The sequence below is a fragment of the Spea bombifrons genome, chromosome 1 (genome assembly GCF_027358695.1).
Source record: "Spea bombifrons isolate aSpeBom1 chromosome 1, aSpeBom1.2.pri, whole genome shotgun sequence".
NCBI classification, from domain to species: Eukaryota; Metazoa; Chordata; class Amphibia; order Anura; family Pelobatidae; genus Spea; species Spea bombifrons.
Genome location: NC_071087.1, coordinates 77264194 through 77401308, shown reverse-complemented (window position 1 = coordinate 77401308; position 137115 = coordinate 77264194). Strand labels below are relative to the sequence as shown.

Below are 137115 nucleotides of genomic sequence, written 5' to 3'. Positions count from 1 at the left end.
CTTCTATCAGTCATCAGTATGTACCCTCCTATTCACAGTCCCTCCCACTTTACCTCATCAATGAGCGACAAAAGGGTTTGTTATGGCGCCAAAACAGCTTGTATTTGCGGTGGCTACATGTGGTGACCAACGGAGGATTCATGATGAATTTTTGGCAATTTTGCAGTTGACTTTCATGAATTTTTTCAGGGGATCTCCCTTGTTTTTGGTGATTTGTACAAATGCACAAAACAAGCAATTTTTGTTAAAAATAAAGTCAGTATGAAAACAAATGCGGTCTAGAAGCTGACCAATCTGCAACTTTCTGTTTTTGTTTGACCGAACGCATCTCATGCTGCCTGTGTTCACATGCTATACTCACGTTCAGTCACGGGCAGCTCTGGCTCAAGTGGGGCAGAGGACATATGGAGGTATGTTTGAGTTTGAGAGGGGCACTGATTGATTCCTGGGGAGACTCCTTACCTGCCTGCCCAGTCGACTCTTATGTCTAACTCACCCTGTGCTCAGGGGGCACAGGGCGGAAACGGGAAAGCCCTAACCAGGTTACCATGAACTAGCCAGCCATGGGGGCTCTACATGCACGGAAACGCTCGATGCCCAGTGACAATTGGAACTGTGTCACTACAGTGGAACCAGTGTGCTCGTGGTGGGCAACACTAGGAGGTAGTTACAGAGAGGGAGCTCATTTGGGAACCCTGGCTTTATTACCAATATTTAGGACCAGGGTTTACCCAGCCACGGCTATGGAACTTTGGCCTGGCTACAGCTTGGACAATTCTCGGGGATGTTTCTGGCGCTGTCGCTCAGGGTCCTGATGTTGGATCAAGTTGCTTTTTGGAATATAACATCCTTGAACCCTGAGCGCTGCATTGGTTCCCCCAGGATTGACACCACTCCCTCACCTTTTTTGATAGGTAAAGAATGCATATTAAAGTACTTACAAAGAGTAAACGGATGACCTCCTCCATATCAAAGCTCATTTTTTGTGTGGCCTAACACTCATATGCATGTACTCAGCAAAAGTATGTCACCCATATATATCAAGGAAACTGGTATATGAAGGTATGTACCACCAACGGTACAGAATATTGTTCCCTTATTTTCATTGTGGATCGATCAATATCTCCCAACTGACCATGCTCTACGTCCAGTGGCTTGAAAGCTCGTAGGTAGGGCCCTAGCATGCATAAATATCCCTCTGCTCTGTTTAATATCTTTTTTAATAATCTGGCACATATTTCCATTTTTCTTACCTATGCAGAAAGGGTATACCTTACCGGGAAGTAGGTTGCCTATAATTACAACAAGCTGAGCTCCTGGGATTGCAATGATACTTACAATAGGAGATACCAGTCATGCTGATCCAGGATTGCAGTAAGATATCCAGAACTCCTCCCATCATCCTACGCCTTCATAAATCACCTGTCTCCTCCCTTTCTTTCTGTTAACATAAAGGAATCAGTCCATCTCCGGCACATCTTTCCTGCAGATTGTCACAGGTGAGTGCCACTTTTCAAAGTGTTGTGTATGCTACTCAAATCGAAAATGTTCAAGTAGTATGATAAGTTTTTACAATAAGCTTTCCACTGGCAGCAACTGTTAAGCCTCTTGCATTTGTGCCTTTAACACTTTCAGTGTTAGTGATTGAAGAAGAAAAAATAATATTGTTCAAAAATGGGTGATGAGTAGCTTGAAAAATAGTTTAATTACAGATCTCTCAATCTGTCTCCATCCTTCCTTAAACTGCCTTTTACCACCTCTGCTTCCAGTATACTGAATTTATTTCTAAAACTTTGACTTTGCATTGTTTCGTGTATTTCTTGCTGGCAGCCACAATTCTTTGCACGGCGAAACCATATGATGTCTAGTTCCACTGCGTCATCAAGCGCATCTAACTTGTGTTTAGTTGTACTAATGTAACCGTGGTAGCCAAAAATCTCTAACTCAAAGGTAAATATAATAAATTATAGTATTGTGGCCACCTGCATTTATTATCAAACTCAAAAAAAGTATAAATTGTCCAATCCAAAAAAAAGTTTCATGGGTATAGAATTGGGTTACATCACATATTTATTTGAGTTTGAAATTTAATAAAAATACTATTTATTTATGTTTAATTTTGTATAGGAGATTTTTGATTATCATGATACAATTCTTACAGTTAACTACTTCTAACCTAGAACACAAAAAACTACAAAGTTAATATTTTATGTTCACTGCAGGCTCCATGGACGATTACACAGTATATGTTCCGGAGAAACTGACCTTCTCATTATGGGATTATGGGGTCTTTGCTGCAATGCTTCTGGGATCCACAGGCATTGGACTGTTTTATGCACTTTGTCATGGGGGCCAGAGGACTTCAGAAGACTTTTTTACAGGGGGAAGGAATATGACTGCATTGCCCGTAGGGTTATCTCTGTCAGCCAGCTTCATGTCTGCGGTGCAAGTTCTAGGGGTCCCGGCTGAAGCTTATCGGTATGGTGCTAAGTTTCTGCAGATGTGCCTGGGTCAGACTCTAAACAGTCTACTCACTGCTTACTTCTTCTTGCCTGTGTTCTACAGACTGGGGATCACCAGTACCTATGAGGTAAGGGAGCTATAACCTACAATACTTGTTTATGCTATAGATTAAACCTTTTCAAGCATCCTTGATTCTTAAATTTACAGCCTTTTTCATTATTTCTGGATTCAGTGACACAGTATTTTGTTTCTACTCATAGTATTTGGAATTAAGGTTTTGCAGGAGTGTTCGACTCTGTGGCACCATACAGTTCCTGTTGGGCACTGTAAGTATTCCAGTCACAATGGAGGAAAAGTGTTGGCCAGACCGGAATTAAACGATGATCATTTCCATGCTTTGTCTCTACAGATGTTTTACACTGGGATTGTGATCTACGCACCAGCCTTAATACTTAATCAAGGTGATTATGTCTTCAACATCTAATCTTTGCATGATGCTTGGTACCTGGCCTTGAGTACCCTTTGTCACTTTAATCTTACAGTTACCGGATTGGATATTTGGTCATCGTTATTCTCTACTGGAGTAATCTGCACATTTTATACTACTGTGGTGAGTAACGAGTACCGTAATCTTAGTGCTCAATTTACACTGGTGCACTTTCCATAAAAAAATAGCCTCATCCTGGCATCACAAAGCTATAACACGAGTGACACTTGATTTAATTTAAGAATGTTAGCCTATTTTAACAAATACATATAGTTCAATAATATTAATACATATAAAGTTCACTGACTGTGATTTCTGAGTGTTGTTATTCCTAATGAATCTGCTTGGATTCTAGTACATGTGTTATTACCCATAAGCAATAGAGGGTCCAATGGAAAAGTTCCCAATGTACAGCGCTGCGGAATATGATGGTGTTATATAACACAATAAATAATAATAAAAGTACATACCATACATGTCAGAAAGGCTGCCAATGACTTTAATGTCCATATCCTTTCTAGGGTGGTATGAAGGCTGTGATTTGGACAGATGTTTTCCAGGTGCTGGTAATGCTCTCTGGATTCTTTGCTGTTGCTATCCGTGGTACCATGTTGGCTGGTGGAGTCTCTGAAGTTTTGGACATTGCAAGGAATTACTCTCGAATCAACTTTGGAGAGTATGCACTATAGATACTGTGCCCTCTGTCAAAGTTGTGATAAAAAGGATAAATAAAGATCTACAATGGGACAAAGTAAAATTAGAGAATATTTTTTCTGACAATATATGTCTAACTTACTATACAGTGAAACCAATTATATAAAATTATGCCACAGTACAAATGTACTTCACATTCACCAGAACCGAAACAGCCATACCTGCCAATGTAGATAAGTATAGTAATATGGCAAATAGGAGTCATCTGATCTACAAAAAAAGTCCTCCCATTTCACATATTTATGATTCCTGTAAGACGGATGACCAATCGAGAAAAGCCTGTCCATATTATCACTTCATTACATCCCTAACAGGGCTGGAATGTAGATTAAAATTAGGCCAGGCACTTTAAGATCAGTGGTGCCATAACAACATATGTGCTGTTACTGGCTGGATACACACGACTGCAGGCTGTGCTCATACACTCTTTTAGTGAGTGGCTGTGTGTATGCAGCTGGCAGGCACACACTAAAAGACAATAACTGCTGCGCAAGCATGGTATGTAGAAGGTGCCATGATGCACTGGCCCACAGGGCACTTGTCCATTTTGCCTAATGGCCATTACATTTGTAATCACTGAGAACGATGGATAATTATTTTTTTCTCCACAGCTTTGACCCTGACCCCCGTCGACGCTACACTTTTTGGACCTTTGTTTTTGGGAGCACGTTCCTCTGGCTATCTATGTATGGGGTTAACCAGGCCCAGGTTCAGCGCTACATAGCATGTAAATCAGAATGTCAGGCAAAGATGTGAGTGATTTTAATATCTTATCTTATGTAGCACTAAATGTCACTATGATATGGACCTGTTTCTGAAAGCTTCTGAAAGCTATCAACCTTGAATTTTAACACCGTTAGGTGAAAACTGACTGGATATACAGTGAGCTCTGTCTCAATCTTTCTCACAAATATTTGACAGAGAGATGACAAAGCAGAGTGAACATAACTATGACAGACTGTAAGGGTGGATTCACAAAACACTGAGAGCAATTGGTATTCATGAACTATGGAATATAAAGTGCCCACCAAACAAAACAAAAAAAAGTGCCAAGTTGGCCTATCCAGAGCTTTAAAGGCTTTAAGAGAGTCAGAAACACAGAGCACATGGCACACATATAAGCATTGAGGGAGACACATGCAATTAGACATACATATAGATATAGACACAGTTTCAGTGTGTTTTCAGGTACTTCACAGCTAGCATTCTGTCAGTGGAGGGCTGGCAAAGTGGCGTTGAACAATTTTCTGTCTATACATAGAGCTACCAGGGTGTCTAGGCTACCATTGAACTTAACATTTAAACAATAACTAGATTGTTTTTTTAAAAAAAAATAATATATATATATATATATATATATATTGTATTGCGCATGTGTCTATCAAATGTATGAGTCAATATTGTTTCAATATTTTATCATATATACCATCTTAAAACTGAAATTTTAATTGGACAAAAAGGAACCTAATAGCTATTTTTGTAATTGAGGAAGAAATTTAAAAAATAGGAATACAATTTTAGCTTACACCGTTAAGTTATTTCTAGTCCTGTATAACGCTATGATACACTATTATGAGCTACTAATGAAGATGGACACCAGGTAAGAAAAAAATAATGAATTTAGGTCCCAAAGAGCAAAGAAGTATGAAAGAGCTATATGATTAGTGCAATGTATAGGTTTTCACTTATCTACCAAAAGAATTATACAACTTTGTGGTAACAAATAATTTAGGGTGTTGTAGAGCAAAATAAGGAGACATTTGATAAAAGACAATAGTACAAATTTGGTTATAAACTTAGAAAAAAACACTAAGTTCTCTCTTTTCTTCAACCATGGTTTTGTGGAAAAGTTGGGAATCATTGCTCTGCAACTATTACAAGCTAATTTTTTTTACAAAGTTACCAAAGAGCCTGCCTCTCCCCGTTTCTTCTATTACTGTATTTCTATGGTCTTGGTTGATTTAAGTCTGAGTGTGTCTTTCCTTCCACAGTGCAATAATGGTGAATCAAGTGGCCCTCTACTTCATTGTGTCAAGTGCGGTCATCTGTGGCATTGTAATGTTTGTATATTACCTGAACTGTGACCCACTTCTGGCTGGATATGTTTCTGCACCTGACCAGGTATTGATTTAACTTGATGTTGATGTGAATTAATTTACTATCTGTCTACTACCAAAATGCATAATCATGTTTAATATGTTATATAATTATGACAATGTGCTGTCAAGCTAAATTAATATGTTAATTATGTGACTAATTGTATACTTGGACAAATTGATGATGCTGTTCGTAAACCTCATAATTTGTGGTATACCATTTTTAGAGACCGTGCACACAACCTCAATAATTAGTGACCTGGTTGCTATTTCCTTCCAAATAGAATAAACGGAAAATGGCACACTGGGAATGCCATGTTTAATTTAATGTTATATACATACTTGGCTTCCATCATAAGGGTACAGCCATTAGAGTTCTAAAGGGCCTGGCTGTCCTGGGGGTCCCGCTTGCAGAGACAAAGACTCCCTCCATTAAAAAAAAAAAAAAAAAAAAGAAGCTTTGGAGTCTTTAAATCTTGGTTTAAATAATCTTTCTATTATAAAAGGTTTTGTAGATATACAGCTGCAGACCACTTGCCAAGGATCCCTCTTCTTGGCTGGATAGTAGAACAGTAGTCACAGGGCGGTAGTGGTTGAGTTTCACACGGATAGTGGTTATTAAAAAGAAAGAAAAGCACAATGGTGTAGTATGTCTTATCAAGCAGATTGAAAAAAAAAGCCAAATTATGGTACTCACAATTTATGGGGGCTTAATAATCAATCTGCTTGATAAGACATACTATACCATTGTGCTTTTCTTTCTTTTTAATAACCACTATCCGTGTGAAGCGCAACCACTACCCCTCTGTGACCACTTATTAGAGGGAACTGGAGGAGGAGCCCTCATTAGGGTGAAGGAGGCTTTAGCCAATCAGGAAGTTCAGAAGCCTCTTCTGATTGGTCCCTCCACACAGAGCTCAGTGCAAACTGTAGCCAGCACCAGTACCATAAATTCCACTGATATGTGTGTGCATGTGACTGTGTTTGTCTGTTTGTGTGACTGTGTGTGTGAAATGTCGGACAGTAGAGGGGGCAATTGTCAAACTCCTCATGTCTGGTAATGAAGGGGGTAATTGTCTGAAACATCTCATGTCTGGTGAGGGGTTAATTGTCGAGACTGCTCATGTCTCGTAATGGATTGGGTTTATTAAGACTCCTCCTGTCTGGTAATGGAGGGGGTAAATTTTATGAGACTGCTCATGTCTGGTAATGGAGGTGGTTAATTGTCTGAGTAATGATCATACCTGTGACGCGGCCAGGACTGCTCACTGACGTCAGTGGGTAGTCTTGCGGACGCCAGTGGTCCTGCTGATGACGGGGGTGTTCCCACCATCACTGTATGTTCACTTCTGAGATTATGGTCATGTTTAATCCCTTACAGTACATGCCTTACATGGTGCTGGAGATTTTTGATCAGTATCCAGGAGTCCCAGGCCTCTTCCTTGCCTGTGCTTATAGTGGGACCCTTAGGTGAGATTTTGTGAATGAACATTTCAAAAGTACATTTAGCCATATTTCAACCTGCACCTTTTAACTATAATTTTCCAAACTTACACCTGCAGCACAGCATCTACAAGCATCAATGCAATGGCAGCTGTAACAGTTGAGGATCTCATAAAGCCAAGAATGCCACAAATGTCCATGAAGAAGCTGACTCTCATATCAAAGGGGCTTTGTGAGTTTCATTCACTTGACTGGAGGTGGATCATCTTTCTGTCGTAGAAGAAGCTTCTGCTCCAGAGTACAAGCCTATAGTCAAAGATATATTTTCCATATCTCTTATTTTCTTTCTTGTTATTGCTTTAAAACGTTGCCATGTTCTATTATATCAATTTAACGATGGCATAATACAAAAATTCTATTCAAAGTGAAGTAATCAGTGTAATGTATCTCTTGAGACACACACATGGAGAGCATGCTAGTGTGGGATATAATGGTATATACATGCAAACATTATGCCCTGGTTCACTCTGACTGAATGTGGTATGTTGACAAATTTGTGACACAAATCCACACTTTTCCCACATCATGTGACAGTGTGGTGACATCACATTCTGTCAAAATTACTAGGTATGATACTTATAATGTCCTCCTCAAACAAAATTATAACATAATAAACAAGTCTGAAAATCAGCAAAGTTGATAATTATATAGATTTGTATATAGATAAAAACAGAAAGTAAATAGAAAGGGCAAGTTTTCCCATGCTCCATGGTGGCAAAGGATGAGCTAATACAAGCAGTCTGTCCTAATACTTACTGATGACGTAGGAACTATAGGATATCCAGTTTGTACTTGTGGATGATATTAACAGATTAGGAGTGGCATTTCATTTTCTTTTGTGATATGATGGTTTACACACCCAGCCCTCTCTCTCCCTATTTCATACCCTTGTGACCTTTGGAATACACACAAAGTTCGGTGTATTCAAATGTCTACTAAAATAAGGTTTCATTAACATGTTTATAATCTCAAGGAAGTTTGTGTTCTTAAATGACTAATACATAGGTTAGTAAAACCCCTAAACACCTCTAAACAAGTCATGTCATCATTTTTTGACTATTGAAATGTAGGTGATTGTACTTGTATGAATGCGTGTACAACAAGGTCTACTTCAAACAGATTCCATTTGTTGATTGGACTAGCCAAATCCAACACAAATGCACTGACAAATTATATCTTTACTTTTTACTTTTATCTTTACTTTTTTACATTATATTCCTGTTAGCATAGGCATATTAGCATAGGCTTGGGTGACTATGAATGGGGCTTTTGAATTGAGTATGCCCACCAATCACCTGATGCCTGAGCGTTCCCAGGTATATTGGTAATATACCCAATTGCAGAGTGGAAAGCAGACACTTTACCATCCTAGCTGTTTTTATTGATTTATGACATGTACTAAACTGAAAATGCTACATAAGTATTTGACTGCATAACATTTCAACTATTTGTCAATATATTGAGGAAAATGATCCTTCCCTCTAAAAAGCAATCTAATATTTTCATATAATTACTGCTTTACAGTGAACGTGTTTTGTGCTTCTCTTACAGCTTTTTTTTATGGATGTTCCTGTATCACAGTGGCTGCACTATCATCACTCCTTGGAGGTGGGGTACTTCAGGTATAGAAGAGGTGAACCTTTGGGTTTAGTTATACTTTTGGCTACCCATTTGCAGACAACTTCTAATGGTCTGTCTCTTCTCTATTTCGCATAGGGTTCCTTCACAGTAATGGGAGTGATCAGTGGACCACTACTTGGAGCATTTATTCTGGGAATGTTTACCGTTTCCTGCAACACAATAGTATGCAATGTATTTCTTTATATGCATTACTAAAACGAAACTTGTGTGGGTGCATGTGCTGGTGCTCCTGACTTAATTTGCTTATTTACTGTATGAGTGATGGGAGAAAGCATCCATTAGGATAGTAAACAAGTATTGTTTCAGGCAAAATGAATGATGAAAGTGACAATGAAAATGATCCAGGGAAAAAAATTTATTTCTACACTTAACGTGACTCCACCCCATAGTGCAGTGCCAGCAATAAAGCTAGGCATGTTTTTTTTTCTCAACTGAAACAGTTACATTATTTTTCAGGAAAAAATGCATTGTGTATTGGCTTTTAAAGGTTCCAACAAGACACATTACTTTTTATTTATTGAGCACCAGCAGATTCTGCAGTGCAATTACAATTAGCATAAAAATAAAATTGACAATAACACATTATGACATACTGGTAGAGAAGGAGAAGAGGGACTTGCGCTAGCAATCTTAGGAATGAGACAGAAGGTAAGGGACTATTTTGGCTCATTTATTTTCGGACAACGAATTTCGTTTCTTGCTCTTTCGATTCAAATTAAACTCTGAGAATTTTTTCATTTGGATGCCCCAAAACAAGTTTCTCTCTGTACACCCAGATCTCTCGGTTCCACATGTCCTTATCCCCCTAGTCTACTCTGTACCCATTCCCCACAGCCTTCTCTGTTCTTTTTTGTCCTGTCTTGCCCTCTCCTCCAGCAGTGTGTGCCCCCCGCCCCCTGTACACCCACCTTCTCCAGCTGCTGTCTGGTCTCCTCTGATCTCTCTATGTAGCTGCAGAGAACTCACGGACATGAGGGAGGGTGTGTGAGTGCACCTGCAGAGAAGAAACTGACAGGAGGGAGAGTAAGAGAGGGGAGGGAGTATGCGTAGTGTACACAGTGCCTTCAATAGAAGCTGTCCTAAATTAAAATATAATCCTTGCATATATAAATACATATAAAATCTGTATTGTTCTTATCTGGTATCAAATTCTAAAAATAAACAAAAATTTAAAAAAATAAACAAAAAACAATAAATTAAGACTTCCAGGGATACTTTACCCCCTGCTAGGCACATGTCTTGGAAAACCAATTACCGTATTTGCTCGATTATAAGACGAGGTTTTTTTCAGAGCAAATGCTCTGAAAAATACCCCTCGTCTTATAATCGGGGTCGTCTTCTAATCAGACCTCAAATAGAGGTCTGATTAGGAGACTAAGATCCAGATCCCCCGCACCGCTGCAGGGGACCTGGATCCTCCTGTCGTCCCCCCCCACACACACACACACACTTACCGGTGCTTCCGGAGGTGAAGTTGGCAGCGGGGGTTTGTATGCGTCCGTCGCAAATACCTTCCCCGACTGTCAGAGATCAGAGTTCCCCGCACCGGTGCGGGGAACTCTGATCTCTGACAGCCGGGGAAGGTATTTGCGACGGACGCATACAAACCCCCGCTGCCAACTCCACCTCCTTCCGGCTGCCGCGGAATGAGACGTCAACCCGCTGCCCCGGCAATACAGCAGGAAATTGGAAGCACCGGTAAGTAAGTAAGTGTGTGTGTGTGTGTGTGTGTGTGTGTGATTTCTGGAATGCCTTACACCCCTATATGCCACTCTGGCACTTAGGGGGTTAAAAGGCATATTATGGGGCAGAGTGGCATATAGGGAGGTATAAGGCATTTCAGGAGGCAGAGTGGCGTTAAGGGGGCATTTAATAGTGCACTCTGCCTCCTGAAATGCCTTATACCTCCCTATATGCCACTCTGCCCCATAATATGCCTTTTAACCCCCTAAATGCCAGAGTGGCATATAGGGGTATAAGGCATTTCTGGAGGCAGAGTGGCACATAGGGGGTCAAAAGGCATACCATGGGGCACAGTGGCATATAGAGGGTTAAAAGGCATATCATGGGCCACAGTGCCATATTGGTGTGGCAAGCCTGGGGGCAGATGTGCGTAACTGGGGGACAGGTTGGAAAATACAAGAAATAAAAACAAAAAAAATATATTTTTCTCAATCATAGCTTTTATTAAAAAAAATAGTTTACATGAATTAACATTTACTGGTAAAACTTTTTTCCTTTAGGGTCGTCTTATATTCAGGCTTTTTCTTTTTTTCCTAAATTAATATTCAGATTTTGGGGGGTCGTCTTATAATCAGGGTCGTCTTATAATCGAGCAAATACGGTATATCCTGTTAAACTTTTAAATGTAACAGTAATGTAACAGTAATGCAAATTAATATCTAGCAATGTGCCAAAAAATTGAGAGGGAGAGTGAGTACTCTACTAAGAAGCAAGCAAACCTAATTTTTGGTGATTTGTAAGAATTCATGAGGTAGGCAGAATTCTTTAAAATTAAAGTTTCTATGAATCTGAATGCATAAGTCTAATCTCCATGAAGCATCAATTGAATCAATTTTAACTTTAGTAGCTATAATGCAGAATTTATCTGTGTTATTTTGTACCCTGCATTATGATTGTTTTCAGCTCTTCAGGCAAAGACAGATCGAGTTTTAAGGGGGCTCAGGCCACTGAGTTTAACTATTTGGGACTTTAAGACCAATATTGAGAACCTTTGCTAAATATATATTATGTGTAGATGAGGATGTTTGTTGTAGCTGCTTAAGGATCATGAATGCATATTCTATACACTTTTTTTTCTCTTTTTGAAGGGAGTCTTTTCAGGCCTTTTAGTTGGATTTGTGCTAAGTATGTGGGTAGCAGTAGGAGGTACCCTTTATCCACCCACCCAAACAATGATGGGAGTCTTGTCTACCTATGCAGAGCATTGCCCCTTATACAACTCCAGTGAAGGAATCATCTATGGCCCAGCTCAATTATTAAATATCTCTACATCATTAGACGGGTAAGGAAAGTAGAACTGTATATTATTTGAAAATTATATTTCTTAATCACTATACACCACCAGGTGTTAAAATGCAGGTAGCTCTCTGCTGCTTCTACCTCCAAATATATAGGTAGAAAGAAACTAAATGACGTTAATTAATAGCATTCCCTTATCATTATGTATGGATTTCTATACTGATGCTGTCATTTCCAACACAGTTCTTCCATCACCGAACAATTTTATTCACTGTCCTATCTGTATTATGGAGCTTTGGGTACAGTGAGTACAATCTTGATGGGATCTCTTATTAGCTACCTGACAGGTAACATTTTATGCACATTAAGCATTTATTCTGTTGCACAAGAGGTTGACGTAAAGTGATAATCCTGTTATCTCTCCATTTATTATATAGGACCCACCAAGAGAGAGGATATTGCCCTAGGTCTGCTGTGGTGGGACCTTACTAAGTTGTCCTGCTTTAAATCAGTAGAGGTGAAAAAAGAAACTGAGAAAACATGTGATGAGGTGAGGATATGCTCAGTCTAACATCAGCCCAAGAAGGATAAAAAAATAAAGGAACAAGGATTATGAGTGAAATCATCACAAAGATATCAAACATGAGTTCAGAATATGAACATATGGACAGCAGAGAAAAGCATGATGTTTTGTAGACACTAGAATTATAGGAAATCTGAAAAAAAATCTGCTAGTAGTGGGTTCCTCCTCTTATATGAAAATGTGCCCACAGCAATTATAGTACAGTGACAAGGCTGTCTGAGTCATGGGGGGATCCAAGTAGGGCAATTGGGCAATTGTCCCCTGAGAACCAGGACTGTCACAGAATAAAGATTTAAGTCCCTGCCTTCAGGTCCCTAATTTCCATGAAGGAGGCAGGATTCAACAAGGTCATGTAACATTTTGTGTAGTAGTTATTGTAGGGCGGCAGCTTGCACTATGTGAGAGACAGGGTAGTAGATACAGATAGAGTAGGTTGCATGAGGGTGTGTAGCATCTATGTATGGTAGCATGTGTGTCTTGGTATGTTAGTGTGTGTGTCTCAGTATGTTAGTGTGTGTGCGTCTAGGTATGTTTGTGAGTGGTATGTTGCTATTTGTTTGTGGCTGTTAGTGTGAGTGCCTGGGTATGTTGAGAAAAAAAAACAGTCACTGCCGGACATGAAACTATTAGGAACTGTAGTGTGAACATCAATGACAATGTGGTCTGTACAGTGACATAGTCATATCTGATATTTTTAGATCTCTTATCCAGTGAAGGAAGGCTCCAACCGCTGCTCTTTTTCACAACCTAACCACCTAACGCATTCTGACAAGAGAAGCTTCCTGCTGGCTCAGGAACACTCTAAAACCTCAGAAACGGACATTGAAGCAGAGAACACTCCAATTTCATTTGCAGCCATTAACAGTCTGGGAAGAGAGTCATGCATATAAGGCACTGACACAATAACTGAATCAAAAGGACAAAAGGCTGAATTTTGCTTAGTATAAACCAGTATGTAATGGTCCAAATGCACACAACATTCCATTTCTTAACAAGTCTATGGATTATTTAGTATTATTGTAGTATTTGTACAAAGAAACAGTACATGTAAACCAAAAGAGTATGCTGTGAATGCACAGTATAAAACATTTAAGGACAATATATTTTATTTCATTTTTTTCCTTTAACGGAAAGGACACGTGCAAGGCATATTGCAAGATAAGTGTCACCTAAGGTAGGCATAGAGCCACATTGAGAACAATATTATAAAAACAACTCTGTTGCACTGGGGACGTCTATTATGGTGGAAGGAAACACTTTTCTAATGGGGCTTTGAGATCGAGTAAAGGCCTGTATTAAAAAAAATAACAGTGAGACAGATAACCTTAAATAACTAAATGCATGGATCCAGAGAGAAAAAATGTTTGTTTCTTGAACATCAACCAAATGGCCTTCCTCGTGCCTGTTGATTAATCAGGGAGGACTTTGAATATTGTATTCATAACCAATATTAATACTTAAAGAACGTATTACCCAATCACTAAACGTCAATGGTCGTAATACTAGCAGAATATAATAAATAATAACATTTGCAGAAAGCAATGAAGAAGTTAACAATCACTATGCATAATGCAGACATAACAGTCAATTGTATTTTACACACCAGGTTATGTGAACACAAAGCATGCCAAAATGTAAAAGTGGGTCATACACATGCTTTATCATATAACAGATGTATGCTACATTTTTTTGTGTGTTTGTGAAGCATTTAAGTGATTAACTGTCGACATATCATACAACACCCATTGTTCATATAGCTAACACAGATAACCATAATTAGCTTTTGCACTACATAATTAAATCAAAAATGAATATTTAACAAATACAACAACTATGTAATTATTTTATGAGACCTATACAATAAAGAAAAATGAAGTTATGAAATTAATCACGCATAAAATAGAATCTATATATCAAAATAGAATTTATATATCAAAATAGTTTGGGGAGAGTGGAGAAGCCATTTATTTAGACATTAAACAATTGTTTAAGTATCTAGAAACAAAGAAATACGTACCTGGTGAGATGTTATAAGTCTTGAGAAGTATTTGTCAGTCCAAAGAATTCCTTGTGGTATGTGCATAAAAAAAATCTCCAACCTTTATTGAAGAAGATAAACAATTTCAAGATGAGTGAAACAAAATATTAAAGACACCGCAGCGCTGCAGGGGACCTGCATCCTCCTGTCTTATCCCCCCCCAAACTTACCGGTGCTTCTGAGTCCCTGGTGTGTAGCCGGGGCAGCGTGTAGACATCTACGTGATTCGCGTAGTCAACTTCCGCTGCAGCCGGAAGGAGGTGCGGTTATCAGCGGGGGTTGTTTGCGTCCATCGCGCAGACCTTCCCCAGCCTGACAGCCTTCTTGAAAACCTCGGGACAACATAAGAGCCGTATGTTGATCAGGGTACTTAATCAATACCATCTCTCTAACACTACTGGAGTCCCCCTTTGGCCCTAACTGATCCTTTTAGCCTTTATTTGTTGCTTAAAAGATTTTGAAAAGGGGGGGATAATTGCAATATGAGCACTTGTGTATGAAATGGCAGAGGGTACCCAAATGACATTGGCTTTCATTATATTTCCAGCAGTATCATTTTTGCATCCCAGCTGGTGTGCCTATGGAAAAGGACTGGTTTTGGCTCCTACCTGAACTTACCGTATTTGCTCGATTATAAGACGAATGCTCTGAAAAATACCCCTCGTCTTATAATCGAGGTCGTCTTCTAATCAGACCTCATTCTGCTGGGGCCGTGCTGCTTACCGGGCTTTGATCGCGAGCACCGTCTCTGCTATTAGAAGCGGAGAACAGGAAGCTAGCACAGTCCTCACATAACTCTACCTCCCCCCTCCTTCCTCTGGGGGCGGGGACAGAGAAGTTGCTCGCACAGCCGGGCCCCTGCAGAAGTCTGCGAGTGGGAGATCTGCAGTTCAGGTAAGGGAGTGGGTGGGTGGGGGGTTTGAGAGTGTGTGTGTATGTGTGATTAACGGAATGAATGAGTATTTAAATGTTTGTGAATGAGTGTGTGTGTGATAGCATGGATGTGTAAGGGGGTGGGGGTGGTAGCATAGCATAGGGAGGCTGTAATCACACTTCTATCATCTCGAGGTTCCAGCATGTACTGGCTGCCTTGGCTTGATAGGAGTGTGATTGCTGTTAGCAGTATATATATCTCTCCAGAAATGCATTTTAACCCCTTATATGCCACTCAGCCCCATGATATGCCTTTTAACCCCCTATATGCCACCTATAAGGCATATCATGAGGCAGAGGGGCATATAGGGGGTTAAAAGGCATATCATGGGGCACAGTGGCATATAGGAGGGTATAAGACATTTCTGGAGGCAGGGTGGCATATAGAGGGTTAAAAGGCACATCATGGGGCAGAGTGGCAAATAGGGGGGTATAAGGCATTTCTGGGGGCAGAGTGGCAAGCCTGGGGGCAGATGTGCATAACTGGGGGGGCAGGTTGGCAAATAAAAGGAAATAGAAAATATATTTTTCTCAATCATAGCTTTTATTAAATATGAAAATTAGTTTACATGAATTAATATTTACTAGTAAAACTTTTTTCCTATAGGGTAGTCTTATATTCAGGCTTTTTGTTTTTTTCCTAAATTAATATTTTGATTTTGGGGGGTCGTCTTATAATCATGGTCGTCTTATAATCGAGCAAATACGGTACATTAAGCACAATTTCTTTCTGATCTCATCTCACCCCCTGCTTGAGTGCTATACTCTGCCATGACTGACCACCATAAATCCTATATGCCCCTCAAATGCTACTCACATAGCAGAGTAACCCGGACAATGTTTAAGAGATGTTTGCCCTTTAACATTAAACAGCATGCAAATGCCTACAGCCAATTGGTAAATGTCCTAGGAACACAGGGGAACAGCTTAGCTTCCACCTTCTTTCCCTCACTCCTTAATTGATTTTTCTAATTTTTTACCCTAAATATATGGACCTGTACTGTCTTACCCATTTAAGGTTAAAAATGGCATCTGTGCAAAGACCGCATATCAATCTATAATAGAGAGGCAGTGATCACTGGCGCAGGAAATATAATATTTCTGCTTTAGTTACATTTAGGTGACAACTTAGAAACAGCTTACTCTACTAGGGAAACATATATGCTGTATGTATATTTTTTCAACACATGTTACCATTATTAAGGCCAAAACATGTATCATGTATTTATGGAAGTAAAAACACAAACTGTAATAAAAAAGCATAAAGGACACAATTCGTTAACCCATAGAGTGACAGTTACTTATATTGTGGACCTCCATGGCCAGCTATGTGTGTGTACGTAGCGGCACTTTCAGCCCTACCTAGTTCCGTAGCCTAGTGTTTTGACTGCTGGAAATGCTGCCATGCAGGAAGGAGGATGGGAATTCCAGAAAAGGGGTACAGCACGGCGGAAATCCTGAATGCAGGAGTGGAATCCACTGTGCCAAGATAGCTTTTTTTTAGCCACAGCAGATAATTTAACTATCACAGGAAGAGACCAACATTCAGGGCCGGACTGGCCCACCGGGATACCGGGAAATTTCCCGGTGGGCCAGTCGCTCTGTGGGCCGGTCACGGGAGACAAACCTTCAAAACAGCCGCTAAGCGGCTGCGAGCGGTATTGAAAGCGGCACCCAAGCCGTCGCCGCCTCCTCCCACCGCCTAATGAAGTTAAGGGGGCCGGTGCACACACACCGCGCCACCCGATGGCAGTGCCTCAGCACTTCGTCCCACGTCTTAAAAGGGGTGGGACGAAGAGCTGAGGCACGACCATTGGGCGGCGCAGTGCGTGAACACAGGACCCTTTAACTTCATGAATGTCGGCCTCCACCGCTGCCCTCACCAGACACCAGAAGCAAGTTGGGGAGGAGGTGTTATATTGGGCTTAAGGCTTTTCTGCCTCTAGAAATGCCTTTTAAGCCCCTATATGCCCCTCTGCCTCCAGAAATGCCTTTTAACCCCCTATATGCCACTCTGCCCCATGATATGCCTTTTAACCCCTACATGCCAAACTCTAAACCTTCATACCAATATTAGGTATGTAAATACCTAATATCGGCCGTTGCTGGTCTGCTTGGGTCCTGCTGGCAACTGGCAATAAACTGGCAATTAGCCGCAATCAATGAAAGTTGCTGAGGACATAATATTAAGGCTTTGATGTTAGGTGCAAGTTTTGAGAGGACAATACTATGTTCTTAAGGGGTTAATCACTCTGTGAGTACTTTAATATGCATTTGGATTCAGGGCTGGGCTCTGGCTGGGCCATTCCAAAATGTTCATCTTCTTCTGGTGAAGCCATGCTTTTGTGGATTTGGATGTGTGCTTTGGGTCATTGTCATGCTAAAAGGTAAAGTTCTTCTTCATCTTCCTAATTGACGCCTGAAGGTTTTGTGCCAAAATTGCATGGTATTTGGAACTGTTCATAATTCCCTCCACCCTAAGGCCCCAGTTCCAAATGAAGAAAAACAGCCCCAAAAGCATGATGCTGCCACCACCATGCTTCACTGTGGGTATGGTGTTCTTTGGGTGATGTGCAGTCATACCTTTTGGAATTATGGGCAAAAGTTCAACATTGGTTTCATCAGACCATAACACATTTTCCCACATGCTTTTGGGGGACTGAATGTTTGTTTTTGCAAACTTCAGCCGGGCTTGGATATTTTTCTTTGTAAGAAAAGGCTTCCCATATTGCCACCCTAACCCATTCATATGAAAAATACGGGAGATTGTTGTAGCACGCAGCCAGTACTTGCCTGCAGTTCCTTTAATGTTGCAGTAGGCCTCTTGTAAGCCTCCCTAACCAGTTTTCTTCCCGTCTTTTCATCAATTTTGGAGGGACGTCCAGTTCTTGGTAATGTCTCTGTTGTGCCATATTTTCTCCACTTGATGATGACTGTCTTTACTGTGCTCCATGATATATCTAATGCTTTGGAAATTCTTTTGTACCCTTCTCCTGACTCATATCTTTCAACAATGAGATCCCTCTGATGATTTGGAAGCTCTCTGTGGACCATGGCTTTTGCTCTGAGATGCAACTAAGCATACGTCAGAGAACAGCTGAACTTTATTTGTGATTAATAAGAGTCACTTTAAATGATGGCAGATGTGTAATGACTTCTATTTAGCATGAGCCGGTGGACGCCTGCACAATGTGCGCACACAACCTTTCTGCACACAACACTTCTGCCGGGGCTTCTATGACGGAGCGCCAGCGTGACATGACCTTCCGGTGCGCCACCAAAGCAGCTCTGGGTAGCTGCGGAGCTTGTCAGCGCACATCACACGGACGTTCACTAGCTGCCAGAGAGGAGGATCCAGGTCCCCTGCAGTGCTTCGATGTGCGCAGACAACCTCGACTGGTAGTAGGAACTTCCGCTGGGTGTTCTACGATGGAGCGCCAGGTAGCATCAGAGGCTATCTACACACATTGCGCAGACGTTCATCGGCTGCCTCCACTAGACACCAGGGAGTCTGGAGCACGGGGGACAAGTATGGAATGCATTGGCAAGTCTAGCGGGGGCAGAGTGGCAAATAGGGGGTAAAAGGCATGTAGAATTAGTGTGTGGAAAGTGTAAAAATACCAGTATTTGAAATACACTGGGGTGTCTAGTTTTGAAACATATGGTTTGATGGTGTATATTTAACTGACTGGCTTCAAAGATGTCCCTAATAGGACACGGGGCAGAATTTTCAATATCTCAAAATTCCACATTAAAAAATGAATTGCGCATGCCCCAAATGTGGCCTATTACCCCCCAAAACAACCTGACAAACCTAGTGAAACCATGGGTGGTATCACTGTACTTGCAAAAAAAACCCCAAAACAACATAAAAACATTGGGTATTTCTACTGGACACACAGTAGAATCTATTTAGCAGGTTCTTTTTTCATTGTCTTTTATAGATGAAAAAAAGATTTTTCAAGTATACGATACTTAAATAATGGTATCTATAGAAATCCCTTATTGTCCTCAAAAAAATATATAACTTTTGTGGGTACGGCAAATGAGAAAGAAGAAAATAGCATCTAAACACAAGCACAACAGACATGTTAAAACAGCCATTGTCAGGAAGGGGTTAAACAATCACATAAAAAAAACTGAAAAAACTGCTAAGGTCATTGATCCAAGAAAATCCCTGGTGCTTAATGGGGTCAATAAGAGTGCTTATAAAGCGCAATTATCTGCCTTTCGAGCTTTAACGTTAAAAAAGGGAATGAAATAAAAAGAAGCGTGTATAAGCAAGTCTCACTAAGAACTTCATAACCTCCCACACACAGACGAAACCGTCGTTGTAAGAGCGGTGCCCTCTTTCAGCACGCACTACTGCACACAAGTGACAGAACACAGACAGGAGGACCTTCTTGGACCTTACCACATCCCGTTCCTGTAGGCGTAATTTACGAAGTGAACGTCTGACGTCATCTATGAGCTCCTGGCATGCGTACGGGAGGCTGTGGTTGTTGCGCGCGCCTTATAGGAAACTGATGGTGAGTGATGATCTGGTAAATATAGTCTACCTTGTAGTAGGTCAGCCTTTCGGAAAGATTCCGTTTCATAATGCAGCACATATTGGATTTGGTAGGGAGAGGGTGGGTTTGCTAAGCTGTCGGTTCTCGAAGTAACAGGGAATGGGCAACTATTTTACTTTCATAAAACCAATATAAGCAGTCTGTGCTGTGTGCCTTAATGGTAGGTGTGTGTGAATATGACCTAGGGTAGGCAATGCAATTTTTTTTTCTCTACATTCACACACACAATTAGACTATTTTTAAGGGCTTACACTGTGGGTAAGTTATTGTAAGTAGGGGAATTAATAGGGGAATAGTGGTGAAAACCTAAGCGGTGATGAATATAGGTGCAACTGGGGAGTTAGCAAGCCTGTTTAGAGGGCTTGCCCATCGGGGGGGGGGCAAAGGGAGATGGGGGGTTCTGGCAGAATGATGTAATGTTTTAGGGGGCTTACATACCGTTACATCCCCTCTAAAAAAAAAAAAAATTCCGGCAATTCCTTTGTCTTATGCTTAAGTTTGCAGTTTGGGTTCCACATCCTTCGCATTTTGTAGTAATTTTTTAATGCCTCACAAATAGAATAGCATAAAAAGATATAGACTCTGTCACAGTGTGTGTGTGTGTTTGATCGTTTTTCAAATGACGCTATGAAAATATATATAATGTTAAAGAATGCCATCGTTCTTTGGGATCAGTACACTAAAGGGAGAGTTGACAGGAGAGATGTGGTTTGCCATTATTTTACTTCACTATGTATTATGAAGGTCCAACCCCAGCAAGCCTTTCTCTTCTCCTACAATGAATAGTGAAGTGAGAGAGTTGAGACAGCACTCCTGAAAACTCCCCTTTTCATGAATAAACGAAACAAATATCTCATTGTAATTTGTTACAAATACTTTACCTCATAAACCTAATCGTCCATTGGAGATAAGAAACATGAGAACGTCAGGTAAACCCAGCCCACAACCTACAAAACACACATTTGTCAGCATAAGCATGACAACATTAATGTGTCACATTATGTAACAAAAAAATGAAATGCGTACAGAAGCTTTTGTCAACTGTTTTGCCATTAACTATCATTAATAAAGATTTTTTTTTTCATTTTATTGTAGCTGAGGGATGCCCAAAAAGTTCCAGGGCGAGAACAGCAAGTCAGCCACAGCCCGTGCCCGTAAGGCCGAGGCAAAGGCTGTGGCGGATGCAAAACGCAAACAGGATCTGGAAGACGCATTCTGGAAAGAGGATGACAAACATGTTCTACGCAAGGAACAGAGGAAGGTACCAAAGGGATTAGAAAATGGCTTAGCCATAAAACTACATGTCTCGCAATGTTTAGCAACCCAAGATGTTAACTGAGCATCATGAGAGATGCATAGACCTACATTTGGCCTTGATATTTCGCAGTCATGCCCAATTGTATATTTTCCTAAGGGCTGCTTCCTAATATCAGACCTCAACACTGGATATGCATCAATTCCTGTGAGCACGCCCAGGTATTCGGAGCGCATTTACATGCTCCCAATACATACTGTTCAGATGCACCCACTTTGGCAATTGGAGCTTGGGGAACATACTTAATATGTTTAAATATGGAAGTATCTGCTGCCATGAATGCCCTGCATAGGACTTCATGTGGAACGCAACACGCTTTTATTGACTTTTATTGAGTTATCATGCCTATTCTCTACCTAGGCTCTAGGGGAAGAATGCTTTGCACCATCTGAGTGTGGAGCAGTGACCAATGACTCTGTGCCATTGTTTAATTCTTTATTTGCTAAAGGATTTATACGTTTGTTGCTCAGTTTGTTACCTAGCAAAAAGGTAAATTAAAGTGACTTAGCCCAGGGATGTTGCGAACAACAAAAAATATTGCCAGAAGCTTGTGTGTTTGTATAATGCTGAGCTGAAATAGGTATTGTCTGTAGAAGTAGCTGTACATTTTAGTGGCTAACATCTTTATAGTACAAAATGTAAAGTCGCATACGTACCTCAGAGATCTCACCTTTTTGATCATCAGATACCCAGAGCCTTAAAAGTATATGTGATTCTACCCATCCTTTTCCATAGTAAGGCTAACACAGGAAAACATATAAAACAAAAGCAAATCCAAGTTTTTTTATGTAGTTTTTGTAAACACCTTAAATTCAAAACTATAACTACATTTTCAATCGAGAATTCAATGTGGTACGGTTCCATTTACGTTTCTTTTTAGAAAAAGTTTGGCATTCACTGGTACTAGGAATGGTGTCTTCACATTTTAAATGTTTAGTTACAACTGATACGTTCAGCAATAAAAGTTGAACCGCACCTTAAAATGTTTCACACAGCCTTAGTTTTAAATGTTTATTGTAGTATTCTAAATGTCCACTAGAGGGGATAGATGTCTATCTTATGTGTCCCATTCTGAAGGAGCTCGCTTCAATCGGACATTACTGCCTTCCACTGGAGAAGTACTAGAATTAAATTGTAATATTAATATGTAAGTATATTAAAAAAGTACTGTGCAATAGTCTTAGACAGGAGTGAAGCTGGGAAGTAAGAATGCTTTCAAAAACAGGCATGTTAAAATGTTATCTTTAAGGCCTTTACTGGCTAGCCATGCAGTGGAGTACTTCGATGCATGCAATGGAGCATTGTCCTGCATAAAAATCATGCTCTTCTTGGCAGATGCAAACTTTTTCCTGTACCATTGCTAGAAGAAAGTGTCTTCTAAAAACGGGCAGTAGGTTTGGGAGTTGAGTTTGAGTCCATCTTCAACCCAAAAAGGTCCAACTAGCTTATCTTTGAAAATTCAAGCCCATACCAGTACCCTCCTACACATTGCTGCCATCTGAGTTGAAGTGGAGCTCTGTGCCCCTTACTGATCCAGCCACTGGCCCATTCATCTGGACCATCAAGAGTCACTCTCATCTCGGAAGTCCGTAAAACCTTTGAAAAGTCTTCAGATATTTCTTAGCCCCGTCTTGGCGTTTCAATTTATGTGTCTTGTTCACCGGTGGTCGGGTTTGAGCCTTCTGTACCGTGGCCATATCTCTGAGCACTGAACACCTTGTACTTTTGGGTAGGTTGCAGTTATGGAATATGACCGCTCTGGAGGATAACGGGTTGTTAGTGGATCCATGTTTGATTCTTCTCATGTTTGAAATCTCTGGCAGTTTGCGTCTTTTATTTTGAACACGTTTCTTGCAACCTTGTTGACTATTTGCAACAAAACGTTTGGTTCTGTGATCACTCCCCAATTTCTTAGCAATTTCAAGAGTGCTGCATCCCTCTCAAAGCCTTTTTTTTTTTTAATTTTTGACCTTTCAGAGGCTAAATCTCATTTACATCCTGGCACTCGTCGCTACAGGGAGCGATCAGACAGGGCCCCTGTGGAACTTTTCGGTGTTGGTGAATGCATCGATATTGAGGCATTACAGCAACACTGTTTGTGAGAAGAAATCGATTTGTGATTACTTCCTAAACCTTTTTAACCTCATGACGTGCCAGGCGCGTCAGTTGTCACCCATGAATTTCCGTCATGTGCAAAGGAAAAGCCCTGTTTGTTTAACCCAGCATCCAGCTATTTTGCATACCTCCAGTCAGTTCCAGAGCTGACTCAGCAAACACTAAAGGCAGAAGTCTGTTCAGGCACCTGTGCACAGGAAAGGCTGCCATTAAGTCCAAACAGCCAGTTGGTGGCAAGGATTGTAGGACCGCAGAGGAGGGAGGGCAGCTGCAGTTTCTAACTCTCATTGAAGTGTTATTTTTTAATTTGATTTATATTTTGTTGTACTGAAAATGCAGTTTAATGTATTCTCTTAATATGAATTCCTCTTCAGCAGCGGGGCTGTCTGGGAAATTTGACTGTCTAGTTAAAGGTTTAAACTTCTTGTTCACATGGATTCTTATGCAGTGCATCAGTTTGTTTCTGAAACCTCATTTTCAGAATGATCCGGTATGCACATTATTGTCTTCAGTAATGCAGGACTCAACAAATGTTGGTGCCAGCAACAAAATGCTTGAAGCTTTTTAGTGTGTTCAGCAGGTAAAACCATAGGTGCCAGGAAGCGATTTCTAGTCACCATGGCAACTTGGCCCCTTTAGATTGTTGAGCCTTGCTTTAACCACTATCTATTAACCACATATACCTGTTTTTTATTTTTACAACTTAGCCCCCCAGCTTCCGACATTGTATTGCTGGGGCCTAAGGTATGTTCAGAGTTAACTGATCATTATTCTTTCTATATTCCTAACACCTGACTCCAAATATTGTCTATGCAGTGGGATATTTGGAGTCCCTTCTAACTGGTAATGGACCGTGTTACTTGGCATTCAGTTTTAAAGAAACTGGGGCACATGCAGTTGCTCTAGGCCAAGTAAGGGTTTTTGTTTGTTTTTATTAGCTGCATCAAGCTCAAAATATAAGTAGCTCTTGATGGCTAATGCACTACTATGTGGGATTCAAAAACCCTACAGTCAAGTAATTCAAAACTATACTCCAATATCATCTTTCTTCTGGCAATAGCAATCTAAAAGTTTAATTTGCTGGGTCTTCCCTCCATCCTCTTCATTTTTTTTGTTTGTTTTTGTTTTCATGGCTTTTTAGGGTACTGCTAGTGCAGAATTAAGCTAGCAAACCCAGAGGCAGGAGAGAAAATGCTACAAATACAAAATTCTGGGAAAGTAATTGCATTTTAACCCCTGTGCGTAAAGAACTTTTAGTTGAGTACCGTATTTGCTCGAAAAAGCTGTCAGTGAGGAGAGTTCCCTGCACCGATGCGGGGAATTCTCTGTGACAGTCGTGGAAGGTCTGCGCGATGGACGCAGACAACCCCCGCTGCTAACCGCACCTCCTTCTGGCTGCAGCGGAAGTTGTCTACACGAATCGCGTAGACGTCTACACACTGCCCCGACTACGCACCAGGGACTCAGAAGCACCGGTAAGTTTTTTTGGGGGGGAGGGGGGTTAAATGGGGGGCATAAGGCATTTCTGGAGGCAGAGTGCTCTATGAAATGCCTTTTAACCCCCTTAATGCCACTCTGCCTCCAGAAATGTCTTTTAACCCTCTATACGCCACTCTGCCTTCTGAAATGCCTTATACCTCCCTATATGCCACTCTGCCCCATATATGCCTTTTAACCCCCTAAATGCCAGAGTGGCATATAGGGTTATAAGGCATTTCTGGAGGCAGAGTGGCACATAGTGGGTCAAAAGGCATATCACGGGGCACAGTGGCATTTAGGGGAGATAGGGCATTTCTGGGTGAGAGTGGCAAGCCTGGGGGCAGGTTGGAAAAAAAAGGAAATAAAAACAAAATATTTTTCTCAATCACAGCTTTTATTTAAAAAAAATAGTTTACATGAATTAACATTTACTGGTAAAACCTTTTTCCTATAGGGTCATCTTATATTCAGGCTTTTTCTTTTGTCTTAAATTAATATTAAGATTTTGGAGGGTCGTCTTATAATCAGGGTCGTCTTATAATCGAGCAAATACGGTACTTTAGTTTCAGAAGGGTTGTCTGTCGCTTGGTGACATTTTTGCACGTGCAAATCTCTTTATGGATTACGTGTATTCAGAGAGTTTGGGAGTTGCTAGTGATGTTTTTAGGAAATGCCAAATCACTGGCAGCCTTATTGACACACTAGGCATATTCATGGTCCACTGCATTGTCACAACATTCCAAATTCCTCTCCCTTTGAGACCTTTTCCTACCTTTCAGAGCTTGGGAGGTCTTCCAGACTTGTATCACAAAGTAAACGTGCAAATCTTCAGAAGTAACATTAGCAGTAGTGAGTTTCAGCCACCTGAAGTGAATCTCCTAAATCGTGCCTTTTACGCTGATGCACTTACATTATCCTTCCTCCAGTGCGGCTGACACATGATACGTGAAACTTGTATGTTCCGTGGGTCTCCTCTTTCTACTACTTCATTATACATAACAATTAACATGATGGCTTGCAGTTTGATTGTACAGACAGCTGCAGCAAGATAAACAAAATCAGTATTTCCACATGGATCAAGCATTTTTTGTTATGCAAAATGACTTCTTGTGGCCATCAGAAGTTGTTCTGTGAATCTCTTTCATAACATTGTGCAAAAGCATGTTTTTTTTGTTTTTTTTTTTTAGAATTGAGCGCCAGCTACAGAACCCAAATGTTGTTTCTGTCTTGTAACACTGACATGTAATAAGCTAAATTGCCCAGAAGGTTCTTTCTAACTGTTGACTCTGGCACCTACAGTGTTATGAATTCCATATCAGTAGATCTTTACTGTAAGTCTTGTACATACGTGTGTCGTTCTTTGTAATACGTGTGTGCATTGTGTGGTCTAGTAAATGAAAGGGCAATCTGCCTCTTTTGCTCTTCCCAGCCCTTAACATGGCTTACTAGATTACCTGTGTCAGAGCTCTCTTTCCTCTCAAAGATGAACTTTTTATTAAACACCCGATCAGAGAGCCATAGAACCTACATAAATAATGCACAGGGCACATTATTAAGTGTACATAGCAATTGGACACCAGGATACAGGCAGAAGCTGTATTACCTCAGTTTCACAAGAGAATAAAGTTTCCTAATTACAGTGCTGTGATTCTCTTTTTTGTAGAAGCAAAAGGACCTTATGACATGTTGGAAGATTATAGCATGGATTCCTAGCATCTCTCCTTGGTGGTTCTCATAGCCATCTTATTGCTAGTTGATATATAATGGTTGCCTAAAGGTTTCAAAAGTAGTCATAAACACGCTTTATCGAGCAACACTACTGTGTCTGTAACCAACGTCTATTTTCATAATTGATTAGTTAGCTGATTATTTTTTTCGATTAATGGTATAAAAAAAAGATTTGTTTAAAATAATTCAATGAACAGAGTGTTACAAACTACAGAATGAAAACATTAAACTTTACATTAACATTACACAGACCGAACGGTGGGTGGGAGGTTTTCATTTGCAGACCAGATGATTGGAGTGGGTTAATGATGGGATGAGAGAGAGACTGGGGACTGGATCAGACTCTAGGCTGGGAGGGACAGTAGGTTATACCGGAGGGTGGAAAGGGGTGAATGAGGGGAACGTTAACGATGGGAACTGGGGATCAGATCAGAACGAAGGGAGGGAGGGAGGGACAGGGAGTTTATTTTATTTGCAGAGCAGAGGGTGGGAGGGGGGTTAATGAAGGGACCAGGGTAGTTAATGATGAGATAAGAGAGAAAGACTGGGTCAGAACAAAGGGTGGGAGGGAGTTTATAATATTTGCCGACTGGAGGGTGTGAGGGGTTAATGAGGGGATGGGGGGAGTTAATGATGAAATAAGAGAGAGACTGGATGAAACCAAAGGGAGGGAGTTAATGCATACCTTACAGCAGTCTGGTGTGTCTTCTCCACTTAGCTCTGAACTAGCATCTGTCTAAAGTAAGTTAACGTTTAATTTTAAAACAATAATGCATGCTGTACCCAGACCAACTAATCAATAATGAAAATCATTGGCAACTATTTTCATTATCGATTATTATCAACTGATTTGATTCGTTTCAGCCCTAAACAGTAGTACTTTATAGTACAAAATGCCTGGGTTTGTTTTTATTAGAAACATCCTCACACAGTCAATAGTGACCATTGAGATTGCATGGTGGGAAAAGAAAATAGGGATTTAAGACCTTAAGATGTGTAGAAAGTCCTGTATGTTTTGAGCCGGCCAGGGCTCCAGACCTGCCAGTTTGTGTTCTGGTCAAACCTGGAAAGTTTTGGAAATTGTAAATGATTAAAGAGGTATTAACGTTTAATGGTGTTTTGTGATACTACATATAGTCATAAATCTTCAGCAGAATTAGTGGATTAGCACTTTTTATGCCTGTGCCTGGTTCAAGCTGACCGATTGTTATAAACTGCGTTACACTTTCTGCTTTGTAAGAAAAAAAAAATCTGATTAGTAGTTTAAACGCAGTATACATTTTAATGCATTAAAGCTTTAGCCCACATATGCTTTTTAAGAACCCATAGTAGAGCTGAAACAACGAATCGATAAAATCGATAATAATCGATAACGGAAATCGTTGTCGACGATTTCCGTTATCGATTAATCGAGTGATCGATTCGTCGTTGGAGCGCTCGGCTCCTTTAACCTACCTCCGCCAGCGTTCCCCGCTTCTGCTACACGCTCTGCAGTCTCCGCCTTCTTCAAGCTACGTGACCACGGATGTGACGCGCTTCAACTATCAAGATTTCAATAAAGTTTTCAATTTGAAGTTGGAAGAGGAACGAGTCCGTAGCGGAGGTAAGTATTCTTTATGTCTATTGTCTATGTGCGAGACTGGGTGCACGGCAGAGTGTGAGTGAGTGAGTGAGTGAGTGAGTGAGTGAGTGAGTGAGTCGGTGGGTGGGTGTTTCGGGTGAGTGAGTGAGGGAGTGGGTGGGTGTACACGGCAGAGTGTGAGTGGGGGTGCACGGCACGGTGGGGGGCAGGGGATGCAGGGCAGGGTGTGAGACTGGGTGCAGGGCAGGGTGTGAGACTGGGTGCAGGGCAGGGTGTGAGACTGGGTGCAGGGCAGGGTGGGAGACTGGGTGCAGGGCAGGGTGTGAGACTGGGTGCAGGGCAGGGTGGGAGACTGGGTGCAGAGCAGAGTGGGGGTGGGGATGCAGGGCAGGGTGTGAGACTGGGTGCAGGCAGAGTGGGGGTGGGGATGCAGGGCAGGGTGTGAGACTGGGTGCAGGGCAGAGTGGGGGTGGGGATGCAGGGCAGGGTGTGAGACTGGGTGCAGGGCAGAGTGGGGGTGGGGATGCAGGGCAGGGTGGGAGACTGGGTGCAGGGCAGGGTGGGAGACTGGGTGCAGGGCAGAGTGTGGGTGGGGATGCAGGGCAGGGTGGGAGACTGGGTGCAGGGCAGAGTGTGGGTGGGGATGCAGGGCAGGGTGGGAGACTGGGTGCAGGGCAGAGTGGGGGTGGGGATGCAGGGCAGGGTGGGAGACTGGGTGCAGGGCAGAGTGGGGGTGGGGGGGGCAAGGCAGAGTGGGGTGCAGGGCAGAGTGTGGGTGGGGGGCAGGGCAGAGTGTGGGGGGGGGCAAGGCAGGGTGGGAGACTGGGTGCAGGGCAGAGTGGGGGTGGAGGGCAGGTGGGGGGGCAGGGCAGAGTGGGAGACTGGGGGCAGGGCAGGGTGTAAGTGTGGGGCAGGGCAGAATGTGGGTGCGGGGCAGATATTGTTTTTTACTAGATCATAACGAAATAAGAATGTTAATGTAAATTTTAAGTTGTTTTTTAACATCCATTTCATTAAATTATTTTAAATAAACGAAAAATTTGCATATTGTTTTTTTATCCGATTAATCGATTAATCGAAAAAATAATCGGCCAACTAATCGATTATTAAAATAATCGTTAGTTGCAGCCCTAACCCATAGCATACACCTTTTGTGTCTTAATAACTGACTTCATTGTTTTAAGGGACACCCTGAGTCTAGTTCCATGTAAAATGCTATTGGAATCAAGTTTTAGTGTTTAGATAGCATGTAAATCCAATTGATATCCAGAATGTGTACTTAAGAATGCTTCCTGCTATCAGTTCAGGCAGCCAGAAGGAAGAGGACAATGAGGCCACAATCTTGTTTTCTACCTACAGCACTGATTTCCATGCAGCAAAAGTGTGTTGTATTAATTAATTCAACAATCATTATTATTATTTTTCTAGACTGTTTTAACCCATTACTGACAAAGCGTGTATATGTACGGGCTCAAAATGCATTGTTTTCAATGGGTTTAGGGACCGCCTATTGTCCTTAAGGAGTTAAAGTTTGGCGTGTTTGTGTTTATCAATAAACGTAACAGTTTTGTGGTCATCTGTAGTACTCCCTTTCACACTAGACTCACCACCAGCATCCAGAGTTTATCATTTCTGGTTTAGTGCCTGTCCTTTATCTAGGGTGAGATCTATGTCTCTCAGAACAGATTTGCCAGCACCTCATTTAGGAATTGTCTCTCTCCACACAGCTCATCCTTGATTGATATTGAATATTTTATTTGTTTAAACCTTTTAGGCCTTGAGTGTTGCAAATGTGAATGTTTTAAAAGGGCTAGTCATCAGTTTTTAACACAACTGAATTGTTTAATTAAAACTATAGCTTTTTTTTTTTTTTTTGCTCATAAGAATTGTTTTGGCGATACTTAATGTAAAGCTTAGAGATTCTTAACTCGGCGTGCCACAACAATCAATTTCCTTTCCCAAGGTTATATCCCTTTTTCTCACCCTAAATAACAATCAGCAATTTACTAATAACCCCTTCTGTCCCGGGGGTTTTTGGTACATCAAGTCCCGGAGCAATTTTGCCATTTTTGCGGTATGTCGGTTCAGCGATTATTCTCCATTCCTGCGAATAGTGTACCCGTGTAAACTATATATTGTTTTTTCAAGGAGAGATAGAGCTTTGTTTTGATACCATAGTTAGATGATTAGCTGAAAAATTAGGATGAGAAATTTAGTAAAAACTAGAGAAAAACACGTAATTTTTTTTTAGAGATTTTCCCTCTGAATCCTCACAAAATTAGGTAAAGTGATGGAAAATCCCCTCCAAGTTTATCCATACTTTCCCAGTATTTATAGGGAACATACTATGAGGTGTGCGTTATTCGTAGAATTTTTATGCTTATGGCTTAAGGGGTTTGGGGGTTTGTGAGCGGGGGCAGGAGTGTTATACTTTTTAGATGTTGTGTTAGGGCAATGGGATGTAAGGGTTTTTTTTTTTTTTTTATTAAAAATGGTAAGAGGTCCTCTTGAACATGTTGTTAATGCCAGTGATGTCAAAATGACACCACTTAGCTCACTTTATTGTTTTTATTGTATTATTTTAGTGATTTTTTTTTTTAATTACTAACATTTTTTTTCTTCATTTCATTTTTCAGCATGAGAGAAGAGTGAGAAACATGATTTCTCGCTCTCATCCCTGCAATCCCCCCACTGACTTGCATAGAGATCACAGTGTCTGCAGGGGATATCCTGCTCTACAATGACCTTCCGGGTGACGTGACCCGGAAGGGAATGCCCTATTTCAGAATGCCGGATTGTGCGATCGGCGTTTAAAAATGTAACAGTTTTCCGGCATTCGTGCCGGAAGCTGTTACATAGTATCGGGCAGCAGCGATGCTGGCTTCTACTGTAAGGGGGGAGTCAAGGTTCTCAAACGGAAAAGAAGGGCAGGACGTACCGGTACGTCCACAGGGGATTCTTGGGATGCATTTTTTGGACTTAACGGTACGTCCATAGGGGAATGAAAGGGGTTAACTAGAAGTTAAGTGCTTTAATGTTATACCTGTGAAAGATGTTTTTTTTCTGATGCTTGTATAATGCAGTACTGACAGGTACATAGTCCTATTTAGTGTACAGGTCTGTAAGACATAAGTCCTTAGATGACAGATCCATTTCTGACTTATATAAGTGTCAAAACGAAATGTTAATTGGTTATGCAGGTTGCAGTTATGTTTGCACCAAGGTTTTAATTATCATTCCTTTGTCTCACCACACCCACCTTCCTCTTCAACAGGAGGAGAAGGAGAAGCGTCGCTTGGAGCAACTGGAAAGAAAAAAGGAAGCCCAGCGCTTGCTAGAAGAAGAGGATGCCAAGGTCAAGGGAAAGCCACAAAAATCAGAACCTTCCAAAGTAACTCGAGCACAAATAGAAGAAACTTTACGCAAAGAAGGGGAGCATAAGAGTAAGTATAATACTTAGATTCTGGCTGGGAAGCAACACCAAGCCCAAATGGATCCAGACTAATAATCTATGTTTCTAGGCACTGTCGAAAACCCCAAAACTCACCTACAAATGCCTTTGGAAGAAAACCTGAACCGTCGTGTCCTAGAGGAAGGGGAAGTGGAGGCACGCACGGTAGAGGATGCCATTGCAGCACTAAGGTAAAAAACAAAAAAAATACATTCTTTAATGTATTTATTTTTTTAACGGTCTCACCCATGCCCCTGCAGTTAGCGTTAAAGGAGAAATAAACCTGCCAGAGGAAAGATTTAAGGTTTTCCATAGAAATTGCTAGTTGCCTGACTAGTACTGAAGGTCCTGAAGAACATATGTGTAATAGTGGAGTAAGTCTGGCATGCTGATCACACTTTAGCTTAAGGCAGACATGAGTGGTAACATTCCACCTTTGTTAAACACTAAAAATTATGTTGCTGAATAACAGAGATGTGTGCACACAGTCTTCTACTGCAATTTATCTGTGGTGGTTTTGTGAGCTGTGAAGGAATTCTGACTTAACTGTACTTTTACTGAAAGATCTAACAAAAAAAAATGTTGGATGTGACCCAATTTACAAGCAGCAATTCAGCTTTATAACTTCTAGGTAAAATCTGATAACTGTTTGTCTCCCCAAGCTATAGGTTTAAAAGTACTTCCAAACATAAGTTCAAAATTAACTAGTAAGTAGTAGTATCATAAGCCACATTATGAATTTCTTAGACCTTCTTGATTACTGAGCATATGTTACTATAATGTTTTAGAAAGAATGTTAAAGTGTCTAACCCACTTCTAGAAAATGGAGGGCTGACTATGTCCTATATCTAAAATATGATCCTTCGGGTTGCCAGCTTGCCAAATGTTTGGGTAGGTTAATATTGATTTCTACCTTGATTTGAGCTTGTACAAAGCAAACAACATTGAGCTACAAATTTACCATTCAAGTCGCTGCTTTTCAAGCAATGTGTGATTCAAGTTTACAATTCCTTAAACTAATTGTAAACATGTAAGTATCTGAGCATTAAATGGATTGGAGTGCACATGCAATATTTTAATATTGTATCATTAAAAAAAATAGAAAAAAAAAACAATGTATGTGATTTGATGTCTCACACAAGGTTGGCTACAAAATTTAAGATGACTGAATACTGTAGGGTAAGTTTGGAAGCTATTACATAGAAGCAGAGTTGGAGAATGGTAGAACTTCTGTACTCCCCAATTGGATTTTAATACATTTTGAAATATTTCCCTTTTAAAGCTATCAACCATACATTTTCCTAAAAGGGACACTCATTTGGTGCAAAAATTGATTTGTCCAGATGCATACTGCTTCTTGTTGTGCACAAGCGGGGAAAGTATTCCCATTGATTTCTCATACAGTGTCAGAACATGGAGGATGTATTGCACTGTAATTCTAGGGCTGCAGCTTTTCCTGAAGGCAAGTGATTTATTCTTTACTTAGTGGATGCATATTAAAGTAATGTAAAGGGAAAGTCCAGGCATCATATGCACGTTACTGCATATGATAGCTTTGTCGTGTTTCTATTCACAATGCATCGGTGGGGGGATTCTGCAGAATTTATGTGACTCTAAATTGCTACTTTCCAACAGTGTAAGTAAAGAGCTTGACAGACATCCAGAGCGCCGGATGAAAGCTGCTTTCGCTGCCTACGAGGAGATCAGTCTGCCACGGCTTAAGCAAGAGAACCCAAATATGCGTCTTTCCCAGCTTAAACAACTTCTTAAAAAGGAATGGATGAAGTCTCCAGAGAATCCGATGAATCAGCAACACAATGCCTACAATGCAGTCTAACAACCCACATATCTTCAATTCACTAAAATAGTCATTTTCCCGTGACTTTAAACAGGACAGAGGGGCTGGAAACACTCCTAGGAAAACTGTAATGTACTGGTGTTCATGAGTGGACACTTTTTTTTTTTTTTTTTTTTTTTTTTTTTTTTTTAGAAGAAGAAGAAAACAGTTGTCCCAATGTAGGATCTCATAATGCACCTTGGTTCAGGGTGCTTGAACTATTGTGTGCCATATAGTTGACTAAATAAAACAATGATGGTTTGGTAAATTACCATATGTTAATGCCTTTCACACCCTCTGATGTTAAAAGGTTTAAAGTGTTTGTCCTATTCACCCATGGTTAGATCGATATTATTTAAGAATATGCACCCAAGTTAAATAAATTTGAGTGTAAACAATTGTTTAATTGTGTTCTATACCTTGATTTGTTTCTACCTTGCCTCTAGCTATTTTGTTTGCTGTTTTCTCTGCAACTATATATGTGATTGAGCTATCCATAAGTGATGTTCTTGGTTAATGATGTCTGCTGAGCAAACTACGTCTGTAGGTTAGTGACCTTCAAACTAGACATAGATGCTGATCCAGCATTGTAATTCCATCAGTCAAAGGTCATATGGCTCTGTTGGAGTGAATTACATTACAAGGTATCAATATGTATTTCTTAACCCCTTAACGTCCATTGACGGGTCAGGCACGTAGGTGATGACCTATGACGTACCTGGCACGTCATTTCATTAAACAAGCTTAGAAAGTGATCTACGATCACTTTTTTCACTTAAACGGTGTTGCTGTAATGCCTCAATGTTGACGATCGGCGATCGACCGAACACTCACCCCAGGTCACAACCGCCACTGTGAGTGATTTTGCTACTCGCAAGATGGAAAAGTTTGCCAGAGGGTCTACAGACCCTTTAGAGAACTATGGCTCCACTTGCAGGTTGAATACAGGTACTGCATTCAACCAGGGCTCGACAAATCCCAGGCGCCATGGCGACTGATAATTTTGTCCTGACGCCTAGGTGTGAGCCAAACCTATAATCGGGTTTAGGATCCAGATCTTTGTCACTAAACATGGGACTATGGAAAGCTATTTAGTGACAAAGATGCCTATGGAAACTGGGGACAGAGTTAATTAATGGGATTAATTAATGGTAATTAAAAGTATGCACTGGTGCTTTTTAGTGTGGGCAAAGTGCTGGGGCAAAGTGTAAGTCCAGGGCAAAGTGCTGGGGCAAAGTGTAAGTCCAGGCTCCTAATTTTTTTTAGCTGGCTCCTAGATTTAAAAAAAATTGTCAAGCCCTGCATTCAACCATGCAAGCCAATGGAGCCCAGCTTTCTAATCACAAAAAAGTGTTAACCTTTAAAAATAATTATGCATCAGAGGAACCATCCAGTTCCAGCAAAATGTAAAAAAAAAGTTCAAAAAGAATAAAATAAAGTATATTATTATGAGCAAGTGCTAACATTAGTGCTGTATCGTCCCAATAATCTTGACATGGAAAGAGTTAAAGTAAAAGCATTTCAAATACTGAAGGGGTGTCTAATTAAAAAAAAAATGAATGGTAATTTGGAGTGGCCGGGCTCAAAGACTGACCAAAATGGGGGGGGGGCGCACCACCAGACAAACCCATGCATGGGTGGTATCGCTGTACTCGGGAGATGTTGCTGAACACATATTGGGGTCTTGTTTGAAAGTGGCGTATACCAGGAGCTGTAAATCCATACCTGAAGCGCAATTTTAGTGATAAAAAAAACACAAAATAAATTACTACCACAGTTTGACAAAGGCTAGTAGTAAAATTAGTTCATGGAAAGGGTTAAAATATCAGCATTTGAAATACCTTTAGGCCTCTAGTTCTCAAAAATATATGGTTTGATGGGGTAAATTACATTGGCCAGCTTCAAGGATACCTGAAATTGCACATGGGGCAGAATGACCAGCTTTGGGGAAAAAAAAAGGTTTTGAAATAGCAAAACACAACTTGGACTTATTGCCCGATAACTTGAAGAAAAAAGCAAAAAAAAAAAATTGGGTATTTCTAAACTCAGGACAAATAGTAGAATCTATTAAGCAGTTTTTTTTCATTAGCTTTTTTGGATGAGTAAAAGATTTTTCAAATAAAAGTTTTTGTTCAATTTTTCAATTTTTCATCATATTTTCTTTTTTTTTTTTTTTATAGAAAATTAGATATGATTAAACAAATGGTATCTGAAAAAGGCCCTTCTTGTCCTGAAAAAAACAATATATAACTTGTGTGGGTTCACTAAATGAGTGAGGAGAAAATTACATCTAAACACGAGCACCGCAAAAGTGTTCAAACAGCCTCAGTCCCAAAAAGGGTACAGAAAGTAAAAAACAGCCTGGTCCTTAAGGGGTTAAAAAAGCAACAACTTTACAACAGTAAAATTTATTAAGGCATTGCGGTTATGGCACATTTAGTGTTTTCACTTTTTATAACAAGGAGTGCGATATATGCAACATCTGCATCTAAGCAAAAAAAATAATCAAAAGGTTTGGATAAATATTTTAATGGGAAGAATCACATGAAGCATTATGGCATTTTTACACTTAATAATTATTGACTGTTCTTGTGTGATAGGGTTATTATGATGAAATGGCCATAGCAAAGCAATCGCTGAGTAAAACTAGGCCGATGTGTTTTTGTTTTAGGCCTTTAAGTTCAATAGTTTTTACAAATAGTTTTTACAAACGCTCATCCCAACCATTGCAAAAGATAGGGTTAGTAGACCTGTTTAAGAAATAATTTCACAGATTATGTAACAGCTGGGGGGGTACATGATAAACTTTGAGCAATCTTATGTCACTCCTACGTGGAGGAGTCAGAATAACATTATCCTGTAAAGAGTAAAAAAGAAAAGGATTTATGTAAATTACTACACAATCCCCTCTGCAGTCCTATTGTTACATCATTAATTGGTTGCTTAAAGGTGGGCCAGGCACCATGTGTGTTTGACTAAATACATCTCCTGTAATACTGCATCACCTGCACTCTGAGCAAGTTGAGCATCAAATTTCATTATTGGTAAGAAACTTGAACCCCTGTTGAATTTGTAAAATATATGTTATGAGATCCTCTGAGATATGTAGTGTCATTAGCAAAACCAATCTTTTTTTTAAACTCCTTTTACAGATTAACCTTTCAATTTTAGTCTAAATGTGCATTTTTATATATATATATATATATATATATATATATATATATACGCACATTTAGCAAAATATTTGTACGCCTTTCTGAGTACATGTATAATCTCTGCTTATTTGTCCATGTCTTTCTTGGTAGCAAGCTTGCACCCCTTCTCCTGTCCCAGGGGTATAGGGGGTTAATATTGTCATTTCCTACAAGGGAGGATTCATAAGAGGATTTTGGCAGCTCTTCTCATGGTAGCACATGGAAAAAGAGACTTTATTATGTAGTAAAGCTAAGTTATGGAAAAAGTAGGGGAAGTGATTGAGGATACATTCTTTTTTTCCTGTTGAAGAAGTAGGCACACTAACAAGGTCCATTGGACATGAAGGAAGAGAAGGAGACAAAAGTGGATTATCTACAGAAGCTTTATCGGGAGAGGTAAGACTTTTCCTGTTCATGATGCTTTGTCTGTTATAAACAATGGATGTTCTCTGAAAAGAAAGTAAATATATCCAAGAGAATGACTTTTCTGTTTCCCTTTATCAGTATGAACTGTACCTAATGTAAAGTTGGGTCCGGAAATATTTGGACACGGACACAATTTTTGTTATTTCAGCTGTTTACCAAAATAAGTTCAAGCTGCAATTAAATAATGAATATGAGCTTAAAGTACAGTCTCTCAGATTTAATTTGAGGGTATTCACATCTACTTTGAAGGAAGGGTTTAGGAATTACAGCTCTTTAATATGCAACCCACTCTTTTCAAGGAACCAAAAGTAATTGGGCAATTGACTCAAAAGCTGTTTCATGGACAGATGGGGGCTGTTCATTTTATTTCTTCATCAATTAAGCAGGTAAACAGTCTGGAGTTGATTCAAGGTATGGCATTCGCATTTAGAAGCTGTTACTGTGAACCCACAACATGCGGTCAAATTAGCTCTCAAGGCAAATTAAACCGGCCATCCTCAGGCTACAAAAAAGAAAAACTCCATCAGAGTGATAGCAGGAACGTTAGAAGTGGCCAAATCAACAGTTTGGTATACTCCAAGAAAAAAAGAACGCGCTGGTGAGCTCTGCAACACAAAAATGCCTGGACCTCTACGGAAGACAACAGTAGTGAATGATCGTAGGATCCTTTATATGGTAAAGGAAAACTCCTTCACAACATCCAGCCAAGTGAAGAACGCTCTCCCAAGAGTGAGGCATATCATTATCCAAGTCTGGCATAAAGAGAAGACTTCACGAGAGCAAAAAATCCCCAAAAGGCAAGATTAGATTTTTCCAAAAAACCTCTATAAAAGCCAGCCCAGTTATGGAGCAGTGTTCCTTGGAGAGATGAAACTAAAAAGGCATAGAGAACGCTAGGAATGGCTCATGATTTGAAGCATACCACGTCATCTGTAAAACACAGTGGAGAACGTGTGATTTCATGGGCATACATGGCTTCCGATGGCACTGGGTCACTAGTGTTTATTGATGATGTGACAGACGACATAAGCAGCCGTATGATTTCTGAAGTGTATAGGGATATATTGTCTGCTCAGATTCGCCTAGTTCAGTGAAGTTGTTTGGGTATCGCTACACTTTACAGGTTGACAATGACCCAAAACATACTGCGAAAGCAACTCAGGAGTGGAATATTCTGCAATGACCGAGTCATTTACCTGATCTCAACACGATCAAGCATTAATTTCACTTGCTGAAGAGAAAAGGCAGAAAGACCAACAAACAAACAACTGAAGACAGCTGCAGTAAAGGTCTGGTAAAGCATCACAATGGAAGAAATCCAGCGTATGTCCATGCATTTTAGACTTCAATCTGTCGTTTCCTGCAAAGGATTCGCGACAAAGTATTACAAATAAAAAAAATTTTTATGATTGTGTTGATTTCTCCAATTACGTATGAGCCCCTGAAATAAGGGGACTGTGTATTTGCAATCCCTAAATGTTTCATACAATATTTTAAACCCCTTAAATTAAAGCTGAAAGTCTGCACTTGAATTGCAGCCCAGTTGTTTTATTTCATATACATTGTGGTGATGTACAAAGCCAGAAATTATGAAAACTGTGTCGCTGTCCAAATATTTCTGGACCTAACTGTATATACCTTTATGGCTAAATCCAAAATAAAGACGGCAATTCCCATGGCGGATAGCTTGCATTTTTTTTGACTCGGTGCACTGGAGTGCATATTGTGTATCGAGGAGTGTGTTTGAGGCAGCTTTGGCAGTTTTTGGCTTCGTATTGCAGCGGCTTCAGTGGCCTGGTGGATTAATGGCTACAGAAGAGGTTTTGGGCATTAAGTCTGCTTCAAATTCTAAGATGCTGCCGAAGAGACCAATCAAATGAAAACCAGGGCCTTAGCCACTGTGGTGGTGGCATGCCAAGCACTGTAGCTGAAATCATGAGCAGACACCACTTATTAGAGTCACTGTTATTGGATCCTGGTTCTCAACAAGATATACCGTATTTGCTCGATTATAAGACGACCCCCCAAAATCTGAATATTAATGTAGGAAAAAAAAAAGAAAAAGCCTGAATATAAGACGACCATATAGGAAAAAAGTTTTACCAGTAAATGTAAACTATTTTTTTTAAATAAAGGCTATGATTGAGAATTTTTTTTGTTTTTATTTCCTTTTATTTTCCAACCTGCCCCCCCAGTTATGCACATCTGCCCCCAGGCTTGCCACTCTGCCCCAGAAATGCCTTATACCCCCTATATGCCACTGTGCCCCATGATATGCCCTTTAACCCTCTAAATACCACTGTGCCCCATGATATGCCTTTTAACCCTCTATATGCCACTGTGCCCCATGATATGCCTTTTGACCCCCTATGCCTCCAGAAATGCCTTATACCCCTATATGCCACTCTGGCATTTAGGGGGTTAAAAGGCATATTATGGGGCAGAGTGGCATATAGGGAGGCATTTCAGGAGGCAGAGTGGTGTATAGAGGGTTAAAAGGTATTTCTGGAGGCAGAGTGGCATTAAGGGGGTTAAAAGGAATTTCATAGAGCACTCTGCCTACAGAAATGCCTTATGCCCCCCATTTAACACTCCCCCTCCCCCCACTCACGGAGCTTCTGATTCCCCGGTGTGTACTAGTCAGGGCAGCAGGTAGATGTCTACGCGATTCGCGTAGGCAACTTCCGCTGCAGCTGGAAGGAGGTGGGGTTAGCAGCGGGGGTTGTCTGTGTCCATCGCGCAGACCTTCCCCGGCTGTCAGTGAGAATTCCCTGGACAGGAACTCTCCTCACTGACAGCCGGGGAAGATCTGCGCGATGGACGCAGACGAACCCCCGCTGCTAACCGCACGTCCTTCCGGCTGCAGCGGAAGTTGTCTACGCAAATCGCGTAGATGTCTACACGCTGCCCTGGCTACACACCGTCAGAAGCACCGATAAGTTTGGGGGGGCATAAGACAGGAGGATCCAGGTCCCCTGCAGCGCTGCAGGGTATCTGGATCTTAGTCTCATATTTGAGGTCTGATTATAGGACGTCCCTGATTATAAGACGAGGGGTCTTTTTCAGAGCATTTGCTCTGAAGAAAAAAAACCTTGTCTTATAATCGAGCAAATACAGTATATGGTGGGGGAATTATCCCACAATTCAGCAAATAACCTTGGGCAAGTATTGGCCACCCCCATGAAGCCCTCCATCCCCTTGGTCCAGGGACAATTGTTTATTTTTTTGTCCAGAAAAGACAAGAAAGCCACCAGAGTAACCCATTGATTTTGTGACAAACCATAATGTGAGATGCCATTAAGTAAAGGTGCAGGGTAGGTTCTTCTGGTAGGATTGCAGATGAGTCACCTCATACAGATGGACTTATTGCCAGGGACTTTGAACGGGAGCCCAGAAGCTTGCCTCCAGAACATTATCTGGTGTCCAGGGTGCCAAAATTATGTGCCAGGAGGTTGGCCCTGTTGTTGGAAAATCTTAAGTATTTTATGTTACCCCTGACTGGGGGCTTACATGTCCCTATTTCCATTTCAAGCCTTCCTTTTTGCCATGGCCATTTTGGTGATCACAACATTACTTAGGTTATGGCTACAGTATCCCTTAATGGATAGATGCTTCTTGTGCTGTTTCTGTTTGACGTCTAGTCACGCACAACTTTTATAACCATATATTTTATGTTTTGTCATGCATGTGCAGAAAGCTGTGCAATTGATTTCAGTGGGACCTCCTGGAACTCTAGCCTAAGCCCATGTTGGAACTCGCTGGCAGTGTGTATTGCATGTTGTTTGCACTGTCAAGCAGGAGATGTGTTTGACTGATTGCATCTCCTGTAAACAAAAGAGCTGGGTGGAAGGGAAAAATGGCAAAATGCATAGGAGTAGATTCTCATGAATCCCTCCATGCATTTGCCAGGGTAAACTGTCCCTTTAAAGTATCATGGACCAGAGCAGGAAACCTAATATAGCCGCTTCTACAATGGTAACAGATGCTGGGGGGTGGGTTATTATTTATTGTTTTATATAGCACCCTCAAATTCCGTAGCGCTGTACAATGGGTGGACAGGACGAAACAAGTAGTATGTAACATAAAGATTTGACTTACAGAGACAACAGGTTAGGAGGGCCCTGCTCAAATGAGTTTACAATCTAGAGGATTATTAAAGTGCTAGCATGGTGCCAGCTGACTTATTGTGAGATCAGCTTTTAGGCATGCCTAAGACAAGTGCCCTGTAAACAATTCTTACCCCCATAAAAAAAAATACAAATGCACATTTATTAAAATAAATTTATTTTTAAAGTTGGAAAAAGTGCACTGAGGAGCTTTTGTAGTCCTCAAAATTAGTTGTGCCAAAGGCCCAAATGTATGAATTTCCTATCTAGAATGTTAACATGATTACAGAATTTAACTACCTCCTATATTTTCATACCCTTCACTATATTGTGTATTGTGACCTTCATTGACTGTGTGTGTGTGTGCAAAAAAACCCACATTTTTTGGATACTACTTGGTTCGAATTTAATGGGGGGAAAGTTCTGCCCTTTTCTTGTGTGGTTTACCCTAAACTAAGCATCTGTGTCTAGCTTAACTTGTATGTATGTATGTATGAGTGCTGTAGAGCCCTGCTTTCTGATCAGCTACAGCATGGATAAAACTGAATAGAGGGACAAACAGAAAAGAAAAAGATAGGTGAATCACAATAAAAATAATCAAGTGTACTCCAGCAATGTTATAATGACATCATACGAGGTACTGTGTGGTCACAAGATAGATCCCATAATACTACTCCATGATGTGTGATCTAAATGCAAAAGGCCATGTAAGAGCAACATCTGTAGCTTGTCCAAAGAGGCCTGGCCCTAAGGTATATTGCAGTGTAATACTTTGTGTTTGACTGTAAGGCAGTAAGTTTGTTATGGTGGCATGAAGAAGGTAGGTGTGGGGGTGGGGGTCTGCTTGAATATGAAAATCTCTGGAGTTGAACTAGTAATTAACCTTTAAACTGCAGATAAATGTGGCACTTCAGTTTCCCAGCAGCTGCTATAGAGAATTAATTAGTTCACTGCATCACTTTAGCAAAGGGAGGCAAAGAACCGTGGAAGAGTAATAAAACCAGGGGATGCAAGAATGTAAGCGTAACATATATGTCATAATACTATGTGTGTATTGCACTGTGTGTATATGGCTTGTTGTATTATACAATGAAGAGATATTTTTTCATCATAAACGTCCAACCTCATCTACTGATATCAGAGCGAGTACAGATAAATCACAATTAAAAGTCTGTTCAAATCAGACATATTACACCTTTATAATCTCTTCATTGCATCTCTTCATTGCATCTCTTCATTGCATTCTCAATGTCTTTTAACCATCTGTGACTTTCCCTCCTTTTTTCACAGTTTGCATTACTTTGTCCCTTTCATTTGTTTTACCTTTTCCCAGATCACTTCATGCTTTGACACCCTTGAATGTGCTTCTCCTCATCTCCTGGGCTGTAAAGCATGTAGCCTCAAGCATACTCAGTGGGTATTGAAAGGGGTTAATCCTTTACAAAGCTTTATTGACAAAACATTTGACAGGCTTTGGCGTACATACTGGCAAAAGGGAAGATGGCTAGTTGTCATGGCAACCAGGGGGCCTGAGAGCAGCTTTTGATGCGCAAAGAAAAGGCTTGGAGAGAGGGGATTCCCTGAGTCTGCGGGGGGAGGGGGAGTGGTGGATGGGTATCCTTGTGGTATTAACCCTGCTGCAGTTGGCATAAGACTCTACTGCCCATGTTCTGTATGCTAATTCCTTTCTCCCACATACCCTAACCCCCTCATCTTAGGGGTATATTAATATCTTAACATCTTAATATAACTAGTATCTCAAAAAAGCGTTTTTATGTAATGTAATCTAATCCACTCCCTTTCTTACCATTTTTCTCCTCACCTTAGTCATTTGCCTTCATTTTTCCAATCATTCTCCTAACTGCGTCTTGGTTTCTCTGTGCTCTACTTGAATTCCTTCCTTGTTATATCATTGAACCCACCATCCCTCTTTTTTCCCTCTCCTTCCCTTATGCCTAGCTCTGCTCCCTGACTTTTTTGTCTTCTCTTCACCCCTTCCCTTTATTTTATTAGTCCCCTATAGATCTCATCCCTCCCTATATCCCATGCTTCATTTCACTCTCCCTTCCATTTCTAGGGTTTATTCTTCCTTCAGGCTGCCACACCATGTACTGCCACAACCTGCATTTGTTCCAGGAATGCACAATGTGAATAATCTCATGCTGCTCTCTGCAGCGTCTATTATATTACATTTAATGTTCTTGGCTTTCAGATCACATACAGAACTTCCTGAGGCAGCTACAAAATACTAGAGAAAACATTATAACACACATTCATGTCTATAGTGTCTGGATTTTGTACACTTGCTTGCATGTACATAGCATAAATGGCATGTAATTTTACAATCCAGAATGTATCTAAAGCTTACAAAATAAATGAAGGTCACAAAAGCCTGGCTGACATTGTGTGCTGTGTAAGCAATCACGTTAATGTTTTCCTCCTCAGATATGGAGTTGCGTGCATATGTTTAGTTTATAAATAAAGAAAATATGATTCCTGCCTTGGTGATACATTCTTCCTCTCTCATTGGCGTATTGCTACAGTTGCAGAGCCACTCACTCTTGAGTGCAACTTTGTTGGAGCGCCACTTGAATGCTTGGAACGCTCAGGGTTTGACACTGAGTCTCAGGGTATTTGACACAATCTTAGGGTCTCAGGGCGAAGGGGCAGATTCTCAGGGCTACACAGTCTGAAGCTGACGCCTTCCTATTTTACATTGCTGTCATCATATAATAAGATTCACAATTTTTCTACCCTTATGTTATATACACTGCTCAAAATAATAAAGGGAACACAAAGGGAACACAATGTAACTCGAAGTCAATCACACTTCTGTGAAATCACACTGTCCACTCAGGACGCAACACTGATGGACAATCAATTTCACGTGACAACAGGTGGAAATTATAGGCAATTAGCAAGACACCCCCAATAAAAGAAGTGGTTCTGCAGGTGGTGACCACAGACCACTTCTCAGTTCCTATGCTTCCTGGCTGATGTTTTGGTGACTTTTGAATGCTGGCGGTGCTTTCACTCTAGTGGTAGCATGAGACGGAGTCTACAACCCACACAAGTGGCCCAGGTAGTGCAGCTCATCCAGGATGGCACATCAATGCGAGCTGTGGCAAGAAGGTTTGCTGTGTCTGTCAGCGTAGTGTCCGGAGCATGGAGGTGTTACCAGGAGACAGGCCAGTATATCAGGAGACGTGGAGGAGGCCGTAGGAGGGCAACAACCCAGCAGCAGGACCGTTACCTCCGCCTTTGTGCAAGGAGGAGCAGGAGGAGCACTGCCAGAGCCCTGCAAAATGACCTCCAGCAGGCCACAAATGTGCATGTGTCCACTCAAACGGTCAGAAACAGACTCCATGAGGGTGGTATGAGGGCCCGACGTCCACAGGTGGGGGTTGTGCTTGCAGCCCAACACCGTACAGGACGTTTGGCATTTGCCAGAGAACACCAGGATTGGCATATACGCCACTGGCACCATGTGCTCTTCACAGATGAAAGCAGGTTCACACTGAGCACATGTGACAGATGTGACAGAGTCTGGAGACGCCGTGGAGAACGTTCTGCTGCCTGCAACATCCTCCAGCATGACCGGTTTGGCGGTGGGTCAGTACTGGTGTGGGGTGGCATTTCTTTGGGGGGCCGCACAGCCCTTCATGTGCTTGCCAGAGGTAGCCTGACTGCCATTAGGTACCGAGATGAGATCCTCAGACCCCTTGTGAGACCATATGCTGGTGCGGTTGGCCCTGGGTTCCTCCTAATGCAAGACAATTCTAGACCTCATGTGGCTGGAGTGTGTCAGCAGTTCCTGCATTGATGCTATGGATTGGCCCGCCCGTTCCCCAGACATGAATCCGATTGAGCACATCCGGGACATCATGTCTCGCTCCACCCACCAACGCCACGTTGCACCACAGACTGTCCAGGAGTTGGCGGATGCTTTAGTGCAGGTCTGGGAGGACATCCCTCAGGAGACCATCCGCAAGCTGATCAGGAGCATGCCCAAGCGTTGTAGGGAGGTCTTAGGGCCACGTGGAGGCCACACACACTACTGAGCCTCATTGTGACTTGTTTTAAGGACATTACATCAAAGTTGGATCAGCCTGTAGTGTGGTTTTCCATTTTGATTTTGAGTGTGACTCTATATCCAGACCTTCATGGGTTGATAAATTTGATTTCCATTGAGAATTTTTGTGTGATTTTGTTGTCAGCACATTCAACTATGTAAAGACGAAAGTATGTCATATGATTAGTTCATTCATTCAGATGTAGGATGTGTTCCCTTTATTATTTTGAGCAGTGTATTTGATATGCCTGCTTCAATGCAGATGACTGAATTGTATCTTTAAATATTGAGAAGTCAGGGTTTCCATGAGAAGTGGTATTAGAGCCATTAGGATAAAACATTTCGTGAGTGATTACATAAAATCTTCATGATGGCCTATTAACCATTGATGTGCCAAGCACGTCACGCAAAAACGATCGGTTAACAACCAATGACATGCCTGGCACTTCATGGCATTAAACAAGCTTAGAAAGTGATCTATGATCGCTTTCTTTGCTTAAACAATGTTGCTGTAATGCCTTGCTGTCAAGGCATTTAGCAACACCGAGATCGGAATCAGGGGCCATTATTGTTAGGGCTTCGAGGAAAGTGGACCTATATTTAAGGGACATCATTAAAACTTAAATAATACAAAAGGGGGATGGCTGGGTTTCGAAATTACAAAATCAATATAAACAGGGGTGTGTGAGGGTGGGGTTAATACACACGGCAGTGGGGGCATCACATTAACCACTATAAAAGGGGTGGGGGCATCAATACACAAGGGAGGAGGGTGGGCTGGGGTAACACATAAATCAATGCACATGGGTGTGGTGGCATAAATGCACAAAGGGGGGCAATACACAAGGTTGTGGGGCGGAACACATTAATCAATACTATGGCTAGCTGGGGCATTAATACACAAGGGGCAAAAATATAAAAGGGGTGGATTTGCTGGGACGTCCACTCCTGGCAACATTGGCAACTTGTTTGGAAATGGCCATATAACCTTTCCTAGATTGATGGGCAGCAACAATTGCTTCTCTAAGATCATTGCTGATGTCTTAACACCTTTGCATTATGTTAACACACACCTGAATACTCTGGGAAACTGCTAAAACTTTTTCTTTTAGGCTAGGTTTCCATTTGGTTTTTTTTTTGCTAAAAACTCCCATAAAAACGCCAATAGCGCCACCTGGCATTTTTTTAGTGGAAAAACGCAGCAGCCAGATGTTAGCTGTTCTTCAATAGGAAATCGCAAAATGCCATTTCCACTTGGCGTTTTTCTGTCTGGCGTTTTTTCAGTCCTCTTTGGCGTTTTTCTGCTTTTTTGGGCTCTGTGGCAGTTTTTCAAAATCGCAGCATGTTCACACTCTGGCGTTTTTTGCAAGGAAATCATGGCGTTTTTCTCCAATAGAAGTCTATGGGAGAGAAAAAACGCCATGAAAAAGCCATGTGGGTTTATTGTCTTGGCGTTTTTTATGGCGTTTTTTCCACAGTTACAATGCAGAGGATGGACCCAGTATCTGTGTGTCCTACGAGAAATAGGCTAAAAACAAACAGTTTCACACAAAACAAAGTCCTGGACTGGTTCATATTGAAGTTTACACCATTTGGAACAAACATGCCATTACAAACAAACATACCCGACGCATCAACTGGATCCTGCGTGCCAAAAGCAACAGCAAACAATTTGCACCATCATTTGGGGCCAATCTTCCCAGAGGAGCAGACATTCGAAATAAAGCATGCCTTACAAACCACAGAAAAGAGACAAAAGGGTCTACCAAGTAAATGACATCAGGAGAGGGCAGATACTTGCCATTTATCCTAATCCCTTTTAGCTGGGTGAAACTTCTAACTTGTAAAGGCTGGAAAAACTGCCTAAGGTCAAAAAAAGCAATTTCCACAGAAAGGCTAAAACGCCAGAAAAAACTGCAGAAAAAACGCCAAAACGCAGGTAAATGCAGTGGCAGTTTTCTTGGCAGTTTTCCTGGCGTTTTTCATCAAGAAAAAAACGCCGGACAAAAACCCAAGTGGAAACCTAGCCTTAGGCTAGGTTTCCACTTGGGTTTTTGTCCGGCGTTTTTTTCTTGATGAAAAACGCCAGGAAAACTGCCAAGAAAACTGCCACTGCATTTACCTGCGTTTTGGCGTTTTTTCTGCAGTTTTTTCTGGCGTTTTAGCCTTTCTGTGGAAATTGCTTTTTTTGACCTTAGGCAGTTTTTCCAACCTTTACAAGTTAGAAGTTTCACCCAGCTAAAAGGGATTAGGATAAATGGCAAGTATCTGCCCTCTCCTGATGTCATTTACTTGGTAGACCCTTTGTCTCTTTTCTGTGGTTTGTAAGGCATGCTTTATTTCGAATGTCTGCTCCTCTGGGAAGATTGGCCCCAAATGATGGTGCAAATTGTTTGCTGTTGCTTTTGGCACGCAGGATCCGGTCGCGTATGTTTGTTTGTAATGGCATGTTTGTTCCAAATGGTGTAAAATTCAATATGAACCAGTCCAGGACTTTGTTTTGTGTGAAACTGTTTGTTTTCAGCCTATTTCTCGTAGGACACACAGATACTGGGTCCATCCTCTGCATTGTAACTGTGGAAAAAACGCCATAAAAAACGCCAAGGCAATAAACCCACATGGCTTTTTCATGGCGTTTTTTCTCTCCCATAGACTTCTATTGGAGAAAAAAAGCCAAGATTTCTTGCAAAAAACGCCAGAGTGTCAACATGCTGCAGTTTTGAAAAACTGCCACAGAGCCCAAAAAAGCAGAAAAACGCCAAAGAGGACTGAAAAAACGCCAGACAGAAAAACGCCAAGTGGAAATGGCATTTTGCGATTTCCTATTGAATTACAGCTAACATCTGGCTGCATGCGTTTTTCACAAAAAAACGCCAGGTGGCGCTATTGGCGTTTTTATAGGCGTTTTTAGCTAAAAAAACCCAAGTGGAAACCTAGCCTTATAGAGGTAGTCACACTTCCTGATGATCAATTAATCAAGGACATTTTATTAGCAGCACCTGTCTGCTTCTAGCATCTTAATTCATATGGAAGCAGTACTTTTTTTTCTAGTACTAGTTTTTCATACATGGCTTCTCCATTTTAGCTTTAGCTTCATGAGGCTGTGTAATATGTCATGTGCTGTTCATCTGAGTTTTTATTTACCTATTTTCAGACCTGCTAAGGAACAGATAATTGTTCTTATCTCCTGATATGTAAAACCATAGAATTCAAACAGGGTGTCCTTTCTTTTTCACACAACTGCACATATAGATACAGTGATACAACAAAACCGTAGGACACAAACTGTTTCATTCAAGTGGTTCAAGGGTCTAAAGGGTGAAAGGAGGAAGAAGAGCTTACTTATTGAATTGGAATCATTTTGTATTAATAAATTATTTTAACTGACAGTATGTTAAAGTGGCAAAGATCCACGCAGTGGTCATCTTATTGATCAACCTTTAAGTGAAAAGAGGAAGCTCCAGGCAGAAACCTGTGGGGCGGTATGCGCAATGGTGCAGTACTGAAGGATAAACCCCATAGTTGCATGTGTCTGTGACAACATAGTCCATGTTATAAGTTCAATTGCCTGAATGGGGGATTGTTAAATGGCACAAAGGAACAATGTTTTCAAAAGTCTTACATGACTCTTCCCTTAAAATATCATAGACAGCTACATTTTTACTGTCAAATGTATAAAAAATTAAATTAGTAATTAGCCTGTCTCAAATTTGAAGAATACTGACAGCATCAATTATTAGTTTTATGTGTATTAGCTAATTCACCATGTCTATAAATACAGTATGAAGAAATGAGCTTCAATAGCATGGAATACATAGAATTGTAGCTGAGCACACAGGAACTGGAGAGCCACTGTTTGGGGAATTACTCTCTATGTGCCTGACAAGGGTAGCCTCGATGTGTGCGTGTATTTCTCCTCAGCCCCCCCCCCCCAAAATGACAACATGGTGCAAGATAATCATGTTGTTTATTAAAGCCAGCTATGGATACATTTTCACCGTGATGCAGTGCGGTTTCGCGTTCCGCACTGTAACACAAATGTCATAGTTAACTTAATTACCATATAAAAAATATAATGCTTTAAAACACATGCGAATACATATAACGTACCACCTGACCAACACGCGCAAACCTTGTAATAACTGTTAAATGTTATACTAAAAATCTAGAAACCGCTACTATAAGCCAACACCTTGAATTGTTCATAAACCAATCACTTATTTAACTGTTAACTTCCAAAATAACCTTAATAGAAGTGGTGTTTTTTTTAGATAAACAATTACAAAAGGAGAAACAAAAAGACAATGCAAACAGGTACATTAGCCTATAAAATGGTATATAAAGGTAATAAAATAAAATGATAAAAAGTATCCATTTATTCATATACACCAAAGAAAAAGATCAAAACCCCTTAAAGATCAAAGAAAACTATCCCATGACATTAACAATTTCACTAGTCAAAAGTTAGGTTTAATAACGCAGTTAGACCTTTTTTTTGATGCTCAAGTGCTCCATCTGCTACCTGGCTGAGGGTCAGGATATTATTCCATACTGGTGCTCTGCCTAAGTTGGACGCATGTGCCAGTTATGAGGGAGATCTCTAATCTTCCCAACTAGCCCATTAATAGCTACAGTGCAGCATGGAGATCATTTGCTGAATAGGGCAGTTAGCTATGCCAATTCAGAATTCAGAATAATATTGCACAAAGTAGGCAAGCTGTTCTCAGATGTCTAAAAACTATTCATTTCTGTTCACAGAGGAATTTGAGGTAAAAGAAAACCAGGATAATGTCATAGACTGTTGCTGCTACCATCTTAATTAACATGCAGACTGGTGTTCCCAACATGGATGCTGTTATCCATAATCATCTTCTTTATTAGAACTGGCTGATTTAAAATGTAACCATGCAAAATGTGCAATCCAATCAGATCAGCGTTAGAAAAGTTCATGATGTTGTCAACATAAATTCACTATTGCTAAAATGCAGCAGTAAGTCTATATAAGCAGAAGTGTCTATAAGACTATATTGTATGCCGCTACTAAAACCACCAGTCAGATGGAAATGCTGCATTGAAACATGGTATAGTTGAACTGTGTGGACCAAATCTTCAGCTTTATGTTGGATGGTGTGCTCAAGAGTGATTTATTGAAAACTATAGTATATATGGGAGGTTGGAATGACAGATCATTAGTTTTTTGACATATCATTCTTGATTTCTGTGATTTTTTTTATAACAACAGGCGGGAAGGTTTGAATAGATGCTTCAGAATGTAGACCCGAACCCCAAATCCAAGTTTAAAAGTGAAACAATAATCACCCTTGTGTAAATTACAGCATAAATAGATGTACTGTCGAAAAATATACTGTTGCTTTTGTTTTATGTCAATGTATCCGCAGAGTTCACATCTAATTTAGACACACAAACAACTTTCACACACAATATCTGTATTTATGAAATATTTTGTAATTAACCATAATCCAAATTCTGCGTGATTTGTTTTCAGGTTGCAAATCACTTAGCTATGTTATTTTTACTGTAAAATGTATGCATTACTTTGTATTAATAACCCCAGTGTTTAGAATCTAAACCAAATCCAGCCCAGGGTGGGTTGTACACCTAAAACACCTTGGTAATCTGTACTGGCAATAAGGCAAATGCCCTGTGGGCCACTTGTCCTTTACTGCAAAGGCCCCTTCTTATTTACATTTGCGTCGTATTTCAAATAGTCTGGAGAAATCTAGTGCTCTAATTGAGCTTATAGAATAGCATTTGAAGGGGAAGATGCCTGATATCTCATGAGAAGTGTCTACAGTCTGCCTCAACGATCAGTGCTTCCTACGTTTCCTACAGTGTTGGCCGGCTTTCATTACCCATCTGGCCCTTACATAACCCTTTCATTGCCTGAGGGTTAAACAACAGGGTTTGCTTTGTAAAGCACAGCAATAACCATCTGCCATCTAAGGGTTTTACAAACAATATTTTGGTACCTCAACCAATACTCAATACTCAACTAACAGAAAACACAAAGGATATGTTCCTTTACAACAAAATAGTCTAAATATTGAATTACTCAAAGATGGAGTTAAATTTTGGAAAGGAAGTCAAAACAAATCATAAAAAGCTGTTGCTAGTTAACTTGCGCCAATTCAAATTATGTTCTGGTAGTGCAAAACCCTTGCTATGTGTAGAGGTGGGAGGTTTTAAATAAAAAATCACTAGATTTAAAAAAGCACATCACTCAAACAGCTAAAACAAACGAAAGCAAGAATATGAAAATGAAATAATGGCACATAAAGGAAAATATAGTAAAGGAAAAAGAAAGGAATAGAAAAAGAAAATACAAGAGGGAAGAAAAGAAGAAAAACATTTAAGACATTACTTTACCTACACCTATAATGTCCGGAGTCCCAAAAAACATTATAGCATTTATAACAATAAGTCTCCCTGTCACTGAAAAATAACAGACAATATAATTATCATACAAGCACCGAGAAGACCACGTTCAATTAAGATATGTTATTAATTGATATAGAAATAAAAAAAGATATTGAAAAAATAACATCTGTGTCCACGGAAAACATATAAAACATGAGCATGCCGTCTCAGAGGCCAACACCTCGTCAGATAGTTTGAATCATCGTCACTGTGTCGTTGGCGAGTGTGACCAAAGAAAGAGTAAAAAAAAAAAGCCATTTCCATTTCCAAAATAACATGCCATTTCCTTTTTGTAAATTTTTAAAGGGACAATTGGGTGTCCCATACAACCCCATTAAGGTAGAAGGCATATTAAAGCATTTTGTAAGTACTTTAACATGCATTGTTTAACCTGTATGGGGGAAAATGTCAACAGGACCCTGCAATCATGTGGCAGGAAAGCACTTTCACTAAAATCAATGGGAGTACTTTCTGAATGTTTTGTACAGCACTACAGAATTTAATGGCGCTATATAAAATACCGTATTTTCTGGTGTATAAGACGACTGGGCATATAAGACGACCTCCAACTTTTCCAGTTAAAATATAGAGTTTGGGCTATACTCGCTGTATAAGACTACCCCTCTACCCAGTATACAACAACCAGCCAATCACGGCAAGTGATGTACCTTACCAGTGACTGGCTGGTTGTATACAAAGCCTGCTTGGATTGGGTGGGTCAGCTCTCCCTAACATATGCCTGTCCACACACACATGTATAGACATACACTGCCCTCACACACCCCTTCCTTTACACATATACACCTACACACCAGCTTACAAACACACATATACACATACACTGCCCTTACACACACCTGTCCATACACATACACTGCCCATACACAGACATATACATACATACACTGCCCTTACACACACACACACATATATATATGTATATCTACACATACTAACATACGCCTGTCCATACATACACATTTATACACTGCCCTCACCACACACCCCTGCCTTTACACACACACACACACACCATCTCACACCAACATATAGACACATACACTGCCCCTTTCTCCCCATCTCTTACCTTTCTCATCTTCTGTCTTCCATCCAGTTGTGGGAGCGTGAGGTCTGTCATTTCAGACCTCTGCTTTACTGCTCCCTCATCACTACGTGCTGGCAATTGATGCCGAACGCGCCGGGACATGACATCATACCCGCGCTCTGCATCAATAGCTCCCTAATGCTGGGCTAGTTAGAGGGAGGTTGAACAGGGCTAGTTGGGAAGATCACGATCTTGCAGCTACCTTGGCGCAGCCCTGAAGACCGGCCCAGGGGAGGAGGCTTCTCCGCATGCCCCTCCCCTAGAGATTCCGGTCTGGCTCGGTAAGTAAGTAAGTATACCCGGCGTATAAGACTACCCCCGACTTTTGATTAGATTTTCACGGGTTAAAAAGTCATCTTATACGCCGGAAAATACGGTACATAACAATAATAATAATACCTCCTGTGGCATTTGGTTTTGCAGCCGGTAGACTAACCAAGGATTGGATATTTTTAATGTTTGTATGATATGGAAATGGTAAAGGCCGTCCCAACAGAGACGCGTCTCTCGTGCGCCCTCTTGAGCCAGTCGGCTCCTTAAAGAGACAGTAGCGGGAATTCCCGATGTATGGAATTAGGCTCAATCATGACGTCAGGGGAGGTACCCCTCCCTCCTCCCTATAAATCTGTGTCTATTACTATTCACAGTGCTCAGATGTACTGTGCTTTCTGTGTATTTTGTCTCCTTGGATTTTGACCCTTAATTTGCCTAATCTTTTATGAATTTTCGCTACCTGAACCGACCTCTGCTAGTCTGACTTTGCGTACGCTTAATCCCTATCGGTACCTTGCTTCTGGCACTCCCACGTCTCCAGCCTTGCATTATGGGTTCCGTCTACTAAACCGTGACATAACGGGACATTTGTCAACCATGACTTCCTGTTTCAAAGGGGTATAAATATTAGGTAACACATTGGTCGCATAACTCCCTTAGCCATTAGGTAAGACTAAGGAATATAGCTGTGATGTGCAGCAAAAGGTTGTTGAGCTTCACAAACTGGGAAGTGGCTATAAGAAAATAACAAAAGCATTGAAAATGTCCATTTCCACCATTAGGGCAATGATTATGAAGTTCCAGTCAACTGGAAATGTTATGAATTACCCTAGAAGAGCATGTATGTCTATATTATCTCAACGCACTGTGAAGAGGATGGTTAGAGTGGCCAAAAAGCCTCCAACGATCACATCTGGAGAATTTCAAATGTTCGTTGCGTCTTTGGGGTCAGATCGTCTCCAAAACTATCTGATGTCGCCTCAAGTTGTTTGGATAAGTTTCAAGAAAAAAAAAACATTTACTCTCATCCATAAACAAACTTCAGTTCGCCAGACACCGATGGAACTTAAAATGTGATCAAGTTCTATGATCAGATGAAACCAGAGGTGGGTTTGGCATGCACACAGAGAGGTAGCCATATGGAAAAGTACCTAATGTCTACAGTTAAATATGATGGTGGCTCTTTAATGTTTTGGGGCTGTTTTTCTGCCAGAGGACCTGGACATTTTGTTAAAAGGCATGGCATCATGGACTCTTTTAAATATCAATAGATATTAAATTAATACCTGACTGCCTCTGCCAGCAGGTTAATGATACAAAAAATACATCAAAACCATGTGCCTACAAAGTAATGTCTAGTAATACAAAAAACATGGCAAGTCTACTTTAACTTAAAAGTTAACAACTTCTGAAATAGTATGTATTTTGCTTCATCCAACACAACACAGACGCTTTAGAAACACTGGAATGTTTTGATGACACTTGTTTTCTGACGAAATAGAAAAATAGAAGTCTGCCCAGGATGTTATATATCAGAAAAAATAAGAAACACCCCATTGATGGTCTTTGCGAAACAAAGAAAATGTTTTAAAAAATTAAATAAAGAGCATCATTTGTCTTTTCTGTATGATTCTCCCAATTCTTTTTCAATGAAACGCAACCTCATAGTAGTGAAAAACTGAAAAAAAATGTAATTCATCATAATTGAAAACTCATTTTTGCTGCAACCAACCTTGTATTGAATTCAACCATATAACGTACTTGCTTTTCTATTCCACGACAATGGCTTAATACACTCTTCCATTAAATACTCATTGTGAAGACCTAACTTGGCCATTCCTGGTGGAGAAGCTTGCTGATGCTGCACAGTTTTTCATATGATGACTTTGAAGGCTCACAGTTTCTCCCCAGTTTAACATTCCATTGAAGCTGCAACATCCTTAGGCCCCAGTGAATTTATCCTCTAAAAAGGGCTACATGTGCACCTTAGGTGAGTGATTATCCATCCTCTGTTACCATATCACATTCTTAATCATTGCCCATCTTTCATTGTGATTATCTCCAGCACACCAAAACCAATTTACAGTCACTGCTAGCTTTATTTTTCCCAGTATCTCATCTACCACTATAAAATTGTGTGTTTGTCAAAGTCACCCTGACCTGGGTGTAACCAGTGTATTCCTGCACGATCAAGCTTATTAGCAGCCAAGTCATCTTTCTCTGAGTCACCTATACATTCATTTTATATTTGGGTGTTGGCTTTCATATTGTGTGCTGCTTCTAGCATAAAAGTGGTTAATAAACCAAAAAAAATAGATCACAGTAAGATAACCGCTAAACTAGCAATTGTATCAAAGCTATTGGGGGTATTGGCAGAAAATGCAAATGAAGGGGTTAATTCCAATGGTTGTAATTATAAGACATTTTCTTATGTACACGTAGATGTATCTATTTTATACAGGAATTTTAACAAATTCACAGACACTGATAAACTTGTACACAGATTTAAACAAATTCTGAAATACGCACACACAGCATATACAAACACAGACATTTATAAATATATCTGCAAACACATGTTTATATATATATATATATATATATATATATATACACATTTTGCAGAGCATGCATTAACTATAATACACACCTCATCCATGCTTTCTAAGTAACCTATGCTCTCTTTTGATATTCATAGGCCCAAAATACACACACAGATTCCCCCTCCGTAGCCCCCCTTTCCTATCCTCCGGCTGGGTATTTCCTCACTGTCTCTCAGTATGATGCAGAGAAAATTTGTAGCTAAAAATAGCTTATTGTGATGTAGGTGATTGGGGGTTGGAGAGAGGTTGGGGAAATCGGACCTACTAGGAATCCCAGACAGAAAAATATCTCAGAAAAAAATGATGTGAGAGCTGTGATATCAAACAAACAGTAGTCTCTTCAGAAATCATAATGGAGGGGGCACAGGGACAAAAATAAGGGAGCGATAATAAAATTATATATATATATATATATATATATATATATATATATACACACATATACATACATATATAAACATACATACCTACAAACAACTATTTGCAAAACATGTATTAATTAACAACCTCTGTGAAGGTCTATCTTCCAACCAGGTCTATCTGCTTTAGACATCCCATTTTAACTATATAACATGTACATATGGACTTGCCCAGCACCCTGATTGCACCCTCGGGATTAGCCCCTGCACCCAGATTGCAGTCTCTGGCCTCCTCTCAGTCTGGCTCCCTTGAACAGTTTATTAATCCCTTACCCTTTATACCCAAAACAGTAATAGTCATGGGTGTACCTAGAGTATTTGGCACCCCCCTACACACACTAAAACATAATGTTGACAAGAATATTTATTTCATAAATGTGTAACAGTAAAAAAACTAGAAATGTGAAAAAATAAATTAAATAAGTTTAAATAAATAAAGTTTACTGAACACACATAAGATAACTCCCATCATTATATACTGAGGCAGACATTGATGGTGGTACAGCATAACTCCCATCACTATACACTGAGACAGACATTGAAGTGGTAGGCCTCTGCCCCTAAAACAGCCTGCCTGTGCCACCACTGCCTATTTTGCAGCCTGCCTGTGCCACCGCTGCCTCTTTAGCAGCCATCCTATGCCACCTTTGCTCCTGAAACAGTCTGCCTGTGCCACCTCTGCCACTGAAACAGCCTGCCTGTGCCAACTCTGCCTGGAAACAGCCTAAGTACAATAAGTGGATTCAACTACAGACCATTTGACCTGTTATAATGAGGCATTATACGTAAACCACATTTTAAACAATTGTGTAAACTGACCAACAAAAGGTAGGAAGAAATATAGAGAAGGGTAAATGAGACATATAATACGGCAACTGAGACAATGGTAACTGGCACAAGATATAAAGGAGTGGGAGATGTCACATGGAGTACTAATTCCAACATTAAGGTAAAACTACAGAAGTGCCACGTCTCCTATAGTTGAATCTCTACATTAGATGCACTCTTGTCCATGTAAAATTAACCCCAGTTGGGAATGTGCCTTACAACTATCATGAATTTCTAGTGATAAAGGGACAAACTTTAAATATCTTCAAGAGAATAAAATTGCAATTTCCCTCAAGTTATAAGGAGGTTTTATTATTTAAAAGATGTGTCCTTTCCTTGTTCTGTTACTTCCTTCTCTAGCCTCATTTACAGACCTGGCAGCTGCTCCTGCACCTTCTCCCCAGATGGAAGGTGAGGGATTGGTAAATTATTTAGGTGTCCCAGCAGATAGCATGTGGAGCTGATACACTGCACTCTGTCTGCACCCCCTCTCTTCTTACCTTCACATCTAATGTTACTCCAAAAGTTTGTGAAAGACGGTACTCTCCACCCACAGTTTGCAACCCATTCATAACAAGTATATATCAGACTGTCTATATCTGTCAATCCTTGTTGTGTTGTGGGGATGTTTGGTAAACCTATTTTTTAATAGCATGAGTATGGACATGGAGAAAGAGCCAAGTGACTTTTTTTAAACCTTGGGAAATCTGGACAAGGGGGAGGTTTTTTTTGACCATGTAGTGTGTGTTGCATAAGGCCTAAAAAAACAACATACATACAGTGCATTACAATGTTAATGTATTTAGGAAATATTAACTTAGATACAATGTTTCAATTTATATCCATTTGTTAAAAAGTTTGTCAAGGAGGTTTGGCTGCAGTCATAACTGAATTGTCCATTGCATTGAATGCCTGCATAGTAGTTTGCAGCATGTTCGTGTAGCCCTTTGAGCAGCACAAAAAGAAAATTTAAGGTATAAATACCGGTATATCGGATGACTGCATTAAATTACTGCATTAGTAAAAGCTGTAGTTTGTGCGTGCCTTACCCACCTATGGTATGTACTTGCTAATTGAAGATAAAAAAGAATAGATGAATTATCCACGCTGTAACATAAGCTACTTCATAGGGCCCCAAGTAGGAGGCCCTGCCAGGGGCCACAGCAAACATTACAGAGCCCACTGCAGCCCACATATTGTGAATGAAATGAAATAGTAGAAGCATGGGCTGCTAAAATCCAGTGTGAAGGAATGGTGGTTCATCTTTTCTGCCTGGTAGTTCCTGTTGTGAACAACATCACTTGGTTCTTTTGTTTATGAATTTCCTTAGTTCACTGCCACTACTAAATTATGAACAGGTAGTATACAAATTGGTTAACACACCCACTGGTACACCTAGCGCCAGACATAAGATTCCACACACTATATCGCAGATAAATCAGTCTGGAATGCTAGTAATAAAAACAATGGTGGGAGTTTCCCTATGGAACTAAATGCATTTGACGCATCATTCCTAGCACTGTTGAATAAGACAACTCTTTTATTAAGAAAACATTTGCCTAATTCATATTAAACGATTATTCCAAACAGCAGCACAAAGATCATTGATGCCTAGTTGCTTTAAGGGAATTAGATTGAGGGACATAGGCACCCATAAAACATGTTGCGCTAGGCACACGCTTATTCTGCCTCTAGTGCCTCTTCACACAAAAAAATAATAATATAAAAATAAAAACACTTAAAAAGAACCACTGGTGATTAACCATCATAGGATGTTCACTTTAGTTTCAGAAGACAACACTAGGGCTTTCCAAAAAAGAAAGAAAACAATAAAAATAAAAAATGTGAAAACCGTTAAAAGTTATTTTAAAAATGCAATAATAAATAATTCTACTCGTGGCTCTGTAAATTCTGGGATCGCCCTATAAACGTTGAATATCCCAATGTTGCATATTCCATACAAAGTTGCTTAACCTGTTCAGCTGATGTTTTCAAAAGAGAAGGTTATGAGGTCACTATTGAGCTTATTGAATAAGTCCTTCAGATGTTTTTTTTTCCTGCAAAATGATTATTATTTTATTAGAAACCAATGTTACCTTCTTGAAAACCAGCAATACATATATAGAGATTATTAAGGAAGACAAACAAAAGTGTCCCTGTGTAAAAGTAGTGAAAATGCATTGTAATTAGTGTTCTGCATGAAATTATTGTATCAAAGATTAAATAAAAAAAGTTTCAAAAGATGGATATCACTCCAAGTCTCTCTTCTCTATCATGGCACTGTGGGTATTGCTGCAAAGAAATATTAGTACAGATTGATATTCACAATAGTGCCATTTATAAATGTACAATAACTGATTTTATAGCTAGAGCATAATACCAATATGAGGATTGCTTTAATTTGCTATTTTCATTTACACAACAAAAAAGATCCAATCTTTTCAACTCTGTTGAGGGCTATTATCATTGTGTGTTTTTGTTGTGATATTTTAGAAATGACTGCGTTTATGCTTTGATAAATAACCTTTGTTTATCCCATAAAAAAAACAATTGTGTTATTTATAATTTGTATTCATACATCTTATACATGCATTTATACGTGCAGATGAACTATGGGGATCCTGCCCAGTTTATGAAATGTGTGCTGTGGGTACACAGTGAGTGCGGTGTCCAGTCCTCCGGATCACACCCCCACTTAGGATGAGTGAATGAAACGTATTCACCGACGTTCAATCACACATGGGAAAACATCACCCTAGCGATATACATATTATCAGACTGTGTGTGACTTGCTACGTAACTACAATCAGCCTGATTAAAACAACTCCAGTGGCACATTGTATCACCCAAACAGGAACGCAGTCAAATCACAGCCAGACATGGTAGTCATCAGTAATCTTTACAGCACATCCATAGAAACTCCATAGTTAAGGTGGAATTCAAGAGCAATAAATCATACATTCAGAACCGCAGATACTCACCCAATGCCAGTGACTTCATTATACACATGTTTATAAAAATAGTAAAGGTCAGGCAGAAGATTCCTAGTTCTCTCACACATTTGTTCCATAAAATATATGGACCAGCACTCATAATGATTAACTCTAATTACCATGCAATGTAAAATACCCAGGGGTAACACAACCACACTGTCTCACACGACAATACATATATAATAACACTTATTTTTATACATGCACAGTTACACCACTCCACGATCACACCTAACTCCACCTTCGACCTTTTAACATAGAACAAGGCACCAACGAACATTGCTTAATGCACCAAAGAGCTTCAATCCATGCCAGGGAGTCCTTACACTGATGAGCACATTTCCTTGACATAAAGTACTGAGTATGTTGATATTAGAAACATTAACCCTTCAGCTCCACAATGGTGGTATATGCAGCAGTTCGACAGCCAACCTGTACTGCTGCAGAGTGGGTATGCAGCGGAGGGTTCGTAACCATTCATGCTTCAATGCGGTCATTTCCCTTTAAATTTGGGAGGAGTCTATAGTACACAGAAGACATCATGAGGATAGTTGTGGTGCAGGCAGCCAATCAGAGGAGATCAACTGGAAACCATCGGAACCCAAGAGGAGCGGGGCCGGCAGCAGAGCAGAAAAGGGATGCTGCAGCAGCACAGGGCTGTCCCACTGCAGAGCAGCTGCAGAGCACAGCAAACTGGCACCAGCCCTTCACCAGGACCAGCTGACAGGTAAAGGGATTCCAGTACTGCCTCACCTCGGGAGAGCTGTGTCTCAGTGTCACACATTAGTCAGGAGTGTTACTGCAGAATAACAGCCTGTCCCTGCTCTGCAGGTAGAGAGAGGAGAGCTGTCCTTCAGCACCACACAACATTCCTGAGAAGCTCTGCGTTTACAGCAGGTTTAGAGGAGCTGTCCTCTAGCACCTCATATCATGTACAAGTAGAACCCCGCCAGTCACCCAAATTTACTGGTAGATATAAGGCGTAGTTCAGCAAACACATACTCATATGGAACTGCATGCTTATCCACCGCATCTCCAGAGTGGTGGTATCCTTAAAAAGCTCACATTATTTTACAATGGTATTAACTGGCCCCAAATCTGCAGGCAGTGTGCGTGTTTGGTGGGGTGGGGGGGGTAATTGCCCTTCAGTACTTCATCACAGACTCAGGTTGTAGACCGTAGCCAGACAGAGCCTAGAAGTCTCTCTCTTAATGACAAGCACTGCATGTCTGCAGCCCGGTCACTCCTTCTTATCCCCTTCTCCCTCATCAGCTGCAGGATCTAAAGCCACTGCCTGCCTGGCCCACTGGAAGGATTGCCTGACTAGAGAGCAGCAGCGTTACCCGCTGGAGGGGCTGAGGGAGGGAGGGCTGGAGCAAGGAGACATTGCAGCATTGACCAATCTAGAAGACCAGGGTGGGCTCCTTTGGCTGCAGCAGTGCGGCGGATGCCACAGAAACTTCTGTTTTGATTTTTTTGCTCACTCCACCCGAAATGAGGCACCCTCAGAAGAGATTAAGGACTATTAACCTCTCATGTGCCTAACAAGCATGGCTGTTACCTCTGAGCTGACATGGAGTTAACCCTGTGCGCCTTGGTTCCTGCCATAAGATTTCCAGTTTGCATTAGGGGTGAGTGGGTAGATATAAGGTATTAAAAACATTCCTGTCACGTCACGCAGAAACTGCCGTTAATCCTTTTTTTATGTGGGAACAGGAGCTAGAAGTGCACTGCAGAATATCACTTTCACGTCTGCAAGTGAAATGGTTAATGACAGCTTGAAAGCAGGTTTGCATCTGAATAACTTCTTAAACCATATTTCATCATCATGCATCATTGCATGACTTTGCCTTCTGGTTGTGTTCCCATACAAGAGCTAGCTTTCACTGGTCTGTGATAGATTGGAATGCAGAGCTTTGGGGTAATATTTTGCAGATGAAGACATACAACAGTGACAGATGGCTTGAATGAAGAAGGCTCTAAAGTGAAGAGCATAAAGGTGTATGGAGACTGCTACATTGAAAACAAGGTGTTGTTAGATAACAGTGGAAGCATGGCAGATCATCCCAACAGATTCAGGAGAAAATGCATGTATTTGGGAGTTAATGCAGATTTAAGGAAGATTGCATTATTTACACTCTACATTAGCTTTTTTAAGTATAGAAATGAATGATGGTATATGCAGCTCAGGGGTGAAATAGTTCTGCAGCTACAATCATTGCACTCTAGAATGGAACTTGTTTAACAGATTATATTATGGTTATCTTAACCCCATGATATGGGTTAGACTTCCCTGTAAACAGAAATGCAAACCAGCTGCCCTGCTTTGATTACAGTTCTAGATAAACACATTTAAAAATTGTGAATGTGGTAACAGTAATGAAGGATTTATAAAAAAAGGATTTATAAGACTGAGGGTAATTAGCAGACTGTGGAAGAAGATCAGGATGTACATGATATTAGACAGATATATACATATATCTGTAAAAAGGAAATTGTAAATTATGTTACTATATGACAGACATTGTATATGACAAAGCATGTTTGTATAGAGGGGAGTATATATGGTCATAGACATATTTCTCCTTGAATATGTTTACCCATGGACATATTTACCCTTTTGTATGGTAGAGCAAATGGGGATTTAGATAGTGTGTAGGCGAATTGATCTTTATGCACCCAACTGTAATTTGTTGTCTGCATTGTATGTGTATTCTATGCACTGGTGGACATATATGTGCATTAGCAGTTTGTGTATATCTGTATGTTAGTATAAGGGATTCAGTGTAGATGTGCATGTTTGGAAGGCTATGTGTAGCTGTGTTAATATTAGCATGATAGAAGGGTGTATAACTCATTGCTTTGAATCACAATGTGCACCCACCTGGCATTCAGAGTAAACCCTCTGTGTGTTATTGTTGTGTTTTTCACTCCTTTGTAATTTGAGATAGAAATTGTAAAACCATAATAATTGAATGAATTTCCACTTCGTTGTGACAGCAAAGGAATGTTGCAGTCCTTAACCATACTGCAAATGATTACCTGCTTGCCAGACTGCTGCTTTGAATGTGTCCGTGGACATAGTATAAAAAAACATCATTTTATCAACTGAGATATGGTGGTCAGAGGACTTAGAAAAAGTTTTTTTTGTCTTTGTGGCTCTTGGGGAGCTTATAAATTAATTAAAAACATAGAATGATCATGTGTTAAGAAGCAGCTCCATCCATATTCTAAGTGTGAATTATGTTATTTCATTTTTCTTTATGTACGTCTTTCCTGGTACGTGATTCATTGATGAGTTATGCTCTGGTCATTTTGTCTTCTGGATCTATGGCACTAACACTCTGTCTTATAATGTCTTTTATATAACATAATACACTCATGTTTAGAGAATTAAAAACCATTCCTGATGATTTCATGTTCTCCTTTGGTTCTCCCAGGTGTCCATGCCCTGTCCATTTTTTTCATGCCCTATGATTACTTTCTTTCTTGTCCTATAATTCCATGTTTTACCATAGTAAATACCATGTTTTACCATGTTTTCAATAGTAAATTTTCTGTCCTTGTATATACATCTCTTGAGTTCTTAATGCATCGTGACTTCATGTCCTTAATGACCTGTGTGTCTCAATTCTAAATAACCACCTCTATCCCTGTGGTCCTTTCTTTAGCACCAGTGATTTCTGCCCTGCAGTTGTGTTAAAATCTCTAATGCATCAAAAATGTTTAGTCCTTCATGCTAAATCGACATCCTACTATCATGCTGTACCAATGCCCCCTTGTCTTGGGGAATTTTTTGCCTAATCAGTATATTGAGCTTTAGGATCACCTTATGGTTAACCTTTAGCACTTTTGTATCTGTACTTGACAGTGATTTGAGGTTTATTTTTTTAAAAAATTGTTGTGACTTCCTTCCCGGTTACAACCTTTTTAAACTTTTCTTTTTCCATGAACATATCAGACTTGCCCTCTGTATCCAGATACACTGCAAGTGTATCTGCCATAAATACCTGGTCCAAAGGGTGGTGCAAGAAGCTGTTTAAGTAAATATGTCAAATAGAGATAGACAGATAGAGGAAAACATAGGGTGGCAAAGAAGGTTTCGAAAAGAGACAAAAACGAGTACTGAAATAGAGGGAGGGCAACTGCCTAGATGAAACGAGAGATGATTTGCAGTTGCTCTCCTGCTATGTGATGAGGTGTAATGCTGCAGTCAGCCTGTCTGGGAAAAAAAAACATTCAAACCATTGCATGTATTTTCTGTTTACCATGTGTGTTTCCATCAGCATCAACATGCAGATACTGTACCTCGACAAATCGCTGTCAGCAAAACTACTTTGTTCTGCTCTTTCCATAGAATTAAAATGTTTCTGTTCTATTGTCTGTCAAAGTGTGTTCCACGGTGCACACAAACTGCAGTTTATAATCTAAATATAAATAAACAGGGGTTTAGATGCATAAAAGACTATTCTGGTGCAAAGCTGTAAAAGTATATCATACAAAAGGCACATTCTATTAGTTGCTATAGTGATTGCTGCAGTTTTACCTCTTTGCACTAGAGCTGGCCTTTATACATATCTTCCTCAGTTTTCTTATATCAGTTTACCCTACAAGATATTCTGCCTGCTGTATATGTACAGTAATATTAATTAAGTGCCTGAAATATGTCTGTATATATGTTTACCTCATTTCATGGATAAACCTCTGTTGACAGACTCCATTAACAGATTATATACACTATATGACCAAAAGTATGTGGACATCCTTCCTAATTATTGAGTTTAGTTGTTGCAGCCATACCATTACTAACACCTGTGTTACATCAAGCCAATAGGCATCTCCATAGATAAACATTGGCAGTAGATTGGGCAGTACTGATCTCAGTGACTTTCAAACTGGTACTGTCATAGGATGCTACCATAACCACAAATTGTTACATTTCTTCCCTGCTAGATCTGACCCAGTCCAATGTCAGTGCTCTTATTGTGAAGTGAAAGTGTCTAGGGGTAAGATCAGCTCTGCCACGCAAACTCACAGAGTGGGGATGCCAAGTGCTGAAGGCCGTAGTGCGTAAAAACATCACTCACTACAGTGAGAGTAGTTCCAAACTGCCTCTTGAAGCAACATGTGCACAAGCACTGTGCATCGGGAGCTTTATGAAATGGGTTTCCATGGCCAAGCAGCTGCACACAAGCTAAAGATCGCTTTGCTGCGAAGTGTCAGCTAGAGTGGTGTAAAGCACACCGCAACTGGCCTCTGTGTTCTCTGGAGTGATGAATCATACTTCACTATCTGAAAGCCTGATGGATGAATCTGGGTTTGGCAGATTCCAGGAGAATGCCACCTATTGGAATGCATAGTGCCTACTATAAAGTTTGGTGGAGGAGGGATAATAGCCTGGGACTGTTTTTCAGGGCTAGGCCCCTTAGTTCCAGCAAAGGGTAGTGTTAAGGCTACAGCATACAGAGGCAATTTAGACAGTTTGGTTGCTTCTAACTTTGTGACACTAATTTGGGTAAAGGCTCTTTCCTGTTTCAGCATGACAACATCCGTGTGCACAAAGACAAGGTTTGATGACTTTGGTGTGGAGGCAATCCAATGGATTGCACAGAGCCCTGAGCGCAAATTACGAGGCAGGCCTTATCGTCCAACGTCAGTGCCTGACCTCAAAAATGCTCTTCTGGCTGTATGGGCACTAATTCCCACAGACACTCAAAAATTTTGTGGAAGGCCTTCCCAGAAGAGTGGAGGCTGTTCTAGTGATTCCACAATTCAAAAAAGAACTTTCAGGGGGACATCGGGTTGTAGTTGCTTAGTCCTTACTGCAAAATTACAAATTGACAAACCATAAACTGATTTTCATTGTGGATTCACATTAAAATTAGAATATTTTGGACAATCTATCCATGATGTAGGCAACAGGCTTTGCAATGGGTGTTTGATAAAATGCTCATATATTTTATGGACTCCTGCAATCTGCAAGTCTGGGGATGGTTACTGTGGTCCAAGTACAGAAATGTTGCATATGCCAGTCTATGTTTTTTGTAGGTTTTCCTGTTCAGTACCGACAAAGTGAATTCCAGAATTAGGTTGAGATACATCTTGCTAGAGATGCCATATTGTGATGCTTATACACATTTTGCCTACAGTGAATACTATACATATATGAATATAGTTAGACCACCACAAGCCAAGCTGTGTTAAACTGATAGCAGTATCACAGTCTATCAGGAACTACAGCAAATGTATTCTTCTATTGCTTATTTCTGTGATAAAGATTTACTCTTATCTGAAGCATTTATCTATTTACTGAAATTGTATTCTAGTTTTAGTTGCTAGACAAACTAGTTTAGGTAACTAGGAGCATCCATCCCTTTTCCTTTCATTTAACTTCTCTTTGTTCCAGTGGTGTTTTCTTACTCTCATTTCACATTTTGTCATTGCATATTATGTTGAAACAAAGCAAATACCAGGACAGAGTTTTCATACTTTGCCTGAATGCATTTAATATTTTTATGTACAGTATATATAGTGTCCTTATATACCTTACATACATTCTCAGGCACTTGGCAATAAACATACCATTTTACCTTTATAATCATCACTATTATTTATTTACAGAACTGCTAATGTAATATACCAACCTGATCTGAGATATGGGGTTATCATTGACTCATACCTCTCCTTCATCCCTCACATTCAGTCCCTTGCCATATACTCCCGCATGCAGGTAAAAAACTTTTGTATCCGCTCATTCCTCACTCATGAATCCACAAAAACTCTGCTTCATTCACTTATCATTTCCCATCTTGACTACTGCATCACTCTTCTGGTTGGCATTCCACTTTCTCAACTCTCTCCTCTGCAGTCTGTCCTAAATGCTGGTGCTAGACTTATCTTATTTTCATGCCGCTCTTCTTCTGCTTCCTCACAGTGTGAAATCCTCCACTGGCTCCCTGTTACCCCTTTAGAATTCAATTTAAAATCCTGGTACTAACATATAAGGCCCTCCATAACACTGCGCCTCCATACATTTCTGCCCTCATAAACAAATACTCCCCTACTCGATCTTTATGTTCTTCCCATGGGCTAAGGCTCTTCTCCTCACTTATCACCTCTTCCTTTTCCCATCTACAAGATTTCACTCGTATCTCTGGAACCTGCTTCCATCGAACCTTCAGCTTTCACCCTCCCAACATTCAAGAAACTTCTTAAAACCCACTTCATCAGAGAAGCATACCGTCTTAGCTGCTAGAACTTCCCTGTCACTGATACAACCCCAACACTACCTCTCACCTTTCTCTGTTCCTTAAGTTTATTCTCCATTCCCTCAAGATTGTAAGCTTGCGAGAAGGGCTCTCTCCATCTAATCGGCTTGTCTTAGTCTATCAATTCTACTCTTGTCATACTCCTTGAATATATATGTATTTTAAGAAGCACTGCATAAATTGTTGGTGATATATAAATAAAATATATTAATATTATGAGTATCTCTGGATTATTATTTAGGATGTCTTTTTTGGAGTTCACTGTGATAAGTAACATAAAAGTCACAGACACAGTATACAGTAATATAAAAAATAAATTAGGAGACTAGTTGCCATTTGATGAAGTATTTTTATTGAAATGCCAATGCATTTCACATCACACTCTACCCATTTAGCACCTGGTTACACCCAGTGTGGGCACTAAGCATGTGCAGTCCCCAGCAGCCTCAGAAATTGCAACACTTGTCAGAACAGTATACTGTCAAGATTGTCCTGACCAAATTGGAACTGTTGCCGGCTATAAACCATCTGGCTCCTATCTGCAGTGAAATACTATACGTGTCAGTCCAGCCTCAGATTATATTATGGTAAAGGGTAGGATAGCGGTAGCCACCAGTTCATTTTATAAAACTTGAGGCATATTACTGTTTAATGCAATTTGAGTGAATGAACCTCTAATATCCTTATAATGATTCATCTGCAACAAATATATACACATATGGTATATATATATATATATATATATATATATACATATATATATATATACATATATATATATATATCCTAATTTTTTTAGGATATATATATATATGTATATATATAATGAGGTAAATGAAGGGGGGACGTAAAAACAGCTGCTGTTGCAAGGGACCAGGTAAAGAAAAGAACCTTCTCTATCCATTTTGATATACACTGTGTGCACAATTAAGTATTTTGACCACATCATCATTTTTATGCATATTTTCCAACTCCAAGCTGGATACACTTGAATACTTATTGGATTTAAGCATAACAGGTGATGTGTAGGCAGCTTCATTTTCTCAGGCAAATTTGGCAGAAAAGAAGATTTAGCTAACTCTGAAAGGTCAAAAATTGTAAAAAGGTATGCAGCACTCTTAAGATATTGGGGCGTGATCACAGAACCATCAAACATTTTGTTGCAAATAGTCAACTGGGTTGCAAGAAACGTTGAGAATAAAAGACGCAAGGATTAACCCATTATCCTCCAGAGCTGTCATATTCCAGAACTGCAACCTACCTGGAGTGTCCAGAAGTACAATGTGTTAGGTGCTCAAAGACGTGGGCATGGTACGGAAGGCTGAAACCCGACCACCGCTGAACAAGACACATAAGTTAAAACGTCAAGACTGGGCCAAGAAATATCTGAAGACAGATTTTACGGACTGATGAGATTAGAGTGGCTCTTGACGGTCCAGATGGATGGGCCTGTGGCTGGGTCAGTAATGGGCACAGAGCTCCACTTAGAAGCCAGCAAGGTGGAGGAGGGCTACTGGTATGGGCTGGTATTATCAAACATAAGCTAGTTGGACCTTTTCAGGTTGAATTTGGACCCAAACTCAACTCCCAAACCTACTGCCAGTTTTTAGAAGACACTTTCTTCAAGCAGTGGTACAGGAAAAGGTGTGCATCTTTCAAGAAGACCATGATTTTTATGCAGGGCAGTGTTCCATCGCATGCATCAAAGTACTCTGCTGCATGGCTAGCAAGTAAAGACCTTAAATAAGGAAAAATAATGACATGGCTCCCTTATGAGCCCTTCCTAAGTTGCAGATATATGCTGAAGGGAAACAATTTACCTCTCTGAACAGTGTCTGGGAGGCTGTGGTTGCTGCTGCACAAGAAGTTGATCAGCAACAGATCAAGAAACTGACTCCATGAATAAAAGGCTTATGAATGTTATGAAAAACAAAACAAATGTTTATTTGTAAATTTTGGGAAATTTTTTTTTTTATTTAGTTGCATTATAATTCTGCACACTAATAGCTGCCCAATAATTGTGCACACATAGATATTCTCCTAAGAAAGCCAAAATCTCACGCTTAAATATTCAGGTTTAAGGTTTCTTAACATTTTGGATTGTAGGAGAGCACTGTAGTTGTTCAATAATAAAATTAATCAAAAATACAACTTGCCTAATAATTGTGCACACAGTGTATAGTATACCCCATACCTCAGTAATATTTAATAGTAATATTTTTTAGGGATATTTATATCCTGAAGTGCACTCTGCACCAAACTCATCAAACCATGGCAAGGCAGAGAGGCTGAAACAGGAAAGGGCCTTCTCTAAACTGGTGCCACAAAGTTTGGAAGCATACAACTGTCTAAATTGTCTTTATGTACTGTAGCTTTAGCATTACCCTTCACAGTAGTCACTATGCATTCTCGTAGGTAGCCCCTGATATCCGTCATACTTCCAGATGGAAGTGATTTGGTTCATCACACCAAAAAACACCTTTCCACTGTCGGTGTGCTCTACACCACTCCAGCCACTGCTTGGCATTATGCATTGTGATCTTTGGCTTGTGTGCAGCTGCTGAACCCTTAAACCCCATTTCATTAAGCTCCTGACACACACAGCACTTGTGCAAATGTTGCTTTAAGAGGTAATTTCGAACTGTAGTGAGTGATGCTATTACAGAGGAAAGGTGATTTCTATGTGAGCGATGCTACTACTGAGGAAAGGTGATTTCTATGTGTTACACACATCAGCACTTAGCAGCCCCGCTTTGTGTGTGAGTGATCTTTAGCTTTGTGGGTGAGCTGTTGTTACTACTAGATGCCCAGTGGACCAGGGCAGATCTAGCATGGCATAAATGAAAAAAATATTTTTTGGCATGCTATGACAGTGCCACGTTTAAATTAACTGAGTGCTTTGTTATTGGGTTTATGCACCTGTTAGCAATGGGTGTGCCCGAAACACCTATATGTTTGTATATTCTATATTGTGTATACTCATAAGCTGTATTTATAACCTTACATGATAACTGCACACTCTTTCATTGATATATCCTTCAATAGTGCATAGGGTAATTCTCATAGGGCAAAAATGATGCCACTGGCCTTAAATAAATAAAGTCATTCTACAAAATGTGTGTGCTTATTGTTAAAAACCACAAAGCTTGTGACGTATTATATCAGAGTCATCCAGGCTAACCCAGGTCATTGGTCATTGGTTATACATCCAGCACATTCTATTTTGTACTGTTTGCATGCCTTCTGCTTCTATACCAAATGCATTTTTCTGAAATGCTCTATTGCTATAGCATTTGTGATTATGTGAGTTATGATATTCCAAAAAATGGGCAAAACAAGTGAGTTAAGTGTTGTAGCATATGCATTCAGCTGTGTGAATTTTCTTTGTGTCTGCCTTTCAGGAGAACATTAACCTAAAGCCAATCAGTCATGGTGGTCCAGGAGTGTCCTTCAGAGAGTCCAACCCTATTTCGGACATAGCCATGAACAGCTGCCGGTACAACGGGGGAATCCCAAGACCCCTTAGCAGCCTGGGCTCCTCTAGAAGAAACCTACATGATACAGACCCTGAGACCCAGCCCTTGCAGACCCTACATAGCCCTGGACTAGAAGTGGTGGTGTCCAAGAACGACCCCATCAAGACATCACACCGCAGCTTACGTGGAGAAGAGGGAAGTCAGGGGGCCCCAAAGGGCCAAAAAAAGAACCAGAACGTGGGTTACAAGCTAGGCCACCGGCGAGCGCTATTTGAAAAGAGGAAACGACTTAGTGATTACGCTCTCATATTTGGAATGTTTGGTATTGTGGTCATGGTCACTGAAACAGAGCTGTCCTGGGGGGTCTACACTAAGGTAATTGATGGAGTGTCAAGACTTTGGTGGAGACTTTGTTTGAGTTAGTCAGTAATGAGGTGATGTTTAGAGAGACTTTAATAATAATAATAAATGTTGTTGGAGTAAGAAGAGGAAATCTAGTAATATGTTATTTGACTAATAGGCTGGCTTATAGAGAGAGAGTATTATACAGAACATATGTGTAAGCAATCATTTGGAGCAATAGCAGTAGTAGTAGGTTGGGGTTATATGCAGCAGGAACAATGAAAGGGAGTTATATTTGGAGTAAGAGAAAGAGTTTATGGATGGGGTTATATAGAACAATAATAGGAGTTATATTAACTGTACACTAACAATAAAAAATGCCATTGTATGTATTTTATAAATGCAAGCTATGAGGCAAAGTAATATGAAATTAGTTTGATTTTCTTTTTATAGGAATCCTCTTATTCGTTTGCACTGAAATGCCTTATCAGCCTCTCAACTGCTATCCTGCTTGGCCTCATTATCATGTACCATGCCAGAGAAATCCAGGTACCAGCTACATACACGTGTGTTTATGTATGAATGAAAATTGCAACAAAACAGCAAGAGGTACACTTGTCTAATGCAAAATGCTGAAAAACACCTGCAAAAAGATCTATAGCAGTTATAGCAAGATACATACATAGAACAATTACCATTTTGAGGGCATAGGTAACAATTGCTAGCTCCCTTGGCCTTACAATGATTGAGTGTGAGCAGATCAATAAAGTGACAGGAATTTTACATGCTGAAAGGTGACACATCCAGAAGTTACAGGAAACACAAGAACCTTATGCATGGCCTGGTGTGACCTTGTCATTTGAGCTCGCAACCTTGTTCCTTTGGCCGCCTCTGCAGCTGTCAAACTCATGTCTAAACTGTAAACAGAGGAGGACACCACAATGTATGTGTGTTGCAGACTTCATCACACACCTGACATTGAGAACAGTGACTAATCTATTTATATAATCTATGTAAATATGATCCTGGGGAAAACCCATGTCCCCTGGACTCCAAAATAAATGTTTACTTTCTTGAAGCGATAGAAATGGAAACATGTTTATAAATTTAAAAAAAGGATTCTTAGGAGAGATGATGGCCTTTGATGGACTTTTTACAATGCTCACCATTTCAGTTGCACAGGAAAGAGAACTTTGAATTATCTTGCTTTCAAGGCGGTTTTTCCCCTATTGGCTATTTTAGTAGGCCACCTTAATTCTTAAATATGCTCTAGAACTTCATCCACAGGAAGCAGGAGCAAGGTCAGCCCTATGGGCAAACAAGGTGTGTGCCTAGGGTGCTGACTTGAAAAGGTGAGCTGCCATGAGGTTTACTACTATGTAAGCAACCCAATGGACGCAAGAAGAGGTGGTATAAATGCTATTGCTAGCTGCTAGCCCTGAACAGTTACTTGGTTACAAGAGGATAAAAAGGAGAGTCAAAAAAGAATAAAAATTAGATTATAAGAGAAATATGAAGTATCAAATGACAGAGTCTGATACTAAATAACCAACCTATTATACGTTTTAAAAGCCACCCTACTTGGCTAAAGTCTGACAATAATGAAAATAATGAAGTACCAAACATTGTGTTGTAAAACACATTAACGCATGATCTTCATAACATTTCTTATTCAGAGATTTAACAATGAATCATGTAGGGCCAACTAAGACATTCATGCAGGAGTGCAGTGCTTTTTCTTGAAGTGGGTGCTGCATTAATTGCTTGATTCTAATCGGCTCCTTTTTCCTCGCAGCTTTTCATGGTGGACAATGGAGCGGATGATTGGAGAATAGCCATGACTTATGAGCGAATATTTTTTATCACCCTGGAGCTGACTGTGTGTGCCATCCATCCCATCCCTGGACAGTACTCCTTCACCTGGACTGCTCGTCTGGCCTTCTTCTACACCACCTCGGTGGCCAATGCCGACATAGACATCATCCTGTCCATACCCATGTTCTTGAGGCTTTATCTGATTGGACGTGTGATGCTACTCCATAGCAAGCTGTTCACTGATGCTTCCTCTAGGAGCATTGGAGCTCTGAACAAGATCAACTTTAATACTCGCTTTGTAATGAAGACACTTATGACTATCTGCCCTGGCACTGTGCTTCTAGTATTCAGCATCTCCTCCTGGATCATAGCAGCATGGACAGTTCGAGTGTGTGAAAGGTAAGCGCTGCAACCATCCTTTCAATATTAAACAGATGTTTTTTTGTGAAAGTAAAATGGAAGAAAACAAGTCTCGTTGTTAGCACGAGTTCATGCATGCTTTTCTGTTTTAAATCCAGCTCCATTTTGCTTAAGAAACTCACAATCTGGATATTTTCATACCTGTCTGTTTATAATGTTAGCAAAAAGGCAAGATTACAGATAATTTCCTACTTATTGTTATCTAATTTAAGGAATGTCAGCTCTTCTTTTTTACAGACTTACTTACTTTGTCTCTTTAAGGATTGGAGGAAGAGCAGAGTATTGCCTTTTTTACTTTAGTGCTCATGTGGTTAATGTGAATGTAGCAGGGACCATCCAAGGACAGTACTAGTTTTAGCAGAGTGAGATTTGAATATGGAGCTCTTATTTTAGAATCTAATTAGTGATCCTAAATGCTAGAAGTATATCCACTAATTAATCTTTTAGTAACAGTAGCTCATGCAGCTCCGGTCAGATACTTTTTAGTTGAAGATTACTTTGGGCCATATTTTATTAACAGTAATAAACGTATCATTAGTTTTAAGTCCAAATCGTCTCCTTCCTCCCAGTAGAACATAATAGAATATTTTTTGATGAAGACCTTTAATACATTTATCACAAGTAAATGTATCAGAATCCAGAACTTTATGTCTAATAAGACATTTGTAACTTTCTGTACTTTTAAAGTGGTAACACGAGAGCTTACTCTTGTTTTATATTTAATGTTCAGGAATTTAGAATTCTCAAAAAAAATTGGCAAATTCTTTGAGAAAGTATTAAGTAAACATTGTTGTTTAAAATCCAGGGCACACAACTCCAGTCTTCAAACATATCAACAAGCTATTTTTATGTTTTAAGCACTAAGTCTTGGTTCTGTGCTTCCACCTGACTAGACACTTATACAATTTCCCATGCCATTTTACATATTTATTAACACTACTTGTAGCTTGTGTTCCTAATTTTAAGAGCAAGTGTATATGGGGCAACCCAAAGATATTTCATTACTTTCTTCTCCCCATATGTTTCCTTTAAATCAGACAGAAACAGTTATTTAAGTAAAGAGACTGGCAATACCAGTATAGCAGGACTAAAGTCTTGTGTGGCTCTTACATTGTTTTTGTGCTTTTGGTACAGATCTCTGCCCCTTTTTTATGCAGCATGGTCTACTGTTTGAGCAACAGGTTATACTAAGCATTTAATGTTGTCTGAAATTATTACTGATGAAGTAGCCATATCTCTCACCTGTCCATGTTTGGCAGGGCCCAACATCTTGGGATACTTGTCTGGTATTTCTCATCTCCAGAATGCAGGACAAAAAAAACACGACTTTCATGTTCATCATCATACCTGCTCAGCAGTTTTTATTTTTTTTTAGGCGACTAAGCAGCAGTAACATGCATGCACATATCTCCTTGGCAGACTGCGTGCCGATAATCGCACAAAATAATTACTTGGAGCACTAAGTAAAATGTTATTATTCCTGTCTAATGCTTAGGGGATAGGGACAGTTCTCTTTTAAAGTACTGTATTTGCTCAATTATAAGACGACCCCCCCAAAATTTGAATATTAATTTAGAAAAAAAAGAAAAAGCCTGCCCTATAAGAAAAAAGTTTTATTAGTAAATATTATTTCACATGTAAACTATTATTATATTTAATAAAAACTATGCATTTTTGTATGCATTTCTTTTTATTTGCCAACCTGCCCCCCAGTTATGCACATCTGCCCCACGGCTTGCTACACTGCCCCCTAGATATGCCTTATACCCCCCTATATGCCTCTCTGCCCCCCAGATATACCTTATACCCCCTATATGCCACTCTGCCCCCATATATGCCTTATACCACCCTAATTTACCACTCTGCCCCCCCAGATATGCCTTATCCTCCCCTATTTGCCAATCTGCCCCCCAACATGCCCCTCCAACTTACCGATGCATCCCTAGACTTGCCCCCCGAGCTCCAGACTCCCTGGTGCCAAGTTGGGGCAGCCGGTGGACTTTTGTGCGATATGCGTAGACAACCTCTGCTGCTACCATGGACTTCCGCCGGGGCTTCCATGACTGAGCACCAGAAGGTCACGTCACGCTGGTGTTCTGGCACAGAAGCTCCAGCAGATTTCGGGTAGCAGCGGATGTTGTCTGCGAGCCTCGCACAGACGTTCACCGGCTGCCAGAGAGGAGGATCCAGGTCCCCTGCACTGCTGCATCTTAGTCTTATAGTCAAACCTTTATCTGAGGTCTGATTATAAGACAACTTTGAATATAAGACGAGGGGTAAAAAAAACCTTGTCTTATAATCAAGCAAATATGGTAGATTCCATAATAATTTGGTTATTAATGTTTGAGGACTGGAGTTGTTTACCATTGCATGAAACAAGGTGGGAAAACAAAACCAGTTACAGTTAATCTAATGGTAGTATTACAATGAAACATACAATATTATTGTAAATATATTGTATACTATTTTGAAATATATAGAGAGCTGACATTGAAATGTTACTGCAGCTAAAATTGTATTGTAACTATGACAGTTAGGATTGTCATGTTTGAAATTAACAAAGTTTCATAGCTGTAAAATGCTGAAAAATTGGGTCCAAGCTGTTTAAATATTCAAAATGTCTCTAATAACTAAGCACTGGTGCACCTGATCTGGTGCAAAGAGACCATGACATTGTTCTTTGATAGTGGTTACCTGGCAGCTGAGTGTAAAACCTTATGCTATGTGCATGTTTTCACTGATTTTACTTAGACTAACAAGAAGATTTATACAGTATATTAGTTTTAGTAATGGTTTTCCCATCATAGCAACCAGTAAAATGGCCAAGTCAGCATTGGTTGCTATGAAAGACTACTTTCAAAGTGTGCAACTGAATCTTTCTTTATGGACAACCCCCAGTGTTTTCTAGAGTGTGGGCATATTACATGAGCAGCCTGTTTTACCTGTTTTTTTTATCTGTTGTTGCACTGTATGTTTGTGTTCTGTCTATACAACAATTTGTCAAGTGTTAAACAAAAACGTAAGACCAGTGATGCAGTGATATTGGAATAAGCAATCTCCATGCAATATTTCTAATAGGGAAAAAAATGTCTGTATATTTGTACAGAATCAATATATTGTAAAAACTTCAATGCGGCATGTGTTCCCTTGTTGATGGAAACATATGCTCCGTGGCCCATAACTCCCTCTATCCTTCTCACTATTAAGATATCTTCTTAAGTTCTTTGGGTATTGTGAAGGTACAAGGTACAAGGAAAATTTGCTAGATAATTACATGACTGTTTTTGTGCATATCACATAACAACAAACTATATTAAACATAGCTGTTACCATTCCCTATAAGATGTAGGGACCTAATGCACAATAGCAGATGGAAATATAGATGATTGTCTAAGCTTGGGATGATAGCACAGCCATCTACTAATGCAATTCGCAACTTTTATCACAATGACAGATTATATATCACACAGAAACACAAGGTGGAGAGACAGAGGTGCAGAATTAATGAAAAGATCACACACCCCGGTGGTGCACCTGTAGTAAAATGAATGGAAATGTAACTTATGGCATCAAATTGGTAGTTGGTGTCTCCTCCAAGTTCACTCTCTGTCAGCAAGCAAAGTGCCTGCAGGATGGGAGCCACTCTGGCTATAGTGCTAGTAAACGTGCTAGAAACTTTAAGACTAGACTGAACCCACTAGTTCTAAATGGAACACGGTTGTGCAGGCCACCTTTTTGGAATTTCTCCATTTATAGATATGTTGTCTATACCGGGTGTTTGCAGCATTTTGTGAGCTTTACAGGTCACTGAATTTACTATACATTATGATGGACCAAATCCTGACCTCGTATATTGCATAGTGAATGTGGAAAGATTCCTTGAATGTCATCTACCCATATTAACTATGCATTATGCAGAGCTAACATAAACCTACTTGAGGAAAAACTCAAGGAACTAAATCTCAAAGAAAAAATATACCACATAATCATGATCTGCTAGGTCAGAGAAAGCAAATTTGGATTTGCAATTGATGGGTGGATGCAGCAAAATCCTAGAGAATGTGACCCCGCAGTGATAGGGGATGTAGGATGCTAGAGATATTTGGAGAAAAATAACAAGTACACTATATAAACAAAAGTATGTGGAAACCTGACCATCGCACCTTTGTGAGCTTGTTGGTATACTATTCTAAAGACATAGGCATTAATATGGTGTTATACCTCCTCCTCATTTGCACCTATGGAAGCTTCCACTCTTCTAGCAGGGACAAAACTTCACAAACTGACTTGTGGCAACAGTGCCATGTTTAAGATCACTGAGCTCTTCAGTATGACCCATTGTGCTGCCAATGTTTGTGTATGGAGATGGCTGCCTATATGCTTGATACCTGTTAGTAATGGGTGTGGCTTAAACACCTTAACCCGATAATTAGGTGGGATGTCCACGTACTTTTGGTCATATAGTATAAGTTCAAAACTGCATCTATGTATTTTGGCTTACAGGGTGTAGAAGGAAACAGCCTTTCCACCACAGGGTCATGTAAATAGAGCTCGTAACCATACAGCCCCTGCATTGACTAACAGAAAGACAGTAGTAGATGAAATGGAATTATGGGATATGGAGTATATCCTTCCAATACAAATGAAATCGTAAAATGGGATTACCTGTTATTTCACATTCAGCTGTTAGAACTGTATGTATGTGTCATGCTTCCTAAACTGCAATATGATGCCTTTTAGCAACGGTTACATTTGAAAATTGAATTGTCTATAATGTGTTTGAAGGTCTGTTGGTGCATTACATTTTACAATTTGTACACGTACAGTGTAATTTTCCTTCTCATTTTGCCCATTATCATCTGCGTAATACTAACTTTTCTATATCTGCCATTGCAGTAGACTCTAGAACCTTTCCCTTTTAAATACTGTCTTTGTATTATCCCCTCTTCTAAATGCAATGTTATCCCATTCATTCCCATCACTCGACCTGTATTAATATTATATGGATGGAGTTGTTGGCTCCTCTGGCACGGAAGGGGTTAAAAACTGAGGAGGCTCCAAGGAAGGCTGGTGGTTTAAAAATGTATTACAAGAGCCACTACCTCCAGTGGAAAAGATGTTGCCTTTGTCACGTGTCAATGCTTGTCCCTTCCTGTCCCTTCTTTTACCCTTCTCCTGCCTTTCTCCTGTTGTTTCTCCTCTCACACCTTTCCCAATATGTTTCACTACTCATACCTACTCTCCTCCTCACCCCAGTCTGTTAAATGCTCCCTAACCTTCCGTTGTCTCCCCTTTTTCTAACGTTTAATGCTGCTCCTAGGGAGAAACTGTGAGTTTAATGGCAACTGAATGCCAGGCTTTTCCTAAATGCACGACCACTTGACCACTCAGACCCCATTCAAAGATTTAGGGTTTGCTGCAGCTGTTTGGAAACCGTTAAATGTGTTTGTGAACCCTACAGATGTAGACATCTCTTGAATTTCATGACAGTGGTGGTTTTCCATCTAATGGACAGCGGTCTGCCTAAAATTATTGGTCCCGACTCTCAGTGAGAGTTGTGTACAAATAACAATAGAATTTTATTACATACAATGGGCAAGATGGACAACTTTTAAACATCAATGAAGAATATGTAATGTTTAGTTGATATATATGAAAATAAAGGAAATCATGTGGTTGATCCAAGGAGAAATCTAACTCCACCTTTGGAGTCAAGGTGTAGTTTTTCCATTTGAAATTAAATGCTTCAGCGTTTTTGTTTTTCCTTTCTCTCTTTTGAATTTAAAACTTTTGATAGGTACATCCTAATTGTTTGCTTTATTGCTATATTGCTATGAACTTGAATTGAATTGTTAATTAAAGGTGCCACTGGGTAATTTTTTTTAAATGCTTTCTGACTTTTATTTCACCATTGGAGCAACCATCTTAACTTCATGTTTTACAAATTTCATGATTATTCCTCCTGTTTTGTTAATTTACTGTTCCCCTTTGTTGTATGCTGATTGGCTCTGGTTGGTTTGTTATGGCAGCAATTATGAAAGGTGAGCCAAAGCTCTAAGCTTCCCCAAGGTAAATTAGCCCTTTAGTTTGCCAAATTCATTGCAAACCAAAAAAAGATCTAGCAAGTTTTAATTTAGTTGCACTAAAAGCTTTAAAGGTAACAGCACTGCTTTAAAAGAGAAACTCTAAAGAAACCATGTAAGCCCCAGAGAAGCCTCCAGGGCATTAAATTAGCTTGAAGTAGACCCCTGGTAGTTCAGCAGTTATTGTAATAAATAATTTATTCATGTTAACATGGCAGAGGAAATCCTGTTGCTAATAGTTACAAACAATATAGATTGATGATTCTACAGAGATAGATGGCAAGAAATTAACTCTCCATGTTACAATCAATTGCTTGAAAATGAAAGCCAGTATTGTGAAAGCTTGGCGGCTGGGCATTATCAGAGTTGTAATCCACAGCAGGCAGTGTGCTTGCCTGCCTGCACAACGTAGGAATTATAGTCTGTAGCAGCTAAGTGGGCCACCCTTATCCAAAGAAAGCTCCTGTAGAAAGACAGCTAGAGACAGCTATTTTTCATAAACATTCTGCATTAAGTGGGAGGAGTGTATCATCTTCATGTATTGTTAAAATGTTCTGCTTCTCTCTGCTGTTAATTTCCTCTGGCTGCAAGGAAGACGAAAATCACATTTGTTTTTCTTTAGAAAAACAGTGTGTGAGCAGTCTCGCTTTTACTGCAGAGTCACGTAATGTGACCTGCTGCCTTCCCGTGGTCATTTGTGAAGTTTTTTCTACTATCTACATACATGCATATACTACACAAGATTCACAGTATTGGCGACATCCCCTAATTTGTAATTTACAGTGAGGTGATATCAGGTTGTTGATCTGGCTCCCTCTTAGGAAACATTCACAGGAATTATAGAAAGACATAATTATTGTTCCACAAACACATCTCCAACATTAGGGAGATCAGTGGATCGCATACATACTGTATTGTTCTACAGCCAATAGGCATACCTGGGAACTTCTCAGCTCCGGCTACCTGGAGCCTTCCCTTGAGGGACGCGGTCAGGACTGCACACTGACGTTGGTGGGCGGCCCCGCTGATGTCGTCGGCGTTCCCACTGATGTCGGTGGGCGGTCCCGCTTGGAAACACCCCCATTTTTAAAAAAATGGGCGGGGAGCGGGGCATGTCCAGAGGATTTGGGTCTTGACCCGGAGGAGCAGAGCTCACCTGGCAATCTCCGGGTCAAAACTCAGAGAGTTCCCAGGTATGGGTATGCCAATAGGAAGAAAGTCCACTGACATTCCCCAGTCCCAGTGACATTTTTGTGGGCTAGCATGTGTGTTTACAAAAAAATTTAAAAATTGCTGTGAGGATGCAATTTTACTGTTATTTAATTACACAGTCAATAGTATTGTATTTTAGCAGTGTGTAGGTCCGGGTGCACATTACATAAGCATAAAAACATAGCATGTAGCAGCGCGTATACAGGCATCGGCCCGACATACATAATCAGGTGGCTGCTGACCTTAAAGTGACTGGGCCGCCAAACATCGCCAGTCTACCTCTGTCCTGAGTAAACAGTAATCCAGTGTTAGAAATAGTGTGTGTTGGGGTGTCATTGTACAATGTTAAAATGAGTGTGGGGTGGGTGTACAGGATTACAATAAGTGTGTGGGTGACAGTGTACATGGTTAGAATGAGTAGGTGTGTGTGGATGTAAGTGTACAGCATTGGAATAGTGTGTGGAGTGCCCGTGTACAGTGCTAACGTGTGTGTTATTGTATAATGTATGGTGTGTTTGTAGTGTGTGTGTTAAAATATGGTGTGAGTCTGTGAGCCAGAAAGGTGGTGTGCAGAGTGACATGCAGGGAGTAGATCATTGAGCAGGGAAAAGACCATACAAAGTAGGGGGCAAAGCAATTATTTCCTGTGCCTGAGTGTGATGCAACCTGTGTAGCTGCTTCTGCATAGAAAATAATTGCTCTGCCCCATACTCTGTAAAGCTTCTTCCCTGCTTGGGGTAAGGGGCAAAACAATATTCCTACTAAGGGTACCAACTGGTCTAGGATTGTCCCTACATGATTTGTGTTTGTGTCTGGATATGTAATGTATGTGTGTGGGGGGGTCTGTGTGTTAGTATGAATGTCTAGGTGTGTGCTCCTCCTGAGGTCAATCTCTGGATCCTCCACTGCTTCAGAGGCTGGGTTTTAACCTCTTCCAGACCAGGGGTTTTATACCTGAATCACTAAACTCTTCCAGACTACAAAATTACCACTAAAATGTAATAATTGAAGCCTGATTCATGATCTGATTTTGAAAATGCCCTTTCTGTGTAAAATTTCCAATGATATCTGATAATTATAGAGCAAATATAAGAAGGTGTGCGAAGTTGTTTTTCACTGGAATATTGTACAAACAGCCCATAAACCACCCACAAAGCATTGAATAGTCCAGATTTTGCCACGCTATACCCAGGGCCGGCCCAAGGCAAAATGCCGCCTGGGGCGAATTTTAGAATGCCGCCCCCCCCTTATCTACCCTTCCTCTCCCTCCGTCCCTGCCGCCCCCCGCCCCATTATCTACCCCCCCCCGTACTTACCTTTCAGCAGTCCTGCGGCGAGACTCCCTGTTCGGTCTCGGTGCCGGCTTGTAATGCTGAGCGCCGGAAATCTTCCGGCACTCAGCATTACAAGCCGGCACCGAGACCGAACAGGGAGTCTCGCCGCAGAGGAGAGAGAGAGGGGCGCCGAGCAGGTACTGACCACTCGGCGCCCCTTTCTCTCTCTTTCGCTTTAAAAAAAAATAAAAAAAAAAGGGCTTGGGGCGGCGAAGTGCCGCTCCTTCAAAAGTGCCGCCTGGAGCGGTTGCCCCACTCGGCCCTGGCTATACCGCTGTCCCACTGAGCTTGTTGGGACAGCGGGATTCATTCTCTGGGAAACATACTGTGCATACTGTGCATGTGCAGAATTATGTGCATACACAATTGCCTATTTGAGTTACGCTCTACCTCCCAAGCTCTGACGGTAAAAGTTGTAAGGTATGCAAAAGTATATATTTCTAGAAAGCAAGCAACCCAGGCTATGTTTGTAGAAGCATTTTGACTTATGCAGTCATTTGTCCTCCAATCACTGACAAATGTAGCCATAACTAAATGTTTTGCACTTTTTCCCACCAATGCTTTTTAGTTATGTGCAGTGACAGACAAATCTATGTGTTCAGCTGCATCTCCAGATTATGGAAATAGCCAACATGCATAGGTTTTCTGCATTTGTGAAAGCTACAGGGGAAGATTCGGAACACTTCCAAAAAACAGTTTACAAATGTGAAATTTGCACATTTTCTTTTGCTGGCCCCATGGCTCATTTAGGATTGTTTAGCAGTCACCTTGTTCAAAACTTCCACAAAAGTATATATTTCTAGAAAGCAGACAGCTTAGGCTATGTAGCTAGGGGCACTTGTCATGCAACCATTTTGCAACCAATCACTGCCAAATGGAGTGTAATTTAGGGTCCCTGGATTGAGGACAATGTCCCCGGATGCAGGGCCGGATTAATGTTCACTTCCACAGGGGCCCTGCAGCTTACCTCACATGACTCTGCTCCGTTCCTGCTTTCCCTGGGAGGGCAAGAGAAGTTGTTCACACGGCGTGTGAGCAACACAGAGGGAAGCAGCGGCCCCTGCGGAAGTCTGCGAGCAACACCGGGAAATCTGTCGTTCAGGTAAGAGGGCGGGTGTATGAACAAGTATGCGTGAATGAATTAATGAATGAGTGTGTGTGATAGCATGTATGTGTAAGTGGGGGGCATGACACAGGGAGGCTGTAAGTGATGTGCATATCTCAAGATTGTAAGCTTGCGAGCAGGGCTCTCTCCACCTAATGTATCAGTTTGTCTTAGTCTGTCAATTCACGTCTTGTCATACCCCTTGAATATATGTATTGTATTAAGCGCTGCGTAAATTGTTGACGCTATATAAATAAAACATGATAATAATAATAATAATGTATTGGCTGCTTGTGCATGATAGGAGTGTGATTGCTGTATTAAATATATATGATTGTTAACCGCAATCACACTCCTATCATGCCCAGGCATACCCAGATTCCAGCATGTACAGGCTGACTTGGCATGATAGGGGTGGGATTGCTAACAGCAATCAAGAGGGGTTAATAGCTTGGGGTTTGTGCTCCAATATGACAGAATTTTTTTTTTTTTATAATACCCATGATTACAGTAAATGCCCAAAAAGTTTTAATTTCATATGAGTCAGTTGTGTGCCAGCTTTCCTTTTATTTATTACTCCCTCCCTAATTCTGTAACCCACTACACTACCTAAAATTCCTTCTACCCACCCACCAAACTAACCTAACACTCATCACTTAAAGATTTTTTGAAAATATTTTTCTCCTCCCCAACCCTCCTAAAAGGTCCCACTGATATTGATGGGCGGTCCCATTGATTTTTGGGGCGTTCCTGCTGACATCACAGGAAACACCCCCATTTAAAGGGGAAATAGGCAGTGAGTGGGGCATGTAAAGACCCCGCTCCAACAACCCGGAGGATTTTCCCAATCAAGTTTCTATATTTATATCAGTAACATAGTGGTACACAGAACACTCAACCTTTCAACTGCATATCCATATTTGCAGCACTTCTGCTTTAAATGTTCAGTGCTTCGGTGAATTCAAACAGTAACAAAATATCCACCAATAATTTGAAACACTAACGGGTCTTGTATCAATAATAACAAATATTTTATTGCCATCAAAAAGCAAAGTTTCTAAGCCTGCTCCACTATAACTTTATTTTATAAAAACTGTTAACAGTAATGGAATATTTATAATAGCTTTAGGGTAATATAGATTCTATTTAATATTATGATTATTGTTTATGAGTGCAAAAGAATTGTAAAGGGTAGAAATAGCACTGTTCAGAATTTTAGCATCAGAATTATTTCTTTTTAACATCCAGCATATGTGGTGGTAAACAGGCAAATAATGGGTTAAGCTGAGCAGGTATGTGCAGGTGCATGGTGAGCGATTGTCTTGTGGTTGTTTAATTGGAACAGCCAAACTCCCAAACATGGTAAAGTTGCTAAAGACAGTTTCAAAAGACAGAAGTCAAACGTTATACACCATGGCAAGACTAATCACAGCAACAGGACATAATGTAATTATACTGCACCATCATGGTCTCTTACAGGCAAAAAAATTCAAGGCAGACAGGGGTTTACAAACAGGCAATGTAGACGCAGTAGTCAATAGACTTGTGCATTCGGATTAGTACAAATTGCAAATTTAACAAATTTTGGCAAAATCAGCGATTTGTATGACACGACAAAAACTGAAGTGAAGCAAAAACTTTGAATTTTTGTCGAAAATTTACAGGCCTTTTCACAAACACTCTCTTACACTCACACTCACTCACACTCTCTAAATGTTTCCCTACCTTCTTTGCCAACCACTATTCTATATTTTATCTTTTATTGTCTCTCTTCTGTCTTCGTCCATATCCTCGTGGACATAAACTGGTGCGAGCCTTTGCCAAAATAGTGGCGCCCCTGATGATGTCTTCTTCCTTGATCCTCCAATCGGGGGAAAGGACATCACTGAAAGTGCCACAATTTTGCCCTAAGGTGAACTTCTGCCCAAATTGCGGAGCTTTAGCTAATGTTTAGATTTAGCTGAGTGGAGGCGTTAGAGTATAAGAGAGTGAGTGAATATAAGTGAATGTGGGCACTGAGCAGCAAATTTTGTTATCAAATTAAAAAATGCCTCCCGATTTTTGTCTGAACCGAATTGGCGGGAAACAAAATCTGTTGCCCGAAAACGCATGGGGCAAGCACGAACCAAAAAATTAATTCGAATCGTTTTTGACTTCCCTTCTCAATCGGACGATGTCCAGCAGTGCTATCAGCTCAGCATTGCCAGAAAACAGTGGGACCCTGTAACATCCATCTACTGTCCGGAGAAGTTTGGTCAGACGTGATCAAAAAAGCCATATCTCTCATGTGGGAGGCCAAGCAACTCAACTATTCACACAGAAACTGGGTTGGAGAAAAATGGCAGCAGGTGCTCTGGACTGATGAGTCAAATTTTTTTATATTTTGATGTAGCAGAAGGCAGGTCACTGAAGGGCAAGAGAGCGGTAAACAAAGTGTTTGCAGGCAACAATAAAGCATAGTAAAGGTTCCTTGCAAGTCTGGGGCTGCATTTCTGCAAATGGTGTTAGGGATTTGGTAAAAAATTAAGGTCTCCTCAGTACTGAGAAGGCAAATACTTATGCATCATGCAGTACGGCCAAGGAGTCATCAGATTAACCCCAAATGCATTCTACAGCATGACAACTCCAAACAAAAGCCAAAGTAACTAAAAAGCACAGGGTCCTGGTGACAAAAAATGGCCCAGGGCCCCCAACCTCACCAAGCGACATGTGCCACAGTGCCACCTTTGCCCTAAACAATTTGTGACTATGCTCACACACAAAGTTACACATCCATGCTCGGACGGCAGGAAGCCCTCTTGTAGGGCGCACAGCAGGACGCCCTTTGGCAGGGCGCACGGCAGGATGTCTGAAACAATTCAGGACCAGGTACAGAGCCACAGCAATATGCTGTACACAAGACGATGCATAGGCCCTGACTGCAAGGCAGAGCAGGTATATATAGACAGGGCTCAACCCAGGTAATGAGGCTCAACTGATCCCAGTAATTAGTTCTGGGTGAGAAGGGTGATCATTGTTGGTTGCAAATAAACCTGAGAGTAAATAATTACTGCATGGTCCAGGCTGAGCAAATAATTTCATATTCATGGTCACACAATTACACATGTATGAACGAGTAGTTTTATGTTTGAGCATGGATGTGTAATTGTGTGTGACCACGGATATGCAATTGTTTTAGTATGAGATATCATATATTTCACCTTTCGTGTTTATTTAACCCCTTGGCGACAATTGCCAGTCCAGGCATGTCACGCAAAAACAGACAGGTAATGACAATTGTGGTACCAGGACAGTGTAGAAAGCGATCAAATGTTGCTGTAATGCCTGGATGTAGATATATTCAACAATACTGAGATCGGCATCAGGGGCCATATCTGGCCCCTCCCCGGGGCGTCAATGTCCGACATACACTGTATGGCTGCTTTAGAAGAGCTTAGAAGGTGCCACCTAAGCTTCAATGGTGGCGCTGAAATGGCTCGTCAAGCCCCCCGAGAGACATTATCTGTCATTTCACCGACTTTACACTTAAGGAGGCCATTATGGCCCAGGCACGGGAAGTGGGCATGTGGCCTCTACAAGGTCACTCTGTTATCTTCTACCAGGACCTGCCGGATCTTATCCTGCAGGTGAGGCGCGACCACTGACATCCGAGTTGCAGAGGCTACGTATCCCATACCACTGGGGTCACCCTTTGCCCTAGTGATCAGACACGGAAACACCTCCCTCACCTTGCGTTATCACCATGAGCTCCCAGACGTACTACAGGCGCTCGGGCTCCAGCACCGACACCTCTCCGACTGGACTCTTGTGAGCCTTGAGCCAGACGATGGGTCTTTTCGGCTTCCTCTCCGCGACGATCTTGGTGTACCACACGTGCTAGACAGGTACCAGGCCAGCCGGATAACAATGGTGTGTCGGAACCCATGCTTCTCCCTCATACGAGAGACGTTGAGGAATAACGGTTCCGCTTGGATGCTACATGTTCTACCTGTTACCTGTTGACACTTGCTTTACCTTGCACATACATTACACAACACCCTCCCCCCATTTTTTTTCTTCCTCTCCTACAAGTCATCTGTTCTGCACGTGGATTGAGGCTGTTTCCAGTTCTTTCGTTGCCCTCTCTCTGGAAGTTGCATTGGCGATCTGGGATTCTACAAGATACTGCACAGATTTCCGGACAGAATGTAACCTTGCACCTACATTACACAACACCCCCGCCCCCATTGTTTTTTGTCTGTTCTACGCGTGGATTATGCCTCAACACATTTCCACCTCATTGGCAATTTCCTGCACAGACAGGTGTCTGGAGGTGCTGAAGGGACCTTTGCTACGCCTCTTCTTGATGAGGTGTTTGTTTATGTTACTTGCCTCCTCCTTTGTTGGGCACGTGCCCCTGGCTCAGTACTCTCTTGGCTGGTCACTTGGCATTTCGCGTCTCACACTACGCATTCACACATTTTTTCCAAACCACTTCTTTCCCTCATCTTACCTATTGCCCTTGGGGCACATTTTTGCTGTTGCTGGGGGGCATGTCCTCAACTGATCTGGGTCTTAAGCTCTGGTATTTTGTTTCTGGGCCCTATTGTTCAAATAATTGGGTTCCTTATATGACATCCTTTTGTGATATTCGCTGGTTTATTTTATGTTGGGATGGGTTGATTGGATCTCGCATGGGACTGTGTTGGTGTTTTTTGATTCATCTCACCTATATTCTTAAAATTCGTTGCAGCCTCTTTCCCCTTTGCATGGTGCCACTCTAAACTGAGATATCTCGGCTTTCGGACGACTTTTCCCAACTTTATGCTTTCAATTTCACACCATTGTTGTCAGGCACGTACCAGCCGGCGGGGGTGACCCTGGCTCACTACAGGATCCCAGGTCCCGGCGTTGTCGCGGTCGGCTGGTTCTTTACTCCCCGCGTGGGGAAATGGCAAGGGAGTGGCGGAGGGTTCCAAGAGAGGGGCGTCGCTTCTACACGCCGCTCCGGCACCTCCTCCTCCTGCCAACTGTGTGCAGGAGGAGAAGGGAGGCATGGCTGAAGAGGGTATTACTAGAGGGGCGGTGCTTCCAATGCCGTCTCCCTGTAGAGGGGCAGCACGAAAAAGTGTTGTGTGACCTGAAGGAAAATGTGTGTGAAAAAAATTACACCACAAATTTTGAAAAAGACTGGTGGTAGAATTAGTGAATGGAAATAGTTAAAATGTGTTCCAAAAAGCACATGGGGGCAGAATTACCAGATTTTGAAAAAATGGTTCTGAAATAGCAAAATGCTACTTGTAATTATTGCCCCATAACATGCAGAAAAAAGCAAAAAGATAAAACCATTGGATATTTCTAAACTCAGGAGAAATAGTAGAATCTATTTAGCAGGTTTTTTTCATTGGTTTTTATAGATACATAAAAGATTTTTCAAGTAAAAGTCTGAAAAGGTCAGTAAATGGGAAAGAAGAAAATTATACCTAAACACGAGCACCGCAGAAATGTTAAAACAGCCATTGTCACTAAGGGTACAAAAAATAAAATCAGCCATTGTCACAAAGGGGTTAATAGAGCTGAGTAGGCCACACATGGAAGCACTGCTGTAAAAAAACAATTGTTAACCCCTTAACGACAGAGCTGTTTTTATTTTTGTACCCTTTGCGTAAATGGCTGTTTTAACATTTCTGTGGTGCTCATGTTTAGCTGTAATTTTTTTTTTCATCTACTGTACCCACACAGGTTATATATTGTTTTTTTTCCCCCAGGGCAAAATTGATTGTATCATGATTGTATCCAGGCCCGGACTGGGACAAAAAATAGGCCCGGGCATTTAAGCCTGAGCAGCCCATATTTATTTATTTATTTATTTATTTATTGTTAAAGCCCACCCTTCATGGTACCATCTTTGCATTTAATCATTCACACAAATCATTAACACATTCATTAATGCAGTCTCACAAATCATTCAAGCAATTCATCCTCACATGAATTCATTAATTGTCATACGCATTCACACAATTCATCCACACATTTATTCATTCATTCTCATACGCATTCACACTACCCCCTCTCATCATCTTATCTGCCCCTTCTCACTATGTTCCCCCTTTTCACTATGTAACCCCCTTCCCCACTTATCAATATGTACCGCCTTTATCTATCCCCTCTCCCCCTTTCTCACTACCTAACCCCCCTCTGCCCCTTCTCACTGCAGCCCCCTCCCTCACCCTACTTACCTTGTTGCCAGAGCAAGCAGCAACTGCGACCGCGCCTGTGGCAGGGCAGGATTGACTTAGGGGCTGATGGAGCTGCAGCTCCAGGCTAGTACCTTAAAATATGGCCGCATTAAGGCAGAGCCCCTTAAGCCCGCCGCAACTGCAACCGGGTCCGCCACTCTAAGGCAGAGCCGGCCTTAGGTGTTCTGGCGCCCTGTGCGGACTACTCATTTTTACCTGTCCGAAACCGAAATGACCTCCCCACACCATAAAAAAATCTAACACTTTAATTTAAAGTAAGTAACACACCAAAATAGGACAAAACAATTAAAAAAACAATATTATATGTATATATATATGATTGTTAACAGCAATCACATTCCTATCATGCCCAGGCATACCCAGATTCCAGGATGTACTCGCAGACTTGGCATGATAGGAGTATGATTGCCCTATCTACCCCTTCTCACTCCCTTCTGCCCCATCTACCCCTTCTCACTCCCTTCTCCCCTATCTACCCCTTCTCCCTATCTACCCTCTTTCCCCCGTCTCACGCCCTTTTCCCTATCTACCCCCTCCTAACTATCTACCCTCTCCCTCTTTGAAGTTCACTTACCTTTCAGGAGTCCTGCGGTGGGGGTGCAAGGCCTCTGCCTCCCAGCTCTGCCACTGTATGGAACAGTATAGAGTGATGGGAGTTATGATGTACTTTTAGAGCATAATTAGATCATGAAAAAGACATTGGAAATGGTACAGCATAACACCCATCACTCTCACACACTTACCAATCCACACATATATACCAATCCACACGTATACCAATCCACACCTATACCAATCCACACATATATACCAATCCACACGTATACCAATCCACACGTATACCAATCCACACACACATACCAATCCACACGTATACCAATCCACACGTATGCCAATCCACACGTATACCAATCCACACATATATACCAATCCACACATATATACCAATCCACACATACACCAATCCACACATATATACCAATCCACACATATATACCAATCCACACATATATACCAATCCACACATGCACCAATCCACACATATATACCAATCCACACATATACACCAATCCACACACATATACTAATCCACTCTCACTGAATATTTTCCTACCTTTCCTCTTTTCTCCTTACAGCTCCTTTTCCTTCTCTTCGCTCCTCTTCTTCAGTTCTTCTGTCTTCTCTGTCTTCTTCCGGTTCAGAGGGCAACAGCTGCTGTGCGCCGGGGTTTGTTGTCAGATCCCGGCGCACAGCAGCTGTTGCCGCGCAGATCACAAGGGAGCGGTATCGGAGGTCTTTAACAGACCTCCGGCTCCCTTGAGTGATTTTAAGCCGGGTTGAACCCGGCTTAAAATCACTCAAGGGAACCGGAGGTCTGTTAAAGACCTCCGATACCGCTCCTATGCGAACCTGCTCCTCCAGCGGCGGACATTACTGTCCGTCTCTGGAGGGGTGCCGGGTGCCGCTCATCAGGGGGTGCCAACTTGCGGCACCCGGCACCCCTCCAGAGACGGACAGTAATGTCCGCCGCTGGAGGAGCAGGTTCGCATAGGAGCGGTATCGGAGGTCTTTAACAGACCTCCGGTTCCCTTGAGTGATTTTAAGCCGGGTTCAACCCGGCTTAAAATCACTCAAGGGAGCCGGAGGTCTGTTAAAGACCTCCGATACCGCTCCCTTGGTGGTGACCGCCCCCCGCCCCCTAGAGTGTGACGCCCTGTGCGGTCGCACACCCCAAAGGCCGGTCCTGCTCTAAGGGGCCGGGAAGCCCCCACCAGGGCCGGCCTTAGGGGTCTGCGGCCGCACAGGGTTTAAATTAAAACATCGGGGTTTTTTTTCAACTTTATTTAACATCCTCCATGTTAAATAAAGTTAAAAAAAACTTTATTTAACATGGAGGATGTTAAATAAAGTAAAAAAAACCCAGATGTTTTAATTTATACCCTGTGCGGCCGCAGACCCGTAAGGCCGGCCTTGGTGGGGACTTCCCGGCCCCTTAGAGTGGCGGACCCGGTAGGTAGGGTAGGGGCCTGGAGCTGCAGCTCCATCAGCCCCTAAGTTAATGCGGCCCTGCCGTGGCCCGGCCCACCGGGCAAATGCCCGGTGTGCCCGATGGCCAGTCCGGGCCTGATTGTATCATATAATTTACTATTAAAAAAGTATGGTGAAAATTGAGAAAAAAATTAGTGTATTAGCTATTTCTATGCACTAATTCTACTACCAGCCTTTGTCAAACTTTGTGGTAATCATTTTCTCATTTTTTTCACACGCATTTTACTACAGGTATGAATTTACAGCTCCTGGTATATGTCACTTTTAAAGATCAACCCAATACTGCATGTGTTCAGCAGCATCTCCTGAGTACAGTGATACCATCCATGCATGGGTTTGTCAGGTCATTTTTTTTAACTCCCATGTACTATTTAGGGCATCTTTGAAGCCAGGCACCGTATTTCCCCATGTATAAGACGCACCTTTTTTAGAAAAATTCGGGGTCTAAATATTGGGTGTGTCTTATACAGTGGTGGTAGATTTTTTTTACCGGAAAGGGGACCTGCTGCTTACCTGTTTTGCTCAGCAGCGTCTCATGATCCGTTGAAGCGACACAGGAACCCAGTGGAGTCACGTGAATGCACACCGCATCAAATGACTCCGCTCAGTTCCTGTTCCTGCTCGAGCAACGCAGAGGGAAACAGTGGCCTCCACGAAATTCTGAGAGCGGCACCAGAAGATCTGCAGTTCAGGTAAGGTGGGGGAGTAAACGAATGAATCACTGTGTGTGTGTTAGCATGGATCCGTGTGTAGGGGGCACATGTGCATGTACTGGCTGCCTGAGTATGATAGGAGTGTGATTGCTAACAATTGCTAGCAGCTAACATCAATCATACTCCTATCATGCCCAGGCAGCCAGTACAATAACTTTATGTAATATATTTTTTTTCAATTTCGGCCCCCAAAATTAAGGTGCGTCTTATACAAGAAAGCGTCTTGGGGAAATACGGTAGTTGTTAACCCCCATCAAACCATATTTGTTTGAAAATACTAGTATTTAAACCATTTCCATGCACTCATTTTACTACCAGCCTGTGGTCAACGTTTGTGGTAGTATTTTGTGGTAGTTTTTTTCACACACGTTGTACTACCTGGTATATTTCACAGCCAAAAGACACCCCTATATGTGTTCAGCAACATCTCCTGAGTACATTGATGTCACCTATGTTTTTTTTTATTTTGAAATTGTATACATTTTTATAAATGTTTTAACTATTTTTACATTTTAGATTTTTTTTTAGATTATTTAATTGTATTTCACTAATCACATAGTGATTAGTGAGATGGGCTCCATTGACCTCCATGGTGAGCTGCTGTACCTGATGTGACCCTCTGAGAACACTTTAATTTGAATCAGCCCCTCCAGCTTGTTAGAGGCACTTCCGTAACACTGGATAAGCTTAGGAGGCAATCGTTGATATATAGCCTTTCAATATGATGAAAATAACCACTCCTAGGATGTCTGGATGTCTCGATGTTGACCAATAGGCATATAAAATCAAGCACATAAGCATCTCTATAGACAAACGTTGGCAGCAGAATGGGTCGTAATGAGGAGCTCTGTGTGTTAATTTAGGGGCAGTTGTGGTTGATGGGGTCTTTAGGGTTAATTTAGGGGCAGCTGTGGCTGATGGGGTCTTTAGGGTTAATTTAGGGGATGCTGTGGTTAATGGGGTGTGTAGGGTTAATTTAGGGGCAGTTATGGTTAATGGCGTGTTTAGGGTTAATTTAGGGTAGTTGTGGCTGATGGGGTATTTAGGGTTAATTTAATGATGAGGACTGAGGGTTAATTTAATAAATTTAATAAAATTAACTTAAGGTCCAGTTAGAGGTAAAGGGGGCAAACTAAAGGGAATCTAAATCCCGGGGGCAGTGAAGATTAATCTAGTACTTATTTATAAAAGTATGGTGTCAGTGTGATGCGAACGAGTCTGTGACTCTATGAGGGGACGATGAGATATCGGGGGGGGTATAAGGCATATCTGGGGAGGACGGAGTGACATATCTGTTGGTATAAGGCATATAGGGTATATAAGGCATATCTGGGGAGGGCAGCGCGGCATGTCTGGGGAGGGCAGCGTGGCATGTCTGGGGAGGGCAGCGTCACTCATAACAGATTTCCAGGCTGCCTCTGGAAGCAACATAAGCACAAGCATTGTGCATCAGGTGCTTTGTGAACTGGATTTCCATAGCAAAGCAGCTGCACACAAGGCAAATGTCACTGTGCTCAATGCTAAGGGTTTGTTGGAGTGGTGTAAAGCACTGAAACAGTGGAAACGTGTTCTGTGGAGGGATGAATCCTACTATGTGGAAGTCTGATGGACGAATCCGGGTTTGGCGGACACCAGTAGAAATTTGCCTACCAGTGCCTGCTATAAAGTTTGGTGAAGGAGGGATAATGGTCTGGTGCTATTGTTCAGAGTTTGAGCTAGGTCCCTTAATTCCTGTGAATGGTAATGTTAATTCTAGAGCGTGCAAAGACATCTCAGAGAGTTGTATCCTTCCAACTTTGTGGCATCAGGGAAAGCCAGCATGACTGTGCTGCTGCGCACAAAGCAAGGTCCATAAAGACATGGTTTGACCAATTTGGTGTGTAGGAACTTGAGTGGCCTGCACAAAAACCTGATGCGAAGGGCACGCCTTGTACACCAGCTGGGTACACCTGTAGGTTCTACGATGCTTCCTGCCGGGACCAAAATGGTTAACCGCTTGAAGCGCTAGCCGACACTACCGAGGAAGGGCTCAAGAACTGGTCCGGTGTCTTTAGCTTGGAGGCGTAGCCGAATACGGTGTTCTAATTGCCCTGAAAAGGACAATGAGTGATCCAGCGAGCCCCTGAAGCATTAGACAAGACTAATGTTCCAGGGAAGTAGCACACTTTATTGGGGAAACACACAGGCTTATATACAGGTTAGGTGAGATAAAAAACATAAATCATGTCCACATCTTCCCGCCCTGCCCAGACAGTCCGGTACCACGCTTAGACCACCGAGCCCGAAGGAGCGGCAGCGTAAGATAGCCGGCGTGCATAAGATAACCGCCCTGGCTGATCTCCGTTCTCCTGGCAGTCCCAGCGAACGGGACCACCCCTTGTGGGTATCCCACCACCTGTGGGTTATTGCCATGAAAGAGCGCTGTGGTAGGGTTGATGGTGTCCAGGCCAAGAGGGATTAAAGTCCATGGACAGGAAGCACATGGACAGGGTAGGACGGGCGGAAGAACTAAGCACAGACAATAAACACCACAAATATATAAAGGGAATACACAAATCAAACATTAAGGGATATAAGCGGCACTTATTAACCCCGGATGGTCATAATAACTACTATGGACGGCACTTATTAACCCCGGGGCATCACACCTGACCTTAACCCCTTTGATGCCTTTAGGACAAACTGGAACATTAAATGCAAGCCACAAATCCCACAGACATACTTCCTATGGCTATTAGAGCTGCAAGGGGGGGGGGTCGACAGGAGGAAATCCATGTTAGTGCCCATGGATTTTGGTCATATACTGTTACCTGATACAGGTAAGCAGGCTTCCTTGAAAGCTTATCTCACAAACTCAACTTTAGCCCAATAAAGGAGGTATTACCACAACTTGCAAAACTCATTTCTTAAGCTTCTATGGCTTTATACTATCCTCAACGACTTAAGTATGTTAAGGACACGTACTGTTATTTGAGCACCTCTTTTCAAAAATGTGCGGTGCTTTTCAAAATCACATGTCAAATAATTTAACCAGTATGGTTTGGTTTAGCATGTAAAATGTAGGTATTGTTTAATGCATGTTTGAACAATAAAAAAATAATTCTTAAAGGGGAATTTCAACCACTCTTTCTTATTACACGTATGAGATTACAAATAAGTGTTTTGTGCTGGCGTTTTTTTCTTAGAACTTTTTCAGTAGCATAATAGAATTGTGTGTATTCTTGCTTGGTTATCTTGGCCTAATTTATTAGATAAAGAAAAGCTGAGTCTCTTATCTGCTGAGTAATCAATACAAGCACTAGTACCATACCTGGAGATGGCATGGTGCTGCACCCGAATCCCCCAGGTCGCGGCAGCGGGGTCTGGACATGCCCCTCTCCCCGCCCATTTGTCCTTTAAATGGAGGTGTTTCCTGCTGACATGAGCGGGACCAACACCCCGACGTCAGCGGGAGCGCCCACCGACATCATGTCAGTTTGCAGTCCTGGCAGCGTCCTGCAAGGGAAGGCTCAGAGTAACTGAAGTGAAGAAGTTCCCAGGTATGACTAGTGCAGTCAACACACTAACGCAAAAACCTACATATACACACTCACGTTCAAACATTATTACTGTATTATTACACCTCACTGTCTCACACTTAAGAACTCACACCTCTCTCACATGTCTTTCTCACAACTCATTTTCTCAGCCCTCTCCCTTACGCCTTACTTTGCCTGGAGCCTTCCCATAATTTCCATGATATTACCGCAGTGTTATGTATCATTCTGCTGTTGGGCTGGTCCATGCCATGTTTAAAAAAACTCGGACCTGCCTGGGGAGCAATACCCCACAGGTCAGCCCATCCCTGGGACAAACACCCTGGTTACTTATCATACTGCCTGTGGTAAACAATAGAATGTCTCAGTCTTAATCAACCACCCTGATACTCTGACTCATGAAAGTCTATGGAGCTTAATTTGCATTGTCTTAAAGAATGGGTTCAGTGTGGTGCCTGATTAGGGAAAGCCATCCAACATACCTTATGATGTACAGCAATGTCATCCTACAGTTCTGCACATAAAGGAAGTTTACTGGTGCACCATGAAATAAAACCTTTGTACAGCAGTAACCTACATTACTTTATATGCTCAACTAGAAAAATATTAGTCCAACTGGTTCTGCTTTAATCTAAAAAATATACACACACAAGGACATGTTAGGATCCTCAGAGCAAATTTTTCTGAAGTTAGTCATATTGTAACATGCTTCCTGAAGGATGTGTGTGTTACTTACGCATTGCCATGCAGAATATGATTACTATATCTATGATCAACCTATGGAAGACTGAGGTACCTCACAATTGTATTTGTTTCAAAAGGCATTCTCAAATTAAGTTAAAAAAACAACTGCAGCAACCCCTAACTCTATAGCCTTCTTTAATAACCCTGATCACCTTTCTTTCTTTCACTGCTTGGTTTTCATAAAACAGCTAGGTATGACTTTCATCTTTACTCATTCCAGATACTGTAAAAAGATTCAGGATGAAAAGTGAATCCTTCATTCTCAGTAACCCAGCATGCATTACTCAATAGAAACAATTTTTTCACTGCTAGAGGAGCTTCATCATAGCACCTGTGGCAGTGAAAGAGTTAACTGAAAATCATGGAGAGAGGCTTCATTTTTTCCCTAATATTATTGCACTTAAAATGCATTTTTTATGATATTTTTAGGATTATATTCCCGTATTCCTCCTCTGGAGCTCTGGGGTATAACTTCCTTTATGTTCATTGGTGTCTGTGAATCAAGGCAATTCTTCAGTTGAAAAATACATATTTTATATTAACATACTTAAAGGGAAACTATATTGTTTTGTTTACTGTAATAAAACTTACTTTTACCCACAATTACATATGGACATTTGTTGTTTGAATTTATGATCACTTATCAGTGATATTGTGGTATTTCTAACTACCTTACTTTTAGCAGCTTTATTTAAATTTAAAGTCCTCCTAACTACAATTATGTATTAAGTGGAAAAGGACATATAAAATATGTCTGTATTATTAAATGACCTATAAGACTCAGTTGATTGGACAACAAGATAAAATATGTGTATCTTGGTACAAACATTATCTAAAGTCTAGAATATCCAAACATTTTAATAACTGTTTGAATTTTTACCATGATGCAACATTTTAATGCGCTCTGTAATATATCGAGAGAGGAGGAGAGTTAGATATTACTGTATATCTCTTATGCCATGAATTTATCAATCATCAATAAAAAATAAAAGGTTTCCCTTTAAGTGTGATAAATAGAAGGATTTGTACCAGGTGGCTCGGTGATTTATATATATATATTTATTAGGTAGGGATTAAATATGTTTGTGGTGCAAAATGAAGAGCTTTATGCTTATATTATTTATAATACATAGCAGGGTTAAAGAAAAAAAATAATCTAAAGTGAACATTGAGATTAAATAGTACCACTTTAGGAGTAATTATGAAAAGCAAAAGGAGGTGCAATATCATTTTGCATAAAAGAGTAAGAAGATGTAGTTGGTGATGTAATAGCAGGCAGTAGTTAAATGTTACAGTTAGCGTTATAAAGAGGGATTATAAACACAAAATCTGTTGAGATCCAGAGTTGTAAAAATGCATGTAAAGTTATATAAATTCTGGTGCAAAGTGAAAAGAGAGCTCTTACCAATGGATTGTTCCTGCTAATTGCACCATTCTGTTTGTTACTATAGTCGTGCACCATAATCACTTTTTATGCATAATCCTCAGTATATCTATAAATCAAGTTTTAGATAGGGATGCCATTAAACCGCTCTAGATTTAGAGAAAAGTAGAGAGGCCCATCAGGACAAATCACATACCGTATATACCGGTGTATAAGACGACTTTTTAACCCCAGAAAATCTTCTTAAAAGTTGGGGGTCGTCTTATACGCCCGGTCGTTTTATACGCCGGAATATACGGTAATTTTATTATATGGAGCAAAGGTTCAGTTCCTACCATGGTGGGAGGTATTTTTTCTTTTAACATATTTTAACTTTTTTTTTAATTTTACCCTTAGCCCATCATTTTTGCCTTGATATGCAGACCCCGGCAACATGCAGCCATTATGGAATGGCAAACTTCATAAGGCTCCAATTTCAAAGAAATAAAATGGGATTTAAAATCACAATGAAAAGATTAGTCTGTAAATGCCACATAGACATTTCCTATTCTCCATTCAGAAGGGAAGAAGGAACTTTTACCAGGAAGAAAGTTCCTGGATGGTTGCAGCATGCCATAGACTGCCATCCATATGCCTTAGCATGCCCTGTTACATGCTATGTGCCTGCGGCATGCATGTGAGGGTTTGGTGAAGCTCCTACTGCATTGAGCTAGTCAGACATTAACCTCTTCATGCCAGAGAGGCTTCAGAGCTCAGTATAAAGCATGCAGACAGCATGGTCACACTTAAAGGCTGATTCTTACCGATTTAAAAGCAAGATGCAATGCGCTCTGTAAAGGGCATGTTGGTTGTTTAAGATGTCAAATTCCACTGAATGGCATGATTAAAGGCCAATCCTTACTGGGACCAGTACTGTATGTAGTAATAATTGTGGCACTTTTGAAGATCAATCCCTCCTTCAATGAAAAGTATCCAAACAACATTGTTATATGTGAATGCCTGCAATGGCTAAAACATACTTCTGACAATTATATGTTTAAAATAAGGTCTATCATCAACATTGTGTATACATATACAAGCACAATTCATCATCTTGCTATTTTTGTTTTTTACTGTCTGGGAAATTGATTCCCATAATCATGTGGAGGAGTTTGCAATTATAATAGCTCAGTTTTCAAAAAATATTTATGCTATGTTGCAGCATAATTGGTAACGATTAACACAAATAAATCGACATTTATGGAGAAAAGGTCTGGGTAGTATTGCAAAAACTGAAGTCATTTTCCTTTCTTTTTTACATGTCATACAATACCAGATTTGCTATAGTTTTACAATGTTTACTAAAGTAAATAGTGCTGATAATGTGAAAATCCAGGGCAAATCTGGACATTAGACTGATGTTACAACCATTGGCTCTTTCTTCCATCCCCTACTCTGTCAACCAAACCTCGACATTTGCATTTCTCCCTCCTGTGCCAACCTCTTTATTTATTTCCCTTTTCTCTTTTCTTTAAGCCCTTTCTTCTCTGCAATATCCATTTGTCTCTTGCCTACATAAGGGAGCAGTCATTTTTTTTTACAAGAAGGCTTCTTTATGTAACATCAAGTAGTTCACCTTTCACCTCTGCATTCTATATTTATTATGTTAAAAAAGTGCAGTTTCACTTGGCCCTACCCCTTTCAGGTTGATGGCACCATCAATATAATCTGAAAATGCTGAATGTATGTGTATTTACAAGTGCACAATTCGGCATTTTTAAACAGTTAAAGTTCACACAAGAAAGATATGTTGATGATAGATACCTTTTTATACATCAACTTATGTCAACGTGAGCCAACCGCAGAGAGACGGTTTTTATTAGAATTATGTTAATGGACGCTACATGTTTGGACAGATGTATCTTAAAATAAATGTGCATGAACACTGATATGTTTAAGGGTAAGTCCCTCTTCTTAGTCTGCGCTTGGTCTAAAGTCTGTGAAAATTGTACTAATTTTAGGCCAAAAGTATGTGGACATCTGACCATCACCCCAATAGGAGCTTGTTAGACAGCCCATTGGCATTAATATGGAGTAGTCCCTATGCCACTCCCCTTTGAGGCTATAACAGCTTGTGTCCGTGAGGATTTGTGGTCCAAAAGAGCATTTGTGAAATCAGGCATTGATGTTGAATGAGAAAGCCTGCCTCACATTGAGCATTTCAGTTCATCCCAAACATGTTCAGTGGGCTTAAGGTCAGGGCTCTGTGGAGGCCACTCAAGGTGCTCCACACCAAACTTGTCAATCTGTGTCTTTATGGACTTGTTTTGTGCGCAGGGGCACAGTCATGCTGGAACAGGACATGGTTTTCCAAAAACTTGTGCCACAAAGATGGAGACATACAATCTAAAATGTCTTTGAATGCTGAAGCATTAACATTACCTTTCACTGGAACTAAGGGACCTAGCCCAAACCCTGAAGAACCACCCAGGCTACCATCCTTCCTCCACCAAACTTTACAGTTGGCCCTATGCATTCTGGTAGGTAGGATTCTCCTGGCATCTGGCAAGAGCCGATTTCGTCCATCAGACTGCCAGATAATGAAGCATGGTTCATCACTCCCGAGCACACGTTTCCACAGCTCTATGGTGGTATGCGTTACAAGACTCCAGCCTGTGCTTGGCATTGCAGAGAGTGATCTTTGGCAGCTGCTTTGCCATTTTCATAAAGCTCCCAATGAAAAGTGCTTGTACTGCTGTTGCTTCCAGAGGACAGGCGTTACCCCATTCTTTGACTGTGCGTAGTCTACCACTTTGTGGCTGAGCTGTTGTTTTTGGTCCATTCGTTTTCAGACGAAAATCGGGGGGCATTTTTAATTTGGAAACAAAATTATTTTGCCAGTTCCCACATTCACTCTTATTTAATCTCTCTCACTCAGCTTCATTCTTTTTCATTCTCTTTGTATCACTCTCTCTAAATGTTTTCCTACCTTCTTTGCTAACCACTTTTGCTTCAGTATCACCTTGTTTTTCATATTTTTCCCTCTGTCTCTAATCTTCTTTCCTTTATCATCTATCTTTGTCGTCATCTCCACACACATAACCTGGCCCAAACTTCCAGTGAGGTCCTCTCCGCCGATCCTTCAATTGGCGGAGAAAACGTCACCGAAAGTGCCGCCATTATGCCCTAAATGGTGGTGTTTTCGCTGACATTCTCTCTCTCGATCCTCCAATTGGGGGAGAGTAAGTTAGCAACAAGTCCACCTTAGGGCAAAATGGCGGCGCTTTTGATGACATTCTTCCCCCGATTGGAGGATCTGGGGAGAGGATGTCCCTGGAAGCGCCTGTCATTTTGGCCGATGTTCGCACCAGGTTTTGACCACAGAGATACGGACAAAGCGAGAAGATAAAAGATAGAAGAACAAGAAGATGCGGAGTGTGAGGGCCTACAGATTTCGGCTGAATATTCTGAGATTGATTCGTGAGGGGTCAGGTTTAATTGTCGTGGCTTCATTCATCATTGAATTCGCCAAAATTCTGTTAATTTGCAATTCATACTAATCCAAATGAACAAGTTTACTCTTTAGTATGACTCATTTTACTGTGAATGTTTGTCTCTTTAAATGACATTCCCATGTGCTTGATTTGAGACACCTGTTAGCAATGGGTGTGGCTGAAATACCTAAACTCAATGATTAGGAGGGATGTCCACAGACTTTTGGCCACATAGTGTACAATCCTTCCCATTTCAATGTATTTTGTGATGTTACAAATGTTTCATACAAAAGTATATGCTATTCTCATGTTAATTACAGGGGCAATTGGAAACATCGCTATCAGTACCATCCTTAAACCCTAACTACCCAGAAAGTCTCATTTAGACATATAAAAAGTAATTTATTTAGAAGAGATTTCAGGTTTTTACTGAGATTTGTAAATTCTTTATAGTCTTTTAAAACCAAACATTTTTACACAAATTCCCTTCAGGATTGTGCCTTTAACACTTGCCATGCTAGGTTCCTTTATTTATTTTATTGGGGCACTAAAGTGCAATTTATCCAGACATGATACATTTTTAGGGATAACCCATTTGCTTTGTCAGGCTTACTAGCTATCCATCTTTTATTTTCTTTCCCTGACAGGTACCATGACAAACAGGAGGTGACCAGTAACTTTCTGGGTGCCATGTGGCTCATTTCAATTACGTTCCTGTCCATTGGGTATGGAGACATGGTGCCCAATACATACTGTGGCAAGGGAGTCTGCCTACTAACTGGCATCATGGTAAGACTGCCACTGTCTCTGATGTTATAATAGCTTCTGTTTTTGCCTTCAATGTCCTCTCTGTCTTGTTCTCTTCATCTTTTAACTTCCTACACTTCCACCCACCAACGTTCTTGCAAACAATCCACTCTCAACTCACATAGTTATTTTAAAGGTAGCTCACTTGAGTTGACGCAATTTATGGATTCATTAATCTGAGTTGCAAATGCGAGTTGTAACTTATCCAAGCACCCTTTGAGTCCCATGAAGGTTGACAATAAAATCACTGTCCATACCCTTTGGACTCAAAGGCTGCATCTTTTGAGGAAAAAACCATGTTCACTTACCTATACCCTAGATCATAGCCTCACATTTAATTTTGTGATCTACAGATGAGTACCGTATTGGCCCGAAAATAGGCCGCACTTTTTTCCCATAATTTAAATCTTTAAAGTGCGGCCTATAATCGGGGTTTAGCATACTTACCTTCTCCAGGGTGTCTGGAAGACAAGATCAGAAGACTGCAGAGTGTTTTCTGTAGTGCGGACCGGCGAAAATGCGGTCCCCCAGCAACACGAGCAGAAACTTTAGTTCCGCCCTGATTTTTTTATTCCCAACGTTGATGTAGATAGAAACATAGAAAGTGACTGCAGATAAGAACCAGTGGGCCCATCCAGTCTGCCCAACCTCTGAGTACTTTCCTTTAGTACCTGCCCTTATCCTATATCTAGTTTGGCCTTATGCCTATCCCATGCTTGCTTAAATGCCTTTACTGTATTTACATCTACCACTTCTGCTGGAAGGCTATGAGATGAGGCAGACTGGTGCAGGAAGTGGAGGTCACGTCTTCTGCATCTACATCAACGTTGCAAAACTTTAGGTAAGGAGGGTGGGAGCGTCCAACCATACATTAAATGTAAAAAACAAATAATAATTATATATATATTTTTTTTTTTCTTTAAAATAGCACCAAACTATAAGGGTGCTGCCTATAATCGGGAGCAGCCTATATTCAAGCCAATACGGTATATGCAATCTTTAATTTAACTCTGATGCTGTCATATGCCAAAGAATATGTAAATGTTAGCATTAGAGAGCATATGACTGCAGTTGAGTTTGGACAGTGAAGTGAAGTTAACTCAACTGACCACATAATCAAATAGGGACATTTGTCTCTAAATTCGGTGTGCTTTTACATTCTAGTTCTTCTCTGTTGTGTACTATCATTATATGTAAACTCTTTGTACTATGACTTTCCTTCAATTTTTCCTGACATCTTTATTACTACTTTTAGCCTGCATTTTCTTTACTTCTGTGTACCTTCTAATTCTTCTATCAGTGTTTCCCCTTTCTTTTCTTTCATTCCTTGTGTCACTCAATCTCTTTCTGCTCCATGCTTTGCACTGAGCCTGTCCTTTGCTTTCACAGGGTGCAGGCTGTACAGCTCTGGTGGTTGCTGTAGTTGCAAGAAAATTGGAGCTTACCAAAGCTGAAAAACATGTGCACAACTTTATGATGGACACACAACTTTCAAAGCGGGTACAGAGTGGCTTGGGTAGCAGGGGATGGGGAAAACAGAGTAAAAACAGAGAAAAATAGGGTCACATGGTAACATGGCATGTTTTAGGGGATCCAAAACTGTTGTACAGACCCTCAGTGGTCCTCAAAATAATACTATGATTGAAATAGATAGCTGGGCTTTGTATAAAATATTTTTGTGTCACATTCTGGCTATTGTAAATTGCACAGAAAACTGGAAGTTGCCCTCTAGATAAAATACTATTTGCAAACATTTTAAGATCATCTAGTACATACCACCATACCTGAGAACTCTCCAGGTTTAATGTCATTGGTCCCGCCCACTGACACCATGTGATGTTCCTGCTGATTGCTGCACACTTGCCTCTGTATATCCTGTGTCTTATTATGACCCATAGGTGGTATTGTTGGGGTACTGTAGTGCTCCCCTACAACTTCCTCATTCACTGTATTTTCTTCTGTGCAGGTGAAAAATGCAGCTGCCAACGTGCTCAGGGAAACGTGGCTCATCTACAAACACACCAAGCTTGTGAGGAAGATCGACCATGCTAAAGTACGCAAACATCAACGCAAGTTCCTGCAAGCGATTCACCTGTAAGTGAGAGGAAAGGAGAATAGAAGTGAGAGGAAAAAGAGAAGAACGAAGTGAAGGAATGTGAGAGAAAGAGAGAGAGAGGGTAAAAAGGAAGATAAATACAGAGGAATGGGAAAGGGTTGAGTACTGGGAGAGGCTGATAGAAGGTAATGGGGAAAAAAGAAAAGACAAGTGAAGCAATCATTGAAAAATGAGTTGTGCGCATTTTCTTCTGTTTAAATACATGTGTGTTTATTCTCTTACATAGGTGGACTCGCATACATAAACATTGTTATACTCTACAGAGGGAAAATCTTATCTTATAATTTAAGTTTAGTTAAGTAAAAGTTCAGGCGCTAAACAAAAAATATGTATGTGTATAAGATAAGGTGAAAATTAAAATATATTGTAGCAGGTGTTGCAAACACTTAAGTATAACCCCTTTCTACCAAAATACAAATAAAAATTCAATAGTGTTGTGCAGAAATATTTGTGCCAATTTAAAAGGCAAAATATAAAGTGACTGTACATAATACAGACAATATATATGAAAAAGATGTGAATAATAAAGAAACAATACTTATATTTTTCGTCTCTGTGTTCTGTCTTTTTTCAATTTTTCAGTTGTGATTTTTCTCCCAGTGTTTTAACATATGTAAGAAAAAAGAGTAACATAGTGTTTTCCGTAAAAGCAGTAAATCTGTAGCAGATATTTTAAGTGCGGTATCCCACTCACATAGATGAGAGCATTATAGTTTGCTCTAACTTTCTGGACATGAATTGAACGGTTCCACCCGCCAAAAGGATTGTATGGGCTTCCAAAACTCCTTCCCGAAGAAAACAATTATCGGTCCGATAAGACTATGTTACTCTTTTTTTCTTACATATGTTAAAACACTGGGAGAAAAATCACAACTGAAAAATTGAAAAAAGACAGAACACAGAGACGAAAAATATAAGTATTGTTTCTTTATTATTCACAACACCTTTTTCATATATATTGTCTGTATTATATACAATCACTTTATATTTTGCCTTTTAAATTGGCACAAATATTTCTGCGCAACACTATTGAATTTTTATTTATAATTTAAGTTTGCAATTGAAAATGGGGAAAGTCCCTTGATGGTTTCTATTAATCCCAGAAATGTCTCCTAAACCCCTGTTAAGCTTAACAGAAAAAAAAGTAACTTGGTCTTTTGCTTTAAATGCCATAAACATAGGCACCGTAGTCAATGACACTTTAAAAACATGCCTCACCAAACAAACACTTAGTATCAGTAATTTCAATTTGAGAAAAAATAATTATAGTTACAAAGAGCATGATATCATATCTGAACCACACAACTTTCTTCCTAATAGAGTTGGTGTAAGGCAGGCCATGCCAACTATGTTTAAGTTTGCTTTTTAATGAGTAGCAGGCTTCAGCTAATAGGCAACTTAATGGTTTTCTTATTGTCATCTATGATTTTTATTTTATGTTGATATGTTTAACTTTAGTGATAACTTCAGAATTCATTACTTGTCTCAAATGAGAAAACAAGGCAGAAATCTGTACTTTAATCTGATTGGCTTCTCTCTTTTGCAGTTTTGCTGCTCACACTGATATTAGTAAGATAGATTTTCTTTAAAGCATACCATTTGTCAGTTTGATTTGTCTCCACACTGCTCTATAAATATTTCAAAACATAATTGAAATATAAACAAGATCAGTATAAAACATGCTATATAAAGTACCGTATTTCCACATGTATAAGACGCATTTTAGAAAAATTTGGGGTCTAAAAACTGGGTGCGTCTTATACAGTGGTGGTAGTTTTTTTTTTTTTACCGTAAGGCTAGGTTTCCACTTGGGTTTTTTTAGCTAAAAACGCCTATAAAAACGCCAATAGCGCCACCTGGCGTTTTTTTGTGAAAAACGCATGCAGCCAGATGTTAGCTGTAATTCAATAGGAAATCGCAAAATGCCATTTCCACCTGGCGTTTTTCTGTTTGGCGTTTTTTTAGTCCTCTTTGGCGTTTTTCTGCTTTTTTGGGCTCTGTGGCAGTTTTTCAAAACTGCAGCATGTTGACACTCTGGCGTTTTTTGCAAGAAATCTTGGCTTTTTTTCTCCAATAGAAGTCTATGGGAGAGAAAAAACGCCATGAAAAAGCCATGTGGGTTTATTGCCTTGGCGTTTTTTATGGCGTTTTTTCCACAGTTACAATGCAGAGGATGGACCCAGTATCTGTGTGTCCTACGAGAAATAGGCTGAAAACAAACAGTTTCACACAAAACAAAGTCCTGGACTGGTGAATTTTACACCATTTGGAACAAACATGCCATTACAAACAAACATACGCGACCGGATCCTGCGTGCCAAAAGCAACAGCAAACAATTTGCACCATCATTTGGGGCCAATCTTCCCAGAGGAGCAGACATTCGAAATAAAGCATGCCTTACAAACCACAGAAAAGAGACAAAAGGGTCTACCAAGTAAATGACATCAGGAGGGGGCAGATACTTGCCATTTATCCTAATCCCTTTTAGCTGGGTGAAACTTCTAACTTGTAAAGGCTGGAAAAACTGCCTAAGGTCAAAAAAAGCAATTTCCACAGAAAGGCTAAAACGCCAGAAAAAACTGCAGAAAAAACGCCAAAACGCAGGTAAATGCAGCGGCAGTTTTCTTGGCAGTTTTCCTGGCGTTTTTCATCAAGAAAAAAACGCCGGACAAAAACCCAAGTGGAAACCTAGCCTAAAGGAGACCTGGTGCTTACCTCTGTGTTGCTCAGCAGCGTCTCTTGATCAGTCGAGGTGACACAGGAACTCAGTGGAGTCACGTGAATGTGCATCACATCACATGATTCCGCTCCGTTCCTGTTTGAGCAACACAGAGGGAAAGAGAGGCCCCCAGGGAAGTCTGCGAGCGGGACCAGAAGATCTGCAGTTCAGGTAAGGGTGGGGGAGTAAATTAATGAATATATGTGTGTGTGTGATAGCATGGATCCGTGTGTAGGGGGCACAGGGAGGCTGAAAGTGATGCGCATGTACTGGCTGCCTGAGCATGATAGGAGTGATTGCTAACAATTGCTAGCAGCTGACATCAATCACACTCATATCATGCCCAGGCATCCAGTACAATAACTTTATGAAATATATATATTTTTTAATTTCGGGCCCCAAAATTAAGGTGTGTCTTATACATGGCAGTGTCTTATACTTGGGGAAATACGGTATATGTGAAAAGCTCAAATTAATTGAGTTAATACACTTGATAATGGAAAAATATGTGAACATAGGGCTGCCCCATGTGTATAATACACATGGGGCTTGGAGAGTAAGTTTCATACTCATTCAAATAATGATCACTCCTTTACTTTTCTTACCTTTGGCTAGAAGCCAGGGCTGCCTGTCTCCCATCCACACTGCCCATTCTTCCCATCTCTGTCCACACATTTCTCCTTAGATTATGCCCATACTAAGGTTGTATCCCACCTACCAGTAAACTTAAGACAGAAGTGTGCAAATCAGCACATTTTAATAAAGTCCCAGGCACCAGCCCTTAGAATGGCACAAAACTCACCTGCCGAGTACAGAAAGTCCTTCAAAATGCAGATAAGGACACGGACAAGAGGTCAGCTTAGCTCAAAGTAATTTCCTAACAAGCCAACCAGACTCACTTAGCTCTAAGAGAACAACATGGTCTTACATTCTAGCAATTTTTTTCCCTTAATTATGAAACCTTTTTTCCCACAAATATACAGGTGACCTACCGTATTTCCTGCTTCCAGCTGTATTATACAGCACTTTCATCCATGTGTTCTGGGATCTCATGCACAAGAACATACCAACACGAATCTGGGGTGGTGTGGGGTGGACACTGCTAAAAATGGAAAGATACTGGTAGAAAAAGTGGGTTAGGAGCTGAGGCTCAGAGATTTTTAAACAGATCTCCCATGCCTTGGTTTATACCTTAGACGTTGTAGAGAAGTACTTGTCGCTTAATCCAACACCAGTTGAGCAGTGAATCAATGTGACGCCCCTTTTACAGAAACAATAGTGATTTGTGTGCTTAGTGGTAACTCAAAAAGTTTGAAATTATTATTATTTATTGTTTATATAGCGCCATCAAATTCCGTAGCGCTGTACAATGGGTAGACAAGACAACTAGTATGTAACATAACAGTTTGACTTACAGAGACAACAGGTGAGGAGGGCCCTGCTCAAACGAGCTTACAATCTAGAAATGTGCACAAAAGAAAAATGTATAGTGTAATACTGTAATGGTATAATAATTCTGCTGCTTGGTAGCGCACTCGCAAATGCATGAAGGTAAGAAGGCTCCTCAAAATCAATACTGATGGTCTCCTTGTCCCCCAGGTTTCAGAAAACTTGGAGAACAGGACAAATAAATATATGTAACAAAATGTATTCAATAAAAATAGTACTTTTTACATTTAAAATATGGTACATCCAGCATCTATAATATTTTCAGGCAAGGATCCAGGTGGGATAAGAAAGCAAATGTGAAAAAATTATATAAATAAATTATGAAAATAAAAGCATCAATAAATACAAAATAAAGCACCACTTATAACATGAAAGCATTTGTATGTTCCAAACATATAGTGTTGGCAGAAAATGTAGCACATTTATAAATAGAATAAAAAATATTTAGAGGAGTTAGAGGAACAATTAAAATATATATATATTATTGTAAATGATAATACAAATTGATTTATTGATAACTAATTTCGTATTAGTTTTATATAAATGAAAACATATATAGAATCATGAGAAGGTCAAATTCTGTGTGTGAACCTTGTAAAGTATCTAAGTTATAAAGCCATTCCATTTCTTTCTTTCCCACTTCCTTAATACTATTGCCTTCACTCCAATGATTTTTTTAACCTTATCTATGGCACAAAAAGGTATACCCTTAGTGTATTTGTTGTGACATTCTAAGAAGTGTTTTGACACTGAGTGTTGTATAACACCTTTTTTTGAGATTTCTAATGTCCCTCTAACCTCTTCTATAATGTGTGGGAGATCCTTCCAGTGCTGCCATCACAAGTTTTAGGGTCCCTTACAGAACAAGTGGTCACCCCCCTTCCCCAGATTAGCGGACGAGATTACACACAGGCATATATATATATATACCGTATTGGCTCGAATATAGGCCGCACTTTTTTCCCCCACTTTAAGACTTTAAAGTGGGGGTGCGGCCTATATTCGGGGTCTAGTGCCCGACGCCCGGGACATGCAGTCCCGGGCGCCGGGCAGGCAGCGGGGTTAGGATACAGATCCCCCGCAGCGGTGCAGGGGACCTGCATCCTACTCTCGGATGTCCTCAGACAGCCTCCCCTGCCAGCACTTTCCACGGGGAGGGGTGCCGGCACGGGAGGTTGTCTAAGCGCATCGTCTGGACGGTCACCGGCTGCAGCGATGCGGGTAAACAGCCTCCGGGTTGTTTACCCGCATCGCCGCAGCCGGTGACCGTCCACACGATGCGTTTTGCCTCTGCCCCCAAGACTTACCGGAGCAGACTCCCGGGTGTCTTGCGGGGCGCCGGCGGGGGACATCTACGCAATACGCGTATACAACTTCCGGTTGTATACGCGTATTGCGTAGATGCCCCCCGCCGGCCCCGCAAGACACCCGGGAGTCTGCTCCGGTAAGTCGGGGGGGGGCAGAGTGGCATATCTCGGGGGGGGGGGGCAGTGGCAGCATATCGGGGGCAGAGGAGGGCAGTGGCAGCATATCGGGGGCAGAGGAGGGCAGTGGCAGCATATCACGGGGGGGCAGTGGCAGCATATCTCGGGGGGGGGAGGAGGGCAGTGGCAGCATATCGGGGGCAGAGGAGGGCAGTGGCAGCATATCGGGGGCAGAGGAGGGCAGTGGCAGCATATCACGGGGGGGCAGTGGCAGCATATCTCGGGGGGGGACAGTGGCAGCATATCTCGGGGGGGGGACAGTGGCTGTATATCTCGGGGGGGGGAGACAGAGTGGCAGAATGTTTTTTTTTTTTTTTTGGTGCTTTTTTAAAGAAAAAAACTTTTTCTTTAAAAAAGCACCAAACTTTTAGGGTGCGGCCTATATACGGGGGCGGCCTATATCCGAGCCAATACGGTATATATATATATACACACATACACTGATTCACAAATGCACGCCCCTTCACATACACATAAAATACATTTTACATTAAAGAGATTATTAGGAAGCTATTACCAGACATGAGCAGTCCCAGACAATTAACGCCCTCCATTACCCGGCATGAGCATCTCAGACAATTGACCCCTTCCATTACCAGACATAAGCAGTTTCACACAATTAACCCCCTCTAATATCCGATATTGCACAGACACACTGTCATACTCTTGTGCTTTAAACGTTTAACAAACTAAAAAGGTTTTATGTCCGTGAAAAAAGGATTTCTGGGTCAAAAAGGTGTTACTTTTTTGTTCTCTTTGATTTAATAGGTATATATTTGCTTCCTGAGGTTCTCAGAGAGGTTTTTAGAGGCGCTCCAAGTTTGAAACAAAAACTCACAAGGAGCTATACCTCTAAAATCAAAGAGAAAAAAGTAATCACTTTTTGACCCATAAATCCATGCTTTTGGGGTACCACTAAGTCCACAAAGCACTGTTTTTTGTTTTTATCTTGCTTTATATCTGCCTTAGTTGTATCTCCATTCCCTACCTTCTTTATCATTTTATTTTCTTAGCAACCATGTTCCACCGCTCTACTTTCTTCCCCCCTCCACTTCTACTATTTTCCTAATACACAAACTTTTTCCCTGTATCTACAGCCTTTGTTTATGACCGACTCTTCTTTCCACTCCTTTTCCTTCTGCATAACATTTGCAGAACAGAAGGCCATCTCCGGTGGTGGAGCCGCCTCCATCTCCGGTGGTGAAGTGCTGTCCAATGCTAACTGATGTTGGTATATTGGGTTATCAAAGCAATAGATATCTTCTTCCTCGCACTTTGTCTTGAGAGAAAGAATACATTTATGTTCAAGGAATGCTCTGAATACCAAGCTAGCTTCCAATGACTAGTTTACAATGTGTGGTTAACCACAAGTTCTTCTGGCTAATTTCACCCAGCTAATTTAATCGATAAATAGCTAATAATCATTTTTAATAGCTTTTATAATGTTTGATTATCCTCTATTAAGGGCTTTGCATGTGATTTTCACAGGTAACCTTCCAAACGTTTCCTCCACCCCTATATTGCCCTGTATTGTTGTTCCAACCAGCACTGTGAAATAGATGTGTTACAGCATGCTGCTTAATGTCCTGTTTGTTATCGACAACAAAAAAACTGTTGTGTTTTGTCTTTGTTTTGCTAATTCATCCCCTACAGGGCTCAGAAGTAAGTTCCTATTTCCCTTTCTTTTCCCTCCCAGCCAAAAATTTGCCTTTTTTCAGGTTTCTGTATCAATGCTTGCCTGCATGGAAATCTGACCCCAGTACAATCTTGGTTCCCATCTCTCAAATCGTGGTTTTTCATTCACTGAAGAATGATGAAACCTGGTTGTTCATAATTTCCTTTCTCCTAATCTGATGCTGCTTTGTATAATGATTCAGGGTTACTTAATAATTTATTTTGCTTGACAAATAATTTAATAGAAACCCCATTACTTTTGTAGCCTGCCCAAGGATAGCATTCATATGGGCATTTTACAAATGATCTATTAACATTAGATAGAAAGGCCTAAGTGTGTGTTATCTGTGGATAGTCCTACAGTGGCCCTCCGAGTCTATAGGCTGATAATCTGAAGCAAGGTGGCAATTTACCTAAAACAATAAACTGAACCTTTCGAAGGCTTTTAACACTCACAGCCTCACAGGGATGTTTTTGAGACCTGGGCATGCCATTCACACAGAAGCAGACTCTGCATCATGTTATAGAGCAGCACATTCATTTTCAGGACGGGTTGCGGTGGCTGTTGCAGCTTCACACCAACTTCTGCTTTGACGCCTGGGTTGTCAGCGATGGTCACATACAACAGACAATGCATATTTATGCATGCAAAGATGCTTATGTACTTGCAGTATTTTCCCCTTTAAGGGAGGTTCAAGGCTTTGCAAGCCTCTTGCAATAACCAATTCTTAACTTGTGCTATGCGGATTTTAACTTTGTGCTCACTCATTTCAAAAAAATAACTTTGCATGGTCCGATGCATAAGCACAAATGGCAGATTATTAACCCTGTCAGTGCTAGATATTATTGCTACCAGATATATTTGTGCTGGAAGGGTTAATGTTTTTTTTATCTGCTTTGTTTTTCTTTTTTGTGGGTGCAGGGAAAAAGTCAGTGGCTTTGCATGTGTCATGTAACTGGGTGTCAGGAAGGCCAATCTCCCATGTGAGCTTCATTGTCTTCTCCCCTATAGGTTGCGAAGTGTGAAAATGGAGCAAAGAAAACTCAATGATCAGGCCAACACCTTGGTAGATCTAGCAAAGGTGAGTGCAATGTAGTGGTAACATTGACCATCACAACATTGAACCCCATAACCTCATTGATGATTACAGGCTTCCCTAGTAGTTTAAATTAAGTTATTGAGACAAACTCCCATTGAGGTCAGCTCAATGCAGGGCAACACAGACTTCTTTAGCTTCTATTGGAAATACTTATATATATAAAAACACCAAATAAGCAAACATTCTTCCAGACTGGAAGAATGGACAATGATTTCTGTTATTAAAAATGGCAATTAGCTCTTCTGCCTTACCATCCTCTGTACAGAAAAGTACTGGGAGAAATGTAATTCTTAGAGGAGTAAGCCAGCCAGTGTCCCAGGACCTTTGTGTGGACTTCATGGTAATACAATTTTACATGTCAGAGGAGGCTATTTGTCTATAAACAAAATGTTTTCAGCCTGGCTGAAGAGTTTCTAAATCACTATGTAAGAAATTGTGATATTTGTCTTTATATAGTACTTGTAACCATTACTTATACAATATGTTATGGTGCTTAGGGTTCCAGTGCAGTTATTAAGTGTTCACAAAACAACCACTAATTTTGTTTATGGCAACTTTGGCAATGGAAGTTATGACCTGCAGGTCAGGAGCCTAAACAGATTTTGGTTCCATCAGCACAGAACACACAATATCCATGTCTAAGTGAAACAGGCTTTTTGTGCAAATGTGGCGAGGAAGTCACATCACAACTTTACCACATAATGTTGGTAGTGACGTCACATCATAAATGAACCCCACTTATATCATTACCATATTCTTTCCCGATACCTTGGGAGCAGAATGTTTTATATATATATATATGTAGTACATTTTTAGTAACTTACTTTGTTTGTTACTTTCAATGTAGACGCAGAATGTGATGTACGACCTCATGTCTGATCTACAAGAACGTAACGATGACCTTGAGAAGAGGATAATAACCTTGGAGACTAAGATTGACTCCTTAAATGCCTCCCTCCATGCTCTGCCAGGGCTCATCGCTCAGGCCCTGCTCAGAGAGCAGGGAGAACTCTTCCTTCTTCGCTCTCACCGCCCCTTTCCCCCATCTAACAGCTCGGACAATTCGTGGAGTCCGCCACGCAGGCGTACCTCTCCTTCCACCGCCCCCCACACCTCTTCAGACAGTGGCTAAAGAGGGGAGTGGAAAGATGAAGTCTTGATTGGGAATAGTAGAGTGAAGACTCACTAATTATCCATAGCCACTGTGTGGTTTGATTATGTCAGCTTTTTTTCTTAAAAGCCTTGGATATTTGTTAACCCCTGCGGGTTCTTTTGAAAATGCTGGAGTGAAAGTTCTATCAAAATTAACAAAAAATGTTTGTGTAAACACGCACACGTGTGTACGCGCAGTGGCGCGATTATCCCCTACCTGCAATATACCGGTAGCTGAGTATAAGCAGTCATGGGGTAAGGTCCAGTCTAGACAGATTTCTTAAATAACCCGCTAATTATTTTTCAAAATGAAATTTATTTTCTTGAAAAAGTAGAAATCAATTGGCTGCCTGATTTTATTTTTAATGCATTTTCAGAGTTCTTGCAGTCCTGGTTTTCCACAGACAGTGGGCAGGCAGCCATATTTTTTTTGTTTTACAAAATATATTTTGGAAAGGTTAGAAAATTGAGGAGGGTCTGTGTGTGCGACCCCCTTTGATATTATGGGCTTGAGTGTAAGTGGACTTTAGGTTGGTGAACGTGCGTGTGGGTGTTTACATACATAAATATATGTAAGCATGTATATATATATATATATATATATATATATATAATATATATACATACTGAATAAAGCAGAACTCTGTATTTTTTTAAAACTTTCGTTGCTGGAGTAGTGTAACATGTAATATACCAGTGTTACTGCCCCACTGGGTGGCAAGTATTTAAGTAGAGTGGCTAGGTGGATGACACTTGAGATTGGCACCAAGTTCTTAGAAAAAATGGAAGAAAAGAAAACGAAACTGATAAACTGACTGATAAAGAAAACATAAGAAACATTTAAAAGAACAATCATTTCCCTCCAAGTAGTAAAATTGAGATAGCTAAAGTAGTAGAATGTTTGCTTCTTTAACTCTCCCAACAGTCTTTGCTTAGTTTAATGTTTTACTGTAGTTTAACTGTAATTTTCCAATGGGTATATAAATGTGTGATGAAAACAAAGACTATACATTGTTTTAGGGAATTAAACCAAATGTTCATGAGAACAGTCCAAAAATAATTTCCTCGTCATATTGTTTGAATACACATTATTAAGCACTGTGGCTCCCAGATGTTTTTAAGCATTTAGGGTTCAAGAAAAGCCTGTTGCCTAAGATATATATATGCTTGCTTGCTTGGGCATGCACCCATTTTGTAGCGTGGATGTAAGATAAAGGCAAAAGAACAGTCAGCTTCTTTCCCCTGTGCTAGATTCAATGCTAGCTCAAGGTTTTCAAGGCTTCCATCTTCAGCTAGAGATATAAGTTAGCCTGTTTATTTACTGATCAGTTTAAATTGTACAATTTGGAGCTAGTCCCAATCTTAACCTGACAACCACCAGCCTGAAGATCCCCCTATTGCACCCAAAGGGCAATGTAGGGCTCTGTGATGCCACCTTAGAAAAGTTGTAGTCTTCCCATGGACATATTTGTCTTTATCAATGGCTTAACCCTAGCTTAACCATGTCTTCAACTGAGCGATATCATATTTATTGGGAAGATAGAATATTTTTGGAATTATATAGATTGTTAAGTGGTATCTACTGTATCACAGATGCCATAAAATGTAGGTGAAGATGTTGGTGACTAAATTGCAGTTTTATTTAAAAACTGTTCCATGTTACAAAAATCACTTAACATGTGTAAGTGATTTAAGCAGATTAGTGTAAGGTCACAGAATTGGTAACATATAACACTATTAAAGAAAATATTTGTGTTAGAAGGTGAAAGAAGGATTATTTTCTTAATTGAATATACAACTGCAGAGGAAAGAGTTTGCTGTTACAGAGCAAATTAGAATGTATTAGAATATTGGGATATTTTTTTATTTTCCATGATGATATTTTATTCAGTGTTGTTCAAACTTGTATTGAACTTTGGATGAAAAACAGGTAGAATAGTACAGCATATTGGACCAACATATAAGAATACATATACGTTGCAAAGTTTTCCAAAAAATAATTTACTCTGAATATGTGGCTTATATGTTGTTCCATTGTACAATGTCATACTGTGTGTTCTGATTCCCAGTTTCAATTTACAGCTATACTGTGGGGAAAATATGAAAGACAATCTTACTGTACCACTACCGTAGAGTTCGTTAGCAGAAAATAACAAGATTTGGGGGGAAGCATGTATGTCATATCAGAAGAATATTTCAATGGAGAGCGTTCTAAAGTCTCTTCCAAAAAATGAATCTGCTTCCAACATCACTCAAATGCAGGGGTTCTAACTGCAGAACATTAGCCCCCTTTTATGCTGTGCAATGAGCTTTTGGCTCTGCTAGAATTGATGATGTTAATACCCCTGCCTCTTAGAAAAGTTTGGCATTTTAGGTGTCCAGCCTTTATTAGTAATATCTAATTTCTAGATTTTTATTTTAAATAAAATTAATGACAATTAGAAAATATAACCAGTTTTCTAGAAAATGCCAGAATGCCACAGATCTAGAAAAATAAAAAAATAAATTTTATTGGAGAGCAAGATTGTGATTGACTTTCTGTCCTTTGTTCTTTGCACCCCAAGCCTTCACCAACATAACGCACACATACGGTATATGTAAATCTTAGTGGAGTGCAGTCATATTCGCCTGTTACAAAATTATACAACTGTCACAGTCACAACTGATAATTTGCATGAAATACCACATACTTACACATAATCTGTAAAGTGAAAACAATGGCCAATTGAAAGTGTCTGTTTTATTTTGTAACTAATATCAGGAAAAGGGACCTCTGCTCCAGAAGAAGTCTGAGGGCAGATTGCCAAATTTAGAGCTGCATGTATCTCTCAACGCCCAAGGTTGGCATGCATTTACTGTTTTGTATTTTATAGAATCCAGAGATGCAGTTGTTTGAAGTCAAACTCAAAGGAAAGTGTGAATGGTGACAAAAGCATTGAGAGCTTTATTGGATTACTAGATCTCAAATTCTTCATCTTATGTGGCTGTAATTCTTGAACGGATATGCAGCCCCTTCCTTTCCCGCTCCACCAGAAGGCATTCTTAAGGGCTGGATCTTCTTTGTCCCCCTCCAAAGAGAACACCACTGAAGATTTCAAGTGGAGACAGGAGTCCAAAAAGGCAGCTCACCTCCCCCACAGAAGAAAAAAATCACAACAAATATTCTAGGGATTTGGCCCTTTTCAGTGTACCAATATAGTGTATTAATTAAATAGTTCAATATAAAGAAAATATTGGTCATATGTGCAATACAAAAGAACTAGTGCAAATGGTAGGGCAAAAAGTAATGCCCCAGTCTAACCGCATCCTAAAAAAATGATCTCTGGCTGGCTCTAGAGGCTCTTACCAGTGTGCCAAAAAAAAGTTCATGTGGTAACCTAATGTGAAACATCTTTTGTGATCATGGACCTATGGTGACCATAGCACCTTGGGGTTCCAGCCTTCCTGGCCTTAAGGCCGGATAATCAAGTGTTTGCCTCTTTCAGAGATAGTACACTTGATCTTTGCCAGAAATTGAAAAAGCAACATAATGTTACCTAGTTTGTATTTGCACTGATGAGTCAGGGGAAATCTGTGACTATATAATTTGATCAATGCAGTCCTGGCTCCTGTTTTACACTACCAATCATGTAAGTATGTTTACACATTCTGGAAATACTCCCAGTAGTACTTCTTGCAAAGAAGTGCTCAATTCCTTCACGGAAAACATTCCTTTGGCTATATTAGATATTAATGGTAGATCTCTGGAGCTAGCAACCATCACCATGGAAACCAACCCTTTGGAGTTTTGTGCTGGAGTCATGCATAATGGGAAAATATATTGAGAATCCATATATAAAACCAGACAGACCTGTTTCCTTGCTGCCTCAAACAGTAGACAACTTTAGGATGTGTACTGCATACTAAGGTGAGCATTCAAGTTATGCCTAGAAAGTAACCTTTCTATGCAAAACTGATGAACATATTATTTCCTGAATTATTTCCAGAAACATGACATGACAATTCTTCATATTCCATAATATAGAGTTGTTTTGTGTTATAGCAAGAAAACACCATAAAAAGAAAATGAGCAAATTTGGTAAAGAGGATACCTTTATTGCCTAACTGAATTAATAGATTGAAATATTTCAAGACTATCTACATCTAATCTAATCTATCTCAGGCATATTATACACTTAAAATAGGAATTGTTTATACATTTATACAGTCACATACAGACACTCGAACACTAGCATAGTGATGTCAGAAGAATTACAAAAGTATGTGTGATTGCCAATTCTCCATAGCTATTTTTGGTCAGGAGTCTACTCTCTGCATATAAATCACTTCCTGTGACTTTATCTTTGCCAGATTCTTGTGGTTCATGTTTGCCCATTAATCAAGCCTGCTACTCAGACTTATGCCTGCTGATTTTGGACTGTCTGACTTTGCTGCCTTCTCCTACCAACTAACCTCAGCTTGCCTGACTACGCTTTTACTGTTCTGTTCCAGCCATCCTGCTGACCCAGCCACTGGTCTCCAAACCTGCTTAACATCTGTAGCTTTACAGAATAATATGTCCCATCATGGAGACCAATGGATCAGATTCTGAGTTAGCCTAGCAGGTTGCATTTAATACAAGAACTGTGCAGGCCCAGGTACAAAACAATTTAAGTGTTGAAAGATCAGGTAGTTGAGCTACAAAATGAAGTTCATACCATGCATAATGAATTTGCCATCTACAGTACACAAGATATTGCGGTGACTTCTTCTACCACTGCACAAGATGTCCGCTTGCCTCTGCCAGAAAAGTTTGGAGGGGACTCCCGAAATTTCAGGGGTTTCCCCCTGTTTCCCTGTTCCCACACCCTTCTGTTGGATCTGGAACTCTTGCTTGGCCTCCATACAGACTATTCCCAGGGACGTTTCTGACGCTGTCACTCAGGGTCTCAATGACTGATCAAGTCGCTTTTTGGAACATAACATCCTTGAACCTTGAGCTCTCCAGCGGTTCCCTGGGATTGATGCCGCTCCCTAGAGATCACCACAAAATAGTGACTCTTTGTGGGATGGGCATTTCTGGCCATAGAACTGTATGGGGACGCTGGGCTGTCTTGTAGTTGATTATACTACTGATCTAATTATGATTCTGTGTATAAATATCTGTGCTGTTCCAATACACTCAGTTCCTGTTTTCACCTCCATAGTTCCAGTAGTTCTGTCTGATGATTGGGGTGGGCTGCTATGACAACTTATTGTCCTTATTGACAATATTAGCACTATGTAGCTAAGCTCCGGCTAGCCACGGTGCCAGCACAACTTCATTAGATTGCTCTCTGTTTCCTCTGGCCAGTGCTAATCTCATCCAATGCTGAAGGGGTTAAACAGCAAAGTCACTGAATGAAGGAAGCATGATTTGTACCCAGTCGGGGTACAGGACGTCCCATCACATTTGGTGGCAGTGGTGGTATGCTTCCTTCTTACCGGAACATCCAAGCCACCACCAGGACCTCATTGCAGTGAATGGAGCAGAAGAGGAGTACCTAGAGGGAATTGCTAGAGGTTAGAGGACAAATGGCCAGCAACAATTCTAAAGCGACCCTGATCTCCAAGTTAATGGAGGGAGACCGAAGTAGCCTAGCCCCCATCTGGTGGCACCAATGCCTCGAAGATCCAGCGAGAAGTACAGTGACGCTTAGCCTTACTAGGATCTGAACCGCCACTAGCGATCATCCCCCAGATGCTTAGTGATGCCACTCAGCTGATGGTCGCATAATTACAACGGGACAAAGCCAGACACCTAGCCATTTCCTGTAAGAAATTGTCCTATGATGCCATCCCAAAGTTCGATGATGGCAGGGAAGAGATTGATTGCTATTTGCAAATCTTCGAAAAACAGTGCAGTCTACAAGGAGGTGAGGAGGCAAGCTGGGTAATGCTCTTGTTGAGTCGCCTGTTGGTGAGGGCATTGGAAGCATTCAAGGCCATCCCTGACAAGGACAATGCAGACTATGGGAGGGTGAAGGAACGACTGCTGGCCCGATATGGCATCACACCAGAGTTCCATGGCTGGCACTGGCAAAATGGAAAGCCTTTTACGGACTCGGGCCATTGAAGGATGACTGGAGGGTGTGCTACAGATCATCCAGCTGGAGCAGTTTTATGATCAGACCCCCGCAACAGTGCAGGATTGGATAAGGGATAACGAGCCCTCACTACAAACGAGGCAGTTGTACAGGTGGATCAGTTTGTGTGTATAAATATCTGTGCTGTCCCGCCTTGTCTCATTAGTGCTAGTCTCATCCAGGGGTTAAACACCAAAGCCTGAGAATGAAGGAAGCACGATATGACGGTGTGCCCAGTCGGAGTACAAGTCGTCATGTCATACCTATGACTGCTAAAGATGCACCGATCCAATATCAACCACAGACTTTAGACTAACTTGAATCTCTCACACAACCCCTGTTTTCTTTGGCACGTGGTGAAAAGGGTATGATGACCCAGCATCCTAATCTAGTGGTGTTCATTACTTATGCAATATGGTGATACAAAATTTCCACTTCAGCTATGAAAGACTCACGAGCAGGAGGCAACTGTATGGACATCAAAGTTGCAGCAGGAAATGCAGTGTAAACAGTGGATGGTTCTTCACTTACGTCAGGCCATTCAAACCATATAAAGTAAACCATATATTTCCACCTAATTTCTTCAACAGAGTTTCCTGTGATTTTGAGTATACCCTGGCTTACCATGCATGACCCACAGATTGGAAGACTAGAGTTCTGTCATTCACTTCAGGATACTGCTTCCTTATACTGCCGCAATATCGGTATTTTGCAGATGTCTGTGACAAAAAGACTACCCCCTGCCCGAGAAGCACCACAGTCTGACACCCTAACTGACACCCTAACCATTATGCTCCACCCCCGGCCCCAGCTACTTCAGCACCTCACCCAGTGTACCGTCCCCAAGCCCAACTGTGGGCTCCCTCTTTCCCAGAGAGCAAGGCGTTCAGCAGCCAATGCTACATCTGCAACCAGGTAGGACACATGCATAAGGATTGTCGCCACAATTCCACCCAGGACCCAGGGGACCCACTGCCCCACTGGGACATCCCGAGCAGCTGCCCATTGCCTGGAGGCTACAAAATCACTTGCCAGCCGGGAATGGGTTGAAGAACACTTTAGGGTCCTTCATAGAGTCGGCCGGCCAGACCAAGGATTATGGGACACCGGGGCCACAATCACTCTGGTCCAGCCCTAGATGGTGTCCGCTGCCGTACAGACCAATCACCAATGCCGTACCCACAAAAGGTTCTCCTTGACAATTATTTGGGCCACTTAACCTCTGCTTACCATATGAATTCACTCACGAAGAACTGTGCAGCTGTCATCCAACAGCGGGCACAGAGAGCAAAAGACATGCTCAAGGACACAGGTGAGCAATTTTAACTGTGACCCAAGCCCTGACTGTGTCCCAGGTTCCCCTGCCCTTTTGTGGCCATCCCCGGGCCAACTTTGCTCAGGAGACCCTGACTGACCTGACTTTACCAAGATAGAGCAGGGGCTGACCCCGGGGGACTAGGGAAAACGCAACCGTTTAGCTGGATTGCAGTGGATTTGGGAAGAGATACATACTGACAGTGGTGGATTACGCTACCCGGTACCTGGAGGCAATCCCCTTGACAAACATCCATGTGGAGACAGTGGCTGAGGCCCTACCCCCAATCTTTCCCAAGGTAGGCTTTCGCCAGGAAATGATCTTGGACCAGGGGACTTAGTTTACAGCTGAGATGGTGCAGCAGTTATGGAAGTTGTGGGGTATCAAACCTCTGCACAGCACTCCTTATCGACCCCAGATGAATGGACCATGTGAGCGGTTTAACTTTCCCTGGGGCTTTAATTTTACATGTAAGGCAAACAAAAAGTAGGGAGTATATACCGCCCATCCACTACTTTACTGGCCTTTCTGTCACACATGGTACGGGAGAACCTTCAGACTGCAGTGAGATGGCAGAAGCGGTGGTAGGCTCGTACTGCCTGAGACTGTACTCTGCAGGTAGGACAGAAAGTTCTCGTCCTAAAACCCACCAAAACAGACAAGCAACCGGCCGATTGTCACAGGCGTTATCGGGTAACGAAGCAACTTTGCTATACTACCTTCCTAGTAACCAAATGTTCTGATGGACCATCCATGTTTACATGCTCAAGGCTTATCAGGAGAGTCCAAAAGAAGGAGCCACCATCTGCGATCCCTACAGCGGAAGAGTCCACCCCTGCTGGAGCTTCCCCAGGGGGGAGGACAGTCAGGTATAAGTGCTGTTCACCTTGTGGACCAACTAGAGGCAACTCAGAAACAACAAGTTAGACAGGTGCTCTAACAGTGCCAGGAAATGTTCTCCACCGTCACTGGGTATTCTACCATCGCAGTACACTAGGTGGGGACCCTGGGTCAGCCACCCATGCGGCACACAGTTTACCATGTCCCTGAGGCAGTTAGGGAGGGGATGCGGCATGAGATTAGTGTCAAGCTGGGAGTCATCGAGATGTCCAACAGCCCCTGGGCTTTACCGGCAGTACTAGTGCCAAAGCAGGACAGAACGACGCACTTCTGCATGGACTGCTGCAAACTGAACGGCCAAACCACAAATGGCGCTTACCACTTGCCCCGGTCGATAAGCTTCTGAACCGCATCACCGGGGTTAACTTCTTTACCACCCTTGATCTGTGTAAAGGGTACTAGCAGATTCCAAGGTCATCATTCATCAACCCATTCGGGATGAAGAATGGCCTGCAACATTCTAGTTGATGATAGATCGGCTCCTTGGTGGCCTCCAGGACTATGCCTGTGTATACCTGGATGACATTGCGATCTACATCAACACATGGAAAGAACATCTGGTTCACCTAGGCGTCATATTAGTGCTGCGAGACTATCCCTGAAGCCATAAAAATGTACAATGGGGTATCCAAAGTATCCTATCTAGGGCACTGAGTGGGCAGCAGGTGACAGCAACCTGAACCCACTAAGATAACACCCCCAAAACGACAACCCGGGTCCTAGCCTTCTTAGGCACTGCAGGTTAGTGCTTTATAACTAAGCTCCTGACTGACCTGACTGGTCCTGTGGCCCCTAGAGTGCAAGACCACTTTTCAACACTTAAAGGATGCCCTAACATCTGCACCTGTGTTGGCTGCCCCCAACCCTTCAAAACATTTCTCTGTCCACACAGATGCCTCTACTTTCGGGTTGGGAGCAGTGCTGAGTCAAGTTGGAGCCGACAGCAGTGAGCACCCTGTAGCCTACATCAGCCGGAAGCTGCTACCCAGGGAGGTAGGGTACGCAGCCATAGAAAAGGAATGCCTGTTGCTATTGTGGGCTCTTAAGAAATTTCAGCCATAACTCTATGGACAATCATTTAGACCACAACCCTATGATTTGGCTTAACAGAGTTTCTGGGAACAATGGATGAATATTGCGATGGAGTCTCGCCCTGCAGCCCTATAAATTTCACAGTGCAGAATCGGCCAGGAAAGTAGAATTGGAATGCAGATGGGCTTTCCCGGCAAACGGACATGACCTCTATATAACTTCCCTGGACAGTCCCAGACCGACCGGCTGAGGATCTAGCCTGGTCTACCGGACTATGGGTCAGTGGGGAGTAATGTCAGTGAACTGGAGCTGCTCAGAACTGTTTAGCTTGTTTGGAGTTGTTTTCCCCCGTTCCCATAGGAGTATAATCACACCTTTCTGTTGCCAACCTGTTGGATCACCATTTCCCTAGCCCAGCGCCTGACTGGGACAAACTTCAAACCAATGGAACTGTGCAGCCGCGCTATGGATGTCTGTTGCCCTACCACGTTGCTCTTTTTGGGTTCGTGGTGGGTCACAATCGGTGGTGGTTACAGAAAGGGAGCTTATTTGGGAAAACTATTACCCATAATTACCCATCCATGGCTCTGGAACTCTGGCACGGTCACCCTACAGACTATTCCCAGGGACATTTTCGACTCGTCGCTCAGGGTCCCGAAGATGGATCAAGTTGCTTTTTGGAACATAACATCCTTGCACACTAAGCTCTCCATCGGTGCCCCAGGATTGACGACTCTCCCTCGAGATCTGGTAGTTAAAGAGATTATAATCCTGATCTAATTGTGTTTGTGTGTATAAATATCTGTGCTGTTCCCAGTAAAATCAGTTTGTGTTTTTACCTCAACATTAGTTCTGTTTGATGATTAAGGTGGGCTGCTATGATAACTTATTGTCCTTTTCAGGACAATATTAGCACTGTGTAACTAAGCTCCGGCTAGCCACAGTGACAGCACAGCTCCATTAGATTGCTGTCCCGCTTTGTCTTTTTAGCGCTAGTCTTGTCCAGCACTAAAGGGGTTAAACACCAAAGTCTCGGAACAAAGGAAGCACAATATGATGCTGTACCCAGTCGGAGTATAGGTCGTTCTGTCACACCTATGACTGCTAAAGATGCACAGATCCAATATCAACCCCAGACTTCAGACTAACTGGATTCCCTCATACAACCCCTGTTTTTCTTTGGCACATGGTGAAAAGCATCCTCATCTAGTGGTGTTCATCACTTTGCAATATGGTAGCAAAAAAAATCCACTTCAGTTATGAAAGACTCAGGAGCAGGAGGCAACTGTATGGACATCAAAGTTGTGGCAGGAAAAGCAGTGTAAGCTTAAACCTTCACCTGTGTTAATGGAAACAGTGGATGGTTCTCCACTTACGTCAGACCCAGTATCCCCTCATAGATACTGGATTCTTTGATATGCTAAGTGACCGCTAGCAGTCAGGAAAACCATTTCATATCCAGGTCATATCCAACACATATGAATAATAACTCTTAGATTCATAATCACACCCAAAAATAATACAAACATGGCCAGTATAGAGTAAGTCATTTGGGAGAAATTGTGAAGTCCGTGGTATTCAGTCATAAGTAGCAAGTGTGACATATCTATGGAATTCATAATTTACAAGAAATTAATGCATGATAAATGCATGAATTATTGTGGTGGTGAGCACAGGAGGGACAATAAGATGAAAATTAGTTATTTTGATTGATATGGTTCCACCACACAAGGAGGAGATCACTTATGGTTCCTATAGTTATACCTTCCCTCCGCTTATACCACCTCTGGGCCGACTTGGAAACGTGAGATGTACTGGGAAAAAGTATAAATTTAATGAGAGGAAATTGGTAAGTGTGCTTACTAGGGGCCAAGATCTAATTTTGAGTAAGTCACCATCTTTCCTTGCCAGAGCCCTACGGACAGAAAAACTGTTACTTTACCATTCAAGTGAGTAGTTTTCTGTAATTTCTCCTTTTTATTTTATCTGTTTGGTTTATCATCTTTTTTTTGTATGCACTGTGACTATTTTTTGTTCATAATAAATATTTCTTTATTAAGTTCTGCCTTTGTCTGGTAAAGACTCACGTTACCCGATTAGACCATTTTATTGGTAATTTGAAATCACATTATTATTGTGTTAAAGTATATTGTGTGGGTTTTTAGTCTAATTCGCTTGGGGGACCAAGGCACCCTATTTATAAATTGTCTTGTGGTAGCAGCGTTATGATATTAGTTATATCATTAAAGTTAATTGTGGGTGGTATTAAGGGTGGATGTTTTTATTTATTTATTTCCGGGCTAGGGCAGACAGATAGTGAATTTTAACCCTTTTACCACCAGAACCAAGTCATCAGTTAGTTGTGGCATACTTGGATGATATACTGATATTTTCTGATAATCTTGAGAATCACAGAAAACAGGTCTGTGTTGAGTACCCACCAACTTTGCATTAAACTGGAAAATGCAAGTTTGAACAAACAAAATTCCTGGGGTATGTAGAATTTTTCAGAAGGTTTTAGTATAGATGTAAGTAAAATGAAGGCAATATTGGACTTTCCCATCCCCAAGAACATAAATGATATTCAGACATATTCAGGGATATGCAGGTTTCATAAAGAACTTCTCTGGAATAATTGCACCAATTACTGAACTCATCCATAGAGGGACCCCTTTTCAATGGACAGATAAAGATGGCACCTGCATTTTCCAGATTAAAGACTGTTTACATCAGCCCCAATTCTGGTACACCTTTAGCTAGAACTGCCATTCACTATAGAAGAATGCCTCTGTTCTGCTGCTGCTTCTGCTTTGATGCGGTGACGTTGTCCTGTCCCCTTAGCAGAAAAACATAATCTTTCCACTTCCATGTTTGACGGTGGGGATGGTGTTCTTGGGGTCATAGGCAGCGTTCCTCTTCCTCCAAACACGGCTAGTTGAGTTGATGCCAAATAGCTCACTTCTGAACACAACACTTTCACCCAGTTCTCCTCTGAATCATTCAGATGTTCATTGGTGAACTTCAGACGGGCCTGTACATATGCTTTCTTGAGCATATGTACATATGCTTTCTTGAGCAGGGGGACCTTGTGGAGCTGCAGGATTTCAGTCCTTCACGGCATAGTATGTTACCAAAAGTGTTCCCTCTAAGCTGTGCACTTGTGCACGCGCACATAACTTTTCGAGGGAGTGCACACGTCCTAAAATTGTGCGCACGGGGAGCTGGGGGGGCGGGCAGTCCGTCCAGGGTGATGCTGGCACGCCTCCAGAGACGGACAGTAATGTCCGCCGCTGGAGGAGCAAGCTCGGTTGGGGAGATCAAAAATCTCATCCCAACCAGCTTAAAATCAATCTAGGGAGCAGGAGGTCTGTTAATGCAGACCTCCGGTCCTGCTCCCTTGCGATGCGAGCGGAAACTGATGCTGTGCGTCGGGATTTGATGTCATATCCCGGCGCACAGCACTGAAGCCACGCCCACCGTCTTTACTGCACCGGAAGGACAGGACATCAAAGAAGAAGAGGCAAGAGGAAGAACGAAGAGGAGGAGGAAAACTAACTAAAAGAGGAAAGGTAGGAAAACATTAAGTGAGAGTGGTTGGTTTGTTGTTGTTTTTTTTTTGTCCAGTTTTGGTGTGTTATTTTTAATAAAGTGGGGTTTTTTTGTCAGTTTCGGTCAAGTGAATGCTGAATTTTCGGTCCAGGATTTTCATTTCGGTGCATACCTATATACTAAGCCAGACACTGAAGCGGTAGGTCTACACCACATCAATGTTTGGCTTAGTATATAGTGATGCTACATTATTGGCAATGTGTGGCTCAATGTATAGTGATAGGTGTTGTGCTGTGCCTCAGTATATAGTGATAGGTGTTATGCTGTACCACTGTCAGTGCATGCCTCAGTATATAGTGATAGGTGTTATGCTGCCCCACCGTCATGTTTGCCTCAGTATATAATGATAGCAGTTATGCTGTACCACCGTCAATGAGTGCCTCAGTAAATAATAACAGTTATGCTGCACCACTGTCAATATTTGCCTCAGTATATATTGAGAGGGGTTTTGCTGTACCCCAGTCAATGTGTGCCTCAGTATATAGTGATAGGTGTTATGCTGTCAATGGTTGCCTAACGACAGAAGCTATGCAGTTTTTCCCAATAAAAAAATAATTATATATATATTGATCCTTTATGCAGCCCGGAGTCCCCGCTCGTAATTTGCTTATAATTAACTTTTGCAGTGAGAATTTCACCTTTAAAATAGACCATGGAGTCAAAAGGGTTGGAAATATATAGCTCCACCCCCCTTGCAATGTGATTTTTTTTCAGCTCCACCAACTTCGCTTTATATGGACTGTAGAAGCATATTGTGCGCACAAAATTTTGGCTCTGGGAAAAATTTTGCACAACAGAAATTTTCTGCGCACACCACACAAGAAGAATTTGAGGGAACATTGGTTACCAATTGTTTTCTTAGTGACTATGGTCCCAGCTGCCTTGATATCATTGACAAGATCTTCCCGTGTAGTTCTGGGCTGATTCCTCACCGTTCTCATGACCATTGAAACTACACGAGGTGAGATCTTGCATGGAGCCCGAGACCGAGGGTGCTCCTAATCTCAGCTTGTTACCTGTATCAAAAAACACCTGGGAGCCAGACATCTTGCTGATTGATAGGGGATCAAATACTTATTTCACTGAGTAAAATACAAATCAATTTACAACTTATTTGAAATGCGTTATACTGGATTTTGTTTGTTGTTATTCTGTCTCTCACTGTTCAAATAAACCTACCAAGTCGCTGGAGGAGCAAGCTCGGTTGGGGAGATCAAAAATCCCGTCCCAACCGGCTTAAAATCAATCTAGGGAGTGGGAGGTCTGTTAATGCAGACCCGTCCTGCTCCCTTGCGATGCGCGGGAACTGATGCGGTGAGTCAGGATTTGATGTCATATCCCGGCGCACAGCACTGAAGCCACGCCCACCATCTTTACTGCACCGGAAGGACAGGACACCGAAGAAGAAGAGGCAAGAGGAAGAACGAAGAGGAGGAGGAAAAGTCACTAACAGAGGAAAGGTAGGAAAACATTAAGCGAGAGTGGTTGTTTGTTGTTGGGTTTTTTTTGTCCAAAAAATGTCTGGGAGCCAGACATCTTGCTGATTGATAGGGGATCAAATACTTATTTCACTGAGTAAAATACAAATCAATTTACAACTTATTTAAAATGCGTTATTATGGATTTTGTTTGTTGTTATTCTGTCTCTCACTGTTCAAATAAACCTACCATTGTCAAATGTACAAAATCAGCAGGGAATCAACATAACATAAGATAATGTTGCAAGCAAAAATACAAATAGGTAACTATATATACCATTGAGCACATAGTTGTATATCATAAGTGAGTAAATAAATATATATGTCAGGTGTGTAGAGGTTGGAACACAGCGCAGAGAGACATCAGGTAAGTTAGCAGATGCAAAACCAGGGAATGGTACAACAGCAATAGTTTATTCCACTGAGCAGTAATAGACAAAAAGGCAGAAACAGTACCGTACAGCAATCCGTGGTCTGACGAAATAGAGTATCAGCAAGCCAAGGTCAAAGTTCATATAATCCAAAAAACGAGTATCCAGCAATAAGGTATGGGAAATACAGGAAGGGACTTGAACAATCAAGCAATGATGGATTAGTGCTGGGGGTTTAAATAGTCTGCCAAAACCTGGCTCCTCCCTCCAGATCTCAGAGACCCTCCTCCTCCTATAGCTCATAGTTAGTGGTGACCTGTTTGTCGCCGCTTGTCCCTACCCCAGTCTGTCCTCCTGCATCATTGGACCACAGGACACGCCCCCCGCCATTAGTCTCGCTCAGTGCGCGGTGCACCAAAGGCCGGGATGCGGCCTGGTACGGGACTGTGTGATCCTTGACCATGTGGTTCGCGAACTCACGGGTGCCCAGCTGTGTCCCCTCCGGGTGAAGACACTCGAGGACAGCGGGAGATGAGGTAGGTCCCTGACAGGACCCCCTATATACGCATGAGGGGGGCGTTCAGGAGCTGGTTTGCTGGAGTGTGTCCTGTGAAAAACAAAAATTTTGACAGGTGCATGGAAATTCCATGCAGGTTCCCAAGTTCTCTCTTTGGGACTGTAATCCAACTTTTGCATTCGTATTGGGGTGAACATGAAAACGAACACGAAGGGTGCGTTTTCGTTGTTCAGCGCGAATACCGAACATGCTAACATGGCAGCGGCAAAACGTATACGAAGACGAAGATACACAACACGAAGAATCTTCGTGTTCATCTTCGTCTTCGTTTACTTATCTCCCTGGTCCCTTCCCCGTCTAGCCTACCTTATCTACACAGCATCGCAGGGGTTAACTGGAGCGGAAATCCCAGGAGTTAGAGGGCCGTGCGAAGACTCTATTGGTCGCCTGCAGGGGCCTCCTCTGGCATCAACCAATTAGAGATAACTGGAGCGGAAATCCATAGGGTCGCCATCAGGAGTTAAAGATCTTTAACTCTTGTAGAGGGCAGACAGGCCAAGTTCTGTTGGTCGCTTGCAGGGGCCTCCTCTGTGTGTAATTTACGTAAGCGTGCCAGAGTGTAAGTTGGAAGGGGCAAAGAAGGCACAGAGAAGTTGTTTAGGGGCAATGAAGGCACATACCAGCTGTTGGGGGGGCGGGCAATTTGCGCACCAGGGCCCTGTGGTTTCTATTACACCCGTGTATTTGTGTGTGTATATATATAAATAGCAGGCATTATTGCAAAATTATACATAAAAGAAAAAACGAAATTAAGGTTTTCTGGTGGCCCTATTAAAGATTCAGTAAAACTCCTGTTGGTTGAGACACATTAATATATCTCAGCCTCTAGAGGGACGAAAGACACTCTCTATAAAATTTAAGGTCACAAATGCAAACTGTTGCACAATGCAAAACATTTGCAGAGAGAAAGCACTAAATATTTCAATTTCAATACTTTAAGGATGTGACAGGATCAAGGAACATCTTATAACATCAACCAGTATATAAATCGTGCTATACATAATATTATTTAATAACCTGTGGCAAATGTGGTGCTGAATACGTGAATTTAAGGAGAGGAGCAGGCGCCAGAAACAAACCCACAACAGTGCCAATAGTAGCAGCCAGAGCAAACCGCGGGGTGAAGCCTCCACCTTTCCTAAGAGTCAAACTGGTTCCCAGACACAGGTGGGCAGGGCCGCTTTATTCAGCGGGCAAAGTGGGCATTTACCCAGGGCCCACTAACCTTCGGGGGCCCACTGGCAGTCATACTGCCGGTTTGGGCCACCCTCTTGCGGTTTTAATCACACGCATCCCGGGTTGCCCGGGACAGTCCCGCAATGGGACTTTAAGACCCGGGTCCCGGGCAGCCTCATCATTGAAGCTCTGTTTTTTTTTCTGCACGGAGGAGAGGGGTAGATTGTGAGGAGAGAGGGAGGGAGGGGGTAGATTGTGAGGAGAGAGGGAGAGAGAGGGGGTAGATTGTGAGGAGAAAGGGAGAGAGGGGGGTAGATTGTGAGGAGAGAGGGAGGGGGTAGATTGTGAGAAGGGAGGGAGAGGGGGTAGATTGTGAGAAGGGAGGGAGAGAGGGATAGATTGTGAGAAGGGAGAGAGTGAGAGGGGGTTGATTGTTAGAAGGGAGGGAGAGGGGGTAGATTGTGAGAAGGGAGGGAGAGGGGGTAGATTGTGAGAGGGGAGGAAGAGGGGGTAGATTGTGAGAAGGGAGGGAGAGGGGGGTAGATTGTGAGAAGGGAGGGAGAGGGGGTAGATTGTGAGAAGGGAGGGAGGGAGAGGGGGTAGATTGTGAGAAGGGAGGGAGGGAGAGGGGGTAGATTGTGAGAAGGGAGGGAGAGGGGGGTAGATTGTGAGAAGGGAGGGAGAGGGGGTAGATTGTGAGAAGGGAGGGAGGGAGAGGGGGTAGATTGTGAGAAGGGAGGGAGGGAGAGAGGGGTAGATTGTGAGAAGGGAGGGAGGGAGAGGGGGTAGATTGTGGAGAGGAGTAGTCCGCACAGGGCGCCAGAACACTTAAGGCCGCCTCTGCTGGAGAGCTATGGTGGCGAGAGAAATAGAAAGAGATGGAGGGCCATAAGAGGGAGATGGAGAGATAGAGAGTTGTCAGAAGCAGTGTATCTGCAAGTGTTTGGTGTGTGTGTATGTGTGCATGTGTGTTACTTTATGGTGTTAGTAGTGTGTGTTGCTGTATAGCAGAAGGGTAAAGAGAGGGTGAGTGTGTTTGGTGTTAGAGTCAGTGGGTGTTGGAGCAACTAAGGAAACCAACCTTCAGGGGGACCAAAATAGTTCACTGCTCCACTTCCAGCACCATCGGACACGGCAGAGACAAGGACCCTGGGGAATTCTTGCAGACATCACAAGCACCAATATGGTGTAGGAGCGGCCCTGTCCCAGGAATCCGGAGCACTTAGGTTTTTGTGTTCATAATGAGCATGTGTAGCTTTGGTATTGTTGTACTAGTATTTTCTATAAAGAAAATGTTGACACCTAGTGGCAGTCCAGTAACACATTGCTTCAATTTAGTGCTCGATCACCAGATGACAACAGCCTAGTCATAAGGAAATACAATATACAATAAATTATTATTATTATTATTGTCACATCATGTAGGAATAGCCTACCTTGATTTGGGTGGTGGAACCATAGACGAAGAGATGCTGACCTGTAAATACTCATAGAGGTGGTATAACGCCGTAGAACCTTGTGGTGGTGTGTGCCTCTGCAGGGTACTTTCACAGCAGGACAGGACACAGAAGGTTCAAAATAAAGTCCGCTTGATTTATTTTTGCAGCATAGTAAACACAGTCTCTCAACAACAGAGCCTCACAGCTTAGTTAATAAACAGGAAATAAAAAAAAAATGATTCTCCTCAAACATAGGAGGGTATATAACTCACTTCCACAAGTGTTCTATTGGGAATCCATGAACGCTGTGGATCAAGGAAGTGCTGCTGTGATTCAAAAACTGCCAGCTAACCCGATCTGAGCCTCCGTGCGCTGGAGCACATTGCTGCTAATTAAATGTAAGATATTTTTATACACTAAATGTGCAATTTGCCCTAACCGCATCTCCACCTTCTTCATGTACCATATATGAATTCATCTATAAACCACCACTGTAACCCTTCTGCTGGATAACCTAGGGGACGATTCTGATGTTGTAGATGTTTGTCCCATGTCTACATACATGAGCAGAGACTGTTCCTGATATTAAAAGAGTCTCTCTTATTCGCTTGGAATTACATATTCATTTTTGCATTAACATAGTATACTTTAAGGGGTCATATGCTTATTTCTGTTTTTGAGATACTAGTCTAAACTGAAAAAAATAGTTGAGAAGTATTTCAATATTTACCCTGTTTAGATGTGATCTTATTGTGTGGACAACTGTGGAGTTTGCCCCATGTATCAATGCACCTTTTTTCAAAAATGGGGGGGGGGCTAAAAACTGGGTGCATCTTATACAGTGGTTGTAGATTGTAGATTGCAGTTACTACTTCCCAGTACCTCCCTGCGGTCGCACTGCCGATTGGCCCCGCCCCTTTCTGACTCACTGCCGAATGGCGCCACTACTTTTCTTATAGCGTCCACAGTGCTCAGACAGCAACTCATCTAACAGTAAGTATAAAATTAATATTTGGGCTGCTGAAAGTTAGGGGAGCTGGGGGTTAATTTAGGGGCAGTTATGGTTAATGGGGTGTTTAGGGTTAATTTAGGGGCAGTTATGGTTAATGGGGCGTTTAGGGTAAATTTAGAGCAGTTATGGTTAATGGGGCCTTTAGGGTTAATTTAGGGGCAGTTATGGTTGATGGGGTCTTTAGGTTTAATTTAGGGGCAGTTAATGGATGGGAGTGATGAGGATGAATTTTATGACAATAATTTTTTTTCTAATTCTGGCCCGCATAAGGTGCGTCTTATACATGGGAGAGTCTTATACATGGGGAAATACGGTAGCTGCACACACATTATTGGTTTTCTGTTGCATTATACTATATTAGTAAACCCACAGATATATTGTGCTTACCAACAGCCTTTGTTTTATTTTCAGATTAAGTTTGATGCCCTGTTCATGACAGAATGTTTCCCAGAAATAGGAGGAAAATTGAATACCCCTGTCTAATCTATTACAGGCCGTATAATAAATAAAGTATTTTAGGAACAATATAGTGGTTTTTGAGGCAGTAGGAATCCCTTTTACTTTATTAATTACATTTAGCAGTGAAGTCTTAGTATAAGGTGGCCAGACTTTTAAAATGAAATCCGGTGACATTTTTTTTTAAATTGGCAAACTATATATTTGGTATGTGTTTATAAAGTGATTGTATGATATATATGTTATTTCTCACATTTTGTCCACGAGGCAGGGCCGTTGCTGAGGATTAAAATAAATCTTAATTCCTCTGCGTCCATGTGTACTGGCTAAAGATGACATCAGTGCTAGGCAGATAATATAGGATGGGATTGAGAGTACATCCTTACACTAAAAAAAAAAGTCATCATACACAAGACGCCTGAAGCCACAATTTAGTGCCGCTAATCCTTTTCAATAAAATATATAGAATGAAACAGATTAAATCACACAAAACCTTTACTTTTCCTCTCACTGATTTCTGGGCCAAGAAAGTTTTGTCCTCTGAAGTGACTTCAAATTCAGGAAGGTGTTTTATCTCTGGATAAGTAAAAATTAAATAGTTCTATTTTTTCCTACAGTAAGTAAAGTGCCAGGAAACAGATGACCAAGTACACACACCAGGACAGGCTCTGCCGTACCGAGACCCAAACACACACACACACACACACCAGGACAGGCTTTGCCACACCAACACCCAAACAGACACACCAGGACAGACTCTGCCACACTGACACCCAAACACACACACACACACACCAGGACAGGCTCTGCCACACGGACACCAAGACACACACACACAAGACAGAATGTCAGGGAACGGCAGGAGTAGATATAAACAGCGGAGTCTGGTATGCATGGCACAGGAACCAAAGCGAGGTATTTAGAAGACAAAGCCCAAAAAGCCGGGTCAGGAACAAGCTGGGTCTGGTACACAGGTATCAAGGTAAGCATATGCAGAGTCAAGGAATAGCCGGGTTTGGCACACATGAATCAAGGTAAGCATATGAAGAGTCAATGAATAGCCGGGTCTGGTACACAGGAATCAAGGTAAGATCATACACAAGGCAGCACAATAACTTCCTGCCTTTTTTTAAACTTGCCGTCTGAAGAACGCCATACCCCTCGACGTAACATCACCCAAGCACGTTTCCCGCTGTTTCTGAGTGGGAAAGCCTACTGAACAGGTTGATGCAGAGGAGACGCAGAGGACCAAAGATGCCACCCTGGACCCGTTGCCCACGAGTAGCAGGTACCGCGTTGGGGTCTGGTGAACAGACCCTGACAGTACACCCTCCCAACGAGGCCTCTAACGGGACCTGGGCGATCTGGGTGCAGACGATGAAAAGATGAGATTAGGTCAGGTGTATGAACAGTACTGGATGATTTCCAAGGGTCCTCTTAAAATGTTTTGTGGAGAGTCAGGCCTTGTCCCTGGGGTGATAAGGTGGTGCTGCACTCCAATGACGATCAGAAAATGTTTTATAGCAGGTTTGGGCATTGACCAAGGTGTTATGTAACAATAACAATGTCTTAGAGAGATGATTGATGTGTTCGGTGACTGAAGGAACTGCGCTGGGGATTGGTGTTCTGGGCAACATGGAAGGATGGTATCTGAAATTCGCCAACAAAGGAGATGGAACGGTGAATGTGGTTATTATATGCAAACTTTGCTATAGGTAAGTATTGACTCCAGTTGTCCCACTGGGCAGGGTTCAAGGCAAGAAGCTCACTGGACAGGGCACAAGGCAGGAAGCCCACTGGACAGGGCACAAGGCAGGAAGCCCACTTGAAAGGGCACAGGGCAGGAAGCCCTCTTGAAAGGGCACAATGCAGTAAGCCCACTGGACAGGGCACAAGGCAGGAAGCCCACTGGACAGGGCATAAGGCAGGAAGTCAACTGGACAGGGCACACGGCAGGAAGCCCACTTGAAAGGGCACAAGGCAGGAAGCCCACTGGACAGGGCACAAGGCAGGAAGCCCACTGGACAGGGCATAAGGCAGGAAGTCAACTGGACAGGGCACACGGCAGGAAGCCCACTTGAAAGGGCACAAGGCAGGAATCCCACTGGACAGAGCACAAGGCAGGAAACATTCAGGATCAGGTACAAAGCAGGATCAGGTACACAGGAAGCCAGGAACAAGTCAGGATCAGGTACAGGGCCAGAGCAACACGGTCCCATTACTTCAATGCAAAGGCCCTGACTGAAGGGCAGTGCAGGATAGGCAGGCTCAGTCCAGTCAACGAGGCTCAGCTGGTTGCATTGATTAGGTCTAGGTGCTCCAGAGTGAGAAGGGTTACACCCAAGTAAGCAGAGGCAGCTGGTCTGCTCGTTAGCCTACAGGGTACTGTGTACACACAGGAGGCCTCTAGGGGCTGCAGCTGATATGACATGAAGTTAAATAAATACAGAGTCCTGGCTCACAGGGTGGAATCCTGACAGTTCCCCTCCCCAAATGGCAACCTCCAGGTGCTCTCAGTGGTGCTACTTCTTTCTGGGTCCAGCACGCAACGCATTTTCAAATATCTGCAGGTCTTCCTTTTTAGTACTTGTAACAGACTTGTAGGAATACCTAGTTGATGTAACAGGTTTAGGAGATCTGTCTTTATGACAGTGATTGGAGTTGGAGTCCCACATTTGCATCAATGCTTTGCAAAGTTCAAGTACACATTCTCCTATCAGTTTGATAACCGAAATCAACCCCACGGAGTAATTGTAATGGCCTTTGCATTCTGTCAGGACCCGGGCAATCAGGTTGGGTAGGAGCCTCATTGCAGGGGATACCTGGGGTTCTGTCTGCACACAGCGATGCATGGTAACCGAAGGATAAGACAGACAGGCACAAAGGAATACACCACAGGCAGAATTCCAGGTAATGCTATGTATTGTATAATATGGCAGGACAAGCAAATACAGGTTAAACAGTCTCTTAGCAAGAAAACGGACGTATGGCAGAATGTATACAAAAAACAAAAACTGTCTGCGCTTCTTACCAGGGGCGGGCTGGGCCGGGGGGCAGGGGGGCAATTGCCCCCCAGGCCGCCCTAAATCCGGGCCGGTGGGCCGGACGGACGACCGGCAGACAGGCATTCAATGCGGCTGCGGCCGCAAAGTTAAAAACTAAGCGGCCGCGAGCAGGATTGAGTGCGGCCGTCATGCGTACCTGGCGGGGGAGGGAGGGGGGCGGTCCGCCCCGGCTGCCGCTCATCTGAGGGCTGCCACCATGCCGGCACGCCTCCAGAAACGGTGCGCGCGGCAACTGTGGCTGTGCGCCGGGACTTGATCCCGGCGCACAACACTGAAGCCACGCCCACCGTCTTCCGCGCTCAGTGCACAGGACAGGAAGAAGAAGAAGAAGAAGTAGAAGAAGAAGAGGAGGAAGAGGAAAAGTGAGAGTGAAAGAAGAAAAGGTAGGAGAGAGTGGATTAGTAAGTGTGTGAGAGTGATGGGTGTTATGCTGAATGTAAGTGTGTGAGAATGATGGGTGTTATGCTGAATGTAAGTGTGTGAGAGTGATGGGTGTTATGCTGAATGTAAGTGTGTGAGAGTGATGGGTGTTATGCTAAATGTAAGTGTGTGAGAGTGATGGGTGTTATGCTGAATGTAAGTGTGTGAGAGTGATGGGTGTTATGCTGAATGTAAGTGTGTGAGAGTGATGGGTGTTATGCTGAATGTAAGTGTGTGAGAGTGATGGGTGTTATGCTGAATGTAAGTGTGTGAGAGTGATGGGTGTTATGCTAAATGTAAGTGTGTGAGAGTGATGGGTGTTATGCTGAATGTAAGTGTGTGAGAGTGATGGGTGTTATGCTGAATGTAAGTGTGTGAGAGTGATGGGTGTTATGCTGAATGTAAGTGTGTGAGAGTGATGGGTGTTATGCTAAATGTAAGTGTGTGAGAGTGATTGGTGTTATGCTAAATGTAAGTGTGTGAGAGTGATT

The 137115-nt window shown here is 41.4% G+C and overlaps 3 protein-coding genes and 1 long non-coding RNA gene across 5 annotated transcripts; 3 read left to right on the top strand and 1 right to left on the bottom strand.

The window, feature by feature from the left end:
• The first annotated feature begins 2227 nt into the window (after positions 1–2227).
• SLC5A5 (solute carrier family 5 member 5) lies at positions 2228–13545 on the top strand. The gene is made up of 15 exons (XM_053468472.1): positions 2228–2590; positions 2724–2789; positions 2873–2924; positions 3006–3073; positions 3472–3626; positions 4276–4416; positions 5656–5785; positions 7142–7230; positions 7323–7435; positions 8815–8885; positions 8980–9066; positions 11736–11929; positions 12130–12233; positions 12324–12436; positions 13168–13545. The coding sequence occupies exons 1-15, from the start codon at positions 2228–2230 to the stop codon at positions 13357–13359; spliced, it is 1938 nt and encodes a 645-aa protein (XP_053324447.1). The 3' UTR covers positions 13360–13545.
• Positions 13546–14942: 1397 nt separating this feature from the next.
• LOC128473825 (uncharacterized) lies at positions 14943–16250 on the bottom strand. Its single transcript, XR_008346297.1, has 2 exons — positions 16148–16250; positions 14943–15120 (listed from the first exon to the last, which is right to left on the bottom strand). It is a non-coding gene; the product is annotated as an uncharacterized LOC128473825 (long non-coding RNA).
• A 3646-nt stretch (positions 16251–19896) lies between these two features.
• Positions 19897–33657, top strand: CCDC124 (coiled-coil domain containing 124). The gene is made up of 5 exons (XM_053464394.1): positions 19897–19984; positions 21107–21272; positions 31505–31673; positions 31752–31872; positions 33317–33657. The coding sequence occupies exons 2-5, from the start codon at positions 21114–21116 to the stop codon at positions 33516–33518; spliced, it is 651 nt and encodes a 216-aa protein (XP_053320369.1). The 5' UTR covers positions 19897–19984; positions 21107–21113; the 3' UTR covers positions 33519–33657.
• Positions 33658–60591: 26934 nt separating this feature from the next.
• On the top strand, positions 60592–114722 carry KCNN1 (potassium calcium-activated channel subfamily N member 1). Of its 2 annotated transcripts, XM_053464377.1 has the most exons (10): positions 60592–60702; positions 61248–61606; positions 70645–71094; positions 71515–71610; positions 72857–73275; positions 101816–101957; positions 103365–103475; positions 103942–104069; positions 112431–112500; positions 113366–114722. In XM_053464377.1, the coding sequence occupies exons 3-10, from the start codon at positions 70726–70728 to the stop codon at positions 113648–113650; spliced, it is 1620 nt and encodes a 539-aa protein (XP_053320352.1). In that variant the 5' UTR covers positions 60592–60702; positions 61248–61606; positions 70645–70725; the 3' UTR covers positions 113651–114722. The 2 variants fall into 2 exon arrangements, with proteins under 2 accessions (XP_053320352.1, XP_053320358.1); XM_053464383.1 differs by lacking the exon at positions 61248–61606.
• Positions 114723–137115: the final 22393 nt, after the last annotated feature.

Coding starts and splice junctions, on each gene's coding strand:
- CCDC124 (XM_053464394.1), top strand. CDS start 21,114: ATGCCCAAAAAGTTCCAGGGCGAGAACAGCAAGTCAGCCACAGCCCGT. Junction 31,674..31,751: donor CAAAGAAGGGGAGCATAAGA/GTAAGTATAATA, acceptor CTATGTTTCTAG/GCACTGTCGAAAACCCCAAA. Junction 31,873..33,316: donor GATGCCATTGCAGCACTAAG/GTAAAAAACAAA, acceptor ACTTTCCAACAG/TGTAAGTAAAGAGCTTGACA.
- SLC5A5 (XM_053468472.1), top strand. CDS start 2,228: ATGGACGATTACACAGTATATGTTCCGGAGAAACTGACCTTCTCATTA. Junction 7,231..7,322: donor GCTTATAGTGGGACCCTTAG/GTGAGATTTTGT, acceptor TTACACCTGCAG/CACAGCATCTACAAGCATCA. Junction 8,886..8,979: donor TTGGAGGTGGGGTACTTCAG/GTATAGAAGAGG, acceptor TATTTCGCATAG/GGTTCCTTCACAGTAATGGG.
- KCNN1 (XM_053464383.1), top strand. CDS start 70,726: ATGAACAGCTGCCGGTACAACGGGGGAATCCCAAGACCCCTTAGCAGC. Junction 71,095..71,514: donor CCTGGGGGGTCTACACTAAG/GTAATTGATGGA, acceptor TTCTTTTTATAG/GAATCCTCTTATTCGTTTGC. Junction 104,070..112,430: donor TTCCTGCAAGCGATTCACCT/GTAAGTGAGAGG, acceptor TCTCCCCTATAG/GTTGCGAAGTGTGAAAATGG.